The sequence below is a fragment of the Ostrinia nubilalis genome, chromosome 4, assembly GCF_963855985.1.
Source record: "Ostrinia nubilalis chromosome 4, ilOstNubi1.1, whole genome shotgun sequence".
In the NCBI taxonomy this organism is placed as follows: domain Eukaryota; kingdom Metazoa; phylum Arthropoda; class Insecta; order Lepidoptera; family Crambidae; genus Ostrinia; species Ostrinia nubilalis.
This window is the reverse complement of record NC_087091.1, coordinates 1,006,464-1,150,642: the sequence shown is the minus strand read 5'-3', so window position 1 is coordinate 1,150,642 and position 144,179 is coordinate 1,006,464. Positions and strand designations below refer to the sequence as shown.

Genomic DNA, 144,179 nt, shown 5'->3' with positions numbered 1-144,179 from the left:
ATCTATATAAGAGAGAAAAAAAGGAAACAAAAGAAGTTGCTAAATCTATTTATTAATTAATTTAATTCTCAGGGAGTGAGTTCCTAAAATTAGTCTCAACCGACGCACTACTAAAGTCTCTAAAACCCAACCGCACTGTCCTTGGTTCGCTCGTAGTGGCAGCAGCGACAAGCAACGCTTGCCACGTCAGGTTCGGCGTCGCGGGGCAGGCGACAGACGATGGTCGCACCGCAGCGGTTCTCTTGACGGAGGAAGGAGCCCTGTAATCCACGTCATCGGTCGTTTTATTGAATGTCCGATTTTATAGTTTAGCTGCGACATCAGCTTTAAAGCGAAGCAGGGGAAAGATTTGTGCAAGAAATAGTAATTAATGATGCGGCAGCCAAACAAAATCAACTTTAAAAATAAATAATTCATTTTATCCACTAATACTGAGACTATAAGAATTTACTAAGTAGGTACTGAACTACTGAGTAAATATTTCACATTTGTTTGTGTAATATTCCTATTTTTAAGTACTAAAGTTATTTAATAATCAGCTTAACTAATTAAAGTAATCTATGGTAATAGTTAACAATATAATTTACAATTAAATAAAGTTTCTAAGGTGACATGCACAATTCGATGACCATCGAAGGTCAAAGGTCATGTCAGGAACCATTTTGACTTATGCCTATGTGCGTAAAATAAAAGAGGATTCTGCATAGAACGTTTCAATACATACGTTTACCAATTAATAGGAGTAATAAAAATAATTAAATACGCACTACTCATGCGAGCACTAAAATCTTATATCTACGTAAGCACTTACCTACTAGGCAACTAGTTAAGCACTAAAACTAGGTGGGATAGGTATTAAAATTAATTACAACACTCACCCGAGACTGGGGAAGCACAACAAGTAATTTAAATAAATCGATAAGTATTAGGAAGTTCGACCTCGTGGATCGCGAGTAATATTTTTCTAAGCGAGGTGTACGTCCGTGCGTTTAGAAGCTTCGCAGGGACTGCGAGTGACATAAGCGCCGAGCCGAGCCGGTCGTAAGTTGCTCCCGTGCATTGAATGCATAGGAAGCGTTCACTCACAAGGTCATAATCTGACGTTCACTGAGCGCGCAATCCAAATAATTTAAATAACATCTTTGCGCTCGCGCCGGACTAAGCTTACAATATGTACAGTTTTAGTTGTTAAATTCAATGTAAATATAGTTAATAAGATATATTTGTTTTATATTTGTTTAGTTTTTAAGTAGTTTTGAGTTTTAAGTTAAGTTGTAATAGTTTTAAGTTGAGTAATTTAACGAGCCGTTACATACCCCCCTTTTTAGGTTAGGATTTTTCTTGTAAAATCCGCTTGCCTAAGGGTACTACGAAATCTAAGTCAACTTGAAGTCCTTGACATGCCAAGTTCCTAAATTGTTACCTGCCATATCCTGAAGCTCATAAACTAGTTTAGATTTTTTTCCTATAATCTTACACTTGATAAATTTGGGGGCTAACTTTTTAGAAAATCTATTATCTTTATCGCTTTGATAAAATGTTTTTCTCCAGACGATATCACCAACGTTAAAGTCAACATTCTTGCGTCGCAAGTCATAATTTGTGCTGTTCCTAGAGTGAGCTTTCACAAGTGATAGTTGAACTTTGTCAAATATTTTGTGCAAAGCTCCTAAGTTTTCCGCGTAACTATCACGAGGTGCAAATGTGATTTGATTTTCTAAGTCTGAATCAACGTAATGAGAACCACAGGATATTAACTCTCTGCCAAAAACCAAGAATGAAGGTGTATAACCAGTCACTTCATTTACAGCACTGTTGAGGGCAAATTGGATTTTAGGAATGTTTGTATCCCAGACTCTATGATCACGCTCAATAAAGGAAGAAACTGATGTCATTATGGTTTTATTATAACGTTCAACAGTATTTACTTGTGGTGTATATAAAGGTGTATAAAAAATATTAGGAATATTATAGTATTTAAATAAATTTTTCAAAATATTACTAACAAACTGTTTCCCGTTGTCCATAATAATAGTACTAGGGATACCGTGAACCAGGAAAACGTTATCCTCTATAATTTTAGCAATTATTTCGGCCGTAGCACGGCGTATGGGAAAAAGCATACAGTACTTAGAGAAGCAACAAGTAATAACGAGCAAAAATGTATTTTGCTTCCTGGACACAGGCAGTGGTCCTACCAAATCTATGCTTAGCATTTGGAATGGTCGACAGCAGTCTTTAGGTCTACCCATTACGCCAAGTGTAGGGTGGTTGGGATGTTTGCGAGAGAGACAAACATCACAACTAGTGACAAATTTAGCAACATCCTGATGCATATTTGGCCAAAAATATTTCAAGCTAATACGTTTATGGGTTTTGAAAATTCCGAAGTGACCAGAACTAGGTTCGGAATGATTTTTCGTAATAATGTCATTTCTGAATTCTGAGGGAACCACCTCCTTCCATTCAAATTCACGTGTAAGAGGGTTTAGAGATTTCATGAAGCGAAACAGTTTACCATTTTCGACGCGATAATTTAAAAATGATGTTGGAGATTTGAGACAACCATTAAAAATTTTCAAAAACCAGGTGTCGTTAGTGTTTTGAAAGTTATTGTCGACTACATTAATAGCAGAGACAGGAACAGAACGTGATAGACTATCCGGAACTACATTTTCGGAACCTTTTCGGTGTTTGATGTCAAAATTGTAAGCAGATAGACGTACTCCCCACCTAGCTAATCGCCCAGTTGGGTTGTTAAGGTTTAAGAACCATTTGAGGGAAGAATGGTCTGTGAATACAGTGAACTTAAGACCATTTTCCAAGTAACAACGCCAATGTTCAATTGCGGTGAGTACGGCTAATGCTTCGCGTTCAGTTGCGCTATAATTGCGTTCTGGTTTCGATAGCGACTTGCTCATATACGCTATCACTTTTTCACGTCCGTCTAAAGTTTGAGACAACACCGCTCCAATACCGTAGTCACTAGCATCGGTGTGTACTTCAAAGGGTTGGTCATAGTCAGGACAAGAAAGAATAGGTGTAGAGGAGAGGCATTTTTTTAGTTGTTTAAATGCTAGGTCTGCCTCAGAAGACCATACAAAAGGAGGGGCGTTTTTGCCTTGTGAGGTCAACTTATTTAAAGGATTAGCTAAGGTACTGAAGTTTTCGATAAACCTACGGTACCAGGAGGCGGTGCCCAGGAATCGCCTAACTTCTTTTCGATTCGTGGGTGTGGGGTAGTTAACGATTGCCTCAACTTTTTCAGGATCAGCCTGCAAACCGTTTGAGTCCACCACGTAGCCCAGATACTTAAGCTGGTTCCTAAAAAATTGACACTTAGAAAAATTTATTGTTAAGTTGGCAGTTTTTAATTTATCGAGAACTCTTGATAATAAAGATAAGTGTTGTTCAAAGGTGTTAGACGCAATGATGACGTCATCAATAAAAACGAAGACTCTATGCTCAAATTCGGGACCATAAAAGAGAGTATCGACTAGCCTTTGCTGGGTGGCCGGAGCATTAGTCAGTCCGAACGCCATGGCCTTAAATTGAAACGTGCCGCGTGAGGGAATATAGAAAGCAGTTTTCTGTCTGTCCTCTTCTCTAATCAAAATTTGCCAAAAACTTTTAGAGAGGTCAATACTAGAGAGGTATCGAGCGTCGCGGAGATTATCTAAAATTTCTGCCATGTACGGTAGACTGTACGCATCTTTTTTTGTTACTGCATTGAGTTTTCTACTGTCCAGACAGAATCGCAGCTCGCCATTCTTTTTCGGCGTTAAGAGAACTGGGGACGACCATGGGCTCTCGCATGGTTCCACTACGTCTTCCTTTAACATGTCATCCAATTGCTCGACTAGTATGCGTTGCTTCTCCGGAGACATCCTATAATACCGTTGACGAATGGGGGCGGCATCCCCAGTGTCAATTGGATGAGTAATTAGAGAAGTACGCCCTAAACCACGTTTTTCGTAGGAGATGTCGTGAAACAGTGAAATGACATGATCTGCCAGATTTTTTTGATTGCCCGATAAATGGTCGTACGAGCAAAGGTTATTAGATCCAGAGTTGTTATCGGTAGTAGTAACAGTTACAATTTTATCGGTGTCTTTATAATATAGGATATGGTCAATATGTTTGGGAAATAAGCCAAATACCCTCCAGAAGTCCATTCCCAATATAAAAGAGTGTTTTATGTTTGGGACTACGTAGGCTTTAAGAGTGTGAGTTTGTCCGTAAAAACTCACTGGAAGGTAGATGATTCCTAAAGAACTCAGTTTCTCGCCACCAGCCGTAACAAACTTAGAAGTGTCAGGTTGTTGAAGTTCATGACCAGCTTTTAAGAGGGATTCATGACATCCATTTCCAAGAATTGTGGTGGAAGAACCGGTATCCAACAAGCCAATTAGTGGTTTGCCATTAATAGAAACAGATACATAGGGTCTGGATACATTCATATCAGGAACATTGTTATCCTGGATTGAAGAGACAGCGTTGTAAGTAAAAAAAGAAGAAACAAAATTTAGCCAATTTTGCCACTCAGATGCATTGAATTTTTTAGATTTGTGAGTCAGCTTATCGGTGTCATTCCTCCAATCCAGGTTGACTAGTTTTTTTGGTTTAAATTACCACTTTTCGGGTTACAGTCAGGACAATTAGGATACTTGAAATCCTTTTTACCGCACCCAAAGCAGACAATGTATCTGTCTTTACGACAAGTTTTCAGTGTATGGCCGTTTATTCTGCACCTCCGGCAAAAGCCTTGTGAAGGATTCGGAGTAATAACATTAACATTATTGATATCGTCTGGTTCAGAATTATTTCCACTTTGTATGGCAGCTACTGTTGTATTTTTATAGTTAGTGTTATTATTAGACTTGTAATTAGAATAAGGTTTATTTTGTTGATTTTTGTAATTGTTATTTGTAAAAGTTGTACTATGTTTGTAAGCGAATTCAGGAGCGAGCGTATTGCTAGATGCTCGAGGAGGCTCCTGAAAGGATGAGAATCTAGATTGTATATTTTCAAAATTTCGACATATTGATACCAGGTCGTCTATACTTTTAATTTCGGGAGAAGCAGCCAATGTATTCGCGTAACAGGGGCGAATATTATGAAGAATAACTTCTAATTTTTCTTCATCAGAAAAGGGTTTGGAAAGGCGAGAAAACAAGCCATGCATTATGGAAGTGTAAATTATAATATTTTCTTTTTCGCCTTGTGTGCGCGACCTAATTTCAGCAGCGAGGCGATAATCATAGTCACTGCTACTGAAGTCCTTTTTGAGAATGGTACACAACTCTTGCCATGTGCCTACGCGATCTTTGTTATATCGGTACCAGTGAAGTGCATCATCTGTGAATATCTCGTAAGCTAATGACAGAATTTTTTCGAAAGAAATACCTCGCGATTGAACAAACTCTTCAGTTTTTTGGATAAAGGAGTGTACACAAGTTTTTCCTGAAAATTTTAGTTTCGCTATGTCTGAAGTCAGACTGCGCTCACAAGATACCGAAATAGCAGGTGAATCGACATTAGAAGTAGCAGATGTGGAAGGAGCGTTAGAGATCGATAATTGGCTTTTTAAGACGGTGAGATCTTTGTATTGCGAGTTAAAATTAGATGTGCACACCTTGTAAACGTCAGCGACTTCAGGAGTGTTGGTAATCCTATTGATGCGGTGATATAGGTGGTTAAGTAGTGTCTCTGTTCGAAGAAATAGATTTTTATCAAATTTAGTTTTTAAAGTAATAATGTTATTTTGAGACTTTAGCAGAGACTCTTTTACAAATTTGAGATCCTCGTTTGGTTCTAAGTGTGATTCTAGTATGTCTTCAGGTTCAATGTGAGTTAATTTGGAAATTTGTTTACGTAGATCCGATACGGAATCACCGGATCCGCCTCGTAGTTCAACCTCATATTCGAGTTCTGCCTTTTGTAGCGAAAAGAATTTAATTGGGTATGACATTTTTACTCGGGTGTGTGTTGCAAAATTTAGAAAACTAAACTACAACAATGATCATAAAAGCGAAATCAATGCGTGGTAATATTATAATTATGTTGTGCTATGTTAGCACTTACAATTTATTTAATTTACAATTTTTATAATTTAAAATTACAGATTATACTAGTTTGATGTACAGTATATACCACACAAGGATGACAGAGTTAGCAAAAATCAGCCTTACAACTAGGGTTTAGAAAGCCAACACCAAAAAAAAACCATTAAATGCTTTAAGAAATCTCAGTAGCGTTTCGGTTGAGATAAAAATACCTTGAATGGGCGCCATTGTACCATCCTTCTAGATATGACGGTAACAAAATCTATATAAGAGAGAAAAAAAGGAAACAAAAGAAGTTGCTAAATCTATTTATTAATTAATTTAATTCTCAGGGAGTGAGTTCCTAAAATTAGTCTCAACCGACGCACTACTAAAGTCTCTAAAATCCAACCGCACTGTCCTTGGTTCGCTCGTAGTGGCAGCAGCGACAAGCAACGCTTGCCACGTCAGGTTCGGCGTCGCGGGGCAGGCGACAGACGATGGTCGCACCGCAGCGGTTCTCTTGACGGAGGAAGGAGCCCTGTAATCCACGTCATCGGTCGTTTTATTGAATGTCCGATTTTATAGTTTAGCTGCGACATCAGCTTTAAAGCGAAGCAGGGGAAAGATTTGTGCAAGAAATAGTAATTAATGATGCGGCAGCCAAACAAAATCAACTTTAAAAATAAATAATTCATTTTATCCACTAATACTGAGACTATAAGAATTTACTAAGTAGGTACTGAACTACTGAGTAAATATTTCACATTTGTTTGTGTAATATTCCTATTTTTAAGTACTAAAGTTATTTAATAATCAGCTTAACTAATTAAAGTAATCTATGGTAATAGTTAACAATATAATTTACAATTAAATAAAGTTTCTAAGGTGACATGCACAATTCGATGACCATCGAAGGTCAAAGGTCATGTCAGGAACCATTTTGACTTATGCCTATGTGCGTAAAATAAAAGAGGATTCTGCATAGAACGTTTCAATACATACGTTTACCAATTAATAGGAGTAATAAAAATAATTAAATACGCACTACTCATGCGAGCACTAAAATCTTATATCTACGTAAGCACTTACCTACTAGGCAACTAGTTAAGCACTAAAACTAGGTGGGATAGGTATTAAAATTAATTACAACACTCACCCGAGACTGGGGAAGCACAACAAGTAATTTAAATAAATCGATAAGTATTAGGAAGTTCGACCTCGTGGATCGCGAGTAATATTTTTCTAAGCGAGGTGTACGTCCGTGCGTTTAGAAGCTTCGCAGGGACTGCGAGTGACATAAGCGCCGAGCCGAGCCGGTCGTAAGTTGCTCCCGTGCATTGAATGCATAGGAAGCGTTCACTCACAAGGTCATAATCTGACGTTCACTGAGCGCGCAATCCAAATAATTTAAATAACATCTTTGCGCTCGCGCCGGACTAAGCTTACAATATGTACAGTTTTAGTTGTTAAATTCAATGTAAATATAGTTAATAAGATATATTTGTTTTATATTTGTTTAGTTTTTAAGTAGTTTTGAGTTTTAAGTTAAGTTGTAATAGTTTTAAGTTGAGTAATTTAACGAGCCGTTACAAGAAAAGCCAACAATAAGCAAAACTAATTAACAACAGGCGGTATCTGGTATTTAAGAAAATCCCAGTCCCCACCTCACCGGGATCAACGCAATTGATCACGACATTTGAACTCTTGAGTCTCTTCTTCAGCTCCCGAGAGAACAGCACCAGATACAACTTACTCCTTCCGTACGTAACAAACGGGACCAAAAAGTCCCAAAAAGCATCCATCGGCTCGCCCAAGTTTTCCACGTCCAACCATCTTGCTAAGTAATGTGTTGCCGAAGAAGTATTCACTATCCTGCTTGGAGTAGACGGTGTCCCACTTTTCTCCAGAAGCGGAAGGAGCAATAGAGTCAGGAGGAATGAACCAAGATAATTGACTTGCATTGTGAAACACAAACCATCTTCACTCAATGGTGTGTTGCTCATAGCGATCCCGGCGTTGTTCATTAATATATCCAGACGTTGTTCTGTATTTATGATGTCCGCGGCAAAGTCTCGCACGGATTTGAAAGATGCCAAATTCAATAATTTGAAGACTACGTTGTCGTTCCCAGACTCCTGGATGATCCTTTTCTCAGCACTTATTCCCTCTTCTTCAAAGGGACACGCTACTACCACTCTCGCGCCTCTTGATGCGAAGTCTATGGCGATCTCCAATCCAATGCCGCTGGTCCCCCCTGTCACCAGGCAGGTCATGCCGTCTAGTCGTTTCTTAGATTTGCAGATTCCATTTTTTCTTTTTCTGTATAAGCCGTATATACAGAAAATAAATATGATTGCTTGTAGAAAAAAAAAGCTTGTAAAGAGAACACCCATTTCGCAAGTGAGTGCGCTTGAGATTTGCAAACGAATGAAATATTAATCTTTTTCCTTATATGCAAATGTTGAGCTATTGTTTTGTACAGACGAAAGAACGCCAAGCTGAAAAATTTGGCGTTTATGTCGTTGTATAATAATCATAATCATTTTATAATCATTTATTTATTGCTTCATAAGTGTACATAGGTGGTGATCTTAAACTTAGTCTCAACTTATGACCCTGTAAGGGTGTTGCAAATCTTGTATCGTAGGTACATTACAAAATATTCTACAATGGTAAGTAATAATTAATATTGATAAATTATAAAATTAATTAGTATACATAATTTTACATTACAATTAAAATACAATAACGTTTCTCCATACCTATTCATTCATAATTTTCATCATCGCATCTTACTCAAATTATAGAACTCCTGAATACTATAAAGACATTTTGATATAAGGAACTCTTTTAGCTTGGCCAAGAATAATGAGTCTTTTTCAATATTTTTTAAATAGGTAGGCAGTTTATTATAGACTACTATGGACATGTGGTAGACTCCTGATCTTACCAGGTGAAGCTTAGTGTCGGGTAATGCTAATCTATCTTTGTATCTTAAGTTACGGGGTGCTGAATATTGTTCTTTTGCTTGGGAGTAAATAATTTTATTCTCTCTGACAAATTTACATAGACCTAGGATATAAATTGACGTTAGTGTTAATATTTTTAGTGATGTGAAGTGCTTTCTACAGCTTTCAGCTTCAGTTATGTTTACTAATATTCTAACACATTTTTTTTGTAGAATGAAAAGGTCCTTGGCATCTGTGCTATTCCCCCATAGTATCACTCCATAGCTAAGCCAAGCATGCGCATAGGCATAATATGCAGATGTGGCTGTTTTTAGATCTGTGCATTTTTTTAATTCGTAAAGCGCATAAATAAATCTGGATAGCTTAGTCGAAATTTTATTTACATGTGGTTTCCAATTTAAGTAGGTATCAACATCTACGCCCAGTAGGTTGCATGAATCAACTTCTTCTACGCATTTGCCATTAAATTTACATTTTATTATTAAAGGTTTTTTCTGGTGAGGATGATATTGGATAAGTTTTGTTTTTGAAATGTTTAGTTTAAGATTGTGTTCATTTAACCAGTTCTCAATGTTTTGTAAATTAATATCTATTTTTTGTACTAGTTCCTCGCTGCTACTAAAAATAGATAGGTCAATGTTTCTGGTTGTTCTTTTTCTGAATGTTATATTTTCATTTGAAGTTTGTGGTTTATTTTCGTCATCCAAGGCTGGCATCTGGTTGCGAACAGGAGTATTTGTATTATCATATTTCGGCTGTTTAGATTTACACTCTGGGCAAATCCAGTTTTTCTTATGTTCCGCTGTCATTGTATTATAGAAACGTTTCTCTGGTACATTAACGCATGGTAAATCGAATTTTCCTGAACATTTCATGCAAACAAGAAATCTTCTATGATTGATTTCTCCCAAACAAGCTGCACATTTATTTATATTTTCAGCATTCCTTTGGGACGCCATCTTTTGGTGAGGTTCACTCGATTACTTAAGTATAAGATGCGGTATACTACTCGCCAGTAGATGGCTCTGATTGATGGTAATTTATTTATAGTAAGGGCTGTCGTCGAGTAGTTAGTTTTACTACTCCTCACTAGATGGCGTTGTATGCTGGTAATTACTATTTACTTCAAGTGATGGGTGGTTGTCTTCGAGTAATTATGTGAACTACTCCTCACTAGATGGCGCTGATTGATCGCAAATAGATTATGTAGTAGGTAAGTGTGAAATTTAAAGATGGAACAGATTTAGGTTTCTTGAATTATATCACAAAACTGTTTTAGCAATCAACACTGGGATTGTTTTGCTTCACTGTGTTGTTTCTCAAGTATTGTCACAAAAATATGTAGATGTTATCACTTCACAACAAAGTTTTAGCTGAACTTAGTCTGTCCACATATTTTCTTAGTTTTTAGTTATTAATTGTGCTTTATTCATAGAGATAACACTATCACTTCTTAATCAGAGTCTTTACTTTATTAATCAAACGTTTTTATTACACTTTTTCGAGTTTTACTATTTTTTAAGGTAAAGAAACACGGAGCTGTTTGTTTACATGAGAGCAGCGCCCTCTGCATTTTTCCAATATGGGTGATATTGCAAAAATACATGTATTGTGCTGCAGTGTTTGTACTCTAGTACTACTACATGGGGTGTCATGTTGTATAAATTAAACATTTCTACATTAATTTAATATTTCATTATACTACTAGCTGTGTCCCGCGGTGTTACCCGCGCTAAAACATAGCCTATTTGTGTTAATCCAGGGTGTCAGCTAATTCCATACCAAATTTTATTAAAATCGCTCCAGCCGTTTACACGTGAAGAAGTAACAAACATACACACTTACAAACTTTCGCCTTTAAAATATTTGTGTGATTCGTAAAATACAATGTGAGTTTTCATAAAGTGTACATATGAAAAAAACACACTAAAAAGTAAAAAAATAATTACTAATCTTATTTATTAGGACGAATTAATATTTATGTATACCATGATTGATACTTCTGGAGTCGGTGCCAAGATTATGAAACGTGTAAAGTTTGCCTGCACCGACTCCAAAAGAATCAATCATGGTATACATAAATATTAATTCGTCCTAATAAATAAGATTAGTAATTATTTTTTTTACTTTTTAGTGTGTTTTTTGGAGTCGGTTTTTTTTTTTTATAAAAATTTACTTATTTCTTGCTTTTTAGTTAACTTATTATTAGGTACCTTGATGCTACCACTGAAGGTAGGCAGTACATTGAGACTATATTCTTCATGTCAAGTGTAAAATAAGAATCCCTACAAAATATAGGTTACCATATCGGCAACCTAAAAAGACCTTAAACCATCAGCCCACCTTAAAAACATGAAAGACTATAACTGTTGGTCTATTTGTACCTATAATATTTAAAGAATTATCCTCTAACTCCTAAGCATTAAGGAGTTTTACCTTCTATCGTCAGCTCATCAATATGAGACGATGATTTCCAGGAGCAAATACTTGAATAACTTAAGACAACGTCGTGGTTCAACGATATACGTGCCTATAAAATTTGAGGGTTGCCCTCGATTTCCCTAGGATCCCATCATCAGATCCTAACTTGGTGACAATGGGACCACCTCAGAAGTGCACCCTATCGAACAAAAAAAGAATTTTGAAAATCGGTCCACAATTGACGGAGTAATCGGTGAACATACATAGAAAAAAAAACATACATACAGTCGAACATATTATTATAACCTCCTCCTTTTTTGAGTCGGTTAAAAATGGGTAAATTAAAATTTAAAATTCATAAAATTAAAAAACTAGATCCATTTTTACCGTAGGCAAACATGTCAAAAAAATCAGAGATTAAAAATTCATAAGTGCACTTTATGAAGCTTACACTGTATATTTTTTCAGCGGCTGTCAAAGTTCAAACACATGCTGATATAGATGAACTACATTGAACTGTGCCACCAAACACATTGATAAAGGAGCGCCACCTTCGTTCAACTACATAGTTTCCAACATGGCAAAAATCAGAACTAGCGTGCGAATCCAGTATTGACGGTGGGGCCTCCCTGTCAGTGTCACGGTTGGGACGGTTCAGTGTTATATTTTTACGGTATATTTTTAGTCGGCAATTTTAAAAATATCAGTGGAATTAATAGTGTTTCAAATTCAGAACAGTGACTACTTACTAAAGATTTTAAGTAAGTACCTTTGTGAAGTAACTGAATAGCAAAATCGTATTTGTAGCGATAAACTGTTAGAGATCCTGATTATTTGTTGACAGTTGTTGACCTAACTGGTGTTCGAATACGCATACCTTGTATCTGTCAACGTGAAATTGTGAACTCCGTCAGTTTATAACCTGACGGTGACATATCCATAGAAATACCGATATCCTTGAAAAAAATATTATTTATGTTTAGCAGGTAAAATTTTGCTTATGATATTTATATTGCACAATATACCCATGATTATATCAGTTTTCCTTGAGGCATTCGTCCAGTTCTTGTTTGCTTAATTTTACCAACACCACGGACTGCTCCCACAAACCCTTGGCCAACTGTATATCCGTGGCTGCACTGGAAGGCGACTGCATTGTGCAGTTCCTGAACAATCTCACAGTTACCTTCTTAGCTGTCTCATCGACTGCTGCGTAGACTGGCGTCTGAGCACCTTCAAATGGTGTTTTCGATAGAATCAATATAAGAATACTAAGTATGAACCCAATCACTACCCCAGCACTATGGAAAATCCGTGTTCCGACTTCACCAGGATCCGCATTGTGTATCACTATGTTAGCTCCCCGCAATCTCTTCGCTAGCTCCCGGGAAAAAAGTATCAAACACAGCTTACTGTTGCCGTAATACATTATTCTTTTGAATAAGTTACAACCCACATCTGGGTTCAGGTAATCCAAATTCAACATCGCAATCCGGTGCAAAATCGACGTCGTGTTCACTATTCTGCTGGGGTCACTAGCCGTCCATGTCTTCTTTAGTAGCGGCAGCAGGAGAATCGTCAGTAGGAACGTTCCGAAATAATTGACTTGCATTATGATATGAAAGCCATCGGTAGTTTTATGGTCTGGTATGCCCACGCCGGCGTTGTTCATTAAAATGTCTAACCTGTTTTCTGATTGGATGATGTCCGCAGCAAATTCTCGAACAGATTTGAAGGACCCTAAGTCGAGAAACTTGTATACGACATTGGTGTTGCCAGATTCTTGGATGATTTTTTCCTTGGCAACTTTTCCTTCGTCGTCAAAAGGGCAGGCGACGATCACGCGCGCTCCTCTCATGGCGAAGTCCAGGGCTATTTCCAGCCCTATCCCGCTGGTCCCTCCCGTCACCACGCAGGTCTGCCCGTCTAACCGCTTTTTGGACTTGCATATTTTATTCCCGGATTTCAAACACAACCCGAACACGCAAAGAAAGATAGTAGAAACAAGTATAATAACTATTATATCCATAATGTACACTTCGTTCGTACCTGTTTTTAATGCACTGAATGTAGCCGATAAATTGTTACTTAACACCTATAGGTATTCGTTGATGATGCTCATTAACTGAACTGATTGACCTGTCGTTAGTATTAAACTGTCTTTATCGTTTTCCTTATCACACTATTATTAAGTATTACATTTTTTTTGTTTTTTTTCCCATGATTATTTCGCGGATAATTCACCACCCCGTTTTATCGTGAAACTATGACTAGTTGCAATCTGTAATTCTAACTGTAATTTTATTATTAGACACTTGTCATAGTAGGCCAGTAGAATTAAACATGAAAATTAATCATATCGGAAACAATTCCTACAAAAGGTATTATTATTTTAATGGCTTCTAATTTACATTTTCTACTTTGTCGAAGATAAAAGCACGAGAAGGGTTTGTCCAAAACATATGAATTTGGTCTTATTCAATGCAAGATTAAATGCCCTTCAACCGTCATGAACATTGCCGCAAAAAGGCCCCTTTCGGGGTTTCTCAGTTATCTCCTGACTTTACCTGCGTGGATCATCGTCATTTATAGCATCATTATAAGTTATTGAGCTTTTACCTGCCTGGAATTTAGTCTGTCACAGAAAATATTTTCGCGCGTGTTATGTATGGACCTACCGTGACGTCACAACAAGAAGAGCGGGCGGCGAAGTACAGAAATGCTGACTCCAATGGAAACCTCACCAGAGCTTCGCAGCCCAGGCGACAGAAGTGATCGAGCATCCATCCAAATCGGTACTCGTCCTTTTTAATTAATAATAAGCTTTTTTAAAAAGTTAATTTTAAACCTGAAAGTTATAATTGGCGCAGTCTTGTGGATGACGAAAAATCCGCTTCTTTCGACCATCAAAGTTGTGAAATTCGTCTGAAACCTACGAGCTAACATCGCTGAGAATGCAGCCGCAGTTCATTGTTCTGTAAGTGCCAGATTCCTTACATTATCCCATCCACATTTTATTAATTATTTTATTGTGTATTTTGTGTTAGAAAGACCAGAATCGTTCGAATTTTTCTGACTCTACTGTTACTTTTTGTGATTTTATTAATTTACGTTAAACTGAAACAAACTCTATATTTGTGAAAAATGGAAATCGGTTTATTTAGAGCCGCCATTAACATCGTTCCTGATTACGATGGTAGTCCAAATCAATTACACAAATTTATTACTACATCAGAAGCTATTTTACAGCAATACTATGATGACCAGCAGGCAAATGCCTTCCAGAGCCAAATGGTTCTCTATTCTTTATTAGGAAAATTGAAAGGCAGGGCCGAGGAGGTAGTTACCATCAATGGAGCCTCTACTTGGCAGGAAATTAAGCGTGTTTTGTTACAAAATTTTTCCGATCAACGCGATGAAAATTCACTAACCAGGGATTTAATAAACCTTCGTCAAGACAATAGCTCTCCTCAAGATTTTTATGACCGCTGCATGCATCTTTTACATACTATAATTAATTATGTGAATTTACATGAAGTGGATCCAACTGTTAAACTGTGTAAACGCGAATTTTTTACCTCGCAAACCCTTAAAACATTTTTAGCCGGTTTGCGAGAGCCACTAGGCTCTACTATCCGAGCCATGAGGCCCGCCGATTTACCAACAGCAATTGAATTAATTAAAGAAGAGCAAAATATTATGTATCTACAAAATAATCGTCCAAATTACAACTCGTTCGTTAATTTTAACAAACAACAACAGTTGCATCCACCTCAAAGCAAACCAAATAATTTCGGTAAAAATGTTCTTTCGCAAAATAATCCGTTTATGAATCAAAATCGCCAAGTTAATAATTTTTCATATCAAAACCGGCAAAACAACCCATTTTTAAATCAAAATCGCCAATTTCAATTTCCCAGAAACAATCAATTTAATTTTGGTCAAAACCGTCAAAATGCATTCAATAACAATCCGTTTAATTTCCCAAGGCCACAATGGGTGCAAAATTCTCAAAATAAACACAATTTCAACAACTATAACGGCCAAAATAACTCTAACATCAATCGTACAAACGCCGTACCACAGCCAATGAGCGGATTATCTTACAGATCTAGAGATATCCCATTGAGACCATCGAATTATAATCATTTCCAACCAGTTCGTCAGAATCCTAATTTCGTATTTGAGGAATTGCATTCCGAGGAAACAGCGGAAGCGCAACTGCAAGATGCGGAATATCCGGAATGTCCGGAATACCCGGTAAACGAAACATATTATGAAGTAAATCAAAACGAGAACGACTCGTCTAACTTTGTTGAGGATATTCCCAATGAAAATTTTTACCAGGATCCGGAGGAAATAAACCACGGATAATGGAAATTAATGTTCACATAAAACGGGAGCTTCCCTACATTCAAATTAAAAATCCCCCGCTTAAATTATTAATTGATACCGGTGCAAATCAATCGTTTTTGTCACCCGAATCCATACAAAAGTTTTACCCACATTTTCGGTTAAATTATGAACCGTTTACCGTAACCAATTTACATGTTACCACCCAAAATAACTACACAATCGATATTCCAACATTTCCCGAATTCAAAGAGGATTCGATGTCTAAATTTTATATTTACAAATTTCATAATGTATTCGATGGACTCATTGGACTCGACATGTTAGAGCGATTGCAAGCGAAAGTTGATCTCTGCAATAAACAACTGATAACGGCGAACGCTACCAATGACATAAACATGCTAAAGTCAGGAGTGAAAAACCTTTTCGAGGCTTTAATTCGAGCAAATAGTAGCAAACCAGTTAAGATTCCTGTCTCAATTAATGAGGGCGATATCTTTTTACCTCAAACATACATAAATCAATGTTATATTCCCGACGTTGTCACAAGAGCAGTGCAAGGTTTCGCACACGTCGAAATAAAAAATCCGACTAAAAACGACACCACAATCAGCCTAGCATCTCCAGTGCAAGCTCAATTAATAAATAATAACTTTTCCATTCATAACTTTGAGTGTGTCACCCCTGAACATGACATCGACCTAGAGTCCTCATTACGGACTGACCACTTAAACTGCGAAGAAAAGGCAAACCTCCTTCGTTTGTGTAAAAATTATAGCGACATATTTTATACAGAAAACTCACCTTTGACTTTTACAAATAAAATAAAACACAATATCAAAACTACCGATAATGAGCCAGTTTTCACAAAAAATTATCGTTACCCTGAAATACATAAAAATGAGGTATCCGAGCAAATAAAAAAGATGCTGAAACAAAACATAATTAGACCATCAGATAGTCCATGGTCGTCCCCGATTTGGATTGTCCCGAAAAAGGCCGACGCCTCAGGAAAAACCAAGTGGCGTCTGGTCGTCGACTATAGGAAGCTTAATGAGAAAACAGTTAGTGACAGGTATCCTATACCTAACATAAACGACATCCTAGACAAATTAGGCCGCAGTCAATACTTTAGTGTGCTAGACTTATTTTCTGGGTTTTATCAAATTGAGCTAAATTCTGATGACATTGCAAAAACAGCATTCAGTGTAGACTGTGATTATCGCGGTCATTATGAATTTCTTCGAATGCCGTTCGGACTAAAAAACGCTCCGTCGACATTCCAACGTGTTATGGACTCGGTACTGCGTGGGCTTGATAACGTCATGGTGTACATGGACGATATAATTATCTACAGCGTATCCCTACAGGAACACATCGCTAACTTGGAAGCCGTATTTCAAAGACTAAGGGAAGCCAATTTAAAATTGCAATTAGATAAATCCGAGTTTCTGACTAGAGAAACCGCGTTTTTAGGCCACATTATTACGCCAAATGGTGTAAAACCTGACCCTAAAAAGGTTGATGCCATACTCAAATTCCCGATTCCACAGACTCAAAAAGAAATCAAATCATTTTTGGGATTACTGGGTTACTACCGGAAATTTATTCCTAATTTTGCGCATTTGACAAAGCCATTTACTAGATGTTTAAAAAAGGGATCTAAAATTGATATCACTCATCCGGAATATGTCAACTGTTTTAAATTATGCCAACAAATATTAACAAATGACCCTGTATTACAGTACCCAGATTTCTCAAAAGAATTTAATCTCCGTACGGACGCCTCGAACGTCGCTGTAGGTGCAGTTCTATCCCAAGGAACCATAGGCGCAGATAAGCCCGTCGCCTACGCGTCGCGTACCTTGAATGATAGCGAGCAAAATTATAGCACAATCGAAAAGGAATTACTCGCCATCGTCTGGGCGACTAAGTATTTTAGACCCTATTTGTTCGGCAGAAGCTTTAACATTGTAACAGACCACAAACCATTGCAGTATTTATTTAACATGAAAGACGCCAATTCTCGACTGATTAGGTGGCGCTTAAAATTGGAGGAATTTGAATATAAAATCACTTATAAAAAAGGTAAATCTAACGTAAACGCAGATGCATTATCCCGGATTCAGATTCAAAATAATGATGTTACGCCCTTATTGGATTCCGACGACGAGGAAGTAGGTGAACAAAATATTTCTATTATTGCAAATCCGCGAACCGAGATGCCCGAACTTGCAGATTTAGAGGAACTAATGACAGTACATACCGAATTAGAAAACCCGATTTTAGAAATCCCAATATCTGAAAACGCAATTAACTCATGTAATAATCAGTTACTTATCCATTTTGTCCATCACTCGCCATCCAAACCAGTTATATCAAATGTATTTCCCGGAAAACGCAGAATCGTAGCTCAGATTTCGGAAAACAGTATAAACCCCGAAATAATATCACTGTTTAAAGAATTCATTAGACCCAACATTAAATACGGCATTTGGCTGTCAAATCCATTCTATTACGAATCAATAACAAACACGTTGCAAGAAACCTTTAGTAATTCTGCTTTTAAACTAACGTTTCATAAAATTTTATTGGAAGACGTTCTTGACAGGGATCGTCAGTTTTTAATAGCAAAAAATTATCATGAAGGGAAAACAAATCATAGAGGCATCCAAGAGGTAGAACAGCGAATCAAAAGAACATATTATTGGCCAAAATTAACAAATTTCTTAACCGAATATATAAACAATTGCGAAATATGTCAGACTAGTAAATACGAAAGGCACCCAAATAAACAAGCATTCCAAATTGTCCCAATTCCCGAAAAACCTTTCGAGGTATTGCACATTGATACATTAACTGTGAAAGGACAAAAATTCCTAACGATTGTCGACACCTTTTCCAAATACGCACAAGCATACCCACTCGAGAGCTTAACCGGTGTATGTGTACTTAACGCCATAACTATATTCATGACCCATCACGGCCTGCCCTTAAGCATTATCGCAGATCAAGGGACCGAATTTAAAAATTTACCTATAAAAGAATTTGCCCAATTACATAAAATAAATCTTCATTTTATCAGCGTAAATAATCCACAGTCGAACGGTGCAGTGGAACGACTCCATTCAACATTACTTGAACATATCCGAATTTTATCTCAGACCCGCTCTGAACTTAATACGCCAGAGCTTATGTTGTACGCCATACTCGGATATAATAACTCTATACACTCTGTAACGAATAAAAAACCCGTAGAGATAATAAACGGCCACCTAAGCAATAGGGATCCGTTCGATATCAACATCGAGACAACTTGTTTACAAAACTATGTCGATAAACACAAAGAATTGACTTCAACTTTATATGCAAATATCAATAAAACGTTACAAGAAAACCAAACACGAACTATGACCAAACATAACGAATCCAGGAAAGAACCTGAGACTTATCCCGAAAATACACAGTTTTACTCTAAAAACCCACTTGCGGCTCGGCATAAAACGCAACCCCGCTACGTCACTCGTAAAGTTAAAAGAGACCTAGGCATTAAAATATTAGATAGTAGAGACGTTACGTATCACAAAAGTAATGTTAGAAAACCTCTAACTAAACAAAAACAATTTCAGGATGCTGATTCCGGTGCTGGCCCAAGCACATCACGTGACCCTGACCCCCCTGACCAATAATCCTGGTATACTACCATTTAAGTTAGGTACTTGCAAGCTAGAGATTAGTAAACATACATTCATCCATTATTACGACTTGAGTTTGTTTAGTGACTACATAAATAGTATAGAGAGCCATATAGCTTCGCTAATAAGCTATGTCGGCGCAGTCGACCCGGCGACCATCGGTGATTCGGTCGCGATCCGACAAGCGCTATTGGGTAAGTTGGCATTGATCCATACAAAGTATAGCTCGCTAAGTTATCATAGTGTGCGTAGAGATAAGAGAGCCTTGATTGATGCACTCGGCTCGGTTATAAAGAGCATTACAGGTAATTTGGACTATCAAGACGCAATCAAATATAACAACGCGATTTCTGTTTTGCAGAAAAATCAAAAAATCATTTCAGATAAATATAATTCAGGCATAAGTTTAAATTACGGAATTTTGGAATCCTTTAACTCTACTATTACAACGATAGCTTCCAATCAGTATAAAATTTATCGCAAAATTAATGAAATCACAACTGAAATTAACATGACTAACTATAAACTGACTGACTATATCAAAATCAATACCTTATTTACAATAATTAATGGAAATTTGGACTCTATATATGAGACATTAGTTTCTTTAGAAAATTCGATTGCCTTCTCCAAATTACACATAACGCACCATAGTATATTATCTCATGACGATATTCTATACATGTATAATATCCTAAAACAAACTTATAAGCCACAGGAACTTTTATTCGACGAACATACTAACTATAGAGACTATTATGACTTAATAGAGAGTGGTTCATACTACTCCGACAACACATTGGTATTTTTACTAAAAATCCCTATTATGCATAGCGATTTTTACGACTATTATCACCTGTACCCGTCTCCTACCTATAATAATACCCTTATAATCCCCACCTTACCTTATCTGGCCATGAATGAAGAGAAATATTGGTACATGGACAAAGAATGCAACAAATTTCAAGATATTTATTATTGCAAGAGGATAAGCTTTACGAAGACACAAAGGAACGACGACTGTATTTACACACTGATACTGAAACAAACAATAACAGACAAATGCACATATATACAATATAAAGCTATAACCGAAATTATTGACAAAATTGATGATTACCATTATCTCATTACGTGTCCACTAAAGACGAAAATAAGTTTAATTTGTGCCGAGGAAAGCTTCAAGTCGATACAAGGCACTTACCTGGTAGAGATTCCCAAAGGATGTAAACTCATTACCGAAACGAATAGCATTCAGAACGCCGAAAATAAACTTCGAGGTCACGCTGTGAAGCTGCTATCTTTTGAACTCTCTAATATTACTATTAAAAACGCAAACCAGCCGCTGAAGATCGAGGAAGTTCCTATGAGTAAACTCTACAAACTGAAAAATCTTATAGATAAAGAAACGCCCATAATTTTGGAACCAGAACCTTCAAATACTCACTATTATTGGAATACGCCACTTTACATCGTTTTTATTATAATACTCACCTACTGGGCGTACAAACGATTTCTCTTGAAGAAGATTTCCGCCCAACAACCTGAAAATATAGAAATACAGACGAACCAGCCCTTTTTTACAAGAAATTGAAAAAAGAGGCTTCACACTCGGCGGGGAGGTGTTATGTATGGACCTACCGTGACGTCACAACAAGAAGAGCGGGCGGCGAAGTACAGAAATGCTGACTCCAATGGAAACCTCACCAGAGCTTCGCAGCCCAGGCGACAGAAGTGATCGAGCATCCATCCAAATCGGTACTCGTCCTTTTTAATTAATAATAAGCTTTTTAAAAAGTTAATTTTAAACCTGAAAGTTATAATTCGCGCGTCCTTGTTTAAAGAAACCTGGATAAAACTATCTCTACTTTCCTTTGATTCAAACTATCTCTACATAATTTCATTAAAAATCGGTTCAATCAAATAGTATTTGAAACCCCTAACACATTTTAAAAGACCTATCCAACGATACCCCACACAATGGGGAAGATGATGAAAAAAAATATCTTCCCCACTTTACATGTAGGGGAGCTACAATAAAAAAAAATTTTTTTTTAAATTTTATTCCACCACTTTTTCAGCGTGATTAATATACATACCCCCTCAAAATTACCTACAGCTCTCTAGTGCCTATAGTTTCGAAGCAAAACCTCGGACGGACAGACAGACGGCAGACAGACATGACGAAACTACACTCGACAGCAAATAAATCGCACCACCCGCGACAAGCATTTTCAAACGTATGCATCCCTACATCCCACCAATATTGGCACCTTTTAAAAGCCTAGTTCTAAACTTCATTTTATTAAAGGAAAGGTTTTTACCCCAAAAATGTGTCTTTACATCCAGAGTCACTTCTTCAAAAAATAGGTAGTTACGCTATAGCCATTTTTTATGTCTATAAAACTGTTAAGTTGAGATTAATCGCTGTCCATCTGTTGAAGAGGACACGTGTGATCATTATTTGGTTTTATAACCATAAAATTTGGTCTAATTGATCCCAGAGGTGAGCCCCAAGTGAGGTCTTTTTTCAAGTCACATTTATGGTATATGTTAATCATTTATTAAGAAATTAAATGTGTTTTTCTTTAAGGATATTTATTGGGCTTTCAAATAACACCAATATTGTTGGGGCACCATTATTGTGTCAAAAGAAAATCTTTAAAGTTCGCGTCGCGGGTGGTGCGATTTATTTGCTGTCGAGTGTATGTATATGAGTTCCTTGTCAGGACTACGGAACCCTAAAAACAGAAATAATTGAATGGCCCACACAATTTATATCAAAGCCGGAACAATTTTGAAAAACAATATTTAAATAGCTGCCGAACAAATGTTTTATTTTGCGATGCGTACAAAGTACATAGGCGTGACGTCATAACCAGAAGTCGTTTAGTATAGAGCGTTATTAGGAAAGTCCATTATTATGTACGTCAAAGAGTGAAATACTTATAAATAAGTAGTTATTTACTGTATAATATGATGGGGACTCAATGTTCTTTTCAGCGGTCTTTTTAGTAACTACGTATTTTATATACAGGGTGTCCCAAAAACAATGGATAACCCTGTAACCATCGATAGGCCTCGCCATCGCCGCTTGGTAGCGGCCTGCATCCAGCACCTTCCTGCTTACCTTTATAAGGTCGTCGGTACACTTTGTAGGTGGACGTCCTACGATGCGCTTTCCGGTACGTAGCCTCCACTTGAACCCTGTAAAAATCTTGAAAACGGTGATATTTTTACTGGGGTCAAAATTGAACGTTAGGGAGACCATGGCGAGGCCTATCGATGGTTACAGGGTTATCCATTTTTTTTGGGACAACCTGTATATTTTTTATTATTGAAACACAAATAACACAATATTCATAAAAATACAAACGTTTCTGAAACCTATTTTAGTTCAAATATGTTTTTACCCTGTTATTCTTTTCGCTTGCCACATCCGGGAATGGAGCTGACAAAATTATTTACAAAAAATGGCACAATTTGGTATGAATTTTCGAAAATTTCGGGAAATCATTGAATGCAAATGCAATACTCTTTCTTTTCAAAAATAAAAGAATGTGTTGAGTAAAATTTTGTATTTACAGTATTGGCATTAGGTACAATTCCAGCCTGTATATTATATTTTATATAAGTACACTGTCTTTTTATTGGGAAATACCAGGTATGAACAACCAGGGTTTATATAATAATGAGTGGGTATTTCCTGGTATGGTATAGTTCCTAATAGAAATAAATAAGTAACTAGGTGTGACTGACATAGCCCGCAGAATCGCTAAAATCAAGTGGCAGTGGGCGGGGCACATAGCTCGAAGAGCTGATGGCCGCTGGGGCAGGAAGTTTCTTGAGTGGCGACCACGAGCCGGAAGACGTAGCGTGGGCAGGCCTCCCACTAGGTGGACCGACGATCTGGTGAAGGTTGCGGGAGGTGCCTGGATGCGAGCGGCGTAGGACCGGTCTTTGCGGAAAACCTTGGGGGAGGCCTTTGTCCAGCAGTGGACGTCTTTCGGCTGAAACAACAAGTAACTAGGTGCACGCAGTTCTTCTATCCTGTGCCCAACGTTTCTCCATTAACCCAACCCAGTAGCGTGTCGCTTTCTTCCAACTTTCGATCTCTGTGCTATTGTTATACAGAATGTGGTTTTGTAAAATAACGCACATCTCAGCAGTCGTAGTACACATAAAAGTAATTACAAGAAAAATAGAAATAAAATTTTAACTAGTAAAAACCTTGTTCAAACGTCTCCTAAAACTTCCAAGACGGCGCTTGTTACCGCCTCCACCACCCGTTTATCATGTGCGATGATTCACTGGCATACTCCAGCCACAGAAAAAGTTTAGTTAATACTTACATCCAGTATTATTTCAGTATCTTTTTGAGTTCCACATCACTCAACTTAACTAATTCCACTGATTTATCCCATACCTTCCTCATCAGCTCCTCGTCGGAGGCAGCTTTTGATGATTCACGGGGCGCGCAGTCTCGGTAGTACAGACCGCTCGCTTGCCCGGCCTTATCGTCCAAGGCCGCGTGCAACGGCGTCTGGGCACCTTCATATGGCGTCTTGGAGAAAAGCCAACAATAAGCAAAACTAATTAACAACATGCGGTATCTGGTATTTAAGAAAATCCCAGTCCCCACCTCACCGGGATCAACGCAATTGATCACGACATTTGAACTCTTGAGTCTCTTCTTCAGCTCCCGGGAGAACAGCACCAGATACAACTTGCTTCTTCCGTACGTAACAAACGGGACCAAAAAGTCCCAAAAAGCATCCATCGGCTTGCCCAAGTTTTCCACGTCCAACCATCTTGCTAAGTAATGTGTTGCCGAAGAAGTATTCACTATCCTGCTTGGAGTAGACGGTGTCCCACTTTTCTCCAGAAGCGGAAGGAGTAATAGAGTCAGGAGGAATGAACCAAGGTAATTGACTTGCATTGTGACACACAAACCATCTTCACTCAATGGTGTGTTGCTCATAGCGATCCCAGCGTTGTTCATTAATATATCCAGACGTTGTTCTGTATTTATGATATCCGCGGCAAAGTCTCGCACGGATTTGAAAGATGCTAAATTCAATAATTTGAAGACGACGTTGTCGTTCCCAGACTCCTGGATGATCCTTTTCTCAGCACTTATTCCCTCTTCTTCAAAGGGACACTACCACTCTCGCGCCTCTTGATGCGAAGTCTATGGCGATCTCCAACCCAATGCCGCTGGTCCCCCCTGTCACCAGGCAGGTCATGCCGTCGAGTCGTTTCTTAGATTTGCAGATTCCATTTTTTATTTTTCTGTATAAGCCGTATATACAGAAAATAAATATGATTGCTTGTAGAAAAAATAAGCTTGTAAAGAGAACACCCATTTCGCAAGTGAGTGCGCTTGAGATTTGTAAACGAGTGAAATATTAATCGTCTTCCTTATATGCAAATTTTGAGCTATTTTTTTGTACAGACGAAAGAACGCCAAGCTGCTCAATTTGGCGTTTATGTCGTTGTATATAGGGGTGATATTGCAAAATTACTTGTATTGTGCTGTGGTGTCTGTACTATGCCATGTTATGTAAATTAGATATTTCTACATTAACTTATTTTTTTATTATAGCGGTGTTAAACGCGCTAAAACATAGCCTATGTGTTAATCCAGGGTGTCAGCTAACTCCATACCAAATTTTATTAAAATCGCCCAAGCCATTAAGACGTGAATACATACTCACAAACTTTCGCCTTCATAATATACTTAATAGTAATGTGTGATTCGAAAAATACAGTGTGAGTCTTCATAAAGTGTACATATAAAAATCGCTGAAACTAGATCTATTTTTATCGTAGGAATACATGTCAAAAATTTTGAGATTAAAAAAATCTCAAAAGGTAACATTTTATTATCACCGGTCAGCAAAAAAAAACAATTTTTTACATGTGTTTGTCTCTAAAGTTACACGTTACATTCTCATTGGGATACATTTAAAAGTAATATGGGGGCTTATAAGAAGAACAAGGGGCACGCTTCCATCAAAATATAGTTGAATATGAGAGACGTTACCAAGACTAGTATACAGTAAGCATGATGGGGGAATTTATTTGGAGGAAGAGAAACATCTATGGAACATAACAGGAAAAGTAAAACTATTAATTTTTTGGACTCTATTTTAAAACTTCAATTGTAATAATGAATCATAAATTGATGTTCGGTATCTTTTAATAAATAGAAAGAAAGAAAAAAAGAAAAAAATGTTTATTTGGCACCAAATTAAATCATCTCTAAATGTCAATGTCTTATGCTTTTTGATGATTTGAATTATTATTTTTTTTACTATTTTTTGTTCTTCTTATTTCTAGGTATAAAAGCAATAAAAATGAGGTATGTATAACCCGTGTGCAAAAATCCTGTAGACAGTTGTTATTTACCATCACTACTGTTAATTTTATCAGGGTATTAGTCTTTTAGTTCAAAAGCTATAGGTAACGTGTTTTTTTTTACAATAAATAGGTACCTACTTAAAAGAAAAAAAAAACAATATATTTTTTTTTCAAATTCCAGATTTAAAGATATTGCAACTTGTCATAGATTAACGATTCAGGTATTTTTACACCAATAGGTATACCTATTCTTTGACGTCTTAGCTATATTGTAGAGTGACTAGGTATTTCAATCATATCATGGCTTTACCTGCGTGGGTTTATAGCATCGTTACAAATTATTGCGTACCAGCTTTTACCTGCCTGAAATTTTGTCTGTCACAGAGAAAAAGAGTGAAGAAACCTGGATAAAACTATATTTTGTTCTTTCCTGCGATTCAAATTACATTTACACAAAATTTAATCAACATTGGTTCAGTGGTTTAGGCGTGAGCGCATAACAGACAGAGTTATTTTCGCATTTATTATAATATTAGTAGGGATAGGCATTTAATTGGTCCAGTAGTCTGCGCGAAAGTGTACCGAGCATCCATCCACCCTCACAAACTTCCACACTTTCAATATTAGGATTACTAACACCCCTGAGACGGGCGTTGTTTAAGAAAACCACAGCCTGTATACCTATGAAATAAGCGTTTTTTTCTTCAATATTCATTAGCATATTAATTCCTTTCATATTATAGCTATGTTCATAATTTTTTTAATTTAATGTTTAAAATAAGATTTCAAGGATTTTACGAGTAAAATGTTTAACTATTTTTTTTTTCAATTAGAATTTAATCTTTAAAGACATCCGGATTTTTGACGTTTGTTAAAGTTAAAGTAAGATGGTGCAACCCAATCTTAGACGTGGGTATTGTAGTGTACCTAATGTGATGTACCGTGAATATTGTTATTGAAGCAGATTTAACTTCTGTAAGTAAGGAGCTTATAGCTCGACGACCGTTTGGTGTCAGTACACCAAGTCGTCGGTCGTCGAGCTATCCGTCGTTACGAATCAGTATTCGTAACGGACTATCATGCCGAGGTCGCGGGTTAGATTCCCGCACAGCCTACAAACATTTGTGTGCATGAACAAGTTGTTTGTATTGGTCTGGGTGTTTTCACGTCAAACGAAATTTTAATAGGGCATCTAATTATCTATATTAGAAAAATTGGACCCTAGCATTAAAACCAAAAAAAAAAATAGGCTAGTTTCTGTTTTTACTTTTCCTAACAAACTAAATGTAATATTTTTATTTTTAAACCCTCTCTGTCATTTTCACATTATTTACATAAGCTGCTGGACGTGACGTCCTTGTACACGGATGCACTGTCTGGCACGATCGATGCCATGCCTCCGGACCGCACTGCGTACTTCGGGTTCCCTCAACATAACATCAAAAAATCTCGAAAACTAAAAATATGGTTGTATTATCTAAAACGAATTTATTTAACATGTTTTATTTGTCCCTTAAATATCGTCTGTCTTTATAAAAGTATTGAATTTACATACTGGTCCTTCACTTCTACTCAGTCTGCTTTCGAAGGTATTTCAGAAATTACTTACTTTCCTTAATGAATGATCATCATCTTCTATAATTATTTTCTATGAAAAAAGCAGCATAAACATTTTCGGGTAATAAAATAGCCTTTATTTTAAATGTCGATTTATTTAATCAATCATCCGCATTAAATAATTTGTTCTTCTTGAAACATATACGTAATCATTAACTCTTGATAAGCATTTCTTTGTTTAAAATAATCTTAATAAATAATAATTATAATATCACACCTCTCTTTTATTAATAGTCATGAGTATGACACATACATATTTGTACATAACTTGAAATAATTCAGGAAAAACAAAATTAATTAAAAACATACTTAATATTCATTCTAAACCAATTATTTACAATTTTTTGTTGAATATCAATTGACAAAATACAATAACGCAAGTACCTTTAGGCACTTACTTTTAGAAATTAATAAGGATTAAAGATACCTACCTAATTTAGATACTTATTTACAAGAATATGCAAAAAAAAATAGAACTGAAGTTATAGATTATGAAATAAGATACATAAGGTGTCGCAAACTAAGAGTAGGCGCACACCGTTGATTTTTCGTCGGCCGATAGTTTAGTCGGGCAGTCAGTATGGGCATGTATGGGAGTGCGCACACTACGCAGATTCGATTTGGCCGATTCTTCATACAAATTAAAATCGGGCACAACTATCGGCCAACTAAAAATCAACGGTGTGCGCCTACTCTAAAAGTCCCATACCGATTTTACTTTCTCCATATTCTACAGCTCCTATGGAAGGCAGACTTATCTAATAAGTTTTAACATCACCACCAACTAGCTGATAAATATTGTCACGTGTCATAGGTCCAGCACATCAGTATCAGTGAAGCCACACTTCCGTTTACGTGTTCGTTCATACAGGTGGAAACGATAAGTAATCTCACTGAATTATTTCTAAACTATACAAGATATCGACAAACTGGTTACTGATCCTGAACATTGAACTTTCGGATAGATGCAGTTTATTCTGTTACCTATTAATTATTGGTACCGTTTGATAGAGATCATTCTTTCATACTTTCAGGATTAGTAACTAGTTTTTTGATATCTTGTATATTTTAGAAATAATTCAGTGAGTTTACTTATCGTTTCCACCCTGTATAGTTCAGTGATTCAATTCCCACATGTCAGCAGTACCCAGTTCACAGTTACGGAGCTTCAGTGATAGGTAGGTACGTCCGTGACTGAGTCGAGGGAATACGTTGACGAAACTGTGTATTCACGGATATGTGAGAATCGACCATGGACATTCAGAGGGCTTAGTGTGAGTTATAAAATTACATTAAATGTATGACGGCTTGTACAGCGCCCCTAGCGGAAACGTTTAAAAATTAAAAATGTTCATACATTTTTTTACCTCGCTCACTAGTGAGAACGTTTGATGTAAGAGTTTACAGTGTACACTCTCAGCCCACAGAAGTACCGGATCGGAGAGAGCGTACGAATTAGTTTTAAATTATGTTTTAAGTATGCGGGAGATTTACTAGCTTCTTTAGTTTCAGGCTGGCTGCATTACTGATCTCGTTAATTTACTTTTAGTTTTAACGCAAGGCTGAGTTGCATCACCTTAACTTTAATCGTAACTATAATTTTAACCAGTGTTTTTGTATGGAGTTTGACAGACTTTTGAAGTCCTTTAAAGTTAAAGTAAGATGGTGTAACCCAGGGTTAGTCTTCCGTCACACAATGCTGATCTTGCTTCATTTATTTTCGAACTTAACGTAATGTAACTATAGTTCAAGGCAATGCAAACGGCCTTTTGTCACATTGTGCTAGTGGTTATCTTTTTATGGCAAACATAACGGACATTGATCCTTCTTTTGCCGCTCATGTGGTATACAACGGCTCTGCGTACAGCCTCGTTGGAACGGATATGTTGCTTGGGGCAGTGGGCGGCGGCTCGCGGGCTAGTAGGAGAGTCGATCGTGCTCTTTTCTTGGCTGAAAAAGGTTTAGAATCTTTAAATATTATCACAGATAATAATATTACATTTAGACCCGGTTTCCACCTCGCACAGTCACTGCGGGCGCACAGTCGCGACAGCAATATAATTACGCGCGAGCGATAAGGATGGGTAGCTTGGGTTGGGGTCATTGGCCAAAATTCTACGTGCTCAGTGAGCACTGCTCACGGACCAGAGCCCCGATTACGGTAACTTTTATAACGTCTACAATCCAGACGCGTTTCTGATTCTGCGATACGATTGGTCAAAACAGCTGACGTACGCTGTTGAACGACCAATCGTATCGCAGAATTGAGAAGCGTGTCTGGATTGTTGACGTTAAAAATTACCGTAATCGGGGCTCTGGCTTTAGATGGAGCGGAGCTGAGATATTTTGAATAACCAATCAGATTTAATTCTGTCAATTTTATTAAATCTGAATGACATCTAGTTAGTTGTTCAAAACATTTTTCCGTTTCGCTCCGCCTTGGTGGAAATCGGGCCTTAGTATAAACTAATTAGTATAAACGGAAAATTGTATAAACAATTCAACAGCAAATGGATATACGTATGCATACGGACGCATATGTATTTGAAGTGATGAGCCACGTCACGAAAGAGCGTATACCTTTGTGACTATAGAATAGAAACGATAAGGTGATCTATCTCACTCACTTGATTATTTTTGGAATATCGAAAAAATGCAGAAAAATGGATGATTATTCTTTGAAACCATGACGTCTTTGCTCAAAAACAAATTTAAATTACTGGTACTTTTTATGCAAAAGGACATTGTCAGAAACCGCCTAAAAAACCGCCCAAAAACATTAACCCATCATAATTATTTTCTATTTTTTTTAATACATTAAGCACCCTTTCATTCTAATGGACACTTAAGCATTGAAAAATTAAATAAATAAGTCTTTTAACGTTTATTCTATAATACTATTACAACTTCCGGACGTTTTGGTGCGTGGCATGGTCTAAAACCTATCAAGTTCCATAATTTTTGCCGATAAAATCTGTACGAGGCATTACCGTACTTTATTGCTGGGAGTCCATGTATAGTGATGTTCCTGCGGCCATCATAGACAATAAAATATCGATTTTGAAAATAAAATAAATCGATAAAACTGCTTTGAAGACTAGATTTGCGTTAAAAGCTAAAAAGATATTGACAGTTTGACACTATTACAAGAAGATATCTAAAGTGTCCAACTGGTCGAAGGTCGTAAATAAAATAAAAATAATTAGGACCATAAACTGATATTCATGGTATCATAACTGTAAAAGTGTCAGAATCCGATGTTGAATCCAATGCCAGTTGAAGTGTGAGAAACATATATATTTTTTTTTTATGTGACAGGAGGCAAATGAGCAGACGGATCACCTGATATCAACGTAGTATAGTTGCCAGTCTCTCATAATCTATGCCAATGAGGGTTTTCGCGATTGAAAAATCCGCCAGATGGCAATACGTAGACGTGAGGTCCAAATGCTGCATGATTGGTTATTTTTGACATGACATTGACAGATATCCACCAATCATGCAGCATTTGGACCTCGCGTCTACGTATTGCCATCTCGCGGATTTTTCAATCGCGAAAACCCTCATTCATAGCACATGTATAATAATAGACCAAATGAACTTTTATAGATTGTGAAAGAGAAGATAAAGATTTTATTATTTTATTAAAATCTTGCCACGAGGTAGTTTTTCAGTGGAAACCAGGATTGGATAATCGCTACAGGCAAGTATCAGAACATTTTATAAATATTTTTAATCGATTATATCCATGTGAATCGTTTTAATAAATTGTCATTTTACTTTTTCAATTAAAACTTTTTCAATCCCTAGTCTTGTCAAACTGTCATAATGTCAACAAATTATAAATGTCACGTCAGTTGACTCAATTTCAGTCTTCTGTGCGTTTATTGTATTTTTATTTCAATGAAATAGTGCTAAAGGGTTAGTACTAAAACTGAAAGCCTTTTTTCAGAAAGAAAACCAATGTGGTGCCCTTATTATTCATGCTGTTTGAAAGTTACAAGTCAGTGATACAGAGTTGCCGACATTATAACTCCGTAGTGATACCATACCAAAGAAGAAGTTTTCCTAAACACTTGTGTTGTTTTTATATGTGATCGAATAAAAACGATTAATTCTACTGCTCAAATGGAATAACTTATCCCAAGAGACCGAATATAAAAAAAACCTCTCCATAGAAATTATCACCATCACGAGGATGTGAATTTTTTTGAGAATTTGATATTGGTCCTGTAAGAAAAGTAGTTGTATTTCAGTAGTAGAATCAACCCTTCTTGTTTCATCAGCAAGAGTAACTATAAAAACGCCCTGTAGGTAGGTATTATTAAGCTGAAGAGTTTGTTTAGTGTCAAAGACTGTCACACAGTGTAACTTAAATAAATATTTATGTTAATATTTTTTCTATTTATTTATTTTCCCAAAGCTTCACAGTGACAGCTGAAACAGCAATACTGTTAACAAAACAGTAAAACTAAACTTGGAACAAACTGTTACAAATATGAGGGGTTTAATATTTTACAAATTAAAATAAAACCGCATGTTGCTTTACTTTCTCGTATAGGTAATAAATGTAATTAATGGCTAGATTATTAATGTTACTTTGTTACCCTCAATAGTGAGGAAATCTTATAAAATGGTAACCCTGATTTTTATTGTCATTCAAGTGCTCTTTCTTCGCATAGGCTTCTGTGATTTGGCCAAGGGCCACACACATTGCGATAACATTATGCGACATTGATTTGACAGCAGCGGAGTGAAGTCTTGCGACTATGCAAAATGATACCCTGTAATCGTAGCGCATACAGACATAGACGGGGCGGGGCACATAGCTCGTAGAGCTGATGGCCGCTGGGGCAGGAAAGTTCTTGAGTGGCGACCACGAGCCGAAAGACTTAGCGTGGGCAGGCCTCCCACTAGGTGGACCGACGATCTGGTGAAGGTCGCGGGAGGTGCCTGTATGCGAGCGGTGCAGGATCGGTCTTCGTGGAAATCCTTGGGGGAGGCCTTTGTCCAGCAGTGGACGTCTTTTCGGCTGAAACGAACGAACGAACGATACGTATTACCACTATTTACCAGACATTACTATTTATTGCATACTCGCCGGATTACACGTAGGAGCACGCGCGTAACAGCTTCGGCCTTGCATTATTATAAGATCTTGTTCCGCCCTTTTACGAACTTCCTCCGTGAGGATATCCCCGCCGAATTCTATGATGAACCTATCAAAAGTCATATTCTGCAATGTCAACCCACCACAAGGTGGACCGACGACCTGATAAAGGTAGCGGGAAGGCGCTGGATGCAGGCCGCTACCAACCGTGCGATGTGGAAGTCATTGGGGGAGGCCTATGTTCAGTAGTGGACGTCCTGTGGCTGAAATGATGATGATGATGAAGAAATGAATGAAAATGACAAATCTTCGAACGTGTAGGTATAATACCGTGCCAAACTATTGCCGTTTTTGTTGTAAAGATCATGCAGCGCTACTTGCGGATATTATTGGAAAGAAAACTATGTGGGCTCTAGATCTGAAGCCGCTTTAACGAACACGAAGTGCTCATACAATGCGGCGTATTTTCTTCCAGTCTTTAGTCAGGACTTTAGTCGAATTAAAACCCCGGTTGAACGTGATATAGCCGCACTAGAATACGATGCTTTTTTGCATAATCGCAAGACTTCGTTCCGGTGTCGACCGAATGTTATCATGATGTATGTGGCCCAGGGGTTACCGTAGCCGCTAAGGTTTGAAACTTCTTGCTTAAAATATTGTAGTCTTTGGCATAGACTACGATGGTAGTCATGGAGATAGGAGTTTGTTATCTCGTGTCAGATGTAAATGGTGAAAAGAAAACTCATGATTCGTGGTATTTTTATGTAATATGTAGGTATTTTATAAAAGTGGAACCCCGAGTGATCTCCAAAACCCATTCTATTATTATATACGATTCGGCTTCGATATCTATAATACAATAGGAGTTTATTTCATGTGTCAGATGACAAGGGTGGAAACAACCTACGATTCATGTTGTTTATTTACGTGCAATATGTGGGCATATTGTAAAAGTGGAATGCCGAGTTGTATTTCTAAAACTTGTTCTATTATTTTATACTATTTGGCTGCGACTCGGCGTGACGACAATACAAAACATTTTTCGCGAATCGGTGTTCATACATTCACACAATACATTAGACGCCATGTTGTCATAAACGACATATTATAAAATCGCTGTGATTTAATATTCTTAATCATTAATTTTATGGCAAGTGTCCATCAGGAATCATTGTTCTTACACACAGAATCGTATTATTTCGCTTTCGGGTAGTAATATGTCAAAATTGTTGGTTCTTTAGGCGAACAATGTATGGAGAACGAACATTGTCCTTTGTTATGTCGTTGTTGTACAGGTATCTACATGACGTGACGTAAATAAATAAATAATAATAAGTAAATAAATGTTTAATTTTATTCCGATGGACTTTTTTCCTTGTACACAAGCTGAACGCCTTCTTTTCCTATATAATGTTCAAATATTTTATCGTAGGGAATTGTATTTTATATTTCTTCGATCTCCAATGGAGACGGTTCCTCCGCGTCAGAGGTTCCGCATTTTGTATAGGACTCCTTTCAATTCCAAAAAGAGCGTAAAACGGCTAAACTAACTTAAGAAGATGATAGATTAATGGATGACCATCTATCTATAAAAAAATCGTATGTCTGAAATGGTAAGGAATGTTAGCTTTTACTAAAGTATTTTTGTATAGTCTATCATCTCCAAGTTTGGCAAAAGAGGCTGACTGAGTTTCTTGCGCTGCTTCTCAGCACTGGTCAATTTATTGTCCCAAAGCCGTGGTAGAATTAAAGTAAATCTGGCGCATATAAAAGCGTTCTTTAAAGCCTATTTGCAAAAAATAAATGACTTTATGACATCACTGACAAATGAAGCGTTTTTGCGACATATTGCAGGCATAATGTAATATAGTAGGTAAAATAGATGCAGCTACCAGAATACAAATGAGTAGGTTATCTCCATAGAAACGCACCGATCGCGGTTTGTATGTGAGCGCGCCAATATGTATGTGGCGTGCACGCACACACTGGCAAAATTTAGCGTGGATTAGCGGGGAGCCAGTCGTGGTTGCGCCGAGTTGAGCCTTGCGCGCTCACATATAAACCGCGCTCGGTGCGTTTCTATGAAGATGAACACTCATTTGTATTTACTCTGCAGCTACTCACCATTAGAATGCATACAGCACAGCACAAGAGTTGCAATGAAGGCTGCGACCGGCAGAATGCCAGCCAGGATCAGCAACGCGTGCTGCGCTGGGGAGTGCTTCGTGCGGGACACGCCGCAGCTCGTGATGTTGTGCACGTTGTAAGTCTCCAGGATCTCCTGGAACTCCGTCCCCAGGGAGCGGATGGTCGCCTTCATGGCTTTAGGAGTCAGCGCCTCCCCAGACTCCGTTTTTCGGAATTGGAAGCATGGACTGTAGCAAGAGAAATATTATCTATACTTATTTTTTTTTTATTAAACCTTTTTATTGTCCTTATGCTTGTGTTATGGTGGCCATACACGTTAGGGTTTGCATGATGGGTATGACCGTACATGCTTAACCGACAGGTATAACCGAGTTATCTATAGCACATACACGTTAGGGTTTGCATGTACAATCTAAATATATTTAACTCAAAGGTGACTGACTGACTGACATAGTATCTATCAAAGCACAGCCCAAACCACTGGACGGATAGGGCTGAAATTTGACATGCAGGTAGATATTATAACGTAGGAATCCGCTAAGAAAGGATTTTACGAAACTCCACCCCTAAGGGGGTAAATGGATGAAAAACTGCATTTGAAACTTTTATCATTGGTCACTGCCATGATCCAAAGACAAGATACTGTTATGAGAAAATCTATATCAGCACATAAGAGACTAGCAGTAACATTAAGTATTCTTGCAACAGGGAACACATTAGTGTCTTAAATATTCACCACCTTTCACTGCCACAGACTATAGGAGACTGAGAGAAAACTGTGCATACAAGCATGAGGGGGAGCACACACGCTCGGTTATGCATGCGCGCAAACAAAAAATATGTTTTTTGATATTCGTTAGGTTGCATGTACACGCACCAATAACTGTACAGTTTTATAACATACACGCTAGGGTTTGCATGTCGGTTAAGCATGTACGGTCAAAACCATCATGCAAACCCTAACGTGTATGGCCACCATTACCAATGGGCTCACCACAATAGTCGAGCAGCGTGGGATTCGAACCCGCGTTCCTCGGGAATTGAAATTTATCTCAGGAATCACTTGAATAATTATTTTTGTGTTGGATAGCCTTTTTATCAAAGTAGGCTTTAGGCTATACCTGTACATTACATTACCCTACAGCAAATAGGGGCGGAGCAGTAAAGAAAAATGTTGTATGTATTTAAAAACTGGTAATATTTATACGCGAACTAAAAAACACCATTTAGTAATACACTACACTCACAAGCAAAAGTATGGAATCACCCTACTTGTTCCGAGTGATCGTAAGAACTAAATGACTAAAAGAAGATAAATAGAAATGACACCATTTTAAAGGTAGGTAATATTTTATAAGTACTTTAAATTAATAGTACCTACTATAGATAGTCATTCAGTTCTTAAGATGGCTTGGAACCAAACACAACGGGGGGTGATTCCATACTTTTGCTCGTAAGTATAGTAACCTGTAACCCGTTAAAAAATATGAATATTTTTTGTGAATAATTTATTATATGTTTTTCCTTATTTACTAAAATCACATTTAGTAGTACAAGGTGTTTTCAATATTTCAGTCGCTTGTCCTCTGAAAATACATTACTATTACTAACATGTACTAAAGGTCAAACATAAGCTTGTAAAAAGTACAGTAGCTTGTATAAAACAATAAACTAATAAATATTAAAATATTTATTAAGAAACAACATGGTACATAGGTAGGTACATACATTATTTTGTTATTTTTGAATAGAGTATGAGAATGACCTTAGCATGTTTTGTACAAAATCTCTTGAAAAACTTTATTCAGTAGGTTACTCTATTATTACTTGTGCTACTACTAAGCAATCTGTAGGTATACTGAATGAAAAACTTACCAAAGTAGCCTCAGTCAGGCCGCTTGTAAACATCCGTTTTTTTAATCGGGCTATAGTCCGATTTTTTAGCCTGATTTAACGGTGGTGTATCGTTTATAATGAAAATATGCATATGCATCGGACACAGGTCCGGCGAGAAAATTGACAGCAAACAAAGGATATCCGTTTTTTGACGGTCCGTCGTCTTTGATACGTACAGTAAGGTACGTAGGTAAGGTACGTCTCTTGAAACCTATTTTATCATGATTCGTCCTTAAGTGTCTAAGCTAGTGATGTACAAGGCTCGAGGCTTCCGAGTCCTTTTGCCGAGAGCTCACAGTCGTTTTACAGGGCTCGCCTCGTTTGTATGATGCTCGACGACTCGAAAGCTCTTTTAAAGCCTCGAGGCATGGCTCAGAGAGCTCGCAGCTCGGCTAAGCTCGGGGCACCGAGCCTACCGAGCTTACTGAGCCTTGCCATTCCGCCTCGAGGCTTCAAAAATAGTAAATACTGCCCCCCAGGTTATCCTGCCCCCCTCGTTCAAATGCTGGGTACGCCTTCAGTCAGAAAACTACTAGTGGTTCTCACCCGGGGTTTGAGTAGAAGGCGGTATGTGCCGCGTCATGCAGTTGCATGCGGAGCCCGCGCGGCGCTAGTGCGGCGGACATTCGGTCGCGGAGCTGGTTCACCTTGGAGCGCGTGCCTCCTGGCAACACCAGTCGGAGGAGGTCTCGCTCCCTCACTACTACCACCTGTAAACAAATATTGGACTATTATGATGAACCCATACCTAATACAAGCATTGCTGGAAAAGTTAACGGGATTATTACATTTATTTTGTGCTATACAAATTACTAAAGAAACTCAATACTGTCACCCGATTTTAAATTACGTTAGTTACTTAACAAAACTGCTGTGAGCCGGGGCAGTTCCAATTCCACAAATTTTTAACTAAAAATACCTATCTAGCCGTTTTTCATTAAATGCGGTAGGTAAAGGAATATTAAGTAAATATTTGTTTCTTTTTGTGAAAAGTAACTGTTTACAAACTTTGATTAATAATGTAGTTACCTCTATTGTGATTTCGCCAAATCTTTCTGGGTTTTGTGAGTTGTTCGCTCTGACCAACAATCTGTGAACGGTAAATTGTTTTTAAAAACAAGCAAGTAAATACCTATTACATACCTACTACCAATATTATTGTGAACTACCTGAATATTCCATCGGCATAATGTATCAGGTTTTTCATAATCTTCATCTCCCCTGTAGAATTGTTGAGTACGATCACGTCTGTGATATTGCTCAGTGATTTTGATTTGATTGGCGATTCGAAGCTCATGTTGACAATCTTGTAGACTATGGGCAAAGCGTCTGGGTCCTTATCCACTGCTTTTACCGTAGCAATGATCGTGTCAATGGGCACGTTTAATCGAACTCCCACAGTCATGTTGGCGCTGTCGAATTCTGGCAGGTGATCGTCAATGTCCAAGATTTTGACTAAGATCTGGATTTCTGAAGGGTCCTGTAGTCAGTAAAACAAATGCTCTTTAAAAATATGCCATTTAGATTTGAAAACTAGTTACCTAAGTGGTTTCTGAGTTTTTACGTTCCTAGTGACTGACGTTAAAAATTGCTGAAGAATAAAAAGTGTATCTCACCAATCTGTTGTAAGACTTGCTAAGTCGAGGACTGGTTCCGTATTTGAAGCATTTAACCGTAAGCATTATTCTGGACAGTTCTTCTCTATTTAACCTTGCTGCTGCAGTCAGCAACGCTTTGCTATCGTTTGTTCGTTCTAATTTCACTAGTGCGAATTCGTTTCCAGCTGTAAAATTAGATTTATTATTATATGATCAAACGAACTTACCAAGTGAAGTTCGATCTGAATTATCCTGTTTTCGCCGAAGAGATTTATTTTACCGTGTAGTACCCCTGTACGACAAGCCAATCCGCACACAATATTCAGCATAGTAGTAGTAAAAAACAAAAGAGCGGGCAACCCCACCCCTACCACGCTGTGGGCTCGGTGTCCGAGCGGTCTCATTATATTTAGAGAAGAGATGACATTGACGTTTACCTCCAGGGAAGAAGATATAGAAATCTTCGGGTTGGGAGGGACCTTAAATCTCTTCGGCGAAAACAGGATAATTCAGATCGAACTTCACTTGGTAAGTTCGTTTGATCATATAATTATCCTGTTTTCGCCTCCGAGATTTATTTTACCGTGTAGATGTTTAGAGCATGGATCAATGTCCATGTTAAATGGTTAAGAGAGTAAATGTCAATGTACTAAATACATAATAAAGCAATATTTTTGTATTATAATCGTATTGCATCACTTATTCATAACAATAATCACGGTCTCAACAAGATTTTGTTCATTATAGAGTATTATTATATACATTTATTTGTACTTCTATTAACTGTTATGTACGACTACTGATTGTAAAAAGTTGCCAAGACAGTTGACAGAGCATCCTGTCTATCCAGCACACTGGCTAATTGTGTCAACGTTGACAGCGGCGCAAACCGCAGGCAATACTGCCGCGTGTCGCGTGCTGTGTGGGCCGAACACCCTCGTGTCGACACTCCTTTCCTATATTTATCCAGTTTCATCTCAGAACTGAGCTTGACGACGGTAGTGGTTAACACCGAATCGATCACAGTGACTGCAAGGCTAACACTCTGATTGTTGTAAAACATAGGCTCACTTGCATTTTAATTAATTAAATAAATAATGTGGTTAATTAAAACTTATTAATTTATTTGGATACAGTTTGACCAGTATTCCAAAACAGTATTAATTTGGATTCCAAGTAACACTGTTGCGAGGAAAAAGTTTGCTTTCTATTTAATAGCACCTTTTAATAGCAATCTTTTGATTCTTGAAACCTGACCTATAAATTATAATATTTATTTAAATAATTATATATTTCAATAAATTATATGATTTCACTAACGATATTGCTAAGCGGTGGTTATTTAATGTTATTATAGGATGCACCCGACTTTAGAATATGCTAAGATAATAGAGTAAGGTAGGTACAATGATGTAATTGAGCATTGTAAAAATATTTATTTGTCAGTCATTTGGTGTAGTGGTTTCGAAACGGACTACTATGCCGAGAGGTCCCGGGTTCGATCCCCGGCCGGGCAGAAATTGAATTGATACATTTTAATTTCTGTGATGGGTCTAGGTGTTACTATGTATAATTTGTACTTATGTGTATAAAAACGGTATTTAAGTATGTTTATATCCGTTGTCTAGGACCCATAGCTTTGCTCAGTTTGAGACTAGGAGCGTAGTGTAAAATTTCGAAGGAAGGATATTTATTTATTATTTGCGGAGTGTATAGCGGAGTCTGGTACGTTTTGTTTGATCCACGACTGCCAAATACAAAACTCACTGCCAAGGAAAGGTAAGCTTAAATGGGCAATATGGTACTACTGATGTACCTGTTGCCCCAGCATTCTATTTTTTTTTTTTTAATTTATTTTAGTGAAAAAACGTATTAGCGTCTAAACGTATTAACGTCTAAAAAAAAAATGGTCGCCATTCTAAGGCGAATTAATTGGAATTAATTCATGTTAATCGTGTAGAAATCTCTACGCCAGACGATAAAATATGAATTATGACTAAATATCAAACAAAGTTCAAGAAACTAAAAATAGGTTTATGTCATGTACTGAAACCAAAGCGTCTAACATTTTCTGAGACAATATTAAACCAAGCTCCTACTCCGTGTCTTTATTAAGACACCTTGATTCAGTCAGCTTCAGTATTATGACTGTGATGATTGAATTTTTATAATCATGCTAAGAAAAAATAACAAAATACTAATTCTCAATTTATACTTCATAGAAAGGGAAGAAAGACTCATTCATTATTATGAGTTTGTGGCAGCGTTATCGATTCGTAAAATAATATCGCATTATTTTTTGGTATTATTAAAAAATGTCCTTAATCTAAACTAAAGGTTACAAGTAGTGGTAGTACTGGTAGGTACCTACATAATACATAGTTTATTTTATGTGGTTGATTCGTTCTTTGACTGACCAAAGTCTACTAGTCCGGTTGTTATAACAAGCGGCCCGATTTCTTTTTTGATGCGTCAATAATTTTCTGTTACATTGATTACAATGTAATTATTATTGTGTTATATTTATAAAGGCATAGTTATTATCGCTTTAACGCATAATAAGATACTTTGCTTGTCTAAAAGATTTAGCAAGTTAAGAAATGATTCAATGTATTTCATGATGTCGCATCTCTTCTTATGAGAATTCTAACGTTATACATAAATAATTTATACGAACCAATTGTAAAACAGTACATGGAGTTAAAACTGACCTTTTTTTTTTTTTTTAGTAAATAAATAATAATAATGATGATGAAGCCTTACTTTGTAAGACTATCAATAGTATTATTAGCATTAATCATACATTGATTAGTAGGTACAAACCTACATAATAATGTTTTTCCGATACAAGAAAAAATGACGTCATCTTATGTACCGATACAGTTTAAGGAAGCTCTTAGATTTTATCTATTATTTATAGATACAAGCTGATGAGACGTCATGAATAAAAAAATAAACTTTGTAAAAATATCAGGGCTAAAGAAAGGCCGCAAAGAGACAAACAAAAATGTTGCCTGTTTGTTCAGATACAAAACAAACATCCGTTAAAAAAAGATCATAATACTAGGTATTAGAGATGAGACGTATTTACTAGAACAGATCCACACACTAGGTATTTTACAGTACTAAGTGGCACCTATTCCAATTTTTAAAATACTTGATCCACCTAGTATTTTTTAAATTACACGATTTCCGACCCTACCATCAAAGTAATAGAGGTTATTATTGCATAATCCGTAGTCGTGTATTACGCGCACCGCGTATTTCTCGCTAAGTATTTTTTAAATTACACGATTTCCGACCCTACCATCAAAGTAATAGAGGTTATTATTGCATAATCCGTAGTCGTGTATTACGTGCACCGCGTATTTCTCGCTAAGCTTATGTGCGAACGTAGAGATTCACTCCGTCTCTGTCTGACAAACAAATTTGAGCGCAGGCAGGTGTGAGATAGGAATAGGTGTTTGATGTATTACGTAATTTAAACTCTATTTGTACACAGGTAAGGTTTTGAATATTTTAATTTTTGTTCTCTCTCATCCAGCTCACTCCTTGTTGACTAGCCGGTAAAAAACCAGTTTTTATTCTTCCGACAGGTTTGTTTTGGTTTGTTGTCACGCGTCCGTGATAATTGCATAATTTGTATTGAAATAGTAATTTGATAATTAGATTAAATTGGAATAGTTTTCGAGTGTTGATTAGATAGAATTTAACTCCTGTTTCTGAGAAGTTACCCGCTAAAATACCGGTGGTGACAAAAGTTCCCAGAAATTTTTGGTAGTAGATGACCCATGGGGAGTTTTGTCACCAAGATTTTTTGTCTGTGTTTCTTTGTCAATTTGGGCGTGTTCCTTTACATGTATGGAGATTTGCTATTTTTGACATCAACGTTGATAAATTTAGCGATATCTGTGATATTTCTTTAATCTGTAAGCGTTTTGTGAGCGATGTGAAAAAATGTTGAAATGGAACACTCTCAGTTTGACATGAGCCGTCACACGTCCGATTTTTGAAGTGTTTATTTTTTATAGAAGAAACATTCTACAAGTTATTCAATTTCAAATTGCATTATTAATACTACGGTTGTATCTTTTCAAAGAAAATTGTATTTTAAAGTCATAATACGTGGATTAGTCCGCACTCCGCACTAGTCGCGTAAAGTATGGTAAATTACTACGTACTAAGTGGAACAGGTATTTGGATCACGTATTAATAAATACTTGGAATAGGTGCACCTAGTATCAAATTTACCTAGTATAACCCATCTCTACTAGGTATGCAAAATCACTTGAAACCTATGTTACAGTTAAGATTTTACATTTACAAATACATTAGTTTTTATTTCATTCAAAAATACCCAGTAGTTATGATTTTATAGGCATTCAAAGTTCGCTTAAATATTGAGTCCCGCCGACGGTCACGTGACCCCGTGTGACGTACATTCACAGCGTCCGCTCACTAGAAAACGGATATAAACATACTTAAAAATTTTTTTTTGTAAATGTAAACTTATTATACATATTAACACCCAGACCCATCACAGAAATTAAAATTGAACCAAACCCAAACTTGATGCGATTGTGTCGTTTTATTGCGAATTACCTTCCAGCTCCATCATTAGACCCCGATTACTATATAGAATTAAAATACTCATCAATACAAAACGAACGAGCCCAAACTCGATGCATTTAAGTCGTTTTATTATAGAGTTCCTATGGCCACCTTCCAGCTCCATCATCAGATCAGCTCCATGTCATCATAATATTGCATGGTCATCCAAATCACATGTGTTTGCGAAAGGACATTGTCAGAAACCGCCTAAAAAACCGCCCAAAAACATTAACCCATCATAATTATTTTCTATTTTTTTTAATACATTAAGCACCCTTTCATTCTAATGGACACTTAAGCATTGAAAAATTAAATAAATAAGTCTTTTAACGTTTATTCTATAATACTATTACAACTTCCGGACGTTTTGGTGCGTGGCATGGTCTAAAACCTATCAAGTTCCATTATTTTTGCCGATAAAATCTGTACGAGGCATTACCGTACTTTATTGCTGGGATTCCATGTATAGTGATGTTCCTGCGGCCATCATAGACAATAAAATATCGATTTTGAAAATAAAATAAATCGATTAGAAGACTAGATTTGCGTTAAAAGCTAAAAGATATTGACACTAATACAAGAAGCTATCTAAAGTGTCCAACTGGTCGAAGGTCGTAAATAAAATGAAAATAATTAGGACCATAAACTGATATTCATGGTATCATAACTGTAAAAGTGTCAGAATCCGATGTTGAATCCAAAGCCAGTTGAAGTGAGAGAAACATATATCAACCTAGTATAGTTGCCAGTCTCTTATAATCTATGCCAATGAGGGTTTTCGCGATTGAAAAATCCGCGAGATGGCAATACGTATACGCGAGGTCCAAATGCTGCATGATTGGTGGATTTTGACATATCTGTCAATGTCATGTCAAAAATAACCAATCATGCAGCATTTGGACCTCACGTCTACGTATTGCCATCTCGCGGATTTTTCAATCGCGAAAACCCTCATTCATAGCGCATGTATAAGAATATAAATAGACCAAATGAACTTTTATAGATTGTGAAAGAGAAGATAAAGATTTTATTATTTTATTAAAATTGCCACGAGGTAGTTTTCCAGTAGAAACCAGGATTGGATAATCGCTACAGGCAAGTATCAGAACATTTTATAAATATTTTTAATCGATTATATCCTTGTGAATCGTTTTAATAAATTGTCATTTTACTTTTTCAATTAAAACTTTTTCAATCCCTAGTCTTGTCAAACTGTCATAATGTCAACAAATTATAAATGTCACGTCAGTTGACTCAATTTCAGTCTTCTGTGCGTTTATTGTATTTTTATTTCAATTAAATAGTGCTAAAGGGTTAGTACTAAAAGTGAAAGCCTTTTTTCAGAAAGAAAACCAATGTGGTGCCCTTATTATTCATACTGTTTGAAAGTTACAAGTCAGTGATACAGAGTTTCCGCCATTATAACTCCGTAGTGATACCATACCAAAGAAGAAGTTTTCCTAAACACTTGTGTTATTTTTATATGTGATCAAATAAAAAGGATTAATTCTACTGCTCAAATGGAATAACTTATCCCAAGAGACCGAATATAAAAAAAAACCTCTCCATAGAAATTATCACCATCACGAGAATGTGAATTTTTTTGAGAATTTGATATTGGTCCTGTAAGAAAAGTAGTTGTATTTCAGTAGTAGAATCAACCCTTCTTGTTTCATCAGCAAGAGTAACTATAAAAACGCCCTGTAGGTAGGTATTATTAAGCTGAAGAGTTTGTTTAGTGTCAAAGACTGTCACACAGTGTAACTTAAATTGGCATATTATGATAATGAACATAAAAACTTAAATAAATATTTATGTTAATATTTTTTCTATTTATTTATTATCCCAAAGCTTCACAGTGACAGCTGAAACAGCAATACTGTTGTAAAACTAAACTTAGAACAAACTGTTACAAATATTTTACAAATTAAAATAAAACCGCATGTTGCTTTACTTTCTCGTATAGGTAATAAATGTAATTAATGGCTAGATTATTAATGTTACTTTGTTACCCTCAATAGTGAGGAGATCTTATAAAATGGTAACCCTGATTTTCATTGTCATTCAAGTGCTCTTTCTTCGCATAGGCTTCTGTGATTTGGCCAAGGGCCACACACATTGCGATAACATTATGCGACATTGATTTGACAGCAGCGGAGTGAAGTCTTGCGACTATGCAAAATGATACCCTGTAATCGTAGCGCATATAGACATAGACGGGGCGGGGCACATAGCTCGTAGAGCTGATGGCCGCTGGGGCAGGAAAGTTCTTGAGTGGCGACCACGAGCCGAAAGACGTAGCGTGGGCAGGCCTCCCACTAGGTGGACCGACGATCTGGTCAAGGTCGCGGGAGGTGCCTGTATGCGAGCGGTGCAGGATCGGTCTTCGTGGAAATCCTTGGGGGAGGCCTTTGTCCAGCAGTGGACGTCTTTTCGGCTGAAACGAACGAACGAACGATACGTATTACCGCTATTTACCAGACATTACTATTTATTGCATACTCGCCGGATTACACGTAGGAGCACTCGCGTTACAGCTTCGGCCTTGCATTATTATAAGATCTTGTTCCGCCCTTTTTCGAACTTCCTCCGTGAGGATATCCCCGCCGAATTCTATGATGAACCTATCAAAAGTCATATTCTGCAATGTCAACCCACCACAAGGTGGACCGACGACCTGATAAAGGTAGCGGGAAGGCGCTGGATGCAGGCCGCTACCAACCGTGCGATGTGGAAGTCATTGGGGAGGCCTATGTTCAGTAGTGGACGTCCTGTGGCTGAAATGATGATGATGATGATGAAATGAATGAAAATGACAAATCTTCGAACGTGTATAATACCGTGCCAAAGTAATCATATAATTTTGGCACCTTAATAACTATTGCCGTTTTTATTGTAAAGATCATGCAGCGCTACTTGCGGATATTATTGGAAAGAAAACTATGTGGGCTCTAGATCTGAAGCCGCTTTAACGAACACGAAGTGCTCATACAATGCGGCGTATTTTCTTCCAGTCTTTAGTCAGGAATTTAGTCGAATTAAAACCCCGGTTGAACGTGATATAGCCGCACTAGAATACGATGCTTTTTTGCATAACCGCAAGACTTCGTTCCGGTGTCGACCGAATGTTATCATGATGTATGTGGCCCAGGGGTTACTGTAGCCGCTAAGGTTTGAAACTTCTTGCTTAAAATATTGTAGTCTTTGGCATAGACTACGACGGTAGTCATGGAGATAGGAGTTTGTTATCTCGTGTCAGATGTAAATGGTGAAAAGAAAACTCATGATTCGTGTTATTTTTATGCAATATGTAGGTTTTTTATAAAAGTGGAATCCCGAGTGATCTGCAAAACCCATTCTATTATTATATACGATTCGGCTTCGATATCTATAATACAATAGGAGTTTATTTCATGTGTCAGATGACAAGGGTGGAAACAACCTACGATTCATGTTGTTTATTTACGTGCAATATGTGGGCATATTATAAAAGTGGAATGCCGAGTTGTATTTCTAAAACTTGTTCTATTATTTTATACTATTTGGCTGCGACTCGGCGTGACGACAATACAAAACATTTTTCGCGAATCGGTGTTCATACATTCACACAATACATTAGACGCCATGTTGTCATAAACGACATATTATAAAATCGCTGTGATTTAATATTCTTAATCATTAATTTTATGGCAAGTGTCCATCAGGAATCATTGTTCTTACACACAGAATCATATTATTTCGCTTTCGGGTAGTAATATGTCAAAATTGTTGGTTCTTAGGCGAACAATGTATGGAGAACGAACATTGTCCTTTCAGCTTAATCGGTTGCCTGGAAGTGGGTCTAAATTCAGTTAGCAAGATTCCACCCATACAAATATGAGCCAGTCGTTGTAAAATGACGTCACGCGCATAAAATGGCGGGCCGGCCGCCGCCCGCACTTTTAAAATTCAATATCTTGGAAACTAATTGACGTATCGAAATAATTCTTTCACGTGTATTTTTTATTTTTAACAGAGAATACAGAAAGCTAAAAAACAAAATTAGTGAACATTCTTCATTCTATTTGCTTTTCAGTGGCTATTGTGTTTATGTAATAAACATAAATATTGATAAGTTTCTTTAAACCATAAATGAATCTTTTGTTAAAAGTTTAATTGCGGTTAAAATATCATCCCTTTTGAAGTGCTTAAACCACATAAACTTTGTTTAGCATCTTATATAAACGGTATCTAAGTCCACCATCTAGGAACATTTTTTTTTTTTTTAACAAGTGGGTAATCTGAGAATGTACTCGTGTCGACGGATGCGATTAAGAATATTCTTAATATCAACGTCTCTGCGCCGAAGTGTATAATTATTTGTTATGTATAATTAATTATGTTTACTCGCATGGTTATGATGATTATGAAAAAAATCATCTGGGTTCGAATCGGGAATCGAATAGGTATCTCGGTACAATAAATTCTGTAACCGGATATTAGGTACATTGCATTTAAAATAACAATATTTTAAGCGGCCAGCACATACCTGTACATAGATGGCGCGTCGTCTAGGGACGCGGGTTACCTTGGTGTTCTGGTCGGTCTTTAATGGCGCTTCCCGCGTTGCGTTGGCAGCGCTGGGCATGCGGCGGTGGCGGCGCGGCGCTGCGGCGTAAATAACGGCGCCTGCGCGGCGTGGTTGCGCCGCGGGCGGGTGATAGGTCTTAGCCCATCATACCATACAGCAGGGCGTAGCTTGTCGGTACGGCCTCTGTATAAAGCCTCGATTCACACAGTTATGCGAACGGCTAAAACTTAAATTACATATTCAGTGCAGCAGCCTGGATTAGTTGTCATATCAAATAAATACCTCTTTTCCCGTTTTAGAGAATTATAATGAGTTATAGTTGTCGACCGTCGATGTAATTGGTCGACCGACCGGAAATGTAAAAAGATCTTTGTAAGTTTCCAACAAAAAAATGTGAGACTGATAAGTACTCACAATCACAATTTTAGTTAATATGAGTCGTTGCATAGAAAAAACGACATATTGTCATACTTCATATATAAAGTAGGCATTTATTTCCACTTCGACTCGGTTCGGTCAACAAACCGGCCTAAGGTTTATTTAGGATCTTTTATTCTGACCTTATAATAGCAAGTAATGAATCTACATAAATGCACTTTGAATTTTGATCTGATACTTATTTCTTTGTTACTAGCCTTTGTATTTAGACCAATATCGATTGGTGTAATGTATAAAAATACGAAACAACAAAATTATTCAGTTACCCTTTGTAGCATTGAACAATGTGTATGGCCACAGGGTCATCGGTCGTTATAAAAGCAGGCGGAGGCTCGACTGGGGCGAGTGCGTCCGCGGCGCCCGGTCATCATGCTCCAAGACGGTTGATGGTTCATAAGGTGTAAGGTCAAGAAGGCAAGCTCTTAATGTGGGTAGTTTCGTACAAACGCAACATTTTTCTGTATGAGCTCATTATGTTCTGTTTTTACGGCTTTTAAAAATGGCCGAAAAGAAGATACTTAACTCGTAAAAGTGAATAATTTTACAATACCTGGCTATCTCGGTAGTTAATATCTCGTTTTTACTCGCTAGAGCGAAAAACGGCTACTGGTTAAAAAAATAACCGAACATAAAGTGGCTGCTGGTTAATATCTCGTATTAACGCTACTGGTTAAAAAATGACCCGCAAAATGACCGAATATAAAGTGGTTGCTGGTTAATATCTCGTATTAACTCGCTAGAGCAGAAAATGGCTACTGGGTAACATCTCGCATTACCTCGGAGAAAAAAATGGCTACTGGGTAACATCTCGCATTACCTCGGAGCAAAAGAATGGCTACTGGGTAACATCTCGCATTACCTCGGAGCAAAAAATGGCTACTGGTTAACATCGCGCGTTAACTTGGAGCTAAAAATGGGTCAAAGTTACGCGTCGTGTCACAACGCTTATAATAAAAATGTACGAGCACTTGCACAAAATAGTTGTTACAACCAACCTTGTGTTGGGTCTAATTCTCGTCACTACACTGCACAACTTAAAATAATTACGTTTTTTGTCGGTAAAAACGTCCTGGTGACGTCACTTAAGCATTTTTCTTATACTGCGTGCGGTCGTTGCGCGTGCGCACAAAGGAATGAGACCGCTCGGACACCGAGCCCACAGCGTGGTAGGGGTGGGGTTGCCCGCTCTTTTGTTTTTTACTACTACTACGCTGAATATTGTGTGCGGATTGGCTTGTCGTACAGGGGTACTACACGGTAAAATAAATCTCGGAGGCGAAAACAGGATAATTAGTCGCTTTCAACACCATATTATTATAGTCGGATAGATATTAGTTAGAACTAGAAGGCCTTTTTACCTGTAATGGCATAGTCTATTGCAGCGTTATCGCCAATATCTTCGTCAATAGCTTCTAACACTCCAATGACAGTTCCTATGGGAACTTCTTCTTTGACTGTCATTAACAGAGGTGGGTCATCCTGCAAAAAACCAATTACATTCTGTATAATCTTTCTCATTTTGCAGGTATTTGAACTCCGACTAGTGGAAGAAAATTACAAAGAAAACTGAGGGATAGAACACTGAAAAACTTGAGGAACGGTGTGATATTTGTTTGAGGCGGTTTTGAAGAATTAAAAGGTAAGAAAATATTTCAAACTTGTTGATTTTAACCCTATTCTCTTACCAAACTCCTTGCGAAATGGGGTTTATGATCATCAACATCAGTGATGGACACGGTGACGATCCTAGTGCTCTGCTGCGGTGGTTGGCCTCTGTCCGTGACGAGCAATACCAAAGTGTACGAGGCTTTACGTTCCCGATCTAGCGATTGCCTTGTTGTTATCAAGCCGGTGTGAGTATCTGTAATAATGCATCTTCAATAGCTTGCAACAGTTTTGAGATCAAATGAAATTATATCGAATTTTATGCATTCTCTCAAAGCTAGTGCGATACCGCGGTATCGTAAGGAACTTACCTATAGCAAAAGTTTTGGCATCAGCGTTGCTTTGTTGTATAGAATAGTATAGTTGACCAGACGGTTGCGTTGGGTCGTCGGGGTCACTCGCCACAACTTGGAATACTGGTGACCCGATCGTTGCATTCTGATAATAGAAAAGAATATCAAATTACCTCTTATGGGCTGTACTTAAATCTATCCATCTACCTACACACTGCATTATACTATTACTAACCTCACTGACACTCAACACCTCTCCCACCGCAGGTCGTATAAACCTCGGCACACCGTCATTAGCGCTGACGTCTCCTATGTAAAGAGACAGTGACGTGTCACCCACATGACCACCGCCATCAGTACCGCTTATAAGAAGCCGGTACGGGTCCGTGCGACCTCTACCGGTTAAGTCTTTACGAGTTTTCACCTCGCCTGTGGTAGAGTCTATTGAAAAAAGACCTGTGGGGAGTAAAATATTAGAATGAATATATTTTTAGTTTAGACAGTGAAAATGCCTAACATTTGAATATTTTATTATAGGTACATATTCCCAATTGACAAATTCTTTTGAGAATTTTCTTCAAATTGACGCGCGTAGTTAAGGCGACTGAATTTTTGTTATTACTCGTGTATTTATTAATTATCGTACCATTGGCTTCTCCTTCATCCAAAAAGTCGTATTTAATTTCTCCGCCCAAACCTTCATCTGGATCGGTTGCAGTTACATTTATCACGCTTATGCCAATAGGAACGTTTTCTGGTACCACAGCTGAAACACAAATACATGCGTATTTTCAATCGTAATGAATGAAACTCCCGCGCACTTGAGTTATTTTTATATTTGTTTTATATTAATTTCTTATCTTAGGCCAGTAATACTCGTAAAGTAATTTTGACCATTTACCAGTATAAACATTCTTCTCAAACGCAGGCGTATTGTCATCAACGTCGAGCACATCTACTAGAATAGTTGCAGTACTCTTTAGTCTTTCTGCACCTCCATTAGGGGTATCGTAGGCCTCTACTTCTAGGCGAAGAACAGATTGACGCTCACGGTCTAATGTTTTATTTGGTGCTACCTGTTAAGCAAAATTAACCATAACTGATATCTAATTGTTTACAAATCATTGCATGATTGCGGTATAACAAACCTATGAATATGTACCTGTATAACTCCAGTAACATTGTTAATAGTGAAAAGATCAGAATTTTCCCCTCTCAACAGGTATCGCACATCTGAAAATCCTCTGATCTTATCATCCTCAGTTAGCACAGCATCAGCGTCATTTGCTTTTACTGTTACCAATAGTTCTGGGTGTTGTATTGATTCTGGGACACTAACTTTGTACAGCTGAAACATAATAATTGTTACATTGTATCCTTTTCATTTTTGACATGATTTCTATGGTGTTTTATATTTACCTCTTTATCAAACACAGGGGCGTTATCGTTCAAATTCATGACTTCTATAATAATTTTTGCTTCACTGTGCTTACTACCATCATTGCTCGTTGCTTTTACAGTCAAAGTTAAATTAGGACTGGTTAAGTGTTCATAATCAATATTATTTGTTAAAACCACTTGTCCACTCGAAGGATCAACTTGTAATAAACCAGTTTCTGCATTGATAACTTTAAAACTTGAAACCAAATGGCCTGATATAGGATCTTCAGCCATCAAAACTAAGACTGTACTTCCTATTGGCTGTTCTTCTTTTATTTTGTGGTATATAATAGGGTTTGAACTTGTCCAACCTGGGTTTGTGAACTGTGGATTTTTATCTGCATACGGCTGAATGTAGATCGTATGCTCAACTATTGCAAATTGTTTGTCTTTATTTAGCTGTGCATTTATGTCAACAACTTTAATCGTCAATATAACTACAGATGCTTGACTGTAATCTAAAGTTCCATTCACCAATATTTCACCTGAATCTTCATCAATTTTAAACGCTCTTTTATAGTCATATGGCGAATTAGGTTTCAATTGAACACCAGCTTTAGAGAAAGCCTTTATTGGATCTACTAAACTGAATTTCAATTTAGCATTTACATCTGTATCATAAGCTACCATTCTTGTTACTAAATGACCAACTTTTGCTTTTTCAGAAATGTAGGTGGTGTCATCGTTCATATTAAATTTAGGCGCTTTGTCGTTCACGTCTTGAATAGTTACGAAAACAGTAGTGGTAGCAGTTTCTGGAATAGGCATACCACTATCCACGGCTGATACAATAATTTCGTATTTATCTGCATTTATGTCACGATCTAAGTTTGCATCACTTGACACAGTGATAAGGCCTGTTCTGAAATGACAATAAAACATAATTGTTGGTATATTATCAGCTCTATTCCTCTTATTTTAATAATTTAATACTTACTTTTCATTTATAGCAAAATTGTCTTTTGATCCAGAAATAATGTGATAAGTTAACAGATCATCTAAGCCATCTGGATCATTTGCAATCACTTGAGTGACATTTTCTCCAGGTTTTGCATTTTCTTTTATAACAGCTTTATAATTCATTGGGTTCAAATCGAACGTAAAACCTTCATTATTATCAGGGTTCTGTTGATTTACAGTATACTTATAGTGATGATAATTGCCCTTAAAAGTTGGTCGTTGATTTCCTGGCACTCCTACTCTGATATAAACTCTGGTCTCATTATAAAGAGGAGGCTGCCCTAAAAGTAAACATCTGTGGTTAGTATCTCTATTGTATGTATTGAAATAATAATTGGAATAATTTGACATACCATAATCAGTTGCTCTCATAACTAACTCGTATTGACCCCTTGGAGTATCCATAGTTTCTACTTTCTCTATAATGGAAATCTCTCCAGTGTCCTCGTCCACGTTGAATACGTTTCCCTTGTGTGCTATGCTATTATCTGACTCAAGGCTATAACGTACTCGACCGCCTCCTTGAGTTGGCCCATCAGCATCGGTAGCCTATAAAGTAATTTATAATAATACATTACATGATTATAACGTTGCTTTTTCTTTAAAATAACTTGTCAACAAAATGTTCTTACCCTAACAACGAGCTGAGGTTCGAAACTAGTTGCTCCATCTCTGATAGTTCTACTATATTCAGAATATTCAAATATAGGAGCATTATCGTTAACATCCAATAAATCAATGAAGATGCCTGCTGTGGAAGCTTTTCCTCCTCCGTCTTTAGCAAACAATGTAAGACTATAACTTTTTTGCTTCTCATAGTCTAATAATTGTCCAACGTAGATGCCTCCTTTATTTTTATCAGTCTTAAACATATTTGAACCAAATCCGGTTAAGGTATATTCGATTTCACCAAAAATACCATAGTCTTTGTCCATTGCTTGAACATCTCCAATCTTAGTACCTATTGTAGAATTCTCTTGCACAAAGAATTTGTATGTGGGGTTATCAAAAATCGGTGCATTGTCGTTCATATCCAATAACTTTATATTGACCCTCGCTGAAGACAATTCTTCGCCATTTGCAGATGTAACTATATCGAAACTAAAAAGTCTTTTGTCTTCATCATCAACATCGTAATCAAGTTTTGATGAATCTTTTACTTTTATACTAATCGGTGTTCTTCCTTCGCCGTGATCAGTGCTTATAGAAAATACGCCTTCAGAGTTAAAAACATCGCGTAAACTTAAGTCGTATTTACTATTCTGTCCAATATCGTGATCTTCGACATAAATCGATAAGCCTGGAATTGGGCTACCATTTTCTATATTTTCCGGTATAGATATATCAAACACTTCTTTATTGAATTGTGGCACGTGGTCATCCACATCGGTAACTATAATTGTAATTTGAGTGACAGTATAATCAGATGGCACTTCACCGTTAATCATTTCAGTAGCTTTTACAAAGAATGTGTAAACTCCTCCATTTTGCATAACGACATCACTTTCTCTATCAATAGGGTTCTCTGTGGTTACAAGACTAGCTTTTCCGAATGGACGTTCAGGGGATAGTTTGAAATATTGTTCTGTATCTCCCTCGAGAGTCAATAACACTGGCCTGGGGTTTGCTGAATCTCCGTCTTTAGCAGCAATTTCCATTATACTAGTATCCTGCAAAATAAAGAAAATTAGATAATATGCCTTTCCCTTATATTAATTGCAGTCCTTTATTAGAAATATAGCAGGGAGCAAGAAAAAAACATGACACACTAATAAATGCTTACCGGTGGAGTATTCTCCGGCACAGTAGCAGAATATGGAGCATTGACAAACGCAGGTGGTTGGTCCTGCACATCTTGAACTGCCACGGAGACACTAGCCCAGGCTCTTAAAGGCTTGTCCGACTTGTCGCTAGCTTCCAAGCTAATCACGTAGGCAGATCGACTTTCGAAGTCCAGCGCTTTATTAAGGTACAGGCGGACTTGGTACTCATTGGCAGATATCTGTGAAAATAAGCCCTTTTTAAGTAAACACTACAATTATGTAAGTCAATTGTTTTCTTCGTGAATACTTACTGCTTCAGTGATTACTCTGAATGTATTGCACGCCTCTGAGTCGCTCCCTTTTTCTTTGATCGAACATACAACCCGTATTCTTGCGTTATCTCCTTCATCTCGATCTGTTACCAAAATTTGTGGGGATACCTAAAATTAACGAATTATATTTTTAATGAATTGATAAAATACAACAATATTATGCTTGTTTAAACGTCTAATCATTGTTCTGTACCATATTTTATAGGAATTATCCTAGCTTTTATGTATACTGTTTTAATGTATCTCACCGCTGTTGCAAAAAAATTGAGGGCTACCGTCTTATACAGTTATTATACATATGTAACCATCCAAATACTCACGTAAAGTCACGTGAAAAAATACATTTTCGTTGGAATGCAAACCTTTTTACATAGGAATAAACTACGACTACGCAATGTTTATGCTAATGATTGTACATTGCACAACTTTTAATTTTATGCGTAATTACCTCGATCTCCGAGTCTACAGGAGTGGCTTCACTAATGTTGACAATGTATGGCCTGTTGTGAAATATCGGCGGGTTGTCGTTGACGTCTTTCACGGGTATGACCCGGCGCAAGGACACTGTGTTTGGCTCCGTGTTCGCGATGCCTTCATCTGTAAATGATTCATTTTATTTTTAACGTATGGTAATGGCTGTAATTTGCATTTGTATTTACGGAACTATTTTACAAGCATGTTAAGTATTTAAGTTAAGGACACGTGATCTTACCATATTGTCACCTTGTATTACTGTGTTTTTGGCAAATAAACATTTGAACTTGAACTACACTGGTCATCACAAGAATCGACCCTCCCGCGACAAGCACTTTTAGACGTATGCATCCCCACTTCCCACCAATATTGGCATCATTTAAAAGCCTAGTACTAAACTTCATTTCATTAAAGGAAAAGTTTTTACCCCAAAAATGTGTCTGTAGAAGAATCCAGAGCCACTTCTTCAAAAAATAGGTAATTACGCTTGAGCCAACTTTTATGGCTATAAAACTGTTAAGTTGGGATTAATCGCTATCCATCTGTTATAGAGGACACGTATATATCCCAGATAAAAATTGGTCTGATTGATCCCAGAGGTGAGCCCAAAGTGTGGTCTTTTTTCAAGTCTAACTATATCGCGTTTATGTTAATCGTTTATTAAGAAATTAAATGTGTTTTTCTTTAATGATATTTATTGGGCTTTCAAATAACACCAATATTGTTGGGGCACCATGATTGTGTCAGTAGAAACGAGTTTTCCTGTAAAACGTAGGTGGGCCGATTTTATGTGATGACCAGTATATTTTTAGGAAGAATATTAATTGAACTTGTCTTACACAAATCACTAAAACATAACTCCGTTGAGCAATCAGTGCCTTTTTCCTGTGATGTAGATTTCAGTACACGTGTGGATCTTACTCTTTCACGCAAAACCTACTGAACGGATTTTGTTGTAACTTGTAACAGTTGTAACCCAGATTAACATAGGCTATAATTTATGCCGATCTGTGACACTAAATTTCACGCGGGTGAAGCCGCGGGCAAAAGCTAGTTATTTCATAAATGTTTTTCTTATTTTGCGGACTACACGCACACGAAACGAAAAAATTTTTATGAAACGCGTGCCGAAATACCCATCAGAGGATAAAGGCACTAAGCCCTGGTGCAAAGTTAAAACGTAAAGAAAGATAAATGTACATGTGATTATTACCAGTTATACTGATGATGACTTCTAGTGTCTCTTGTTCTTCCCTGTCGAGAGTCTTGGCAAGGGTGACGACGCCAGTAATGGGGTCCACTGTGAAGTACTGGCCCGATATGGAGTACCTTAGCTGACTGTTTTCTGGGTCGACACCTGAAATTGTATTAGTGAGTGTGTACAATAACTACTTAAATGGAGACAAAAACCTTTCTCTTTCTCTATATGCCTCTGGTGGGACTTGTCCCCACGATCTTTCACTTGCAGGTTAGTAGCCCTGCAAGCTTATTAAGCCCTAGAGAAACCTGTCTTCAATGTCTATCAATAAGACAGTATTTATTGTGATCATTAGCGCAAGCTAATGAGATCACTTCAAAAATTGGAACGTTCTTCACATAGCCCTGTATATCGTAACTAGGCAAATAAAACCTCATTATTAATAAATATGGAAAAAAAATAATTGTATCGCGCGTTAAAGAAGCTCAGCGCCATCTTACTGTCAAACACGGTACTACCAGGCCTGTTCATCTCCGCGAGTTTACATCGAAAACAAAACACGCACGATTGCCCCCTACAAGAGTACTATTCGACAAGGCCTCACATACGAGCGAACATTGACTCACGCACGCGTATTCTTGTGTATGATGGAAAAAAATAAAGAAAATGGTGTACTAAATACTGTGCAGTATTTAACTGCCTAAATAATAATAAAAACACAGAATGTACTTTTTTAAGTTGCCTGAAGACACTGAGAGGTAAATAAGTAGTTAATATTATTCATGATAATTCATGCTAAATCATGTATTTCCTCCGCCATTTTCTGCAGATTGGCACCTCACGTCACATCATTTTACCGAAGTCAGCCCTATAGCTTCGGCGCAGTACCGATCACTGACGTTTGTCAACAAAACTTCTGACAAACTTGCTTGACTCTTGAGACAAGCTAAATTACACCATATTGTTAATGACATTGAGCATACATTTTTTTAAATACCTTCGCGAAGTAAAACTTCTGTACGTAGTACTTATTATTATTCTGTGGTACTACGTACTTAACATTGGATGCCTGTCGCGCGTTACAAGCGACAAAGCGCTCTGTGTTACAACAAAAATGGCTTTCATTCATCTTATTTATTCATAAAATGATTTTAAAAGGTAAGGAGCTGGAACTGAACCCACCATAGCAAATTCGCATTGGAGTTAATTTGCTAATTATTCGCAAAGAAGTGAATTTGCTAAGATGTTTTTTTTGTCTGTTTTCTTTTCTTCAAGTTTTCTTTCTGTCTTTTGACGTCTTTGGTTTTAACGTTAGCTCCCTTATTATTATTAAAGCTATAGTTTCAGAGCTTAGAAGATATTTATGTTGTGTTAGTTTTGGGTTTACTTGTCGCGGAAGTCTAAGGCTACGGCCGGATACTCGCGACACCCCCACTCGGGGGATGACGGAAAGCCGCGGAGGTTTTAGTGGGTATACCTCGTCCTTTTCAGGACGGAGCAGCGCCCTTTTTAGGGCGCCAGGAGACCCACACACCACCCTGTCCCCCGGCAGTGGTGACGGTGCGCAAAACATTTCCTCCGCGACAAAAAAAAAAAGGACTGGGTTTACTACAATAGTTCAGAAGTCAACATCAATCAAAGTGGCTCTAGTTTACCTTTCAAATGGTACACCGGTGTCCCTACAGGCGTGTCCTCGGGCAGGCTGAATTGGGACATGTCCCCGACCCCGGGCACGAAGTGTGGCGCCCTGTTGATGACCTGGGCCCAGCATGACGCCAGTAGGGAGACCAGGAGCAGTATCAGCAGTGGATTCTGGTCGTTGAACACTGTCGCCGCTTTGCGTTTTTGGAATATCACTTCTGCCATCTGTGAAAATTTAGTTTACTTTAGATTTTTTTAGTGCTGTCCATACTTACTCGTCTTCATAAAAAAACTCATTTATTTTTGCAAAAAGCATCTTTACACGTTTCAGTATTAACCCTATTACTACTTCAGGACAATAAATGGGCCTGTGCTGAAAAGCAGCAAGCAGTCTTTAAAATATACGAGCTAGCCAGTTAAATATTTCAAACATTTTTATCTTTATAGTATCCCTTCTTTAGTATCTTTAAGTTTTAAGGCTTACTTAATTTGTATGCTGTCTATACTTTGTTGATAGGTTTATGATGTGTGGCGTGTGGCTTTTATAAAAATAATGAACAAGAAAAAAAAAAACAAATAATTTGTTGAGTACGTATTTCACTGCCGCTAATTTTAACTCAAAACGACATGAATGCAAATTGTTTCAGATAAACTTTCAAGCATTAATATGTATAATTTGTTGTAAGATACATAGTTTCAAAATCAACGATGCTTACCGTAATTTACATAAGCAATTTTTCCCACTTTTTTAAAATCTTTCACGCGACTTCGTCCTCTTAGAATTTTTTGAGATTAAGTCTATTTATTGTGCTGAAGGATGCAATTTATCTTCTGGCTTAAAATTTAAATTTATTTTGGTAGGCGTGAAGGCTACGGGCGTAAGTATTTTATTACCAGGATAAAACTTTGTGTAATTTATATGGATAAGTTTCACATAGTTAAGTAGCCTCTATTTTAAACGACACTGAGACTCTATTATAAATACTGACATTAAGAAGAAACACGTCATAATAATGGGACAATTTAGCTGTTGTTATCACTAGGAAGTTATATCTTCCAGTCAACCCGAGGTGTGGACACTTTGAATAGTGAAGGGTGAAGAATATAAAAATATGGTTTATACTCGTATTTCTTCTTCTAAGTAGATAAGTTACAACAATTTTAAAACAGCAAAGAAGTTTTTCGTGAAGTTTAGATATGCGATTAGTTGGAATGCACCGCGTCTTGAATAACTTCCTAGAACGTGAAGTGAGTGTCTTTATCTTTTATAATCACTAAAACACTTTTTCTTGTCGCACTTTTAAGATGAAACGATCCAACAGCGATCTGATACCGCAGCGTTAACGACGCGACGCGACGCGACCGGCACGGGACCGGGACGATTGCGCAACGGCTGGACCACACTGACACTTGCTACACCGGTGTAGTAACTTATTCATTTGCAAGCGAATTAGAAGGTTTGTGGATTTAGTCCGACTGGTTTCGTACTTTACATTGTCTATGATTGTTTGCTTGGAATTATCGAACAGGTTTCGAGTTTACTGCTATTGATGTGGTTGCATTAATGGAGGTTAATTAACGAAATTACTGTGTTTGAACTAATCAATTTTTGTTTCTTTCAAATTGCATTAATACTTCTAGATTAATCTTTAATCTTTGTTAGCTCATTGTGTTTGAAAGAAGACTTTGAAAGAAACTTAATTCGAAATGGTCTCCCTGTATAGGTTCATGTGGGGAATGGGTTTCCATTTCATGGTTGGTGATTTTGAGACGTCATTGAGACTGATTATGATTCAGATTTGTATGCTCTGTCACGTCATAATATGTAAATGTCACCCCTCCCGTGCCGCTAGCATACTACAGGCACTGACTGATTTAAGCGCTAGAACTACACTGGTCATCACAAAAGTCGACCCTCCCGCGGCAAGCACTTTCAAACGTATGCATCCCCATTTCCCACCAATATTGGCACCATTTAAAAGCCTAGTTCTAATCTTCATTTTTAAAGGAAAGGTTTTTACTCCAAAATGTGTCTGTAGAAGAATCCAGAGTCACTTCTTCAAAAAATAGGTAGTTACGCTTGAGCCAACTTTTATGGCTATAAAACTGTTAAGTTGGGATTAATCGCTATCCATCTGTTAAAGAGGACACGTTAGATCATTATTTTGTTTTATAACCATAAAAATTGGTCTAATTGATCCCAGAGATGAGCCCAAAGTGAGATCTTTTTTCAAGTCACATTGATTGTATATCGCGTTTATGTTAATCGTTTATTAAGAAATGAAATGTGTTTTTCTTAAAGGATATTTATTGGGCTTTCAAATAACACCATGATTGTGTCAGTATAAACGAGTTTTCCTGTATAACGTAGGTGGGCCGATTTTTGTGATGACCAGTATATAATAAATAATAAGTTTAGTATGTACAATTACGAAGAGATGCCTATGATCTCTAAAGACATTAATATTGGTTCTCTACAACTAAGAATTGCACGAGCTGGTTCCACCAGCCCCCTTCCATCACCGGGGAACCAGACGCAGGTTAGCGTACCATACCTAAATTGTCGACATTCCACCAGCCCGCACTAAGCGTTTCGATAACTTTTGTAATGCGAACAGCTAGGGACTGGAATTCGCTGCCTGCTGCTGTCTTTCCCGAAGACTTTAATTCGGGCCTTTTCAAGGCAAGAGTGAGTAGGCACTTACAGGGCAGATATGTACCATCCTAGACTGCATCCCACTTAACACCAGGTGCGATTGTGGTCAAATACCTGCCTTGTTATGCATAAAAAAAACCTAAAAGCGTTCAGGCGGTCATTCCACCATTGACGTCAGTCGCATAGGTGCCACTAAAAAGAAATCGAACGGAAACTGAAGATTTTTCTCGACGAACGATTTCCTCTGTGACCCCTATCGCGGTGTTACATCGGAGGGAAACGGCCACGCAAAAAGCAAGTTCCTCACGAAACAAAAACGTTACGACAACTAATTATCACTGTTTCTCATAACCATTGTGTTCAGTTCAGTGACATACTTAGGGTTGCCAATGATGTTCTACTGAACTGTCTATTCTTTGTAAAATTATCGAATTAAGTGATTTGTAGCGGTCATACAACAATCAAGGATACAGAATCTATCGTATGCAAAATTCGTGCTGCATTTTGGAAGAGCTAGATAGTTTCAATGTCAACTTAGAGGCATATGATTCAAAATAAAACAACGCTTAACGTTTTAATAATCTGAAGTCGTTAATTGTTAAACCTATCTTTATTTTCCGAGATTCTAATATTGTGTCCGAATTCCGAACAAGTTTTATTGTGACGTTAGAGAAATAGACTTAGGTAGATTGTCGTTATGTGCAACTTTACTCTGCGTCACAAAATATTCATTTAGAATTTTAGACTGTCATTATTATAATTCGAAAACAACTGACCCATTTCTCAGAACAACTAGAGGCAACCCTACGCCTAGGTCAGAGTGACTAACCATTGTTGTGTGTTGCTAAACACTCAGTACAGTAGCCAGCACATCAGTACATTATATACAATTTTATTGCAAAATAATATCTATTTACAACTATGTTAGATGCTTCAGTGTTATGTTTTATGTTCAGTATAGTACATTTGTAGGTCTTGGTTGTAACGTGTTTGAGAGCAACAAGTAACAACATTTTGAAAATATTTTAGAGCGTATAATGAATTTAAATAATTTATTTTATTATTCTCGTTATCTTCACGCTTTAGATTTATGTTGCTAAGAGGCCGAGTAGGTACGTAATGAAACTGCGTTTCCTGTACCTATTGATCTAAGAGCTACAGGAAATTTTTATTTCAGCACTAACTTTCCTCCCGCGGCTTCTCCCGCGTGAAAAAAGGGTTTATTTTTAGGGTTTTTCCAGAAATTATTCGATTTTTTCTCGCCGTGAAACCGTAAAACCATCCTTGTACTTCAACGAACATTTTAAAAAAAGAATTGGTAAATTTGGTCCAGACGTTGTTGAGTTATGCGCTTACCAACACCTTTCCGATTCATTTTTATACCTATTATTATAGAAGATATCTGACGCTACATAGGGTATATCAAATTGTAACTAACATAGGTACCCAAAAATGTTCAAAATTGAAAGTAGGTTAGTCTACATCTGTGTGTAAAGGTCATTGAATCTATGACATTGATCATTCAACGTGTTTCGATTGGCACCACTATTGTGTCTGAGAGAGAATTTGCGTGAATTTATCAAGTTTAAGAATTCTTTGACAATTTTGTTAACTGTGTCTACACGATTTTGTAGCGAATTGAAATGCTCTTAGAAGGCTTTTCTTACCTTTTACAGATTTGTGGAAAATACAAATTTTTTTATGTAATATTAAGCCAGCTTGTATCTGAACACTCTAAAATTTCTTGTTCATCATCATCATCATCATTTCAGCCATATGACGTCCACTGCTGAACATAGGCCTCCCCCAATGCTTTCTATGTTGATCGATTGGTAGCGGCCTGCGTCCAGCGCTTCCCTGCTACCTTTACGATGTCGTCGGTCCACCTTGTAGGTGGACGTCACACGCTGCGTTTTCCGGTACGCGGCCTCCATTCCAGAACCTTTCTGCCCCATCGGCCGTCAGTTCTGCGTACTATGTGCCCTGCCCATTGCCACTTCAGCTTGCTAATCCGTCGGGCTATGTCAGCGACTTTGGTTCGTTTACGGATCTCCTCAAAATTTCTTGTTTGGCACCTACTTACTTGATTTAGGATAGACTTACACTAATATTTGTGTTTACCTGTGATTCAGGTAACTCTTTAATAACTTGGATGAAAACTATCACATGGTAACAACAACGAAAATATGACATCATACTTTGCAATAGAGACCAAATTACTCAAGCTCCGCATTGTGAATCTGGTAGGTTTTCGACAGATGACTTCTAAGGCCCGGTTTCCACCAAGGTGGACTAGAGCGGAGCGAAGAAGTGTTTTGAATAACCAGATTTCCTGGTTTCCTGAATAATGACATCTGATTGGATATTAGGAAGGCGCTGGATGCAGGCCGCTACCAACCGGTCATTATGGAAATCATTCGGGGAGGCCTATGTTCAGCAGTGGACGTCCTGTGGCTGAAATGATGATGATGATGGAAAATTTACCATCAGGTGATCCGTCTTCTCGTTTGCCTTTGTCCCATGAAAAAAAATTCAACACACTTCCTCGCTCCGCTGTGCCTTGGAAAGAATCGGGCCTTAATCTTACATTATAATGTAAATGCATAACTTTCACGCTTGCTTATTTTTTATGAAGCTAAAAGAGAGAAAATGAATATAACATTGTGACATATTGTTTCGACATAATACGGTTTCGAGTGGTGAGAACCTCATTTTCGGTGGTTACCTCAACATTTGATGCAAATGACATTAAAAATTAAGTGCTTTCGTGCTAATTGATTGTGGTGGATTATATTAATAAGTCATCAAAGGGGATTAAACAGGAATTTTCTAAGATGCACTCACTCGTAAAATCTTATCGTGACATTTTATCGATGTTAGACGATAAGCTCATAACATTTGTCAAGATTATGTCGTGGCGCGTATTCTAGTCTATCCATTGAGGAATTTGAGAAAGTAAGTATTTGTCCACTAGAAAAAAAATTCACGACTTCAAGATTTTATGAATCAATACAATTGCTGATTTAAGATTTGACGAGCTCTTTTCGTTAGAATTTACGAATCGTGTGAAACACCCGTGCACGATAGCAACCAAAAAGGTGATTAAACTTCTTGCTAAAAGTGTTACGAGGAACTGACAATGTCGCGTGACGAAAAACGCGGATTCAGCTAAACAAAAACGTTTTGTGGAGGAACAGAGAGGTCTGTCATTTGCCGCACGCTGCACCGATGCCTGTCACTTAGGTCGCCTGTACACTATGCTATAATAAATGCTGAGACTAAACTATGTACTCGTATTTTTCCCGTAATTGCCTTTACCGAACTCCACTTTATCGATTTTTAAAATAAGATACAGAGATAGCCTGACAAACTCAGAAACTTTACTTCTTTATAATATTAGTACTTACAGATTAAATGCCCTTTAAAGGTAAGGTTCAGCTAATTAATTATTTTGTTTACTGATGGAATTTATATAAAGGTTTCTTTATTTTAGATATTTTCAAATATCTCTATAAAAATATAAATAAATCCCTGTCATTAGCAGAAAAAAATCAAGCTTATATTCTTGTCTTGTGTGGTGTACAACTGTTCAATTAAGTGTGCTCTATCTAATGTTTTCACGAAGAAACTTGAAAGTTAAATTATAATTGAAGAAAGTATTGTGCTACCTGGGTAGCATAGTGTACGGACAGCCTTACTAGGTTATGATTTGAATACAAATCAACAAGTATTTATATAATTGGCTTATTAATTAGTGTTTGTGCGTGAGCGCCTAATTGAATTGATTAATATGCAATTAAAACGTTGTCACTTGCTACTTTAGGTAAATACGTCGGTGATGACCAATTTGCTAAATATAGCATTAATGTTTCTTGCAATTTTTTATTCAAGGCAAATGATATGAGTTACGTAGATTCCGGATATAAAATGCATTTTAAATAACGACGAATAAGGTCAGTTTCATAATGTCATGACAAATATTTTTATATTTATTGTTACCGAACTATTGACTCGATTGAGAACAATACCACAGAATAATAATAAGTACTACGTACAGAAGTTTTACTTCGCGAAGGTATTTAAAAAAATGTATGCTCAATGTCATTAACAATATGGTGTAATTTAGCTTGTCTCAAGAGTCAAGCAAGTTTGTCAGAAGTTTTGTTGACAAACGTCAGTGATCGGTACTGCGCCGAAGCTATAGGGCTGACTTCGGTAAAATGATGTGACGTGAGGTGCCAATCTGCAGAAAATGGCGGAGGAAATACATGATTTAGCATGAATTATCATGAATAATATTAACTACTTATTTACCTCTCAGTGTCTTGAGGCAACTTAAAAAAGTACATTCTGTGTTTTTATTATTATTTAGGCAGTTAAATACTGCACAGTATTTAGTACACCATTTTCTTTATTTTTTTCCATCATACACAAGAATACGCGTGCGTGAGTCAATGTTCGCTCGTATGTGAGGCCTTGTCGAATAGTACTCTTGTAGGGGGCAATCGTGCGTGTTTTGTTTTCGATGTAAACTCGCGGAGATGAACAGGCCTGACAATACTCGCAACCACAGCTGTAAAATGACGAAATGTGAAATGGGCTGTATTAAATTAATGAGATTGAAATGTAATATTTCAAGATCGACAATATTAACTTTAATCCAGTTATCAAGTTCACAGTAGCAATGAATATAATTAGTTAATGACAGAATGTGTCAAAAACAAAGAATGTATAAAAAGGATAAAACAAAAAAGTACAAATATTTAAAAAAAACAGCCATTTGTAGACAACATCCATATTATCACACAGGTCATTATAAATTATTCCAATAGTTAGTTTTTTCGTTCGTTATTCGAGGTGATATACTGATTTTAAATATTGTATGTCATAAATCTGGTTTTTAGTCACACGGAGTAATTACACCTTCTCCTCCAAATAAAAACATAGCACAAGTAGGCACGTAGTTCGTGATGTTCGTTACTTTGTTGAAAATGATTTTTTGAATAGTGATCGTGAGCTTTCCGCTGATAAATCTATTGATGATTTAAATATGTAAATAATAAACTTTTACTCAGGTTCATTTAGTTTACTTTGCTATGAACAAAACTTTGCTATGTAGGTACTTAACAATTTTTTGATAAATATTGTTTATAACAGAGTCAGTTGTTTAAGTACATCTTAATTTACTTATCGATTATTACTTAAATTGCCACGCCACACATCCGCATTTTTACCCTATTAATACGACAAGTAATGCGTCCTTGATGACTAACATGGGTATTATGCAAAGAAAGTTAGTGTAAACACACCTTAACTAACTGTCAAATAACGGTTACACCAATATACTTACTATTGCTTACTTTAGAACTACACTAACACTTCACTACACTAAAACTAGACATTGTTACAGAGATTTAACACAAAAACACTAAATATAATCGTAATAAACACGAAACATTTTAATTCTCACGAAGCTGCCTCCGCGAAGTTCCGTAAGTACTGTCAAAAACTTGCACCACCGGTCTTTCTGTTCTGCATCTGAGAGTATAGGCGTCCCTCTCACTCACCCGACAAACGGTAGATTAGAAAAAGCAGGAAATATCCCTTTGGTGCCGCCTTCTCAGCTTCGCAGATAAAGCCTTTTTGCACTGGTAAAAGTAACGGGGGTTTCTTGAGATGCGTGAGTTGAAACAGCTTATATGGCTTCCCTAATGTGAGACAGAGACACGCGATGTACTAGGTCATGTTTGTAAAGGGCATACGTCATATGGCTTACATTAAGGTCACTGGAGTGAAAAGTTGAATTTTGGGATAGAATTACTACGATACTAACTGGAATGCCTAATTTATTATGGAGTATGATCAGATCAGATTAAAAAATAAGTATAATCACTAAATTGGTTCCCTTCTTCCTATGTTAAAGCTTTGAACTACCCAATTCGTTATGTACTGTAGTAGATTTAGACATCAGTTCTTTTTAATAACTTTGTTAATGAATGAAAAACTTAACTAAACATTCATAATTTACGAGTTATTTTTTGTTTTTAAACAATGTCTGGCGCGCCATCTAGTCGTATTTATTAGAACTGAGTGTAGACAGCCGAGGTTGCCGATGCGCTTACACACGACTCTGTTGATCTACGTTTGGAAAAGCATTTCGTGTAGTATTTAGTATAAGCAGTTGCCACTACGAGGTGTTTTTTTGCAAAGAAATAATGTCGACATAGTTAGTTGTAATTCTTATATTTATTTACAAAACGAATGCCCACACAATAATACTGTACAGAAGACTAAAACTAGACACAATAAAAACAAGTCGGTGGGCCACTACACAGAGTAGAAATGAATAAATAGTAATAATTTAAAACACATATTACTTATTAGTCTTCAGAACTATTGGTGCTGTTTCTTTGTATTTCGACGTAGTCGCGAGAAAAACTTGCTCTTCTAAATCCTTTGGCGTATAAATTTAACCGCCGTTTTCTGTTCATTTCTGAATTGGGATCTAACAATGCACTCAAAATTTTAGGTTTATGATTAAAACTTCTGTAATGACCATTATTTTGAGTAGTGGTTGTCGTTTGTTCGGTAGTTTCTTCATGTATTGTAGTAGTATCAAAATATTCTTGTTCATTTTTTAATCTAGTCACGAGAGTCCTTGATTCGAAATCACCCATCTCAAAGCCACTTCTAAAATTTCGTCTGTTTATATCTGAAAAAATATTGTCAGACACATCAGATTCTCTATATTTTCTGTACTCTTCAGGTATTTTTGCATCTTCGTGGCTAAATTTCAAAATATCTGGTGGTTTAGTAAACCAAGCTCCTTCAGTGCTAGTCAATGTGACGTCAAAGAATGGTAACACGGTCGTTACTTGTGGTAGTACTGGTGGCTGAGTAGTAGGAGGTGGAACTCTTGCGTCTATAGGAATTATCCCTGAGCTACCCACATGATAATCTTCCACTTGTGTTGTTGACAGAAGAAAGGGAAGTTCAGTCGTCCGAGTTGGTATAAAATTCATTATATTGGTTTCTGTTGAACTTGTTACATGTTCTTTTATTTTATTTATTTCAGTCGTCGTCGTCGATGTTTCTGATTTTTTATCCGGTGTATAAAGATTTATTTGTACGATCATGTTCGACCCCGCTGCAGATTCATTTATCTTTTCCCGTGAATTTATATTGTTTTCAACATCGTTAAAGAGTACCTTATGTTCTTTTGAAATGCGAGGTCTTTTTGTTGGTATAGTTCTTCGTCTTGATGTTGATTTTCTTTTGAAAAGTATAAGAGGTTTTGAAGTTGTCAAATAAATTTTATCGAGTGGTGTTTTCTTCACGTGGTCGTTTTTTTTAGTTTCTTCGCCTGAATGCGACTTAAGTGGAAATAAGTTTAGCATTACACTAAAACTTTTGGCTTGACTAAAGTTGGAGGTTTCATCATAATGTGTCTCACTTGAACTTGGTGATGACAATATATCGGGTAACTTCTTTGTGTCACAACCTTGTCCGTGACATGTCCGTTTATGACTTGGTATTGGCCTGAACATTGGTATATGGGGCAAGTCTCTTCGTCCTCCTAAACCCGAATTTGGGGAAAATTTAAGAAAACCATCTGCAAGAAGATTGACTTCACCCGGGCTATCTGGTTTATATTTAAATAATGGATCTGCTTGATGATTCGAATTTACAAATCCCACTTTTTCGGAGCTACCCACTGACAAATCATGTTCAGATTCCTGAGATTTATCACGCAGCACGCTTGGTTCTAGGTACAATCCAGTAAATGCTATTTGTTTGCTAGAAGGTAATGTGTACATGTCTCCTATTTTTGCGTTTATGGTTTTCTCCAAATATTTAATAACCTGTTGAATATTTTTTAGCCTTTGGGCATTGCGGTAACTTTCTATCCAGCTTTTGGACTTGTAGGTTTTACTAAATGGGACAGGAGTTGGAGATTTGTATTCGAAAAAGAATGGCCGAGGACTAGTTCTTCTTACATGGGTCATATAGTTTGTTTTCAAATTAGGTACAGGGGTAGGTGGCTTAAGATAGTTTTCTCTGTGCTCATGAGCAGTATCAATAGTTGGATCTACGTAACTATTCTCCTGCATGGCATTAACTAATAATGGCATTCGTTCGTAGTAATCCTGGTCGAATCCGAAGTAGCTTCGGTCGAGTCGGTCTGCGAATGGAGTATCGTTTGATACATTTGTGATGTCAAGTTTTCTGTTTGCTCGTCGTATGCTTTGTACTAAGCTTGATTCTACCGCAATCGCATATTCGTAGATTAGTAGAATTACCTGAAACAAAATAAAATAAAATTATGACAAAGATATTTTAACCATTTGAAGTCTTATATTTTTTTTATTTTAGTCTATAAGCATGATAGAAATTGAAGAAAATAAATAGTCCAAATATTAATGTATGTAAACTTTATATCAAATAATACGTTTTAACATGATTTTATAATAGATCAAAAATGTTGTATTTCATATCTGTATCGTAATCTTTGTTTTCGTCGTGTTTCCAGTCGTTGCGATGAATCTCTAAATAAGTAGGTCGGTTGTGGGGTATCATCGAGTTTTGATTGAAAAATCTTTCGTTATTTTTTAGAATTTTCCATAAATCGGTTCCAGGTATATCTGGTAATTTATTTGTTAAGTTTTTGATAGTGGGTTGCGTTACGCTTTCTGTTGGTTTTACAGTGTACTCTTCTTGATATTCGTCTTCACGTGTCATTTTCTCTATCTCATCTTCCAATGCCGTGTTGTCTAAGCCCAAATAAAAAGGTTCCATTTTATGTTTATCATAATACGTATCATTGATGGTTGCGTTCTCTTTCATTTTAATAGGTGACGTTATTAATTTATATTCAATATTTGGTTTTGAAGTGTTATTCAGCTTCACTTTGTTACTCGCGTCGCTAGAAATTGCTTTGGAAATATAACTATAGAAATGTGTGTCCGTTGTGGCTACAGGACTTTCCATTGTCGTAGTTGTAGATTCTATTATGCTGTTTTCAGAAGTAGTAGAAGTAGTAACATATTCTTGAACTGTTGAAATAGGAAATTTGAAAGTTGAGTTGAAACGTTTGGTTGGTAGTAATTTTGATTTCAATAACTCAAAGCTACGAATATTAAATTTATTCATTTTATCTAATACATTATCCGTAGTCGTTGTAGTAGTTATATTGTGATCATTCTTTTTTATATTAAGCTGCATTATATTGTTAAGGCTTAAGGTGTCAGAATTAAAGTTAGAGTTTTGAGATGGTCTCTCTGAATGTATGTTCTTGCCATTTGACTCTAAAATTGCACTTTCTGTAGTACTTGATTCTTTTCTAGTTGGTATCAGAATACTTTCAGTTGTTTTAGTATTATTTTGATTTGGCTCTCTTTTCATAATGTCTATCGTTGATGGCATTGGCGGTGTTGTTATTGATGTATCGTAATGAAAGTCGGTGGGATCGATGTGGTCAAACGCAGTTGTTGTTTGGGAAATGTCTGGATCCATTTCCCGACTTCCCCAAAATGACGATAATGTTTTTAGTTCGCTATTTTTAAATATATTCTTGCTTTCCAGAAATGGTAGCCTTGAGCTTTTAGTAGTGAAATAGTCTGATGGAATAGTTGAATCTTCTTCATTAACTGCGTTAGAATTCCCTACTTTATTTGTTTCAAATAGTTTCAGATTACTTAAATATTTTAAACGTATCGGTTGCGTTGTTTTTTCTACTGGTAAAACTGTTGTTTTCTCTTTGCCATAAATGTTATCAAATTCTGAAAATTGTACAGGTATAAATTGCTTAATTGTCGTAACTGACGCTTTTGTATTGCTAGGCAAAGTGTTGCTTGGATTAGTGGCAACTTTGGTTTTAGGTGGATAGAAGTCAGTGTCTGGACGTGGTTTCAATGTATCGGTTTTTTGATCTCCATTACACGGAATAGGCTTACTTATTTTATCGTCCGGCATCATTTGTTGAATACTATTAAATATTTTGTCTAAGAGAATGCTGAGTTGTTTGGGACATTTACAGCTTATACTTTCATCTTGCAATGGTTTTGAAACCTTGTTTTTAGCCGGTGACTTTTTTGAGGCTTTGTATTTTTTATTGGATTTTACTTTTGTTGCAATGTTTGTCGTCAGTTGAGATTCTTTCGGAAGTTTTTCGGTGTGAGCCTCGGGTTTTTTATTTGTCATTGGTACGGTTGAACCTAAACCAACTTTCTCACTTATCATCTTTTCAACATATTCCATTATTCTTTTGTAATCTCGAATTTTCCTGTTTTTCGTGAAATATCCGGGGTCTTTTGTAGGTTTTTTGAAAAACACAATAGGCGAAGTTTTGTATTCTATAGTGTACAGTTTAGATGTTGGTTTTTTCATCCTAGCGTTGAGGAATATGTCTTTCTTGAATGAAAACTCTGTTGTAACTTTTCCGTCATATCCTGGGCTTGAACTGGAATAATCTTCGATTATTTTTTCGAGGTATCTATTTTGTTTTAAAGCTTTGATGAGTATTGGTAGTAATTTGATGGTGGCCCGGTCGAAGTTAATTTTCGATTTGCTGAACTTTTCTTCAAAGGAGGATACTAAGGTGTCGTTGAGGAGGCCGATCCACCCTGCCTTTCCCAATGGCTGCTGGTTGGCGTCGGTGTTCATGCCGTACTCCATGTAGACGAAGAATACAGTCTGAAAAAAGAAAAAAAAAGATTAAACTAGAGCTATGGTTATTTATTATCTTAGTGATAATTTATAAATTATTCACATTAACAGTTCAAATATTGTCTGTTTTCATTAATATTATATTTTAACCTTTACGAGTATACTAAAACATACTATAAAGTCATACCATAATAATACAATATAATAATACATTTTATAATGAAAAGTTAATTTACCAACATCATAAGTATTAATCTTTAAAATAAAATTAGTAAAATTAATACAACCAAATTACGACACAGTAAAAAAGTTACTTACCCATAAATTAGTGCTAACAAAGTATTATAACAGTGTGTTAAATATATTGGCACATTGAGTTACATGAAGCATTACACAATAAGATCTCACAGAAGAACCAAAAGTGATATAAAAATGGTAAGAGGTCTCTAAACTATCTAATAGAATGAACATAAAATAACTATTTCAACATGGAAATGTACGAATATTAAGTCAATTCTATGGCATATTATTAAAGGTACTATCTTGCTACAAAAATGTAGAGTTTGATGTGATGGAGACTACACTAATCGGTACAATTTTGGAGCCCATAAAATGGTTAATGACGTCTTCAAAAAGTGTATTTTGCAACGTTACGATGGTTTCTTTAATAATCGCGCATGTAAAATTGTTTATGTCATCACACGTAATCTTTGTTTATTTGGCTTATACATCACTACATATTCACTATGTATTATAAATCAAAGTCGCTTCACTGTCTATCTGTCCCTATGTATGCTTAGATCTTTAAAACTACGCAACGGATTTTGATCCGTTTTTTAAAATAAATCGAGTGATTCAAGAGGTAGTTTAATCTAAGCGAAGCAGGGGCGGGTCGTTTCGCTAGTTCTTCTATCCCGTGACAAGAGTGGCTTCTGTCTGAGGTGAATGAGCCTACTGGTAGCGCTCTAATATTGACATTGAAAATTAAGTAAAGTATTTATCCTGTTTATATATTTTCCAGTAAAAATCCTGCAGGTATTTATAGGCAAATAAGTTTCTGAATAAAATAATACACATAAAATATGTGTTTGTTCTTTATGTATGAGTGTAGTTAATCACAGAATTAAGTTAGTAATTAGTAGTAGTTAGTACTAAGTTAACTAACAAAACAGAAGGTTTTCAAGCATCGCATTTTTTCTAGATCAAAACGTGTGAAATCCTCATCTTACGCATTTTTTTTTCTAGGAAGACAATCAAGACAGTATAATGTGTGTTGTTTAGTGTTATTATGGACGTCATCCCCCGGTTCAGATAACCCGTCACGCACCGCGCCTGTCGCGGCCAAAAGAAAGCAGGCTATACACTGGCCGATGGAGGAAACGTCAACACGTGGAAAAAATAATCGCTGGGTATCAATATTCAACGTTGGAAATGTATACTGAGCGTAAGGCACACGGCACAGCTGTAGTCTATACAGGGTGTCCCAAAAAGTAGTGTCAAGCCGAAGCCCAGAGGTTGTGGGGCTGGGGCTACCGGAATCACCGCGACTTTTGACAGTTTTCGAGTTATGATTTTTTTTACAACTAATAGGATTTTTTGGTTTACACGTGTTATGGATGTAAATACTTCTAAACAGATAGGCCTAGTATTCATCTAATAATAATAAAAAAATCAGGTATGTACCTTATCTATTTGCGCCACAGTGACCAAAAAAGAGCCTAAGCACAGAAATTTAAAACAATCATAACTCGAAAACGGGGTGATTCGGATAGCCCTAATGATGCTCTACCTCTGGGCTTCGGGTTGACACTATTTCTTGGGACACCTGTATAGGCGATTAACTTTAGCCCGCGACTTCGCCCGCGTGACATTCAGTTTGTCAAAGAAAAGCCGTAACATAATATTTAGCTTAGCACCAGGGGTTGAAGCGACTATTTGATGCCACACAAATTACAAATATGTAATAGTACCTAAGAGTTGTCATAACACAAGAAGGTAACTTATAGGAATAGTAGGGCTTTCTTTATTTACCTACAATTATTTTTATCATATCCATGGAGATGACACATGTTTTAAGTTCGTCTTTATTTTATTATGTCATGTATAATTGTTCTTCTAAATGCAAAACCTAAGAATGTTTTAAAATCTTACCTATAAGATTTATTTTCACCGCCTAGTCATTGTAGACAAAACTCAGCAGAAGAATCGGATGTTTACCTAACGAGCGGATGAAACCACGATCTAAACATTTGAAAAATCACCCATTTGGAGTACACTAAGCATGTTTACAAACACAAGCGCAGGAAACAACAGCAATAGCAATACCGACGCCCACAATTATGTACACAAACATATTTGTACAACAACACCGGCACGGGCGCGTACGCTTGACAATACATGTAATTGACGTGAACATGTTTTATAAGAGTAGGCGCACACCGTTGATTTTTAGTTGGCCGATAGTTGTGCCCGATTTTAATTTGTATGAAGAATCGGCCAAATCGAATCGGCGTAGTGTGCGCACTCCCATACATGCCCATACTGATCAACTGCCCGACTAAACTATCGGCCGACAAAAAATCAACGGTGTGCGCCTACTCTAAGGCGACTTTTTACGCAGCAATTTGTCTAGGAAATATGACGGCACATCAACTAAACACGGGCACCTTAAGTTTGTTATTATAAGTGATATATTGCGACAAATGTCCACTGTTGACTGTACTTGTTGATATATTTGTCGCGGGCACTTGTTTTTTGACAGCGTGTCATGTAAACATGTGTTTTGACAAGTTACTGCCTGAGATATAGATTGTTAGTGCAATTTGTTGCTGTCCTTCACTTTATATTTTCTGCTCTAGTAGTTGTTATATTCTAGTTAAAACCGCATAAAATTATATGAAAATTAACATGTGTCATGTTGAACAAAACTAAAAATTGTTAAATGATGAAACCGAGTGGAAATGAATGGCCTGTATTAAATCTGAATAAATGATTTGATATCAGAATTATAATTTAAAAAGGAAATGTGGCAACTGCCCTTAAAAATAAACAATCTAAATCATGCTACCGATCTTTTAGAATATACATAGAATCAACTCTGAGATTGGTGAAAAAATCTATGTTTGTTGTTTCATCAGTAAGAATGATCGTCGTGCCGACTTCGTGCGCGTTTATGTCTTTTCTATGAAAACCTCAAATTGACCGATTCTATGTATTGCGTTATCATTTTCTTACAAGTATTAAGAATTATTTCTTGTCTTATATTAGTGTACAAAAAGTGTGTTCTACCTATCTATCGGACAGTAATCTAAATTCGCCTCATCTTCCAAACAGGGATTTAATTTAACCCAAAAATATAACTGAAATGTCGGTCGCTTCTTTTTCAGTTTACTTGTTTTAATTTGTTAGGTTTGCAGTCTGAAAGTTTGTGAAGTATTCCTTTTGTATGGCACGTTTAGTTATCGGTTGAGCCATGTCAGCCACCTGTGGTAACTCGGTAAGTCTGACACCACACTGTAGATGAAGAAAACTATTTTCCACCATTCCTATTAGCCTAGCCGCAGACCACAGACTTTTAGTCGGCCGATAACTGTGTCGGGCTGTTACTTAGTACGAACGTGTGTGAAGTGCAACACTACACCTATTTGATATCGGCCGATTCTTCATACATATTGGCAGCTTATCCAACTATTGGCCAACGGCTCAGTTTTTTGATTCATAGTTAAAATAACTAATTGTTAAATTTTTCTACTAATGGTTAAATATTAACAAAATGTGAACAATTATTTAAAAAATGTATTAAAAGTCAAGCTAACCATTATTCGAAAAACATTTTTTTCTGATATTTAACCACTTGTCATTTGAAATCTGTCAAATTTGACTTTTGGTTATTTTAACTACAAATCAAAAAACTGGGCCTTAGGACTCTGCGGGGTGTTTTGCATATTTTCTAAGAAACAAAACAGATAATGTGATATACTCAGTGCTGATGCTCAACTCACACGCACAAATTCCATAAATGGCTCAAGTCAAACAATTAAATTGAACAAATGGGTGGAACATGGCTACTCCGCCGTGGTATCTGCATGTGATAGAACATTAACATACATTCAAACACATAATGTCACGATTATGAGAGCACGGTTAGTGGAAACACTTTCTAGTGGACAAACGCCGTGGGTAATGGTGTGAGACCGAAATATATGAGACTAAATAGGACTGCACCGAATTTTGATAGGGTGATTGCTATAGTAATTAGCCTATACATAGTTACTGGCATATTGGATTGTTAATAAGTAAGAGACAAAAATATTTACTACACTGGACTGCGTATTGCTCAGAAAATATATTTGTCTCTTTTCCTCTCTTAATAACTTCCGTTAGGCTTGTTTCTTTTCAATTTAGGCAAGTTGGCCAATAACTATGTATTGGCTAATTACTATAGCGATCACCCTACCTGATTTGGAAGTATAGCTGTATTGATACTAATTAATTGAAGAATAGGTAAAGTTAGTGTCGATTCGTTCAGTAGTCAAAAAGTTCGCAACACGTCTTTGTTACATCTTATACAGGGTGTTAGGTAAATGGGTATATGAGCCGACACTGGCCTATGTTAACATGGTCATATAAATGGTATGGTGAAGTCAGAAAATTAATATCTTTATTTTAATTATTTTAATTTTCATACAAATCAGATTTTATAAATTTTATTTTGTATGAAAATTAAAAAAAAAAATGATGATATCAAATTTCTGACTTCACCATACCATTTATATGCCCATGTTAACATGGGCTAGTGTCGGCTCATATACCCATTTACCAAACACCCTGTATATATAAAAGAAAGTCGTGTTAGTTACACCACTTATAACTCAAGAACGGCTGAACCGATTTAGCTGAAAATTGTCAGGGAGGTAGTTTAGAGCCAGGAGAAGGACATAGAATGCTTTTTATCCCGTTCGAAATAAAAAAAAACTCTGCTTATTTATTGCCATTAAGGCGGAACAAAGTTCGCCGGGTCAGCTAGTTTGGAATAAGTTTGTGTTGTCAACTTTTTGGTCACTTCGTGTGTCATGAACTATTTGACGCTGACTGTACCTACGAGTACCTAGTAAGTACCTGATAAGTATGAGTCACTTTTGTAGTTTTATCCCTGCAAGCGATCTTGTTTTACGAGCGACTTACACTAAATAGACCAGGTGTTAAGTCTTCTGAACTTAGTGTTTTTATTTTATTTTTGCTTGATGATTGAACACATAGAGATTTATCTGAGTAGTGGTATGTTCCTAGCGCCTCAACTGAGATCCGAAAAATTCAAGTAAAAGTTTCAGTTTTTTAATGAACACCTTTATAAAGCAATGCATTTTCGCCTGGTGTTAGTTCACAACAAAACATCAACATAAAACGTTAACATATTTTTTTATTAACAATTATTAAAATATTTACATCATTTGATTTTTCAATAATTCCAAAAACTTTCGATGTAAATAACAACAGAAATACTTTGCTAAATCAGCAAAATATAACCCAACATCGTACTTTTTAAGAAATCCTTAATCTGATTTTTTATTCAAACTTAGAGATAGTTAAATCCAAAATTTCATGTTTCATTGGAAATGATTGAAAAATCAAACACGATCGAAAAAGTATTGCTGAAAACATCATAAAATAAACTCACAATGACAACTGTAACAGTGATGGCGGTGGAGATAGCCGCGCACGCGCATCCTTGCTTGATCTGCCGCTTCCTCGACAGCCTGAGGAACTCCTCTGTCCTCGCGTCAATGGTTCTGTACAGCCCGAACTGCCGAATTCGCGAGCTCGAACTCGTACTCACTGACGCTTCACTAGACATGTCGACACATCACTAAACAACAAAAAAAAGTTCCCAATACACCACGCTCCTTGAAATTCGATTTTTGAATTAAAACCTTTTTCTTTTTCTAAATTCGGCCAGTATTGACACGCGTACTGCTTGCGTTTGCGCAGGAAAATGTGGTGGATTCTTTCTTCGCGAGCGACGGCGGTTTGTGTTTTCCTTCGAGATGCGCTATTTGTGTTTAGGGGTGGGGCCGCTACTTTCTTTCCGATATCGATATTGAAAAGTATTTGAAGCAATGAAAAGTACAAACAAAACTTTGTTAAAACACATATTATCTATTTCAAGTAAGTCTATGTACAGTCGCGGAATGAAAAGGTTCGTCACCTTAGTGTCGGTTTTCGCTTGCACTTTTAGGTACTGTAAGAGTCAAACCTGCCAACATTACAGTGCCAGAAACAGTGCTGCTAACATTTAAATAAATATGACGTTTGCTAACGAATAAGGTTTTGCTTGTTTATTTTTCTATCCCATCAGTGCAATGTTACAAAATGTAGTTTTTTTTTATAGAAATAATAATGGCAGGTTGAACCAACAAGAAGGTTTTAGTTTATCAATCATAATAATCTTCTTGACAAGATAAATCGTCAAACAACTTCGATCTGAATCATTTTGAACTTTACTAAGCAACAGTTAAAGATTATTTTCTCTAACTCGAGATTATTCTGTAACATAGTTTCAAAAGGTATTATGTGCTCGCGATTCGTTGAAGGAATCAATTTGAAAACTGACGAACCTTTTCATTCCGTGACTGTACATACTCGCAGGATTTAATTATATTTGTTTGATAAAAGCACTACTTTTTCCAATATTTGATTTATATTTCTATTGAGGTTTTAACTCAGTCATGTTTATGTCATTTTTGTAACATATTACATCCGCATAACATACTTAATTGAATCATTCTAAAATTACGTAGTGGATAGTTTTGGTTTTATCTTTATTTTTTCTAAAAATATTATAATATTATACCACTGCAATTGTCCAGCAGTGGACTGTAAAGGGCTGTTGATGATGATGATGATGATGATGATACCACTGCAAATAAACAGCAAAATGGTATCTTCCAAGAATGAACTATTTTTATCGATGTTTAATATCACACGCCCATCCCTAGTCCTCATAGAGCGCTAGCGCAGGGCACTGGACCGTACTGAGGCGAGAACCGCATATACATATTGACAGGAGAAACGTATATAATGTGCTAGACTAAGAGCTAGTGAACGCCAGACCTACGTTATTTTATAAAGGCTGAAAGTTTGTCAGCGCATGCTCCCAACATAGCTAAGAACCATGGCCAAACATGAAGTTTGGGCTGTGGTGGCTTTGGCAGACAGACGGTGCTAAAGGTGTGTAAAATACCAACTTAATTACGTCAAAGTATAAAGGCTGATTTTTTGATATTTCCTTCAAAATGTTATTAGAAATGACGTCATTCATTGACAGACACCTACCATGGTGGCAGCCCTTAGCCAGACACCTTAAAGTTCATGAAAATGTAGTTCTACTTACGTCATACTATAAAAGCTGATATTTACATAAAATATTTGAACTATCATTTGATGAAGTTTCCTCATCAGCCAGACACTTCTGATGGTTCCTTCGCCTTGCCAGACAGCTTTTAGGGTGGCTGAAAGTGCGAACGCGAGGCACTATAAATATTGTTTATTGTACTTTTTCTTAAGTTACTCAAGTATTTGAGTCTGTAAATCATCGTCTCATGTTGATGAGCTGACGATGGAAGGTAAGTACAACTCCTTAAGGCTTAGGAGTTGGAGGACAATTCTTTAAGCAGTATAAATAAGTATAGTTTCTAAAGTTATTTGGGTGTTTGCATCGGCTAGTCATCATCCCATGTTGATGGAAGGTACAACTCCTTAACGCTTAGGAGTTGTAGGATAACTCACGTCATGCTCCCCGGCAGAACTACTTTTGATTTAACTAGTGTAAGTTTCTAAAATAATCTATGAAATTTCTATAAAATTATAGTCCTATTTAAAAAAAAACGATGTCTCAGGTTTCGCCGTATTTTGTTATTGAAAGTGGTTGCGCTGCAGAGTATCCTTCCAGCGAACCATCACGATATATCTATTACTATGCATAGTATAATCAAATTTATAGTATCAAATAATTCTATAACAATTCTATATTGAATTAGGACCCCCAAATCCTCACTAGAATTTATATACACGGAAAATATGGTGCCACAAATTTTCTCTTCGAAATAGTTGCTAAACGCCTAGAGTAAAGTTCTTAGCAACATTAGCATTAACATAGGTAATGCTAATGTTGCTAAGAACTTTACTCTAGGCAACTTTCAGAGGTAATCACTTTTAAATTAGGGATTACCTACCTAAGCCTTAAGGAGTTGTACTTACCTTCCATCATCAGCTCATCAACATATGATGATTTACAGACTCAAATACTTGAGTAACTTAAGAAAAAGTACAAAATACAATATTTATAGTGCCTCGCGTTCGCACTTTCAGCCGCCCTAAAAGCTGTCTGGCAAGGCGAAGGAACCATCAGAAGTGTCTGGCTGATGAGGAAATTTCATCAAATGATGGTTCAAATATTTTATGTAAATATCAGCTTTTATAGTATGACGTAAGTAGGACTACATTTTCATGAACTTTAAGGTGTCTGGCTAAGGGCTTCCACCATGGTAGGTGTCTGTCAATGAATGATGTCATTTCTAATAACATTTTGAAGGAAATATAAAAAAATCAGCCTTTATACTTTGACGTAATTAAGTTGGTATTTTACACACCTTTGGTACCGTCTGTCTGCCAAAGCCACCACGACCCAAACTTCATGTTTGGCCATGGTTCTTAGCTATGTTGGGAGCATGCGCTGACAAACTTTCAGCCTTTATAAAATAACGTAGGTCTGGCGTTCACTAGCTCTTAGTCTATGCGATTTATACAACACAATATAACATTATCGGAATATTTGCAGACTTTACATTGTATAAGAATGATACTAAATACATAACTGAAACTTGCTAGTGGTAATAAAACTTTTGTGGTAATTTTTAATTGTAGATCATAAATAATCTGCTGTCTATGTGCGCTGTAAAAATGATTTATCTTTACGGCTGCTAATTGTTCACTTTGTATTTCTTACGTTATGACGTTTCATCATCATCATTTCAGCTACAGGACGTCCACTGCTGAACATAGGCCTCCACATCGCACGGTTGGTAGGTTAATTTTGCATCAAGCGCCTTCCTGCTACATTTATCAGGTCGTCGGTCCACCTTGTGGGTGACGTTTAAGATACTTTAATGACATGAAAATCCGTAGGAGGTGGCCGCGACCGGTTCTATATCTGCCGTCGGAAAATATTGGAGTGATGAGGACGAGAATCTGTATCCGAAACCACTTGCCTTATTATTATTATTAAAAATACATGTAATGTTGTATTATTGTACTTATTGACTCTCATAGAAAGTCATTATTTTTCTGTTTCTAGTGTACCTTTTTTAGTTATATCATTTCATAATTATTTTACTAATATCAATTGAATAATAAACATTACGGCAAACTCAATTATTTTTTACTGTGCGCATATTGAAATATCGTAACATATTCTTTTGTATAAAAGTTGCTGAGTTAGTGCATATAATTAGTAGTGTTCTTTTATCACAGTCCAGTGAAACACATAATTCACTTTCACATAATTCATCAACGGAAAGATTTATTATGTAGTCGGTCGATCATCTATTAATTATCTCACTCGATAAGAGAATGAATTTAAAATGAACAGATTAATCACAAAAACTTACCGCTTTTTTAACAGCTTTGTTTTATTTTATTGTAATTTATAGTGTTAGTACTGTAATTTGTATTTTATTTTATTTATTAGGAAAACATAAAAGTTATAAATACAACCATAAACACTTTGAAAGAGTTTCATCACTAGTATTTTATTTATATTTGGTTTCAACATACGAATCAGATATTGAACCTACGTCAAAGAAGAACGGTCATCTGTGACCCAGGCCCGACAGAAACGAGACATACCTCAGTTTTTTTGTCATGTCTTAATTAGTTAAATTATATATTTTTTATATTCGAAATCTATGTATAACACCAAAATATTACCCTTTGTTTTTGTTCAGGCGTTATACAAAAACTAATACAAAATGCCTATTTATCACCAAAATTGGTAAATGTATGTACCTAAATGTCTATTACAGCTGCTATGGAATGTATCTAGGTGACCTGGAGATACAGCCGGATTTAATATTTTGGTGTTATACATAGATTTCGAATATAAAAAAATATATAATTTAACTAATTAAGACATGACAAAAAAACTGAGGTATGTCTCGTTTCTGTCGTGACCGTTCTTCGTAATAATTTGTATCTTCATCATTTCATAGGACGTCCACTTCTGAACATGATGATTTGAACCCAATGATTTCCAGATTCGCCTGCTGGAAGCAGTCTTCCTGCACCTAGCGCCCTTTTGCAAGCTTTACCTTTTCACCCGTTCACCTTGTCGGCGGATGTCTCCCGTTGTACTTGCCGGTGTATGGCCTCGATTCCAGAAACTTTTCCTTCCTGAGTTTTACGTGCTACGTGCACACAAAATAATATTTGTAGTATACCTAGTATGTATTATGTACATATTATGTATTAAAGAGTGTTTATGTTACTGTAAAAGCTCGAACTATGGTTAATCTTAAGATTTAAGTGGAAGTCTTAGGATTTACCGACATCAATTGGTAAATGTAAGTATTTCTGAAAATACGACGATTTTTTCGAGCTTTTACCATTCGAATTCAGTATATGCTAGGTTTTACCTCCGTCAGCTGGTAGATGTTGGTTTTAGGAATAAAACAATGAGTAATTATTAATTACTTACTTTAATCAATTATTAGACAAAACAGGTACATAGTATTATGAAGGTATCATATGATTTGATTTGATTTGATAGTAATAAGTACAAACTAATACCAACTTCTTATATTCGTTTTGTGTTGTTATTGTTTATAATTTGTGCTTACTGTGTTCAATGAATTATATTTCTTCCTTTCTTTCTAACTTCTTTAAATTATTTTGAAAAACCGGCCAAGTGCGTGTCGGACTCACGCACAAAGGGTTCCGTACCATTGATTTATGAAATTATTATTTTTTTATTTAAGTTATTTGTATGAAAGATTACGCGGTAATAAGCGGTTTACGATTTACGAGGTATTAAAAAAAACTACTTACTAGATCTCGTTCAAAACAATTTTCGTTGGTAGTTTTTATAGTAATGTACATCAAATGTTTTTTTTAGATTTTTCATTTTCTTATTTTGGATGTGGAGGGGGGTACCAATTTTTTTCCACTTTGGAAGCGTCTGTCACGCAAACTGTTCGGTTTAGAAAAAAAAATATTTTAGAAACCTCGATATCATTTTTGAAGACCTATATGGATAGGTCTTCAAAAATGATATCGAGGTTTCTAAAATATTTTTTTTGATAATAAAACACATACGTGGGGCGTATCTATGGAGATACGCCCCACGTATGTGTTTGATGAAAAATAATTTTTGAGTTTCAGTTCTAAGTATGGGGAGCCCCCAATATTTTTTTTATTTTTTTATTTTTGCATAAAAATCTTAATGCGGTTCACAGAATACATCTACCTACCAAGTTTCAACAGTATAGCTCTTATAGTTTCGGAAAAAAATGGCTGTGACATACTGACGGACAGACGGACAGACAGACAATGACATGACGAATCTATAAAGGTTCCGTTTTTTGCCATTTGGCTACGGAACCCTAAAAATACATAACGTATAGGTATCTCTGAATATCTCAATCTCTATCATATCAATTAGCTTTTCTTCGCCGCCTATAGTCAAAATATCATAGCATTTTATACGCCTGTATGAACAGCTTCCTTCTTTTTAATGTTATTTGCAGTTTTTACATCTTCTAAACGGCTGACATGTTTTGTTTTTCAACATTTACCGTGCCATTAATGTAAATCCTAAGATTTACCAACGAAATGGTGGTAAGAGTTCGAATCACATACCTTTTGGGACATTTACCATTAGGAATTGGTAAATCTTAGGTTTTACTGGAATATCTTAGGATTTACTGCAATTCGAGCTTTTACAGTAACATTTATATTCCTATACCTTGTTTTGTAATATTTAAATACGAGTAGACGCGTTTGTGTTCCCTAAAAGACTGCGCATATTACCGGGACTGCATGATAAGGGACTTTTAGGTGACGTATAATGATGTACCTGTAGTTTTAATTCGTATTCTCAAAATTACCTTTTTACCTTACCTATACACCCACGATCTTTGTTAAACCTTCTGCCGAACACCCTGTATAATAGTATCACTATGCTATTTATGTAGATAGCCATATAATTTGTTTGGTAAGTAAGCACCAATATCTTATTATTAAGCCGAGTCTTCTGTTCACTATTACACACTCTATGTTAATTTGTTCTAAGAAAGAAGCTAGATCGCGGTAATTCCCGTATTTACGTTAATAAATATGTAGCGTGAAAGTTAACGTAATTAAGAGAATTGAGGCGGGTAGAATGATTATAATTATCTGCATTGAAATGCAGTAAATAGACTGAAAAACAATGTTGATGACAATGACTCTTAAAATGTTTACTTTCTCAAATGCGTGACTCTATTGCTAATCGCTTCTTCAGACTTATTTCTTAAGGTTCTTAGCATGTCGAAGTTGTAGGCTGTAACCACTTTAACCGATAATACTCGTATAGCTGTAGCTCACTTACTTACCACAAGGTGGACCGACGACATCATAAAGGTAGCAGGAAAGCGCTGGACGCAGGCCGCTACCAACCGGGTAACATGGAAAGCATTGGGGGAGGCCTATGTTCAGCAGTGGACGTCCTATGGCTGAGATGATGATGATGATGATAATGATGAGCTCACTTACTAACTCATAGTATGACGATTATACTATTTAGTCTTTTGTGTGAATGTCTACAAGTATTCTCACAATTTTTGGGTTTAAATAGTAGCTACGTATGTACGAGTACCTATTCATTATACACTCGTAATTATATTGTTGACAGCTTGCACCTGCTAAGAATCATTGGCCAAGTCTCCTATAAAACGAGTATTTAGGGTGTATTTAGCGTTTAGGAAGAGGTATATTACGTTTGTTCTTACTCAATGACTGACAATGATTGTTTTTTTTTTTACAAAAACCGTGATTTTCAAGGTAACGAGTCATAAATTACTTTACACTTGACAACAATTGCTTAAACTTAAAAAAACGAAGCCGATGATTGTTATCATTCGATTTCAATTCAATGAGGTATGGTTGTCACCATTTATATTTTCATTACATAGGTAATTCTAGGTAACTCTACAATGTGTTTCTGTTTCAACTTACGATACTTTACCTCTTTATTTTTGTCTTCCAATTTGTTCGCAATCACGCTAACAACAACGCTTGCCCTGTAATGTTAACCCTTCAGTGATCTCCAAGGTGGCATAAATCGGAACTAGTGTCTAGTCATGATGATAATAGCGCCTCCTGTTAATATCATAGTTGGGACGGTTAGTGAAGGACAACTATAGATGCCTCGGCGAACTTCGGTTAATTATTATTACGAGTGATGTGAATCTCAATAAAGTATAAAAAAATACATATCTTCCAAAATACTACTGTTTAGGGTAAAGTGAGGCCCAATAATTCGCAAACGACTTTCTCTATGTGGGCGGGTCTAGTTCCAGGCATCCTGTATAGTGAAAGAAATTTTGAAATCGGTGCACTAGTCGTTACGGAGCCTATTCACTTCAAACAAACAATCAAATCTCCTCTTTATAATACGAGTATTATTAGCGGCCGCCCGCGACTTCGTACGTCCCGTTTACCCCTTAAGGGTGGAGTTTCGTAAAATCCTTTCTTAACGTATGCCTACGTCGTAACATCTACCTACATGAAAAATTTCAGCTCGATCCGTCCAGTGGTTTGGGCTGTGCGTTGATAGATCACTATGTCAGTCAGTCAGTCAGAGTGACCTTTGAGTTATATATTTTAGAAGATTAGTGTAGATAGAAACGGTTGTTGTGTCCTAGTCTTACTAATAAGTTCCAGTTATTGATTTGACCACCAACCCTACGCGCATCGGCCGGAGCGTGACGACGGTCGCCTATTTATTACCCACTTGATTAATAACACCGCAGGAATGCGCGCGGTCTTCCTACTGCAAAGAAAGCGAGAATTATGATAAACGAAACGCATGTGGGTATTATTGTGTTGTGGTTTCGAGAAAAACTTCCATGTTTATAGCACGGTCAGTTAAACCACACTGAATTACAGTTTAACCGACATGGAACCTCCAAAAACTGACCATGAGTGAAATCTTAAGGACTTTACACACCATCGCTGACAGCACGGCCCGTGGCACGGCGGTTTGGTGTTGGCGGCTTTTTTTCAGAATATCAAGTCGTCGACTTGTACTTTCACGTCAGTGTCATTATGGAAATCATTAGGATGATCTATGTTCAGCCGTGGACGTCCTATGGCTGAAATAATGATAATTTTTTGTAGGTCAGTTTTGGACGTATTTCAGTTCGACTGACCAGTTTTACTTTCCGTGAATGTTCAGTTTATGTCTTTTTGTAGGTCAGTTTTGGACGTATTTCAGTTCGACTGACCAGTTTTACTTTCCGTGAATGTTCAGTTTATGTCTTTTTGTAGGTCAGTTTTGGACGTATTTCAGTTCGACTGACCAGTTTTACTTTCCGTGAATGTTCAGTTTATGTTAACTGAATAGCCTTAAGTTATGATTTGTGTTTATGTAGTATCTCTACTACTGTTCATGTTCAGTTAGTTAAATTAAATTTACTTAAATAAAAATGCTATACAACTCTACGAATGGCCATTGTTATTCTTTTGTGCATACCTACTTAGTTTCTTTGTCGGCAAGTTAACCAAATCACCGTTTTGGCATAATTAACACGTGGAAAGTAACGCACGTTAGACTGGCCCTCAAGCGTGAAACTACCATACGACGTAACTTGGCACTCGAATGCTCTTTACTTACCTACTTTTTATTACTTTGTCAAAAGATAATTCCCATGCCCATTATAACCTTTGATGGCAAAAGCTATTATTATTGAGTTCTTTTTAAAATTGAATGTACTTATCATTTTCATTTTCAAAGTTTTTTCTCGGGCGTGTCCCCTTTCCAAAACTACTTGTTTTTCTCTGGCTGTCAAAATATATCTAATTCAAAATTTCATCTAAATTAGTTCAGTGGCTTAAGCGTGAAAGAGTAACAAACATCCGTCCATCCTCACAACCTTTTAAATTTATATTTTACTTACTAGCTTTGCCGACGCCTTCGCCTGCGTGAAATTCAGTTTGTCACATCCCGGGTGTCGTTAAATTATGGCCTTTAAGCTATTCTTATAATACATACTGTACAGTTTTATCAAAATAATTTCTATAGTTTTTGCGTTAAAGAGTAACAAACACGCATACATCCACAATCACTGTCGCGTTCAAAATATTGGTAGTAATTAGTAAGTTTCTTGAATTTTTCATGCTGCGACAAACATCTTTTAATGATAATGATAGGTGTAGGAAGATCTATGTAGTTTCACACTAAGGTAAAATCAAACAGAACGATTAATTTTTAACAATTTATTAAAAATATTCTTAAAACCTTAAATCATGATTAGTCGAAGGCAGTGTCGTTTTACATTTTTTTTTGAGTATTTTATACTGTAAATTTTTTATTTTTTAAAATATATACAGAATCACTAGAACCAAGGTAACTCATTACCTAAATTATGCATACACACATAGTTGGTAAGTAACCTTAACATCAAACAAATCTTGCTACTTAGAGCGCTCAGTTTGGTATCATAATTATGGCAGCTTATTAATATAGTTCATTTATTATATAACCTAGATAGGTTAAAAGACAAAAGGTACGAGTGGTCGATCGTAGAAATATCCCTCTTTTTCGACGAACGGTGGTCTAGTCGTTGGAGGTGGGATGTACACTGGGGGTCTTGTTGTTGGGGGTGGGATGTATACAGGGGGTCTAGTTGTTGGGGGTGGGATATATACAGGGGGTCTAGTTGTTGGAGGCGGGATGTATACTGGGGGTTTCGTTGGTGGAGGTGGGGGTAGATATGTAGCTGGTGTTCTAAATGTCGGTGGCCTCGTAGGGGGAGGTGGAGGAGGTGGAGTCCTCCTGGTTGTAGTGGGAGGTAAGTAAGTTGGGGGTGGGGTTCTAGGAGGGGGAGGTCTTGTTGGTGGTGGCGGAGGTAGGTATGTGGCTGGGGTTCTGAATGTTGGTGGCCTAGTAGGGGGAGGCGGAGGAGGTGGGGTTCTTCTGGTTGTAGTGGGAGGTAAATAAGTTGGTGGCGGGGTCCTTGGAGGGGGAGGCCTTGTTGGTGGTGGCGGAGGTAGATATGTAGCTGGGGTTCTGAATGTTGGTGGCCTAGTGTGGGGTGGTGTAGGAGGTGGAGGTGGTGGAGTCCTTTTGGTTGTAGTGGGAGGTAAATAAGTTGGTGGCGGGGTTCTAGGAGGGGGAGGTCTTGTTGGTGGTGGCGGAGGTAGGTATGTAGCTGGGGTTCTGAATGTCGGTGGTCTAGTGGGGGGTGGTGGAGGAGGTGGAGGAGGTGGAGTTCTCCTTGTTGTAGAGGGAGGTAAATAAGTTGGGGGTGGAGTTCTAGGAGGGGGAGGTCTTGTTGGTGGCGGTGGGGGTAGGTATGTAGCTGGGGTTTTGAATGTCGGTGGTCTAGTGGGTGGAGGTGGTGGAGGTGGAGTCCTCCTGGTTGTAGAGGGAGGTAAATAAGTTGGTGGCGGGGTCCTAGGAGGAGGAGGTCTTGTTGGAGGTGGGGTTCTAGGAGGGGGAGGTGTAGGTGGTGGAGTGCGTCTCGTTGGTGGTGGAGTTGGATACGTAAATGGAATTATAGGCGTCGGATAAGTGTAACCCGTCGTTCTGAACTGATTTCTTATTGTTGTATAAACTGGAGGTCTAGTTGTTGGGGGTGGTGTTGGCCGAGGAGTTGTAATGGGGCGTCTAGTTGTAGTGGTGGTTGGAGGGGGTCGTGGCGTCGTCCGAGGCGTTGTGGGGTATGTAAAAGGAATGCTTGGGGTTGGGTAACTGTATCCAGTTGTTCTGAATGTAGCCCTGGTAGGCGGTGGTGTAGCCCTGGTAGGCGGAGGTGTATACCTGGTGGGCGGAGGTGTAGCCCTGGTAGGCGGAGGTGTATACCTGGTAGGTGGTGGTGTTGCCCTGGTAGGCGGAGGTGTATACCTGGTAGGCGGAGGTGTAGCCCTGGTAGGCGGAGGTGTAGCCCTGGTAGGTGGAGGTGTATACCTGGTAGGTGGTGGTGTTGCCCTGGTAGGTGGTGGAGTTGGATACGTGAATGGAATTTTAGGCGTCGTATAAGTATAACCGGTCGGTGTGAACAGATCTTTTATTGTTGAATATACTGGAGGTCTAGTTGTCGGGGGTGGTGTTGGCCGAGGAGTTGTAATGGGGCGTCTGGTTGTAGTGGTGGTTGGAGGGGGTCGTGGCGTCGTCCGAGGCGTTGTGGGGTATGTGAAAGGAATGCTTGGGGTTGGGTAACTGTATCCAGTTGTTCTGAATGTAGCCCTGGTAGGTGGAGGTGTAGCCCTGGTAGGCGGAGGTGTATACCTGGTAGGTGGAGGTGTATACCTGGTAGGCGGTGGTGTTGCCCTGGTAGGCGGAGGTGTAGCCCTGGTAGGCGGTGGTGTAGCCCTGGTAGGCGGAGGTGTAGCCCTGGTAGGCGGAGGTGTAGCCCTGGTAGGTGGAGGTGTATACCTGGTAGGTGGTGGTGTTGCCCTGGTAGGTGGTGGAGTTGGATACGTGAATGGAATTTTAGGCGTCGTATAAGTATAACCGGTCGGTGTGAACAGATCTTTTATTGTTGAATATACTGGAGGTCTAGTTGTCGGAGGTGGCGTAGGTCGCGGAGTTGTAGGAGGTCGTCTAGTTGTAGTGGTGGTTGGCGGGGGTCGTGGTGTCGTCCGAGGCGTCGTGGGGTATGTGAAGGGAATGCTTGGGGGTGGGTAACTGTATCCCGGCGTTTCAGAGTATCTTATTACAGGTGGCGGTGGTGGCGGAGGTGGAGTCCTGTAATTGAGAAAAAAAAAACAATTATTTTGAGTTATTGTATTATTTTTAGCGAGCGATGTTAATCTGGAAGGCATTGAAAATAAAGAGTTTTGGTATTCCATAGGAAACGACTATAAATCCCATAATCATACAAGTGCTTAGGAAAATATGTGTATAGAGCATAGAGAGAGAGAGAACTAAATGTTTCAATAACTACGTCGAAAAATCTTATTAATGCAGAAAGTAGTGTTTTCAATATAGATTCAATAAAGGTCTACTTTTTTACAGTACGAAGCGTTGGAAAAATCTTAAATTGAATTGCCTATAGTCACAGAAATGTCAGCAGCTTAATAAGCTAAAGTGGAAATGGTTAAAGCACGTGGTGCGAAGTACCGGTAACGGTTAGGAAGCAAAGTCATAAATGGAGACTGCGCAATCAAAACTACAGTAAAAGTTGAACACCTGCCTATTGAATGCCGACCTCGTAATTTAACGGAGCCCGCAAACTTTCAGGATCGAGTTAAAGTAGTGTTAGGTAAATAAATATTTTTTTCTATAATTTAATCATAGAAATCTTTATATCTTTAACATACATAAATTTTGTAATAGAATTTTAATAGTTTAAAATGTCAGTAAAGAATTCAAATAGCCAAAAATCTACTTGTAACGTTACACCGTGCACCGTACTAAAATAGTCTTGAAACTTTTTGCGAATACCCCACCCCTATTGTGAAACAATTCATGAAATCAAAATTTGATAATTAAAATTGAATGTTTAATCATCCGTAATCCGAAATTCATTCCTTGCCCACCGTGCACGAAGCAGTTCATGTTAAAATAGGATTTGTCGGTCCATACCTTATCAGAGGTGGAGACGTCGGTGGTTTAGTCGTTATGGTGAACGGTTTATTTGGGCGTTCATACACGTAGCCATCCTCGGTAGCAGGTGAATAGGGCTGTTTTGGAGAAAGGGGGGTAAGGGGTGGTAAAGTTGGAATGGAAGGAGGAAGCGGCTGGACAGGTTTTGGTGGAGGTTGAATTGATGGTATGTTTATTGGTAATCTTGGGCGCTCTACGATACTGGTACTGGAAGGAGGTGGTAAAGTTGGGATAGAAGGTGGCTGGTAAGGGTTCGGTTGATTTTGGATAGGTACTATGTTTTTCGGTAAATTTGGGCGCTCTACGTTGATGCTGAAAGGAGCTTGGGGTGGTAACGTAGGGATAGAAGGTGGCTGGTAAGGGTTCGGTTGATTTTGGAAAGGTACTATGTTTTTCGGCAAATTTGGGCGCTCTACGTTAATGCTGAAAGGAGGAGCTTGGGGTGGTAAGGTTGGGATAGAAGGCGGCTGGTAAGGGTTCGGTTGATTTTGGAAAGGTACTATGTTTTTCGGTAAATTTGGGCGCTCTACGTTGATGCTGAAAGGAGGAGCTTGGGGTGGTAAAGTTGGGATAGACGGCGGCTGGTAAGGGTTCGGTTGATTTTGGATAGGTACTATGTTTTTCGGTAAATTTGGGCGCTCTACGTTAATGCTGAAAGGAGGAGCTTGGGGTGGTAACCTAGGGATAGAAGGCGGCTGGTAAGGGTTCGGTTGATTTTGGATAGGTACTATGTTTTTCGGTAAATTTGGGCGCTCTACGTTGATGCTGAAAGGAGGAGCTTGGGGTGGTAAGGTTGGGATAGATGGCGGCTGGTAAGGGTTCGGTTGATTTTGGATAGGTACTATGTTTTTCGGTAAATTTGGGCGCTCTACGTTGATGCTGAAAGGAGGAGCTTGGGGTGGTAAAGTTGGGATAGAAGGCGGTTGGTAAGGGTTCGGTTGACTTTGGATAGGTACTATGTTTTTCGGTAAATTTGGGCGCTCTACGTTAATGCTGAAAGGAGGAGCTTGGGGTGGTAAAGTTGGGATAGAAGGCGGTTGGTAAGGGTTCGGTTGACTTTGGATAGGTACTATGTTTTTCGGTAAATTTGGGCGCTCTACGTTAATGCTGAAAGGAGGAGCTTGGGGTGGTAAGGTTGGGATAGAAGGCGGCTGGTAAGGGTTCGGTTGATTTTGGATAGGTACTATGTTTGACGGCAAATTTGGGCGCTCTACGTTGATGCTAAAAGGAGGAGCTTGGGGTGGTAAGGTGGGGATAAAAGGAGGAGGAGGCTGTCTGGTAGGAAAAGGAAGGAAGAATCAAATTTTTAATCTTCCATGTAACTTCTGAACAACCATTATTGTAAGCTATCCATGAGATGATTTAACGAGTCGAATCATCCGTTATCCCGAATTTATTGATGATCAAAGCGTGTTGAATAAGATATTGTTTTTAATATGCTTACCTCGGAGGCGGGATGTACTGCTCTTTAAAGGGTATTGAGGGCGCCGGGTAGAAGTATCCATCTTCGTCTAGGTCGGGTCGGATGGGGTCTCCGAGAATCGCGTAGTTTTGGTTTGAGTAGCTTGCTATGGCCCGGGCGGGGCGCGCGGCCTGGCAGCTGTGGTACACTGCCAGTACCAGCACAGCGATGTGCAGTGACAGCCTCTGGAAGAAGATAACGTAATTTATTTAGACTATGTTTTTTTTTTCATATTGTGACGATGAAATATAAAATATTAACGTTTTCCCGCCGATTTGCACGCAACGCTTTCAGTAAAAAAAATTGTAAAAAATCTAGTCTGCCTTAATACATATCGGAATGCTTATATTTAAATCTTATACAAAATATAAGATTTTAAATATACAAAATTAAAAATATACAAAAAATTAAACCACTTTTGATCGGTGATGGTAAAATAAACGTAATCACCAATTTGAGTATATCAACAAAGTTAATGTATTCCTAATCGATTTAAAATTCAAAAACATTTCCATCTCCAAGGATATGTAAGTGTATGTTGCAAGATTGACATTCTCTAGTACCTACTCCTATTTAGATAAAATATTTTGTGTAACCTTTGAGGTCAATAACATTAGCAAATAAGTTACTTTGACTAACTACTGTATTTTTATAAGTGTATATTTTTTTTAACCTTAAAATTGTAGACTTATACATGTGTAAATTAGCCACTTAGTTTTTTGTCCGTTAACTCTGCTAATTGTCAAAATATATTATTAAGACAAGTGGATATCGCTATTATTTTATACATTTTTTAACTATTAGTAACAAAAATTGTTAGTTTAGTCATTATGTACCAAGTACCATTAAGTGTAATATGTACCAAGTTGTGTGACTTATAACTTAACTCCTTGTTTTTTATTAAGTTTCTATGATTATTATTACAAGTTATTTAAATAATGCAACGCGAAAGTTATATTATACAAGTTGGTTCAAAAGGTCACCATAAATTAAACATTAAAGATTTTTAGACAAAAGGTTGCATTTGGAAATTGCATTTAATGTTTATAGGTCAAGGTCAAATATTTTTGACTCAACATTTATACCTATTATTTATAAATTGTTCTAATATGAATCAGTAGTAAGAATAACTGCTTTTTCCTACTCAACGATCTTGAGGAAATATTGCCCTTAATGCCAAATAATCATGATTGAAGGATTTCCATTGCGACTTTTTCTGTAAATTGACAATGTTATTACTAAAATAAATAAATTACTACATAAACACTCTAGAACTCTAACTACTGACAATTCCTGTTTATAACGTATACGTGTATATGTATAATGTAATGTATACTCATATTGTTACGGTCTATAATTCATAAAATTAATTTTCGTTTTTGTTTTTTCATTTATTGAATCCAAGCCATCATCATTAATTTCCCATACATTGAACCGCAGGTTCTTTATACATGTTATTTCCCTGCAGAATTTACATAACAAAGGTCTCGATACATGTTTATTGCGCGCGATGACAAGCCAGGCGCTCATCTAAGAGTAGGCGCACACCGTTGATTTTTCGTCGGCCGATAGTTTAGTCGGGCAGTGGATCAGTATGGGCATGTATGGGAGTGCGCACACTACGCCGACTCGTTTTAACCGATTCTTCATACAATTTAAAATCGGGCACAACACAACTATCGGCCAACTAAAAATCAACGGTGTGCGCCTACTCTAAATCAGATTTACAACACTAATCGACTATACATATCGCCAATGTATTTGGTAGACTAAACGATTCAATCCTCGTTGTATTAAAAACTGCTTTTATGACAGGCCAATTAGTTGTGCCGGAGAATCTAGAGAAGAAGCTCAAGGTGTTCTGGTAGACTTCGGTGGAATGTAACCGGGTTTGCGAGTGGTCCAGCTGTGGATAATATAGCGACGCGATATGATGATTAACTAAACATCTATCTATATTTATAAAAGCGAAAGCTCACTGATTGACTGACTGACTGACTCACTCATCACGAAATCTCAGAAACTACAAGTGCTAGGAGTCTCAAATTTTGCATGGGGGTTCCTTTTAGAACGTAGGTGCTCACTAAGAACGAATTTACGAAACTCCACTCCTAAGGGGGTATAAGCACGCGTACGGAGTCGCGGGATCATTGATCTGATCATTAATTTGAAGAATCAATTTTTGAAATTCGTCAGCCATATTTATCTAGTAAACCTTAGATTACTCAATATTTACTTATTTGAGGTAGTTGTACGTTACCAAAATTATAATTTACAAGTTATTTGCGTTAATGGGCGAGTACTTAGCTACCATTAAAAAGAATGTTACTAAAACTAAAGTGCGACGTGTTAGGTAATTAATCTTCTTCGCCTTGACTGTCCTTATCGTATTTTTCAGGTACTTTTTAACTTTCTATATATTCAAGATTAGACTGGAATCCTACTCAGGTTTTGATGCTTCTGTACAATGTGACGTTCGCATGCATTGACTGCCTTGTTCGTGTGAACAAAATAATAAATCTATGGTATTTAAAGAAAATCGTAAAAGTTGAGGGTAGTGCCAAAAATTCACTCAGGCGTAGTTGTACGACAAAACAAATAAAGATCACGGATATAGATTGCGTTCAGCGTTTACAAGAAGTGGCTACTGGCTCGATTCGGAATGGGATTCGATTATTGAATATCTGAGCAGTAAACTTCATTTGTTTGAGTCAGCTGTTGTGCATGCGGCTATTTTATAGTCATTACTATTTTTAGCATTTGAACCAATTGTTCCGTGACCATTTATGCAAAGCACATCCAGCCCTCGTGTGTTGATCGAATACTAATTTGTATTGATACGAGATCCTCAGGGAATGTGTTTTTTATGTTCGTTCATATACGACTACTAGTGGCCGCCCGCGACTTCGTACGCGTGGATCCCGTTTTACCCCTTTAGGGATTTAATTTTGCAAAATCCCGTCTTAGTGAGCACCTAAGTTCTAAAACCCCCATGCAAAATTCTTCTAGCACTTGCAGTCAAAAAATAAGTGACCTTTCACTTTTATAGATAGAGATAGATTGCAAATAATATTGCGTATATGAGCCCTCTCCCACGGCGATCCAGTTTTGCGGGATCCAGTAATGCAGGATCCTGCCCGGGACTGTCGTGTGAACACAGTGACATAAGTGTGTTTGACATTCGAATTGCGAATTCGAACGGATCGGATTTTTGCGGGACACTGCAATAGGGGTGTGAATGTTAATATTAATATAACGGTGTTTGTGTGTGTCGTGAAAGGTACTTTTAACAAGCAAATGCGGTCGTAAATACATCGAGATAATGTACTGTGTAATTCATAGCGAGCGACCGCCAGAGTTGACCCCTGCACACTGACACAACCTATGAACAAACATGGTTTGGGCAACCGTGTGTGTTTATAAGTTGTAAAATAATAAAAAAACTTTCTTGTACCTAATACTAATCGTCTTTGAAGGATAAGAAATATGGTGCAATGATCTGTGTTGCGAGTAATGTAAAATGCGCGACTACCCTCTTTTAAATTTTTATCAACGCATTTTTAGTGTGGCGGCCATTACTCGTAATTGGGTGGGGTCAGTGTAATGTGCGCATATTTAATTAAAATTAACTAATTTAAGCTGATTAATGAGTGCATATTGTGTGATGATTTGTCTATTAATGTGATTATTGTGTTGAGAATGAATTGTTGAAGTGAAACAAAGGCGGCATCATGGAAAATAAAGGTCAGCAGTGCACTAACTCCTTACGTTTTAACACTATGAAATTTTTGTGCATTGCTTCTCTTTCTTGTGGATACGTCATTCCTTTATTGTTATTATATGGTGCTTATCCATTTGTTTGATAAATTTTTATTCCATATCATATCAATGCTATTGTCTATTAGGCAGATCACCGCCTATTATTGTTTTGTCTGCTTACGCATAAGATGTGTAAAATCTCCGTAAGAGACCCGAGACGGGTTCACATAGGCACGTTTTGTGAATTCATTTGTTTATTTACTTATAGCTTTTTTATAGTACATTCATAAAAGCACAGAGGAGGTTGCATTATTTACTCCATGGTAAGAGGTCCTGTGGTAAAAAAGAGTGAAAGAGTGAGAAATTAGCGTTCCCAAAGAAGCTGGGTATAGAGAGGACTTTCTCTAAATACTGGAAATCGAATGAAACGGACCGTTGTGGCCTGGCAAAACTGTCTCATTTATCCCATCGTTTGACCACAGCGGGTATGCAATTTAATGAATTTTTCTCCGTTAAAAAAAGCACGTTTTGCGAGTAGCCTAGTCGAAAAGCGAATACGAGTAACCTAACAATATAATGAAGTGAGCAGTTAAAATCGATTCGCCACAGCACTCACAGCTGTAACCATTGCTCAACCGACTGACAATGAGGATTTGTTTGTTTATATCGAGAAAGTTGCAAGCGGAACTTAAGTAATAGGAATAAATTATGAAAAAATACAACAGGTATACCGAGAAGTCGGACTAGAGATAGGTTTCGAGTCTTACAAAAATACTTATTATGTGAGAAACAACTTTTTACCTTGACTGTACATGCTTTGTAATTTTTAACCGACTTCAAAAAAATCGTTCATCTATGATTTTTTTGTGAATATTCACTGATAACTTTGTCAATAGTAGTCTAATTTCTTTGTTTTTTTGTTTGAAGGTGGTCCAGTTGTGTCTGGTGATGGAGTGTCCGGAAAAGCATCGGAAAGGTATTTCAAATTGTGTTTTTGTATAACTTATCGGATCAGATGTTTACGTCTTGATTCAAATGCTGTTCAGCTGACACTTCGTAAGGTTAAGGAATTACGGAATAATATTATTATTGCATTGCGAATTTGGCATAAACTGTTAAGCCGTACACCTAGTATAAACACAGCAATACCGCAGACCCGCAGTTCATGTTCACAATGTTTGTATTATCATAAGCATTGTAGATTTGTATTTACGACAGGCATATCTTATTTGTAAATAAGTAGGAAATTGCTACGTCCTTTACTCAGTCCTTTGTCCGTTTGTTCACACTGAACAAACAGTTAATGATTTAAAAATTAAACAAACAATACGTTACGTTAATAATTTGAACGCCAAATGAATGATCAATCGATCATTTGTACGATTGTTGTGACTTAACCCAAAAATTGCGGTCGAAGAGGACAATGGGTGATTCTTCATCATCAAAAGTGATTTTGCGTCGGCGCAAGATCACCAATCTTCGTGACATAAGGACTACTTGACACCAATACTGTTTGCTGGCGCTAAGTATGGTCCGAGTAATGAGATAATGCGAATTTTTGAGTGATTAATATTGAACCCGTAGCTGCATTGCAGTCCACTGTATATGTAACAGTCGCTACTCTTACAAGTGTGATAAAAGAGTGGTGGCTGTTATAATTGATAGTATCAGTCGTTATTTTGCGGAAATCCTTAATATTAGATAGGTAGGTATTAAAAGGATAAACTTTTTTTTATTTGTGTTGAGCGGCTATTCTAGTTCAATAAAGTCCTAGTATCACTGCGACCGTTATCGATCTATTGTGATCGCCGCTGTTTTCCTTACAGTTCGCCTCCGAGTCCTGCATCCATTAGGAAGTGCAGTATCTTTTGGGGGGCGATATGTTTTACATCTTGTGGGCTTAGGATGTGTTGGGCTTAGGAGGATAAACTTAGTCATCATTATAATAATCAGAATACAAAATGTAAAGCGGACATTCATTCATAGGTATGTAGCTAATCTAAAAAACAAGAATTAAGTGGCTTAATTTGAAACTTATTTTAAATGTTAATGTATATGCAACCGGACCTCTATATTAAGCGTTTTAGGATGTTATGTCTTTTATTAAAAGCAGATGTGCTCTGAACATTCCCCTCGGGCTCATTTGAATATTTCAGAGTCAAATGTCAAGGTTATCTGTAACCGGAATAACAGAATTAATAGTGTTTCATAATAGTTCTGATTTATGTTTGACTTATTAGATATTATGCTAATTCTTCTTAGAATGCATCTAGTGGCTTACTATCTTCTCCTATCCATGGAAATAACAGAGATATCACAAAATTAACAACAACTCCTTACAACCAGACAGTTTCCTGAGCATAAAAGGGTTGTATTCCTCTAAGCACACCTTTCTTTACTCAAGATTTTGAGCTCTTTTATATCTGTAGAATAGAACCAGGGCAGCATAACATAGGTTCGCTTCATGGAATTGTTTAGGTGCGCTACATTTGGTGCGTCTCAAAATGACTGCGCTTAGAGGAATACCTCAAAGGGTTACCTTATCTAAATTAAAATTATGTGTAAGCATATTACTGCAAAATCGTATTTTGGTAGCGTTCAGGTTGATATGTCGTCGTCCGGATAAGAATTACCGACTTGAGTTCTACAAATTCATAGTAAACGCTTTCACTTCGTTTGTTTGTCTCGGAGGAAAAGAGCACGGCCTTACAATAACCCATAACATAAAACTAGATAAGTCAGGGATTTTCTTTTTGCCTATCTGAGAAAACCACCTTCCCTTTTGCTTGCAAAGTAACGATACAGTTAAGTACCTAAGTTATTAAATTGTTCTGTTCTGTTCTTCTGTCTAAAAGAGGTGAATAATTACGCACTATTTAACCTCCATAGAACACCAACCTCCTCCAACAAAACTATTTGATAATGATTTGTTCCGATTGGGGCCAAACACCTACTCTAATAAAAGTTTAACATAGCTGGTTGATCGAAGTATTGCATATGAATTACCTGTGCTATATTATTTTATTTAGTGGTTAAGAATTAACATTCTTTCTTAAAGGCACTGTCCCTGGCATTTGTTCGCCTTAATGTGAATTTGTTTTAGACCCTTTCAGTTTTCGACCTCATAAATGAAGGCAGGTAGCCATCCTCTAAATAAATATTTGCCTTTAAAAAGTTCAAGTACAGTCAGCGTCAACTAGATCGTGACACACAAAGTTGCCAAAAAGTTCGCAACTCGTATTTATTACTAATGGAATAAGGATGTCAACTTTTTGACCACTGTGGGTGTCACTAGCTGTTTGCCGCTGACTGTACGTTATCGTTCGTTCGTTCGTTTCAGCCGAATTACGTCCACTGCTGGACAAAGGCCTTCTCCAAGGTTTTCCACAATGAACGGTCCTGCGCTACCTTCACCAGATCGTCGGTCCACCTAGTAGGAGGCCTGCCCACGCTACGTCTTCCAGCCCGTGGTCGCCACTCGAGAACTTTTCTGCCCCAACGGCCATTGTCTCTACGAGCTATGTGCCCCGCCCACTGCCACTTGATTTTAGTAGCAATCTGCGAGCTATGTCGGCCACTTTGGTTGTACGTTATCATCGGCTTCATACCATATCGCGGTATTACTTTAATAAAAGTTAAAAATCAATTTCCCCAACAACTCAATAAACAATTGCGATTTTACTTCGAGTCGTACATATTAATTCTTAATGACACAGATAACATCTATACCCTTGTCGTTAAATCCGTAGTGAAGTATCTGACTCAATTTTACCGTCGCCTGGTGTCATCATGGGCACTATATTTGGTCCGCGGGACCTCATCGGTTCACCTTGAGGTTTCACAACCGATACGTCTTTTGTTATTATGAGTTTGGTAGCAAGGAATGTAATTTAATTAACTTTTGTTGTAAATTGATATCCAGTGACTGTTTACGCTGATTAAAGTTCATGGTTATTGTTGTTTTATCAATTTATTGTTATTATTTGAATATAGGTACTATATTGCCCTCCATTTCCCTTTTCTTTACAAAAGGACAAAATTGAAGTTTTTTGCTAAGCTGTTAGTAGGCATGACCTGCTGAATTGCTGATAGTTTTTTATGTAGTTATAGTTCAAAAATCTAAATCAAAAATATTTATTCAATTTAGACCGTCAATATTTATTCAATTTAGACAGTAAAATATGAACGTCAAAATATAGTAAATAAAAAAAGGTAGCCCTTAAGGGGCACTTTACATGTATCCTTATTTTTTGGGCCCTACCAGTTGCTAAATATGTTGCAGTTATAATATGCTGAATTTGTAATTGTAACAACTTAATTAACCGAATGTATTGTGTAGGTAAATATATTAATTAGGAATAGGATGATTTATACAATAACATTGTATAATAAATAATTGTTACCGCATCCTATCACAATTTAAAGGAGCGAACGTTATCGTCATGAAATATGAACTAATCTTGAACTTGTAAGCTGCTTTATATGCGGTGATGAGCTTAATGGACGAACCGGCTCGGACCAGTTCAGGTGACATAACCTTAAACTGAGACAGGTATCTCCACTTTTGTGTTAATTATTATTGACAATTTAGAATTTTGTATCAACAGTCAGCTGAATTAGATCGCTATCATTGTAATGGCTCATTTTTATTACTAGGTCGATGTTACCAATGAAAATCTTTGGTCGTCATTATGGGGCGGGGAAGTGAGGTCCCTTCCTTCGCATAATGTTTTTACAAGTAATATACTTTGCCATATTTTTTTCGCATAAATTGCTAAAAATATGATGCTAATAATTTTATACAAATGGATAGAAAACCGGCGGGAGATGAAATAGCATGCGTTGAATGTAGAAATAATATCAAATCAAATCAAAAAATATTTCTTAGAAAACTTTATTTTCCCAAATGTGAGCCATATTGCATCGGTGACAGATATCTACCGCATCCTTAATGAAAGCCAGAACCAACAAAGAAAATGGCTCATAATAACGTTTATCACACATATTTTACTAAGCTCATTTGCATTTCTAAATATTATTTCGTTTTTTTGCTCATCTTTCCTCGCTATTAATAAATTCTACATTCAATGTCAGGTTTGAGTTGAGATTGGGTTTTAGAGTTTTTTCAACCTTGACATATTGGGATTGGAATCCTGTGGCATTACTCTGATTAATAGAAAGATAATGCAAATCCGGGTTACGCTTTTCTTTGAACTAAAGTAACAATGGATAATAATAGGATATAGGTAAATATAATAATTGGTAATATTATAGGATTACTAACTATGCGATTGTGTAGCTTTGGTAATAACAGACCGTAACTTAAAACCGTTGTAGAACTACCCACTCATAAATTTAAAGTAGGTACATAATTATTAAAAGCGCTTTAATGAAAAAGGGCTACTATAATGTTGATAATTATATCGTATAAAAGATAAAAATGTTTGGAATGTTGAATGTATAACTATTGTGTATTTTAAAGACTTTTTAAACCCTTGAAAAAGAGGCTGACAATAGCGACTGAGTTTCTTGCGCTGCTTCTTCTCAGCACTGGCCCATTTATTGTCCCGAAGCAGTGATAGGGTTAATACTAGAACGTGTAAAGTTTTTTAAAAGCCTGTTTATAAAAATCAAATGACTTTTATGAGTTAACACAAACTCGACTCAAATGTAAATATTTACTGCCCGCAATAACATTTCAGCATTATTATTGACGAATAAAAAGTAAAAAAAAAAATGTAAAAGTATTTTATTTGCCAACAAAAGAATTACAGTTTGTTTATCTAGCGGCTGCTGCACTAAGCTGTACTTGTGTCGCGGAAGTGTGTGTAAGAAGACATAATTGATTGGTCAACTCTATTTGTTATTTGTGATCATGTAAAGATTCAGCCAGTAAGTAAATTAGAAACAGAACAATAGTCATGTTGTCCTCATCTTGCTGAGTTGGCCTTTTGGGTGACCTGTTGCACACGGTCATGTCAACAAATTTAACGTTTTATGTTTTGAAAGTCTTGAATTGGATAAATTGAGGTCGTCTTAGATACATATTCTTCAGAAGCTTAGTATTGATTAGACAGTTAATTGCTGGAGATTGTCTTAGTTTTGTAACGCGATTGCGTGTGGCTCGTAAACTTTTCAGTCTTCTAGTTAAATATCAACTATTCTTGTATGTGATGTTTCTTCATAGTCAATACTGTATAATGCCATACCTATTTGTAATCCTCTTGTTTTTGTGCATATTTCAAGTGACTGGATATAAAGGGTATCTATCTATTTAACATTTTATCAGATTAGTACTAAAAATCCTCTCAAGTAAAAGTTACAGGCGTTATTAGCAAAGTAATTCATGTTTATACACATGTATAAAAATGTAGGTGGCTGACTGCAATGTCGTAAATCATGCATAATGAGGAAATTATAACCTCTATTATGTATTTTGTATTTTAGAGTTGTGATTTAGAGCTGCGGGTGCATTTTATATTAAATCATGACCAATTCCACCTTTGCATGTCTAGGAATTCATGCCAAAGTCATAAGGTTATTATTGTTGATATTTTACTGTCAACTGAATTAATAATGCCAGTGATGTTTGAAATAATATAAAACAATTTTTGTTTCAATATGTCAGAATAACAAAAAAGCAATATGGCCACTACCATATTATTATTCTGTGCCACTACCAACTAAATAATTAATGTCCTTACTTGATAAATATTTTGTTAATAATGATGCTTATTGAGTTTAGCAGCTACGTCACTATTTATTGAGCATCATAATTGCTGGTACTTACGCCTACATGGATGTTCAGATGTTCTGATCAACATCTAAGGCTGCGCGTAAGCAAAGTTCTTTCGTTGCTGCTGCTTCGGTATTCCTAACAATGCAAATTCAACCGTAGCGTTTAAACTACAAGGTACATTATTATTCGTCACCCAAAAATCCCTTGCCGTTCCGTCCCGATAAACGCAGTCCACAATGCGCAAGAGCATCGGCATTTCAAAGCCGATAGATTCGTCACTATTGACATTGACACTTCAACAAACGACAAGCCATTTACGAATAGCTTTTGTATAAAGTCCCTGTCAAATTATTGCTAGTAGATGACAGCTACGTGACATGTGGTAGCATCATTCATTATGCAAGTCGCTAAAGATGGCAAGTCACATTTGAATTAAAATATTTTGATGATTTTATTAATTCTTGTAACTAGTATTCTTGATGCTTGTAATTTGTCTCTGGTTAGAATAACATATTATCCAAAGTCCTAGAGCCATATTAGCAAGTGTGCCAGAGCCATATTCCCAATAAAAGTGTCATTAATAAAATTAAATGCTTATTGTAAACACGACATTCTTGCCAAAGGACTCAACGACATTTAATACGCCATTCACAAATCCACCCACTCAGCTGTCATCGCATGTTTATTGATTTGAAACGGATTCTACAAGATCTTCATACAATAGACTTATGTCCGGTAAGCCCAATTTCAATGAGCAGCCTTACGTGTAGAATCTTGATGAGCGTCAGATTATTTATGCCCGTTTTCACCATCAATCCCTAATTTTTAGGTGACCCCTATGAAAACAAAATTCCTGTTGTGTTACCATAGCGATCACTTAAAAATTAGAGATTGATGGTAAAAACGGGCAATAGTCTCTTTTGCAAGAAGGCGTCTTTTTCAGAAGAAGAGAATTTTGCGTATACTCTCCACGATTCGCGGTGGCCAGATGAATCGCTTATAGAGTGGCCTTATATTCGTGTATTTTTAGAATTTGTTTTTAATTTATTATAGAATTTATCTTCGCTTTATCGAGCTTTAAATTAATGCGTCGCAAACTGCCTGCCATTTTTTATGACCCGTGTAGATAAATTAATATTCAGATTAAATAATTTGCTCTATTGCGAATTCACTTAAACGGTCGTATTTCAATTCAACGAACATCGTTAATATTCATTTTGTTTATAAATAAAATGTTCATGATTTTTTAACAACACATGATTGAGAAACATAACTCGCTTAATTTGGACAAAAACTGGAAATTCAAACTTGTAGCATTTTCAAGAGCTGAATCTGCTCGTGGAATAACATATTATTTTATTATGTAATTCGATACGTTCATAATAAGAAAGAATCTTCATCAAATATTGAATGTTCGCTTCGTTAATTGCTGTCTACTTAATTGGATAATGAGATCCCCGTCGACTAATTACTGCTATTAAACAGATACTTGAGGAAGGGAGGAAATTAATGGTAAAGCGCAGACCACACACTAGAAATATCTCCCAAATATTTTTGGGTTTTCCAATACAGGATGTCAGTCGTTTGCAAAATTGCACACTAAGGTTGAGTTGCACCACCTAACTTTGACCGTAACTATAATGATAACCGGTGTATTTTGTATGGAGTTTGACAGATTTTTGACGTTTGACAAAGTTAAAGTAAGATGGTACAACTCAGCCTAAGGCTAGCCGCAGACTACAGACTTTTTGTCGGCTGAAAGTGCGCACATTGGGTCGGCCGATTCTTCATACAAATTAGAATCAGACTCAACTATCGGCCGTCTAAAAGTTTGTGGTCTGCAGCAGCTGCAGTCTGAAAATTGCCATTTTTATTCTCACTGTTAATGCAGTTTCTGTAAGTGACTCAATATTTAAACAAAAAATACATAAACTTTTACAGGATTCCGCATGATCGGTTGTTATTACATAACTCACAGCAGATAACGCGACGTTGGCTCAGTTGAACTCTTGACCGACATCCTTGGGCGAAGGTAAACTTGGCCTATCAGCATTCTTTCGTTCACAAGTAATTTATACGTCAATATTGTCATCATTCAAAATAATCTAAAGATTCAATGGTACTAAGTTCATGAATCACCGTTCAAATACTTTTTTTGGAAATATTTGCATATAAAGGCTTTATTTTTTATTGTATTGCAAAAAAAATCGTTGTAACAAAATAGTAATGAGAGTGCAATGATGAATAATAAGTAATATTTTTTTTTAAATATTTTTTTTATGCTAGACAAGGCAGGTATTTAAACGCAATTGCACCTGGTGTTAAGTGAGATGCAGTTAATAGTGCACAGTCCACGGGACATCTCTATATTTTTTTAAATATTTACCTACTAAATCTGTTTGTTATCTGGCCAACAAGAAACTTTGGGTTTTCTAGGGGCCATTGAAATAGTAAAAAAAATACAATAAATTAATCGAACCTACTTAATAGTGACCAAGTACAAAATGGCAATAACGTAACGATGATAAAGACACTCCCGACAAATCGAAGTGGACAGACGACTTGATCTGTTGTCAACCTGATGCGCATTCACGTAGAGACCGTGTTATAACATAGCTCAGTCACGAACTTGACCTCACGGTTCATAATAGGAACATAGATATATTTTGAACTAGCTTTCGCCCGCGGTTTCGTTACTTGAAATTCAGTCTGTCACAGTAATGCCGACTTACTTAACATTTATCGTTGTAATTTGACCATTTACTTAATCCTACTAATATTATAAATGCGAAAGTTTGTTACTTTTTCACGTAAGAACACTGAACGGATTTTTATGAAATTTTTACAGTATTATTATTTATTCATCAGAATAACATAATATTATATGCTATAATTTATAACGGTCAGTGGCAAGCTAAATTTCACGCAGGCGAAGTCGTGGGCAAAAGCTAGTATCGCTGTAATTATATTAAACACTTGATTGTTTACGAGAGCCAAACTATTTTTTATCTATTTTTAAAACAAGCTAAAGTAAGTTAAGTTCTTGAAATAGTTTTGAAAGCTACAGGGAAGCTCTTGGCCGGTATCTCATCTGATGGAAAGCGATGACCAGACTTCAACTATAGAGGAACAGCGGTACCTACACTCGTATACCTTAGTGTACGCGATCGCTTTCGAAATGTTTTTAATTAACATATTTGTGTCCTTTTTTAAAACGCACTTTTTCTCTATATTTGGCTCTACATCCCTAAATTTTTCACTAACTTTTTTAAAACATGAACAAAAAAAAATTGGAAATAGAGTTTAAAATAGCTATAACATAATAAACTTGGAACCAGTATTGCTTTTTAATTATGAGATTCCTTACAGAACTAGTTTTTGATTAATTTATTGGCAGACTTCATTAATACTGGAAATAATAAATGTCTAGGAATTTTTTAAACAGGTATTATGTCATTTGACATTTGCAATTTTTTTAACTTTTATCTTGACAGGTAGTTAGGTCGTTGAACTCATAAATTCTCGCGTAGCTAAAACATGGAAAAACCGACTTAAAATATTACAATCAAAGGAGAAATAAAGAAAACATTCAAATACCGATAAATTGTGCGATAAATGATATATCGACGATGGAACATGTTTAAATGCTTTAATGGTTAGTATGAGATTTCAACAAACTTGATGTTATACAAAAAACGAAAAATACATCGATAAAATATTACATTACTTTTATGTCAGTAAGAAGACATTAATACTTCGTCATGTTTACTGATGATTTCCTGTCTACATTGAAACCTTAAGCAAATCATTATTTATAAATAATTACAATAACATCTTCAACCGCCAAAACGAGATCAATTTAAAAGTTCAAGTTCAAAATGTAAATAATTGAATAATTTATTTTCTGACACATGATTAACATTTATATAAAAATAGTTTTAATGGTATGTCTTACCAATGATAAAAAAATAGTTTTAATGGTATGTCTTACATTAAGACTCATAAAGTTTAATTTAGTGTTTAGGAAGCGGCAGAATCCGTAACATTCTTCCGCGTCAAGACAGTTCTGCCTCCACAGCAACCTTTGACATAATATTTGTATGGGCGGTCGCCAGACGCTCTATTGACATTGAATCGTAGTTATATTTAGTTGTGTTTGTAATTAAATGGTCACCTTCGAAGATGATTGAGGCATGGCGAAGTCATCGAAACAATTATCTGGAAAATTTATAATTTGTATTTGTCCTCTCCGTTTCGATTCCGATGCCACCAAACAATTGGATCAAATTCAAATAGTTTATTCAGTACATAGGCCCTTTGTAGGGCACTTATACACGTCCCAAATACCTATAGCTTGCCCTACCACTACTTCGGCACAACGTATGGGCTGGTGCTGAGAAGTGGCGAAAGAAACTCAGTCACTTTTGTCGACTTGATCATCATTCTTATATGATGTAATAATGAAACATTTTTAAGTGCCCATTATGCAATCGCCAAATAAGTTTTATATTGAGGTAAAGTTTGATATATCGACTGCTTAAAAAGCTTGAGAATACAAGTGAAGATTAAGAGTAGGCGCACACCGTTGATTTTTCGTATCGGCCGATAGTTTAGTCGGGCAGTTGATCAGTATGGGCATGTATGAGAGTGCGCACACTACGCCGATTCGATTTGGCCGATTCTTCATAAAAATTAAAATCGGGCACAACTATCGGCCAACTAAAAATCAACGGTGTGCGCCTACTCTTAATCTTCACTTGTATTCTCAAGCTTTTAAAATACGGTCAGCTTATGAACTTTGTGGTTTCGCACAATCTTGAGTCATTTATGGACCCCTGAACTATCACTTTTGTTAACCTTCGGCAGGCAACACTTTTTTTGTATACGTAAAAGGCAACAGGGGTGACCAGTCACCCCACAAATATAATTTGAAATAAAATAGCTTTGTAATGAAAAAACAAACTTATTAATGATTAGATCTATTACTTTGTTTCATTATAAAACTAAAAATGCTTTCATTTAACAGTTTATATATTTTTAATAAATTAATTTTTAACATATAGCACAGTTAAAGCAAATATCTTTTCGATTTTCAGGGCATGAGGGTAGTTGACATTTTATACGAGATGTCATAACTTTTTTGTTCAGTTTTCTTTGACACAGCACTCACCTTGCCTGCTTCTATAACTTTGCTGAAGGTGCACCCTCAGGAGGTCCCGAGTTCATATTTAGAATGCCATGTGTAATTGCTCTATAATTCTCGCATCTCTCGTAAGAGTTATATATTATATAGTATATTTCGTCGAGGTGTTTGACTCCAAGGTGATGAAACCAAGAAGACCAAACATGTCTGTTCTTACATAGTAGCACATTTTGTTTGAATTGTGCTAGTAGAACGTCATCGTCGTAACAATTTTCGCTATTGGAAATAAAGTATTCCTCCTCTGACTGAACTGAGATTATTGTCTTCAATTTTAGAAATCTTATTATCATCTGAGCAGCATTTATCATAGGAATTGACATCAGCAAGTCCATGAAAGTATTTTTCGATTTGATCATCCGAAAACAAAGCCATTTTTACTCCAAAACCAACCATTTACTTTAGCAACACGAAAAAATAAAGTATACGTAAAAGGCAACAGGGGTGATGAGTCACCCCAACAGTGTCAAAATATCAAAAACATGAACCTAACGCGATATGTTGACGCATGCGACTGATAGCTCTCCCTCCAATTAGAGAATAGACCAAACGACAGAAAGACACAACAACTGCAACTAAACGTATGAAGACATTTTTGAACTAGTGGGGTGACTGGTCACCCCTGTTGCCTTCCGAAGGTTAACGTAACGGTAAAATTGATTTACAACAGCAATTAACAAAATATTATTATGATTCGGTGATTCTTAGAACCAAACTCATTCATATGCGATGAGCGATTTTAGGAGATTCATGATGCTTTCATGGCCTTTTATAGAATACATACGTACGACCTTATGATCATTTACCTACGCAAAAAGTGTGCTTAGATTATCCGATTACCTATTATGTAGCTCTTAATTTTCTTAAATTACAATCAAAATAAACTAGGATAGGAATGCCAGCCAGCCTTTGCGGGTTCAATACCGCTAGGGACAAAAGTTTACATAGCTTTTGAACATCATTTTGACACATACGTATATAAAACAAGACTATGTATGTAGAGACTCGTATATTTTTTTAGTCTAAAATTAGATAATAAAAAAAAATGATTTTAAGAATTTATGAATTGATTATCATTATTTACTGTAGTTTTTATGCTAATTTAAGTGTGTTCTGCTTATCCAATGCCGTAAGTGACGTATTTATCAGGGTATTCACAGTAATATGTCAGCCGTCAAGGCCTCCGACACAAAACTCTCGGTAGACCCATCGATTTGGTAACTTCCCAATGATCATCTTATGAAACATCATGAATCACATTATTTCGCTGCTGCAAACTCATTTTCGGTTATTGTCATTAATGTACCTTATTATGATAAACGTAAAGTTGAATATAAAATTGCAATGTTTTGGAAAATTCGGAATCTAAGGCTGGGTTCAGATTGGTTAAATTTTGTTACAAGATTCTATTCACACGCAATGTAGACTAAAAAAATCTACACGCAATGTAGATTTTGGTATATTAGGCTTTTATATTTTTTAACTTTAATTGTCTATCCCGCATGTTATGTACTTCTTTCATTTGTTCTTTGACTGATTTTGGAGCGTTTAATTCGTTTAAGATGTTAGTCTGTACTCGACCTAAGTTTTCGTAATTTTTACGTCAGGTACTTACTGTAGGGTTGACCTTTGGCTCACCTGATCGATAGTAATTAATAATTTAGCGCCATACTTGGCGTCTGTACAAAAATGGACAGATCACGTAATCGGAATACACTCGTCCAAATTGATTTGAGTTTCAATAAATGACGTGTTTGTGTTGCACAAGTTTACGCATTTAGTCGAAAAGTTAAGAGTATCTTTGGACTTCACATAATTGCTTAAAAGTTTTTGCATGTGTAAAATGGCATTTTGACGTAATAGATATAACTCTTAGCTGTGTGTACACTTCACGCACGTTCTTATGGCATATATGTATTATATCTTTGTATGTACCATACCTCCCACTAGGTGGACCGAGGATCTGGTAAAGGTCGCGGTTCGAATTCGATTCGACGATTCGATGTACCATAGCCCTATAGTTTTGTCGACGATTGCCAAAGATAAGCAACCTACGTCGTGGTTACGAGTGGGTGGGTGACCAGTCCGGTCATATTCCGTGGCGTTTGTCGCAGGCCTACTGATCTCTGTGTTTTGGAAAGCCGTTAAAAGTTGAAAATTATAAATAACTTGAAAAAATCGAACTGCCTAAGGCAGGAATTGAATCCACGACCTTCCGCTTGCCGGGCGACTGCTCTTCCAACTGAGCTACTTAGACACTGGATGAACCCGTCGAAATTTTCTAGTGTAATACGCTGTTAGGGCCAGCGTTTGTTTCATCAATGTTGGATATGTCAACGTGAAATTGTGAACTCTGTCAGTTTATAATATAACGCGTTAGATTGTAAACTAACAGTGGGTTAGGTTAGGTTAGATTGTAATTTAACTACGCCAGATTATTATCTGACGGAATTCACAATTTTACGGTGACAGATATACACCTACCCTTAAAAGTTAATTTTGACAAAATCCTAGTCAGAAGCCTTTTAGGGAGTTTTATACCATCTAATAAGGGTGACCACTTCGTTCGTTTCAGCCGACCACTTATCTTAAACATAACCATAATCGTGTTAGCATTTCGGGAATTAATAGAGCACGCATACTGCATTCTAAGTGACTTGAAATTAAACTTTTACCATAAACATGCCAAAGGTCAGACGCATCATTTACAAACACAGTTTTGGAAATATCTACAAGAACTACCCACTGACCTACTCCTCGTTAATCCGTACGTGAGCAAACTATGTACAATCGGCAGTACATCAGAAACATGTTGTTGGAAAATAGAATCTATTACAACTGCATAAGATGCTACAGTATTTAGCTTGATGTGCCTTCGTCCGTACAGTGACAGCTGAACAATGACACTGATGCTGAGCAGGCTCGATGTGATTAGCAGGTCAATCCGCTTGTAAACATAGCCGATTTCACAACTGACAGCTGAGCCGTCTTACCTATGCTCGTGTGGTCTTCACTGGCTGGTACAGTCGGCTACACAAGGGCCTTCAAGTCTGCGGTCCTTAAGCACTCCTTGCAACCGAACTCCTTATGTTGACATCAAACTATGTCAATTAAACACGGTGGCCTGCATCAAATATTGTTAGTGAAACCTAAAGTAAAGTAGGCTCAAAGTTGATAACATAAACTTATTATTACATTGTAACAAAGAAGTGTTACGAACTTTTTGGCTACTTTGGATGTCACTAACTATTTGACGCTGCATACTGCTACTGTATGCATGTTCAAAAAAGAATAACTAAATACAATCAACATTTTTTTAATTATAGAAGCAAATCCATAAAAAATCATCAGATCGTTTCTGTCCGCGATTGTTCTCGCGGCTGACCGAACAAAGCGTTGAACACAAACCTATCAGTCACTGCATCTCTGACGAGCCGGCACACACATTTCTACGGATCTGGTCTAAGGCACAGGAGTAGGTCAGGTTTGAATAGAAAATGTAATTATGTAGTGTGTTCTTGCTTTATAGTGTATCTTCTTCTTCGTCTTCTTTTAAAGATAATGTGTTCGCTTTTCGAGTGGGAGCTATACTACACACTAATTTAATTAAATATGTTTTTGATTTGTTTTTTCGCGCCGTGATGCGTTTCAAAATAATTCACAGCGTGGTGTGGGACACTGGGCAACGTTGACTTTTTGGCTAGTGTATCCGAGGCTTAAAGTTGATTTGTCAGGAATACGTCAAAAAAATTATTCGTGCAAGTGAATAACTAAAGCATTATTGTCAAAAATGCCTGTGTATTTAGTATCTAATTCTAGCTTTAATCAGACTAGTCATGTCGAAAAACTAATTCTGGTTGTAGTAAAGCACATTTTTGAAAGAAAAAATCGAGGCATCTCTACTTAGACCAGCTTACTGGCGCAAATGGTATTCGCAGCATTCTTCACAGTATTGTATACCAAAGAATGTGCTCGGAAAAAATATCGTTTAGTCACCCACAGTGTTGACTAACGACTCACTTGTCAGACAAATGGTTAATTGCCGTTTTATTCACACTCGGACAAAACCATCGATGTGTTTTATAGATAAGATTATATCACGCATTTGCTTGTTAAAGCGTTACATATTGCGGCATACCTACATTATGGGAGCCAATGGTAATTGCATATAGAATTAACTGGCCTAACTTTAACTATGAATTTTTTATGTGGAAAGCTGGGTTCGTTATGAAGTAAATGGAAAACTAGAAACTTCAAATCTAGAATATGAAGTAGGATAAAATATAAAATTTTAAACTTTCGCGTTCCATTTCAACACACGTGGTCACAAGCAGTCTGCTTGTGACCACGGCTGCAGCATAGCAGCCTAAACTTCAAGCCGTGAGTACAAAATGTAACTCATTAATAAACGTCAAATTAAGACCCCATGGCTTTCTATTTTAGTATGAAGTAGGATCTTACAATTTAGTATGGCGAAATATAACTTAAAAAAATGCATAGTAATATAATATTTTTCACTTCTTAGAATTTTCATCGGGTCGTTGTACTCGTAGGTTAGTTCTTAAAAGCTCGTGCGGGTCCTGCGATATGATTGAGTTGGTTTTTAAATTTATATTATACTTTTATATTAGCTAAAAATAAATCGAAGCCTACCTATAACTAATGATATTGGGTGTCACAAGAAGTTCTTTACATTGACCTCCATTTTGTTCCTAGCCGACTCATCCTACTTAGGTTCGAAATGATCTATTAATTGCACAATCGCACAGCTCCTCGCCTTTGAACAGGGTTTCTATCAATCAAATGTCAAACCCGAGGTGAATATCACAACGTCAAAGGCCTATTGTTTCGTTGCATTGATGATTTTATAACTCTAAGGCGGTTATCACACTGCGCCGCGCTCCGCCGCGGAGCGCGGGGCGACAGATTTAATCATTGTATGCAAGTACCTCACTTTGTATAGAAAACACGCGCGGCACTTCACACTGACAACGCGTCCGCGCGCGTGATTTTTTATATGAAAAGCGGCGCAGTGTGATAACCGCCTAACCTGCTACACGTGAGATTAAATTATTATGACCTTTCGCTGTCAAAATAACGTTAGAGTAATTTTAAGGAATTTGAAGGAAGTGTGAAGTATTTTAAGGAATTTTAAGGAAGTGTGAAAAAATTAACGAAGCTTTTAGAAGGATCTCGCCTTGGACCACTTTCCAAAATTCAAGAAAGTGCTACACAGGGTGTGACGACTTAGCATTAACTCTACTGTTCTGCTAATACGAAGGAATATTATTAAAATATTACGAGTATAAGCTAAGTACTTTGATTAGAATATGGCATACTATTAATAACTCAAATTACCTTGGACACCTTGATCACTTCTCATCAGAGATGTGGTGGTGTTGATGGACTTCAGGGACAACACTAAAGATCCTCATGATGAAATGCACTGTTACAGTGCACGCTCATGACCAAAATTAGAATAGAATTTAAACTTTTCAAAGTGCCGTGACTGACAACAACATCGATCCAAAATTATACCGAGATATTATTCGAAAAGTTCTCCAGTATCCTATTTCTTATAGAGTGGACCACCTGTAGCTTGAACTCTGCCTGAACTTTAAATGCGACATCCTGCTTTATCAAGAAGTTTTTTGCACGCAATATTTGCCCACAGCCGTCGATTATTGATCTCTCAAATTAGGCGGATAAGCCACAAATATCTTTAGGTCATTTACATACTCGTATATTTTTATCCGTTCGATTCTGCGTGTGCATGGATGCATGTGAAGTCAGTCACTCAGAATTCAAGTAGCAGTAGTTTGATTTTAAGGTAGGAAGTAACCATTTAAACTACTATTTAATTTTATTTATGGCTGCTTTATTGTCTCTTGGTTTTAAATAATAGATTTCATTAAACTCTACAAAAAAATGCGGTAAACTGACCTCCACTTATTCATGCTTCTCCTTATACTACGACAATGTTATGTTTGTACTACTTTTGGGACTGAAACACTGGTGTTAGCGGGATTTTACGCTGTATTATGTCATCCATGTCATCGTCTATCCATATTCATGATCTTTTTCAAGACTCTTACACATGGTGTAGGCACAGCTGGCAGAAGCTAGGAAATTCAGCCATTGAAGTGCATCTAAATGGTAGAATAAGTCATCGATCTCTATGCCAGATGTAATAACTAGCAAATGTAGAGTACATACAAGTATAAGTGACACTTTCATAATTATTTATCTAAAATAAAAGATAAATAAATTTGTCCGTCCAAAGAAACGCGTGTTAGCTGCTGCTCTAAAAACTTAATTAGTTTTCAAATCACATGCAAATTTTAGCTGGTGAAATTGTGATGATATTGACTTAAAAAATCTATGCTAAAACCGCATTGGGACAGTTCATGAAAGTGTTCCAATTATTGGCAGTGTCCTCTACCTTCTTGAAATGAACTTACGCTAGTTTATAGAACAGTTTGAAGGAAAGATCTCTCATTTGGAAAAATAAATGAGTCAGGCTATCTGTTCTCCTAAAATTGCATACATTAAAGAGAGACGACATGTGTTGCAATACTCGTAGAGCCTGACAAACTATGACTGTGTAGTCATTGCATGTTTGAACTTGGCGTCAAACTACCGTACCGCATTTTAGATTTTGTGTAAATAGTATTGGTTGTAGGGTTTTTTCATGTATATGTTATATTGAGTAATGTGTACATTGGGTATATGCTAAACAAATTGTGTGACACAGCGATGTTCTTATGCCCTTGACACAAAGGTTAAAATTGAACTAAAATATCCGACCCTGGTTGAAGTTGAACGCGCATACATCCATATTAATAAGTTAAAATAATATGTTTGTTAATGATTCCCACGACGTCTGCGCCGAATAAATAGGCAAATCAATTGCAATTTACCCCACTCTTAGTTTAAAGAATTAAACATATTTGACAATACCGACCATGCTTCTACATTATTAAAACTGGGAAGTTTGAATCCACACCTGTTTCTTTTACGACATCATTCTAACAATTAAGTATATTATTATGAAGTAGACACATTTTAAGCAATCGCACCTAAACGAAAGCGTCTACATACCTCCAAAAATATAAAATTCTCGTATATTACCAAAAAAGGTACATGACCCTTTTTTGCATGCATCTGCTGTTACATAAAAAAACCGTAACTGTATTTTTTAACATTTTCCGCTGGAAAAACTGAGTTTAAAGAAATTGAAGAAAAAATATGAACTAGGTATGTACTCTGTATGGTAGTGGGAATTTGTATTCGCACTACAGTACATACCTGTATTAGCTATAATTTCCAAGTTGTCAACATAAAATATCTTAATATAATCATTCGCTGTAGTAATTATAAAAGCATCTTTCTTATTCCAATTATTTCACTCAAGATTATTTTAATTAGACGTAATAATCGCGATTTACATGCAACAAACACACGTTTTATGTCGTTAATAATTATTTAATGGCAATATCCTGTAAATTAATATAATTACAATATCCTTATGCCCGATATGTATTTAATAGCTTTGAAATATGTGCATGGCAACACTGACAAGAACAGCGCATAAAATGTAACTAACAAGAGCAATTAAATTATTTCAAATATCACACAAATTAATTAGTGCTAAATTAAGCAAAGCTCTTAATAACGTCGAAAAATATACTACTTGAATAAAACATGCTACATTATCAATACAATATCAAGCAACACGTCTTTGTTACAATAAGGTTTTGTTGTCAACATTTTGGCCGCTTTGGGTGTCACGAACTCTTTGAGGCTGTCTGTATTAGGTACCTACACAATATTATATTTATGTATACAGGGTGGAATTTTGTAATGCCACCTGGAAGGAAAGTAGTCTTAATACTATAAATAGAAAATTTTACTCAAAGAAAACATTCCTTTATTTTTGAATAGAAATATAACTGCATTCAAAGATTTCCAAAAATTTGCATGCCACACCCGGGAATCGAACCAACTATTTGTTAAAAATTACACCCTGTATTTTTATTGCATCGATCGTTAGGGTAAAGTTTATGGATGAAATCTCTCTAACAAACTTGATAAATTAAATGAAAGGAAAACCATGAAATCTTAATTTTTTTAATTATTTACAGAAAATTTTATGGTATGGTAGCTAGTGAATTTAAAAAAAAAAAAAAAATCTTTAAATGCAGTTCTCTTTGTTTTCAAAAATAAAGGAATGTTTTCTTTGAGTAAAATTTTCTATCCACAGTATTAAGAGTACTTTCCCTCTAGGTGGCATTACAAAATTCCACCCTGTATGTTATAATACTTTTGAAATGCACACGTAAGTAGTACATTGCATGCAATTCCCAAAAAAGCTATCGAATGTTGCAATTTAATTCGGTTCCCATCGGCACGCTAAAATATGAAGAAACAATAGAATTTTAATATTGAACTATTTGTATTTTTAATTATTTTGTTCATAACTTTTTTGATGGCATGGTTTTGTTTATCTGGATTCGGTAATAGCACTACTAATGTATAATTATATTGCCTCAAGAACGTTTGTTAGTCGTATACCTCGAAATCAAAAAATCCTTGTAGCTTTTCACCTATTCGCATTTCGCCGCGATATCAAAATTTCTGAATAGATTTTTATTCTTGTAGAATAATTTTTGATCGCTAATTACAATTGCCTAAAAAAATCAATCATAGTAGATTTACTTTCCTGCCTGTCTTCACTGTAGTCGATAATATTGATAATACATGCTACATCAAAATTTGCTACTGTTGTAAAAATCTGTTAAAAATAAATGCTAGTAACAAAATATACTACCGATATTACACGCTACAACAAAAATCGCTATCACGGTGAAATGCGAATAGGTGAAAAGCTACAAGGATTTTTTGATTTCGAGGTATACGACTAACAAACGCTCAAGAATTTGTTATAGCTAAAGACTAAATTATCATGCAGGTTTTACAAAATTAAATGTAGAAATATGAATAATACTGACTCATACGAAGATGCATTGGTTTTAATAATTAGTAGCTATTGGTATTCTCCGAATATTAATTAAATAAAGAAACCTTAAAGTTCACAACTTACTAATGATTACCTTATTTATGACCTTCACACGGGCAGATTTAAAATTAATCCATCATGTCAAAAACAAATCGCAAACAAATGCTTAGTCGCATTAAACTCAATCAAGCTGGCAGATATTACTTAGTTAAGTAATCATTCAAAAGTCAAGTTACGAGTGGTTACTTAATTATGAAGAATGTTCAAGTCCAGTCGCGCTTCGGGCGCTTTGAAGATTGCTTCGGATTGAATATGACGGACAAGTGCTATAAACGTCATAATGACCTTATGTTTGAATTAGTATTGTGAAAAGACAAATAATTTGTTATAATTACCAAAAAACGTGGCCTGATAGCCTCTAAAACAAACTTGTCGTAAAACGTTTTGGAAAAGCTAAAGAAAAGCTTTACAAATATCAAAATGAAAACTGAAAACTCATTCTTTCAAACTTTCAGCTATACCCAATTACCCACGTGTTGTATGTGTATTATTACGCAAGTAAGGTATAAGGTTTTATAAAGAGAGGTTATTTGTAAAATAGGTCTGCTTGATTATCCAAATTATTAGCCAGAGGTCTGCATCATTGCAATCAAGTCAATACTACGATTCGAGCAATCATCGACTTCCAAATAGGGCTGTGCATCGATATAATGTGTAATTCAAAGATTTAGCCATAATTTGGCTGGCCCTGAAATATACTGAGAATGATTCCTTAATCATCATTATGAATTATACTAATTGACGCACTACTTTTCCTTAATTGATTGGCAGAGAGGTCAAGAACAAGCCTGATGAATATCACGGTTATAATACCAATTTCGAAGTCATACAAAGTCGGAAATAAAAAAAAAATGTGAAATTTCCATTCGCCTAAAGGACAGTTTTGGGGATTTTTGGTAGAGTTAGCGTACCAAAACATCCAAATTCAATATCAATAAACATTCAATAGCAATCATATTCGCAAGATTAATAGCAACATTGGTTGTAGTAAATTGTGAATTAATTGGCCACTCTTAAAATGGCGAACAGCCCTGTTATGCGAACACCTACGACCTATTTAGATAAATATTATTTCTTGTAACTTAATTTTGATAGCATCCGGGAATTTCGTTACCATATGTATTATGCCTTTTGAATACTGTAATTTACTAAATTCAGACTCATTTATACATATTTATAACACTTCCTTTTTAGCTGTGTATTTTAAAAACTGTATGTGACTGCCCAAAAAGCTTGACCGTTGGGCAGCATTAAATTAGAACAGTGCAAGCAAGCAAGCATATAGTAGAGCACCTGATAGATCGACGACCTAATACAGTATGAGTGGGCGCCAGTAGGAATCAACATAGCAGGCCTAATTTAGCAATTGACGTCTAAAAGCCTAAAAGGACATTGTCAGAAATGGCCTCAAAAACCGCCAAAAAACATTAACCCATCATAATAATTTTCTTATTTTTTTAATACATTAAGCACCCTTTCATGTTAATGGACACTTGAGCATTAAAAAATTAAATAAATAAGTCTTTTAACGTTTACTCTATAATACTATTACAACTTCCGGACGTTTTGGTGCGTGGCATGGTCTAAAACCTATCAAGTTCCATAATTTTTGCCGATAAATCTGTACGAGGCAATAACGTACTTTATTGCTGGGAGTCCATGTATAGTGATGTTCCTGCGGCCATCATAGACAATTAAATATCGATTTTGAAAATAAAATAAATCGACTAAATTGCTCTGAAGACTAGATTTGCGTAAAAAGCTAAAAAGATATTGACACTACTACAAGAAGCTATCTAAAGTGTCCAACTGGTCGAAGGTCGTAAATAAAATAAAAAGAATTGGGACCATAAACTGACATTGACAATGAAAACATCATGGTACTCGTATCATAACTGTAAAAGTATCAGAATACGATGTTGAATCTAATGCCAGTTGAAGTGAGAGAAACATCTGTTGTTACGTCAGTAAACTAAATCAACCTAGTATAGTTTCCAGTCTCTCGTAATCTATGCCAATTCATACACATGTATAATAGACCAATGAACTTTTATAGATTGTGAAAGAGAAGATAAAGATTGTATTATTTTATTAAAATCTTGCCACGAGGTAGTTTTTCAGTAGAAACCAGGATTGGATAATCGCTACAGGCAAGTATCAGAACATTTTATAAATATTTTTAATCGATTATATTCTTATGAATCGTTATCAAATTGTCATTTACTTTTTCAATTAAAACTTTTTCAATCCTTAGTCATGTCAAACTGCCATAATGTCAACAAATTATAAATGTCACGTCAGTTAACTCAATTTCAGTTTTCTGTGCGTATATTGTATTTTTATTTCAATTAAATATGTAGTGCTAAAGGGTTAGTACTAAAAGTGAAAGCCTTTTTTCAGAAAGAAAACCAATGTGGTGCCCTTATCATACTGTTTGAAAGTTACAAGTCAGTTATACAGAGTTGCCGCCATTATAACTCCGTGATACCATACCAAAGAAGAAGTTTTCCTAAACACTTGTGTTATTTTTATATCTAATGAAATAAAAAGGATTAATTTTACTGCCCAAATGGAATAACTTATCCCAAGGGACCGAAGATAAAAAAAAACCTCTCCATAGAAATTATCATCATCACGAGGATGTCATTTTTTTTAAGAATTTGATATTGGTCATGTGAGAAAAGTTAGTTGTATTTCAGTAATAGAATCAACCCTTCTTGTTTGATCAGCAAGAATAACTATAAAAACGCCCTGTAGGAACGTATTATTAAGCAGAAGAGTTTGTTTAATGTCAAAGACTGTCACACAGTGTAACATAAATTGGCATAATGATAATAATAAAGAAATATTTATGTTAATATTTTTTCTATTTATTTATTTTCCCAAACCTTCACAGTGATAGCTGAAACAGCAATTCTGCTGTAAAACTTAACTTAGAACAAACTGTTACAAATATTTTACAAATTAAAATAAAACCGCATGTTGCTTTACTTTCTCGTATAGTTAATAATATGTAATTAATGGCTAGATTATTAATGTTATTTTGTTACCCTCAATAGTGAGGAGATGTTACAAAATGGTAACCCTGATTTTCATTGTCATTCAAGTGCTCTTTCTTCGCATAGGCTTCTGTGACTTGGCCAATGTCACAATAATTTTCACTGTTTATGGGCCACACACATTGCGATAACATTAGGCGACATTGATTTGTAAGCAGCGGAGTGAAGTCTTGCGACTATGCAAAATGATACCTTATAATAGTAGCGCGTATAGACATAGACGTTATTGCGATGCGTATTACTGTTACGGTAATTGTGATTTATAAATGTAAAAATTATAAATAATTACCGACAGTCTCGACTGTAAAAGTGATAAATTAATCACATTTATCAGTGATTTATTTAATAATGTAACCTTAATACTAACAAATATCATAAAAGAGAACACCGGCTCGTGTACAGTGCTCTTGTATAGCCACACATTTTGAACGTTTTGATATCATATATTAATGTAATTTGGCAAAATGAGTTTGGACTGTTTCTTGCGTAACATTACTTTGCCATAATGCCCATAACATATTGTTTTGATTTAAATTAAAAAATAGGTTAAGGTGCGGCGGGGATGGCCCTTGGGCCACCGCTAAGCCGCCTATTTAGTTTTATACACACCTAAATGATCTCATATTAATCACATTTACCAAATCATGAGGTAATTATTCATAATAACCGGCGATTATTCATAATTTTCACATTTATCACATTTACCGTAACATTACCACTATTGTCAAATGATATTATAGGTGTCAAACAGGATACGTTCAGAAATTAATATTACGATTTTAAGACAAGACAACTTTTTATTGACGAAGTTGCTGGGACAGCTAGAAATTATTATACCATAACTTTTTTTTCCAGCACTTTAAGAAAATAATAAATGTATGAAAATGACAAATCTTCGAACGTGTATAATAACGTGCCAAAGTAATCATATAATTTTGGCACCATAATAAATATTGCCGTTTATGTTGTAAAGATCATGCAGCGCTACTTGCGGAGATTATTGGAAAGAAAACGCTATGAAAACTCTATGATACTGAAGCCACTTTAACGAACACGAAGTGCTCATACAATGCTGCGTATTTTCTTCCAGTCTTTAGTCAGGACTTTAGTCGAATTAAAACCCTGGCTGAACGTGATATAGCCGCATTAGAATACGGTGCTTTTTTGCATAATCGCAAGACTTCGTTCCGGTGTCGACCAAATGTTATCACGATGTATGTGGCCCAGGGGTTACTGTAGCCGCTAAGGTTTGAAACTTCTTGCTTATAATATTGTAGTCTTTGGCATAGACTACGACGGTAGCCATGGAGATAGGAGTTTGTTATCTCATGTCAGATGTAAATAGTGAAAAGAAAACCCATGATTCGTGTTATTTTTATGCAATATGTAGTATTTTATAAAAGTGGAACCCCGAGTCATTTCCAAAACCCATTCTATTATTATATACGATTTGGCTTCGATATCTACAATACAATAGGAGTTTATTTCATGTGTCAGATATCAAGGGTGGAAACTACCTATGATTCATGTTGTTTATTTACGTGCAATATGTGGGCATATTATAAAAGTGAAAGGCCGAGTTGTATTTCTAAAACTTGTTCTATTATTTTATACTATTTGGCTGCGACTCGGCGTGACGACAATACAAAACATTTTTCGCGACTCGGTGTTCATACATTCACACAATACAATCAATGTGATTTAGACGCCATGTTGCCATAAAGGACATATTATAAAATCGCTGTGATTTAATATTCTTAATCATTAATTTTATGGCAAGTGTCCATCAGGAATCATTGTTCTTACACACAGAATCATATTATTTCGCTTTCGGGTAGTAATATGTCAAAATTGTTGGTTTTTAGGCGAACAATGTATGGAGAACGAACATTGTCCTTTCCATAATATGGAGTTAAAGATTGAAATTAAAGTAGCTTTAGTATTTCGGTTGGCAAGTGACCTTTACACAACGGCCTTCGTTGCGTCACTGAGTTCATTCGGTAAGGTGCATCTCACTGGTAGACATTCAATATTGACTGAAAAGTAGACTCAAAGTAAGCACTTGTTTCTAAGAAAAGCCTTTTGATACTGTCGGAAAGTTACGAAAAATGTAAAACTTCTAAGTGCAACATCCTTCAACCTTTGACGCACTTGGTGAATCCAATTTAAATAGCATTTGTTGAAGTTTTTGTATCATGAAATTAAAATTATTTTGTCGTCTAACGGACTATTCCCACCCCTCGTTCCCACCGCTGCAACTCTTGTGTAGCCAGGACCTACAGCTTGTTGACCACCAGTGAAATCCAAACCAGTGAAGGCCCAGTTTGTCCCGGGTGACAGTTAAACTGTCATTGGACCCGCAACGAAATTAATCAGAAGAACATAGGAATTCGAAATTAAGGATCGACATTAAAGACAAGTGAATACACAGTGGCAAAATAACCACAAAAAGGTCAGCTTTTAAAGTTTAGGTATAGTCATAACGTGTATCGTTGATATTTTAGATAATTTCTATATACACAACTTTAGATAGTTTATGCTGGAATTCGAAATGCCCATACTAGGATCAGTTCGAGTGTCGTCCACGTGACCTTTGCGCGGCCTTCGTTGCGTCACTGCGCCGCGTGCGCATCCAACTCTCGCCTCAATATTTTGTGCATAAGCGTGGTCGGCTAGCTGGTTTCGTTTGGAGGAGCTTTACCATGAAATCGGTGTATTATTTTGTATGAAATGATGAATCTATGATTGAGCAGTAATTACGACTTAACACCTGCATTGCGTAGGTGCTGGCAGATTCTATCATATTTCTCCTATCGCTAGCGATAATACACTCCTATATGTATGAATTAAGAATGTTACTAGGTATGCAAAATCACTTGAAACCTATGTTACAGTTAAGCTTTTACATATACAAATACATTTGTTTTTATTTCATTCAAAAATACCAAGTAGTTATGATTTTATAGGCATTCAAAGTTCGCTTAAATATCGAGTCCCGCCGACGGTCACGTGACCCCGCGTGACGTACATTCACAGTGTCCGCTCACTAGACAACGGATATAAACATACTTAAATACATTTTTTTTTGTAAATACATACTTATTATACATATTAACACCCAGACCCATCACAGAAATTAAAATTGAACCAAATCCAAACTTGATGCGATTGTGTCGTTTTATTGCGAATTACCTTCCAGCTCCATCATCAGACCCTGATTACTATATAGAATTAAAGTACTCATCAATACAAAACGAACGAGCCCAAACTCGATGGATTTAAGTCGTTTTATTATAGAGTTCCTATGGCCACCTTCCAGCTCCATCATCAGATCAGCTCCATGTCATCATAATATTGCATGGTCATCCAAATCACACGTTTATGCGAAATTTCAGCTTAATCGGTTGCCCGGAAATGGGTCTTATTTCAGCTTGCAAGATTCCACTCATACAAATATGAGCCAGTCACTGTAATATGACGTCACGCGCATAAAATGGCGGGCCGGCCGCCGCCCGCACTTTTAAAATTCAATATCTTGGAAACTAATTGACGTATCGAAATAATTCTTTCTCGTGTATTTTTTATTTTTAACAGAGAATACAGAAAGCTAAAAAACAAAATTTTATAAAAAAAAAATAAAACCGACTCCAAAAAACCTACACTAAAAAGTAGAAAAATAATTACTAATTACCTACTTATTTATTAGGACGAATTATTAATATTTATGTAGGTATACCATGATTGATACTTCTGGAGTCGGTGCCAAGATTATGAAACATGTAAAGTTTGCCTGCACCGACTCCAAAAGTATCAATCATGGTATACCTACATAAATATTAATAATTCGTCCTAATAAATAAGTAGGTAATTAGTAATTATTTTTCTACTTTTTAGTGTAGGTTTTTTGGAGTCGGTTTTATTTTTTTTAATAAAATTTTACTTATTTCTTGCTTTTTAGGTAACTAATTATTACCTTGATGTTACCACTGAAGGTAGGCAGTACATTGAGACCATATTCTTAATGTATATTATAAAAAAGTTCATCCCCAATTTTCCACCCTTGGGGGTGAAATATTTTCTTCAAATTCGCATGAAACCACCCTTTTGATAATACCTATTCAACAAAAAAGTAATCGTTCTAATTGGTTTATAATCGGCGGTGATATTGCGTATAAAAAAGTTCATCCCCAATTTTCCACCCTTGGGAGTTGTTTTTTTTATTATTAAATTTAAATGGGACCACCCTTGAGGTATTACCTATACGCTGAAAAAAGATTTGTTCAAATCGGTTCATAAATGGCGGAGTTATCGCGTAACAAACATAGAAAAAAAAAAAAAAAAAAAAAAAAAACATACGGGTCGAATTGAGAACCTCCTCCTTTTTTGAAGTCGGTTGAAAATTAGTGAACATTCTTCATTATGGCTCAGTGGAGTTAAAATAATGGAGCTTTCCATTACTTACTTTACTTTTTTAACATCAAAAGTCAAAAGTAACTTTTCCGTCACATTCTTGAACTGTTATTAGCTTTATATTTACGTTTTGTTGGGATCATGTTTACAATTAAGTTTTTGAAAAAGTACAAAATAATAGATTGGGAAAGTGCCCGATTTTTAAAATAATGATTTTCCAATTACAAATCTTCTTTACGAAGGATTAAAGACCACGGATAGCAATAAAAAAAGATGTTAATCGAAATAAAACTAGTCAACTCTACATCTCTATTTGTTTTGAATGCTCCCAACTTTTAAATTATTTTATCAATAAACAATGTCAAATCGCACCTAAAAAAAGGTCGTTCGAACACGACTTAAGTAAATAGGTAAACATGTATAAGGTTACCAATCGGAATGCCGGTGCCAAATGATTGTGTTCTACAGAACGCATAGCGCATAGTTTGTTTGATGACAAATGACTCGCGGCTTGTACAATGTACACCTGTATTACTCGTATACAGGGTGATTGGTAAACGGTATCCAATTTTTTTAATGAGCTCTATAGAAAAATTTAACAATACTACTTTATCTTAATGAAATAATTTTAAATTAATTTAATCGTGGTATTTTTCGCAGAAAAAATATTGACAGTCTAATTTGCAGGTGCTCATATCTTAAGTTTTAAAGGTTAAGGCTTATTTTCGCGCACTTACTTGTGTGTACTTAGTTTTCTATGAACGAAGTAAATTATCTACGTGTGCCAATTTTGAAACCGCGTGCTTAAAAATCTATAATATGAAAAAAAAAAAAGATTTCTTTTCGTAAATCGATTAAGTTACTAATTCTGAGTTCTAAAAATTTTTACACTGATTGCAAATTCTCCCTGTATTGATAGTAAGAATGTTTATCAATTTAGGGCATTCAAAAGCAGATCAAAAATCAAACAAATACTCTACTAATATCAAGCATTTTTTTTAATCAGCAGTAGCTAAAATGTTTTATGTGAAACATGGGTCTTCAAATTGGATTGGACGAAAATGTAAATTAGTTCTATCACGTATCTCATTCCAAGTCATAAAAATATAACAAATTACCAAAATGGCTATTTTTATTTCTGTTGGTTAGCAACTGCTACCACAAATACCACAATGTACCTAATTTAATTTTTATCGCTTCAATAGGCTGCGATCAATGCTTCGCAATAATGCATTTAAACTTTGACAGAACTAACTGACAAATTGTAAAGAATTGACAGTCATATTTATTATGATTGAGTGACAGGTCCTTATAATATTTTAAACTATTATGTTGCATTTTTTACTATAAAATTATCGGGCAGTCTGCCCGCGACCATGACTCGTGCAACCGAGCCGAAACGTCGGGAGGGTAAATATTATTTACCGTTAAAATAGATATTGTTGCAATAAATCCCGTGAAGTGATAATTTGACAGGTCCTTGTAGTAAAATGAAGATACATTATGGATATTTCTTTCTCAAGGTTGCTTTTCGTTAGTCATCCACTTTTTACTAGTCAGATGCTTCGAAGTTTTGCTGGATTAATTTTGTTTCAAGTCCTAGGGCAGTTTAAACTTTGCTTCAACCTTCACTGGTTAAGTTTTAATGGACTAGACAAGAATCTCAATGGTGCGCAAGGTGCCTAATCCTTGATTTACATTATCCAGTCTTATAAACAAATCTTTAAAAAAGGTTATAGATTCAGAAAAATCTTTTTTGATTCATAAAAAAATATTTGTTATATTGCACTTTATAGCCAAGCAGGATGTTCTACTGATACAAACAAACTTAAACACAATCTATTTTTAGAAATAATAGTAATTATTAAAAATACAAATTCAGAATATTGAAAATCAACCTGTTTGTTCGATATGAACATAGTTACATTATGCTTTACGGATTTACCTGTTCTTTAATTTAACGAGCCTCTTCAAGTTTCTATTAGGGGAGAGTTCGGTATATTGTACCGCCGGATAAATTGTACCACCCTCATATTTCGTAAAGTATTTATTGAATGTTTGTAATTGTAACACTCAGCGATACACAACTAAAATCAATTAATATCGGCCATGTGGTTTTGGCCGTGACAACAAACACGTGTGTTTTATTTTGAAAAGTATTTTTTCATTGTTTTCAAGTAACTTTTGACAATGCATGTTTAGATTGTAATTTTGTTAAATTTAATCACAGGATGTGTCTAATATATTATTTAGAAGCGTAAATTAGTGTGGATTACAATTATTTGAAACATTTTTCGGTATTTATAACCTATATTTTTTACCGATTTTTTAAAAGCACTATTACCTAGTCGGCTAAATTGTACCACATCAAGTTGTATGGAACTTTACCAAAGGATTTTGAAATTTTTTTTAGTAAATCATATTTTGAAGTTATAATAGCGTAGTTATGTTTGACTAACAATAAATGAAAGCAAAAGACTGGCAAAGTAGATTAGGTACAAGTGTGCGTTACGATAATTGGAATTACAAAACTTGTACTCAAAATCGTGATAACGTGTAAAACAATATCGATTGTCTATGTTATTAACTACTGTTCCTTTTCGTTTCTTAATTTGTTAAGAATGAATCGTATAATATTTTGCCATAGTTTTATTATAGGCTTGAAATTTATTGAAATCCAATTTAGTAACCCTGTGGTACAAATTATCGAACCGGTTGGCTAAATTGGACCGAAGCTCTGAACTCGTACTTTGTTGATTTGTGCTAAATATACAACAATCATGTTAATTAATACTTATGAAATAGTAAGTTGAATAATGTATCTTTTATTATATACCATGGACATTAGCAAAAACAAAAGAAAACTATGTGTAAAATGGGATTGAAAAAAACTGGTCCAAATTAGCGGACTCTCCCTTATGGATTGCTCTTAAAAGCTCTTAATAATATTGTAATCAATGACGTCAATATCGAGACAAATATGGTGATGTCCTTGATTTTGGCGACGAGAAGAATTTTATGTAGGTAAGTACAGTCAACGTCAAACATTCGTGACATCCAAAGAAGCCAAAAAGTTCGCAACACGTCTTAGTTATTCGAAATAAGGTTGTGTTATCATTTTTTTTGTCACTTTGGTTGTTATGGACTATATGACGCTGACTGTACAAAATTCAATTTACCGATTCTTGATTCAGTCATAATATTTTTCGAATTCTCGAATTACTCTCAGTTCGTATGTCCTTGAAATACAGTATGCATTTAACCTAGACCTCCCGGTAATATTATGCGTCGGGTCATGCAATAATGTAAATATTTTAATCGTCTTCAAAAAACCTGTTTTATCCTCTCCAATACCTCGATAAACGAGTATTAACAAAACTTTAAAATGGAATGACATTGAATAAAAATTTATTATTTTTTGTAATAATAATTTGAAGATTTATTGTATGTTTACTGAAACTGAACTTGAGTGAAAGCTCTGAGGAAATTCTTTACTTCTTGTCGTACAATCAGTTTGATTCAAACTCAAATATTACATCGATTTGAAAATATCACGACACTCCGATTTTTCACATCCATTTGACCACACTTTGGATATTTGACACATTTTGAGGTCCATATTTTTAAGGAAAATAGTCTGAAGTTAAATATAAACCCTTATATTGTACACTAATGTCCGTTTTCACCATCAATCCTTAATTTTTAAGCGACCCTTATTAAAACAAAATTCCTGTTATGTGTTGCCATAGGGGTCACTTAAAAATTAGGGATTGATGGTGAAAACGGGCATAAACTCCTAAAGCTTCGAGTAACAATGAATATTATAAAAATAAGTAAATACTATTTAGTTAAACTTCTCTGTGGTTATACCGTCAAACAGTCCTCTTATATTTCAATAAATTATTCTACAAGTCCAAAGCCGTGTATTGGAATAAATTGCATATTAATTTGAACTTTATCATTTTGTTTGACCTATAATAATCATTCGTATGATTAGTTTTATGCTCGACTTAATGAGCTTTGCAATGAAGACTTCGCTTTTAAGTTTTTGTCGCTCACGTCGTAAATTCGTAATCGTTTGATGATGTCGTTTGCAAAACTATAAGTTGTCGTTGAAGTTGACATTTCGATGTTAAATTGATTGATCTCACTTGAACTGTGATGCAATTATTGTATGGAAATATTAGATGTCAATTTTGTATGATCACTGGATTATTGAGTTTTATTATTGTCAAAAGTTTTCAAAGTTTTATATACTACCTACCTACTTAAATTTATCATAACATTTGCCAGCTTTTAAATTAGATTCCATTTATGTTTTTCCAAACAAAATAAAGTTATTCTTATTGTTGTAATATAATGTGTCTGATATTTAATTTGTAATATCAACATTCAACAACATTAATTAGCAAAGTTCAAATGGCGCGGCAAACTTGAACACTTAATATTATAATAATAACAACCATATCGATATCCTGTTCACGACCAAATCGATATTTCGGCGCGCCAAAAGAATCTTCACGGGATCACGGTCACCTCACTTTCCTATTTTTTATCACTATCCTAGAATGTAATTGAAATAAGCTCACCATGTTTCCTTCAGCTGTTTAACACACTCACTGCATATCGACACACGCGACACGGCAGCCGGTCGCACGCGCAGTTTCTTATGACCCGCTCGCGCGGCCGCCCAGACAATATATACGCGCCGCAAGCGTCCTGAAAGAAGCCTTGCGCGAGATGAAAAGGATTCAGGCGGCTCGTAGTCTGACACTGGGCGTGTTACAGATACCTATAAAAGTTATAATTTTTATTTGTGCGTTATGTGTATTTGATTGAACATGGAACTTTCGGTATTTGTGATGATTTTATTTAACATGGAACTTTCCGCTTTAGTAGGAGTACTGGGCGGATTTGAAACAAGCTTTTTTATTTGGGGTTATTATTTAGTATTTTAGCTCCAATTTAACTCAGTTTAATCTATTTTAGCGAACTTGTATTGACGATGAAACTTAAGCTCATATTATGTGGGCACACACAGAACACCATGATAACATTTACAATTTACAATATTTTATTTTTAACACATGAGAAAATTAACTCTACATTTTAAACAACTGTTTTCTGATTCCTGAGATGTTAGAGTCTGGTGCCTTCAATGCACTGCACAGAGACTCCTATGAAGCCTTAAACCACCAAAGACACCAAGTAGAGTCTTCTTTCGTGTCAACGGCACTACATTGACCGCGAACAAAACTGATTCCATGAACCTACCTAAGGCTTAGTGCAAGCGTTGGGGCAGGCTAGGAACTCAACCAGGTCAGCCATGGTCCTTCCAACCAGCAAGTTAACACAAAGTGATCCATTAAAATACGCTGAAACCACTTACTAACCTATAGCTAGCTGAGGGTGCAGTTTGTGCTTCACTGTTAAGGCTTTTTTACTCCCTCTATCCTCTCTTTGTAAGCTAAATATGCTTTTTAAGTCTCTAATATTATTTGTATTTAATGTTTACCGTTAATTTTTAATTAACAAAGTTAAAATTCGAGTAACGGATTAACGACTCAATCAACTTTAGTTGGTCCGACATTGCGTGGATAAAATACTTTCTGTCAACTAATACTCGTAGTACCAATTATATCATTACCAACTCTGGCGTCATCCAAACTGATACGATTTTGTCGCGGTGAAAAAAGGACACTTTAAAGAGATTTATGTTCGTTTCGGCCAAATAACGTCCACTGCTGGACAAATAAATTTATGTACTCGTATTTAATCACGTTGCGCGACGGACGACATCGCAACGCTCGTCGCGAGACCGTTGCCCAATTAGGACGACGCCTGGTGATACATCCTTCTTTTAATAATAAGCCTTCTTAGGATAGGCCAGAAAAAAATCCATAACTTATAGCAAAAAATATACTTAAAATGTAATCTGTTAGTAATACGAAACACAACACTAATGTTTATGAAACTAGCTGACCAGGAACTTTGCAACAGAATCTATACTTCTATACCAATATTATAAATGCGAAAGTAACTCTGTCTGTCTGTTTTGCTTTCACGCCTAAACCACTGAACCGATTTTGATGAAATTTGAGTCCCGAGAAAGGACATAGGATAGTTTTTATCCCGGTTTTTGAAAAAGGGATGCGTGCGATAAAGTTTTTCTGTGACAGAAAAAATTCCACGCGGGCGGAGCCGCGGGCGGAAAGCTAGTATTAAATAATGTAGGATTCTAATGGTGAAAGAATTTTCAAATCTGTCCAGTAGTTCCGGAGCCTATTCAATAAAAACAAACAAACATTCAAATCTTTGTTCTTTTTAATATTAGTGTAGTTTAATAAATGCATAGTTGGACACCGTATAAGCGTGAATATGCTCGTTATTAAACTACACTAATATTAAAAAGAACAAAGATTTGAATGTTTGTTTGTTTTTATTGAATAGGCTCCGGAACTACTGGACAGATTTGAAAATTCTTTCACCATTAGAATCCTACATTATTTAATACTAGCTTTCCGCCCGCGGCTCCGGGCGGAAAGCTAGTATTAAATATACGGTGTCCAACTATGCATTATCCTATGAGCCATATTCAGGAACGGCACTAGAAAGTTTATTTTGAAAGGCCGACTATCAGCGCCAGCTTCACTCCGATTTTCTTCGACCTTGACCCGAGTTCGTTTCGCACAGTTCATTTAAATTGTGTATATGATGAATAAATAAAACTCCTATTGTAACCGGTCGTGATAATGTATAGCCATAACAAAGGTTTGCACATTGCCACGGGTAAGAGAGGCTGATAAAAACAATTGGTCTAGTTATTAGATAATGAGGTGTCTGTCTGTCATATCGTCACTTTTTATAGGCGAATTATTACATTAATCTTAAGGTAATTCGCGTTGCTGTATGTTGCGTATGCTCAGCTAAAATATTTTTCTTTGCTACTCTGTTTTATACAGATGTTATTGTAATTATAAGGCTTTGTAATACATAATTTTTGTGATAGAAAGATATAAATTAATAGAAAGCACATTTATGCAGTTCCTTATGTACCTAACTCTTAAACATTAACCCCCTTACTAATAAAACTTTACGCTCGTTGAACAGTGTTTTAAAGTGACGTTTGGTATGGAAATGTCATATTAAAACAGTGTTCAACAACTGTGTAACTTTTTATTAGTAAGGGGGTAATTGATCAAATTATACAAATTATAAAACTTTCAATCGGGTAAACGTATTCAATCTTTCTGCTAGATAAAATACAGTGATTAATAGTTTTATTTTCATAAACACTCACTTCACAGTGGAATCGACAACGGAATACGGACGCGCCGACGGTCTCACAGAATAGGGACACAATAAGTGTAGTGTGTGACGGTACTTGGAGAAGAAATAATAACATGAGGGTAGAATTAGATGATTCTACCCCACGTAGTATCGCTCGCGCTCCAGTCAGCCCGTGACCACGGCCCGTTCAACCCGGTCGAAGTGTCAAGCAAAAACGGTAATATTTTATTATTACCTAATCGCGTATCGCCTTTAATAAGTGATTAAGTTATAATTAATTTTATTAACCGATCCAAGTGAAATGTCTAGCTTAATCGATCTCAGGAGGTTCTGATACAGGGTTCGTAGCCTCAGTTTTCCCTAATTTAGAATGATACGAGTACACTGAAAAAAATGTTTGGTTACTGCTTACACAACAAAAGTGACCACCGAACACTTTGGTTATGAGGAACAAAATGTTGTGTAAATTAAACAAATTCTGTAGTGAGCTACACTTAGTTTGGTTATAATTAACACTTAGTTCGGTGGTCACTTTTGTTGTGTAAGTAGTAACCAAACATTTTTTTCAGTGTATTTAATTTCTTCTTTATCACTTGCCAGCCTGGCCGTGGTCGTCACACCCGGCTTGGTGGCAAGCTCAACAATCTGTCGCCATTCCTCCCGCATTGCAGCCTTTCTTGTGCATTCATGTATTTCATTTATGAATCAATTAACCTTTTTTGACAAAATGTGCGTATCATTTACCATCAGGTGATCCGTCTGCTCGTTTGCCTCCTATCACATAAAAAAAAAACATAATTTTTGTCTAAAATAAAACAAAGATGTTTTTCTTTTTTAAACTGTTTTTGATAGTGAAATATAGAACTGTCCAAACATAATATGCAAGGTCTACTGTTCTCTTAAATTAATATTCTATTAACGACGTAGCTTTTAACTAATTACTTCACATATTTCCAAATTCCTGATGAACTAAGGCTGCCTTAAGGTAAACGGACACACCTACTGAAAGTATGCAACAGCGACCTCTACAAATTTGCTATATTATTTAAATCTATGAACAACAACTTTTCTGGGTGGGTCTCTAGTCGCAGCGAGAGCAAGGTGGCTGCTATCCGTACCAAAAACTTAAAATAGTAACTTGTACATTATATTTAGATTTCATGTCAAAAACGACAAGTCGGGAGCGTATGAGCCTCGTTAGACAGAACATGACCGAATGGGCGTCGCATGTTGAGCGTGTGAATTATAATGACGATGTGTGGCAGGCGTCTCCAAATGGGTAATGACAGCAGAAATCATGTTTTTTTAATCGTATGTGTCTACTGTGTTTTGAACTGTTTTGGTCAAATTAAAAAATGAGTTTTAAAGAACACTTAGTTTTTATGTTTATTGAATACCTTATGATTAAATGATAGAAAGAATGTACCTAACCAGCATTGATGTGTGTAACAACACTCAACAACTGTGGTCTTTGCTATTAAATTGTACTAACCCCTCTTTTAGACATGTTCTCATAATTCTGTGATGATGAAAAATGATGTATTATTTCACTTTATTGAAATATTATATTTGCTTGGTAACAAGAACCTAATATTTATTTATTTTGCAGGTGGAGCCACTCGCTGCGAACGAGGACTCGCCCCAGAGTCAACAGACAAAGGTACGTAATACTTCTTTTTCCGCTTGCATGATGTTGTGGTTTATTTAAAAGGCCTAGAAAAATTGGCAACCAGGGCAAATTATGAACTAAGTGTTTGAATTATAAATAAACAGGTACATTTTATTAGCAAAATAAATAAAAATAAATAAATAAATAAATAAATATCTTTGGACAATCTCACACAGCGCCATCTAGCCCCAAAGTAAGCAATTAATATGCTTGTGTTATGGGTGCTAGCTTAGCGGATAAAAATACTACTCTTATTCGTACTAAAGGTATTTTGAAGTACAGCACGAATGTTTTCCCCTTGGGAATGTAATCTATGTATTTCAATAAAATGTTTGATTATATTAAAATGCTTGACATTTTTAGAGGATATCCATTTGTTACCGCCAAAAAGTTCTAGAGAATATTGTTTAAGGTAAACGACTACTAGTTCGTGATAGTACGTAAGTTCGTAAGTTTTTTTTCTAGCTCAAATAATAAGCAAATGGAATATTATTTTTAAAAATTCTTTATTACTACAAAAATTCTATTATTTAAGCTATCTAAAAAACCAAGTACCAACATTGTGGCGCCAAAAATAAGAGCAATACGAAGCTTCAAACTCTCAAACAGCCGTGTGGCGTGAAAATGTTGCTCTCACCGTAAGGTTAGCTCCAACTTCTTAAGCTTATAAAAAGGCGAAGTAACGTCCATTTGCATAAAACTTGTAATAGTGGTTTCATGTGTTCCTTGACAATTGATTTGGCTTAGAAAAAAGTTATATGAAAACGTAGAATTCCTTTAAAATTGCGATTAATTGACTCACGAAATAGCGTACATATTATTTTTCGGGTGTCCCCTGTTTCGTGATACTACCGAATCAAGGGTATTATGGATAATATTTTGATGCTTGGTTTTTAAATAATTATTTATGATAATTGAAATGTAAGTTATGAAACAAATAATACATTTATTTAAGTTTCTCATGATCCAAATTCGGTATATGTTTCGTTCACTAGAATTTATATGACACCAATTTGAAGTTCACATAAATGACCAATTTTAAGATAAATTAGCATAAGTACTACCAGCGTAATTTTGGTTTTAATTCGATTCGTTTTATTTATCTTGGTTTATTTGTATTTTATATGGGATAGATAATAGTTAATTGACACAATTTGACAATAATCCATGAATTTTACTTGGGGAATTTGGAATAATCAGTATCACGAAACAAGGAACCGTAATTATTGTTACTTTTTCCCAAGTTCGTGATATATAAATGTATAGTATTAGGTACTTGTATGACACATAACATCAAAGAAATCGACATATTTTTTAGTTTTTAATACTTACCTACCTAAGTTTAATTAATTAATTTTTATTGAGTCATTGGCGTATATGGGGTTATTTTCAGGGGGGGGACTATCCTCACTTGAAGCAGCTCCAGGGGTGGGGGGTTAGTCGCCCCTCCCACATTTTTAAAATTTAGAATTGTATGAATATTTTCACATCGTTAGAAATAAAAAATCTAAATTTTATGGAAGGGGAGGGGGGGGGGGGGTAAGGTCCCCCTACATTTCTGATGGTTATACAGGGTGTTAGGTAAATGGGTATATGAGCCGACACTAGCCCATGTTAACATGGGCATATAAATGGTATGGTGAAGTCAGAAAATTGATATCTTCATTTTAATTTTCATACAAATCGGATTTTATAAAAAAAAATAGTATGAAAATCTAAAAAAAAATAAATGATGATATCAATTTTCTGACTTCACCATACCATTTATATGCCCATGTTAACATGGGCTAGTGTCGGCTCATAATATACCCATTTACCTAACACCCTGTATAAATATTTTCATATATTGTTAGAATAATAAATCAAAACTTTATACGAAGGTACGTACCTACCTAGCTAGACAGACTCACATTATTTCTCATGAATATTTCAGGTAAGTCATATCGTCAATTTCACAGAATTATTTTTATTCTAAATTTATACTATCGTTTTTAAATTTATTAAACCCTTAATCATTATTAAAATATCCTAACTCGATGCGTAAAACTTTATCCCGAAATAGGGGACATGAGTTCACGAACTTAGAAACAGAGCAAAATTTTATCACGAAACAGGATCCAAACAAGAGGTCCGCAGAACAATTAATATTAAAAAAAGTTTAAACAATATAACTATAATTTATGTATTAAGTTACTGTCAAAAGACCAAACTTTAGCATACAAAAGCTTTCATACTGATATCATCCTTGGTTATTTTTAAATAAATTGTTAAAGTCGTAAGAGCCTTAATATACCGAAGTAGGGGGCACTTACCTTATTTGAATAACATTAAAAAGTAACATTTAAAACCCTAGAAATATCGGTCACGATTAATATATTTAACTGTACATTTCTCGGAATTCCAAATAGGTTTTAGTTAGTCATGACTAACTAAGACATGACTTGTAAGGTAAGAAAATATTTTCTTCGAACTTCAAGACCTTGCCGTTCAGACGCTGTCCCGTCACAACCGCCCTTCATATGTCAGAAAAGGACAAAAGTTTAACAGACATCTTCAGTCTAAATAACTTCATATTTTATATAAAAATAAAACGCTAAACTGAACGTGTGACATATACGAGATCAATACATTATGTTATGTATTCGTTTATGAACATCGTTTCAAAACCTAAATTAGATTTATTGCACGAAGCTTACCTTCTGCTAAAACTTTTAGATTTTGTCGATTCTTTAACGAATCAGCATACAAATGAAGCTCGCAAAACCAATTTTTTCCTTGTGCAAAATAAAATATTTCAAAAGTTTTAAGCTACTGTTCATAGTTGTTAAAAATTTATTTATTCAATGAGCCTTGAGTTTGTTAATTGAACATTTATACTACAATTTATAACGAGTGTAAAATTTTAATCGGCAAAAATATTTCGGTTAAAATGTCATCGGATTCACAATGGAATTATTTCGTTTACTTTACGATTGAGCACAACATAGTTGTTTTCGCCGAGGTCAAAAAGTCTCACTGCTGAACCGCTCCTAGTGACAAAGATGATTTAAGGGTCGACTTCAACCAAAGAAGGAGGTTCTCAATTCGGTTGGTATTTTTATAATACATGGGTTTACTCCGGGTAGATATAACACCTTTTCGCTCTACGTATTCTGGTGGTTCAGAAGATCCTTTTCAGAAGTTTTAAAGGTCTGGAAGGTTTCAATCAAGTTTGAATGCACCATGCACCCATGCCATGTTCAGCAGTGGACATCTACAGGCCGTAGGATGATGATGACCCATCAATGCAATTAACCCTGTATGACTAGTACATTCGACGGCATATAAAGCTACACATTTGCTATCTTATATGTATAGGTCATTGGTGTAATAAATAGGTGCTAATTTGCAACAACAATGTTTAGTCGACTGTAGTTCTAAGCTTATCAGTAATCAGTCAATGGATCAAAATACTGCATAAAAATCACTTTTGATCTTACACCTCTGACCCACGCGTCTTACTCAAGCACAGAATGAATTATCGGCAGATTCGCATATCCGCAAGTCGCATTAATTTAAAAAAAATACTCACATTAATTTATTTGGAAGATGTGACAGCCGGTTTCCTGATGGACGGGTGGGTAACCTGTTATTAGCACGTTAAATAAGATATCAATATGAGTTAGAGACCAATTACAAAAACAATAGTGTAATATTGGTCTTCTCTCTGGGTTGCTTAGACGAGAAGGCTTCCTAGCAATAAGACCGCTTAAGATTTTCTTTTCCAACTTCTTTATTTCTTTTTCTTGTTATTGTGACTATCCTAAAATTTGTATTCTACTTACAATAAAAATTTAATGAGACCATTAACTTACTTGAATTAAGACTATTTTCTGACGATCTGGTGAAGCTCGTAGGAAGTACCTGAAAGCGGGTAGCGCAAGACCGGTCGTTATGGATGATAATTATGTCATTTAAAGCCTGGTCCGTGAGCACGTAGAATTTTGTCCAATGACCCCAAGCTACCCATCCTTATCGCTCGCGCGTAATTATATTGCTGTCGCGACTGTGCGACGGGCGCCCGCAGTGAGTGTGCGAGCGCGACAGCAACATAATTACGCGCGAGCGATAAGGATGGGTGCTTTAGCGGAAACAACAAACGAAACGAAACAATAGTGACCGAATTTCTTGCTCTGCTTCTTCTCAGCACTGGCACATTTATTGTCCTGAAGCAGTGTTGGGTTAATACAACGGGACTATTCCCATCTCTCGTTCCCCCCACTGCAACTCCTGTGTAGCCAGGATCTACAGCATGACCGCCATAAAAAACCCAACTAATGCAGGTCAAGTTTGTCCCGAAGGAAAGCGCTTTTTACAAGCCTACTTGCTTAAATAAATGAGTTTCATGAGTTTTTAAATATTATTTTAACCTTTTGGGAGATAAGGTTATTATAAAAAATATGATTGATTCCTAAGCTATCAGTCAACGCGTTAATTATGCTTCTATTATGAATAAATTACGTTCAGGATAATCAAAAGCCTTCTAACCATTTTTTTCGATTACATATTATAATTCAATTAAATCACAACCTTACAGTTTTAAATTGGAAGGCTGCACCATAATTATGGTAATGAGCAAGGTGGCGTCTGGTATTGCTAAATTCTTCATTTGATATTCTCAGTTATTTGTTATTAAATATCTATTTAAACGCCCGACAAGGTCTTCGGTCGTATCACACAAGTGTTATTTTTAATATGTACTAAATTAAATTGTTCGGTGTTTGTAGGTAGCTGAACTTTCAGTTTTATTTTTATGCATTCTTTAAATATACTCACTCTTTCCATAGATGTAAGAGGCGATTAAGGAACGTTATGCCGCCCTGACCCTTCTGGCTGGCGTGTGGGTTGTAGGTCAATTGTAGCAACTGGAACCATTCATAGATAACTTACAAAAATATATTTTTCAGGCCAAAATCGGTAAATGACCCGATGACGATAATAATGATGATTCGTCTCTATCGTGTAGACTGCAACAACTGACGTCACAAGCCTGGTGTTAGACGTTATGACGTGACACAGTTAGACCCGACGGCTTATCGTGCCTTCCGAAGCAAGTCTTTTTCAATTTCTGTACCCAAGACCCAACTTGGAACAAATACACGTGATTTACTTGTGCCCCCAGCCGGTTATTGAACTTAAGATTCCTTTCAGCATTTGTATTAATGGGACTATACCCACCTCTCGTTCCCATCGCTGCAACTCCTGTGTAGCCAATATCTACAGCTTGACCGCCAATAAAAACCCAGATCAAGTTTGTCCCGGGGGAAAGTTATTTGTATTGTACTCGTATGTAGTTTTGTATTTGGCCAAACATGCAAAAAATGCAGCCTGTATATGAATTCAGTATCGAGAGAATGATATGTAGCTAATTAATCGATGTAAATGAAGCAATTTAGAATTTCAGAATGCTTATTTTAAAAAAGTCCAGGTGATTTATGACTTCTAGTGTCACAGAATAACTAATAGTACTACCATTATTATTGAACAATATAATTCCATCACGCAGCTCTGTCATAAAATGATATTATTATGGACTACTTATTGTTTAACAGCAAAGAACTGTACATAAAATTGCGATTTTTGGGACAAAAACACCTTATGATAAACAAAATAGATTCTACTTAGCAAAAAACACTAAGCTTGATATTACAATATTTTGACTTTACCTACAGTTTATTAAACGTTGACATTTTCGTACAAAGCTTATAAAAAATCTACCATGTATCAAAAACATGAATAAATCACAATTTTTTATTTTTTAAGTGACCACGATACCAAAATTGTAGCAAAGATTCGATGAAAAGTCTATAAATATGTCTTTAAAACATACGATTACGACACCGTTACGATTCTGCGTTACAACCCGGCGACGTGACAAAATCTATGCTGGGGTTTGAATCAAGTGGACTCTGTTCCATAAAATTATCCGCCTTATGTACACTGTTCTATGTGCATGTAAGTTTGAAATAAATAAATGGTCAATGGACTTAAGTTTCGTATTCTTAAATACATTCTGTAATTATGGTTACACAGTGCATTCAAAGATTTAATTAAAGCAGATTATTAAAACACAAAACAAATCTACAGGCCCCTTAAAGCATTTCGTAGTTTGCCCTATCTCCGAAGCTCGGTCGTCAGAGCTGTCGTTTGGAAAGCAAAAAGTCGTGGGTGCGTGTCCTACTTGAGACAGACAATTTTTTAGAGTAATTTCTAATTTATTTTACGAACAGTCTCATAAGTCTCATTTCATCTTACTTACGAATGTCTTCAGCAGCTGGGAACAAATAAACCAAAATTAATTGTCTTCGAGAGCTGACAGTTCAGCAATTATTTGAGTACGCGTGTCTTGTTAAAACTATACATAAAATAGAATTTAATATTTAGAAAATCGTATGGTCTAAATGTCTTTCACGGTTAGGTGCTTGTTATTCTATCCGTTTGCTCATGGCCGACCAGTGCCATAAAGTTCTGAATTGTAATTAGTGATCCACAAAACGCATCATCTATGTATGATGTTACATTACTAGTTTATGTTATCAAAGATTGAAAGGGCATTTTAGATATCGCAGTTTTTGTATTTGAGGCTAAACATACTGTTGAACTATTTGATTGATTTGGTAGGGGTCAGCAAAGGGCTATGCAAAGCTCCATGACTATCCTCATTAGACTCCACACTTCCAGCAATCGGACTTTACAGAGTACAATATTGTGCCTTTATTTACCCTACAAAACAAATATAGAAATAATATAAGCAAATTTTTTTTATAATAAATAAGCAAAATTTTCCAAAAGCTTCTTCTCACGCAAAATATGTTGTGTGTTTTTGTATATGGATGCAAAGCGATTCAATATGGTTCTATTTTATGACCACCAATAATTCTGAAGGTGTTTGCGAACCGGAAAGCGATTTGACATCAATTCATCACAATTAAAACTGTTAGTTGTGGCTATTGCCTCGGGCTACTCTACAGATTTTCCTAGTACGAAGTTTGAGTGCTGTCAAAATAAATTTAAAAAATACAATTTGAGACTATGGTCAATTAACCATGAAGATGGGACCAGAGATTACCAAAGAATTTAAAATTCACGGAAATTTGACAACATTATGTAAATGAATGGGTAATTTGGTCCACATGCATATAATATATGAAGGACGCACATTAACTTGGGTTAAAATAAATTAAGGTAACACGAAGGCATGAAGCTGTTTAACCCGAACATTTATTTTAGAACCATTAAAATCTAATTCGCATACGAAATCGTACAAATCGTATTAATTTTGTTCCTTAAGGGCTCTTTCTAACGGGGACGTCCTGTTTTGTGCAGGAACTGTTATTTGCAGGATCCTGTTTATATTATTAGTATACGTTTTTAATTAACATTCACATGAACATCCTGTTAGTAGTGTAAAACTCTTTCCAAACAAACACTTATGTATTCACATGTCAGTCCAGTTTTGCGAGATCCTGCATTTCAAGACCCATAAATATTTCAGAGGCTTTAAGTCAAAAAGAGGGATATTTGTTTTATTTATTCGTTTCCATACGAATATTCACTTTATATTAAGCTAATAAACTGCTATGAAAAACGACGAAATCTTTTTTAAACGGCGTATAAACCCATTATCTAGTCTAAATTATAGCGGAGAGTCGAAGCATCGCATCTAATTTTAGATTGTCATTTTTTATTTAACTATTAATATTAGATATCTTTTTAAACTTATATAAATCCTATCCAGATTACTTGTGATTTGTAAATGTAACTACCTTAATACGAGTAATATGCTTGTTCTTGTTCAGCGTGGACCCAGATCCTCGCTGAAAATCGGCTCCAAAACATTGCCTCTGGCGGTCTCGATGAATGCTGACCTTTTTTGTCAGAAGGGAACATAAGATTTGTTTATTTCTCCCTGTATGTTTGTATTGATTGTGTACCTTTTTGTAAAATAAAAAATATTCTATTCCTGTGTTAGGAATGTGTTCACCCCGCGTTTGACGCGCATCGAACCGGCGAGCTCATGAATGAGCTATAAAACATTGGGGCTATTGTCGCTTAATTTAGTGTTCTGTTTAACTTTATAGTGATGACATTATTTTATTATACAGGGTGTCGCTTTAAGTATTAATAAAAAAACAGGATTGGTTTTATGGCTCAAATGCTATATTCTTTATAAAAACACGCATATTTTTGTGTTTTGCAAAAAATGCAGCGTACGAAGACGGATCAAGGAATAATGACGAATCGATAGTTATACAATTTTGTATGAGGTGCTCAAGTGGCCTTGAATTAATTATGAGGTTTTAACATAAATTATCGAATGTCTAAGTAAACATTGCCGTAAAAACTTAACATTTTGGTCAAATCAGCAAAAAGTGATCAAGGAAGTTCTGCCAAAAGGTTGCAGTTGGGAATTATTCAAAATATTTATAATGATAGGTGCAGATTAGCTTTTAAGTTTTGATGGCTACTACAATCGTATAATTGTTAACATAATTTATGGCTTTAGTTGAAAAAAATATAGGAATTAAGTATTATGAAATAAAAGAGAAGGCTCCTAAATGTTCACTATGATGCAAGTCTACATAAAGTATAGACCTTATTTACTGAGAACGGCAAAATGCAATGTGGTTTTTCTACGGCATAAATTCAAATGGAACTCAATATTTCTACTTACTACTTTCTTTACTGCTATTTGTTTCACCATTTTCCAAGCGAGATTTTTCAGATTGAAAGCTAAAAAATCCGTCCAACAATCGAGTTGCCAAGTCGAGTTATCAATTAACAACTAAAATATTATTATAAGTTTGTAGCCATAAAAATCCGGATCAAGTGTCGGAATGTGGCAGAAAGTTGATCACCTAGGCTCCAAGTTATGTATTGTCGCATAATGATGAGGCCTAGTATGTAAATTATATCATCTTCAAGAGTTTCCTTGAGCATTCCAACAGTTTTTGGACCAATAAATAAATTTATCATTGCGGGAGGCATGAAGATTTGGTCACTTTGTTTTTATTATGTTTTAAAGTTACTAGTACGCGTGGACCCCATTTTACCCCTTAGGGGTGGAGTTTCGTAAGATCCGTTCTTAGCGGATGTCTACACCCTATAAGAAACCTACTATAGTTTCTGAGATTTCGTGATTAATCAGTGAGTGGTATTTCACTTTTATAGATTACTTATACATAAATTATATCATAGTTACCCTTAGGCAGTATTCGTACAGTGAGATTAGTTTATGTTTTATGACTTGATCAATTTTTATTATTATTTATTATGAATTTGCTATTCAGATCTTTGCATATTATGATGCTGAATATACAGGTTTTAATTTTAAGGTGTAAGCTAAAATTCTTGTGTTAGGAGTGGCTACTATAGTTTAGTCCAGCAGTTTAGACAAAACCAACAAAAATTCAAAACATTCTACTAATATTATAAATGCGAAAGTAACTCTGTCTGTCTGTCTGTCTCGCTTTCACGCCTAAACCACTGAACCGATTTTGATGAAATTTGGCAAAGAGATAGTTTGAGTCCCGGGAAAGGACATAAGATAGTTTTTATCCCGGTTTTTGAAACAGGGACGCGCGCGATAAAGTTTTTCTGCGACAGACAAAATTCCAGGCGGACGAAGCCGCGGACAGAAAGCTAGTAATAAAATTGACTTCAATTGACAAAAGACTAGTACACAATGAGGCCATTGTGTTTATTTCTAAGTGTTAATGACACACTAAGATCTTCGAACTGATAATACTAAAGATCGTCCTATCTCAGATGATAGAGCTGATAACGATAACATTTCAAATAGTTTTCATGCGACGGATCCGATGCTCGTTGCGTCATGGAGGAGGAACTTAAAAGTCAATGTCGCAGGTGGAGGTTCGAGTCCGGTCGTTACGTAAACTCACTGAATAATCACTTTTTTCTGTCTCCACCAGCTTGTTTTGAATGTTACTTTTTGAATTTAAAGCCTCAAAAATTTGCATACGAATATGACTTATAATGTTACTAAATATGAATGTAGTTTATTTTAAACTTATATGGTCTAGTGAGATTTATACGATATTTGCACAAAATGGGTTTTGGAGAGCTGACGCTCGTTTATTCGTCCCTCAGTACTATTGTTTTTTGGAACTTTGAAAGTATCGATTTTGTCAATATCATCACTGAGCTATATGGATGTTATCGAATGCAATCATTTATTGATTTTATACTATCAATCGGCAACTCCGACCAAAATTAAGGCTGAGTTGCACCACCTAACTTTAATGGTGATATTAACGATAACCGGTGTTTTTTGTATGGAGTTTGATTTGACAGACTTTTGACGTTTGTTAAAGTAAGATGGTGTAACTCAGCCTAAGTAACGCAAATCGTCGGCTGCATCCGGTTCGCGCAAATTTATTTATTTTCAAACATTTGAAAATTTATCTTACCTCCCTTATAACGTTACGTTTTCGCTAGTTCTTGACTAACCCTTAGTTTTAAATGACGAATGAAAATGGCCTATAGGTATTTGAGACAATATTCTGCTCATTCTTTTTTTTTTTTTTTTTTATACATAACAAGGCAGGTATTTGACCACAATCGCACCTGATGTTAAGTGGGATGCAGTCTAGGATGGTACATATCTATCATATATTCCATCACAAATCATTTGCCAACATACTCGTCATTTTCCTTTTACGGCAATACCTTATCCTCGTCTATGAGACATCCTTATAAAATATGCGTGTTGCAGTCATTGGTAACATTTCATGCCTCCATAGAAAGGTTAATTGATTCCATCGCAACAGCAATAATATAACATAGAAAAATGGATTGAAACTAATACCATTTTGAAATAATAATTCACTGCGTTTTATTTTTATTTATTTGCCAATTTGGAGGCTGGCTATATCTTAAAATACACAACCTCGCCTGCACATAAAAATGCATTCTTAAAATGGTGAGAGGATACCATTTGTATTATAATATCATTTAATTTAGAGATTGTATGAATGACTGTTATATGTTAATAATGACACTTTGCTTTTATTTAAATGAGCCATTTTAAAATTGTAATTAAGTAAAGGTCAATTAACAGACGTCCTACACTAAAAAAAGGTTAGGAATCTATCTAAACTAAAATATATTAATTGGCATTGTTTTTATTTATTTTCCATTTTATGCAATAACAATAAATATTTCTACTAAGACGCGACATTTTGCAAAATTGTGGTTGTTCTTATTGCCTACAACATCGAGTTAGTATTCAGATAATGATATAAAAATGCCTACTTACATAGATTAATGGTCGGATTGCGATTAAATTGTACGCAATTGAGAAATAAATCTTGACGATCGAGTTTATTTCTATTTATATAATAAAATAGCTATGCCCGCGACTTTGTGCGCGTAAAAATAGTTTTAATAATATTTCTCGTTTTTGCTACATTTTTCTTTACTTCTCCTATTGGTTGCTAATTGCTATCCATCCCAAACACATGTTTTCAAATCGGACCAGTAGTTACTGAGATTAGCGCGTTCAAGCAAACAGACAAACAAACTCTTAAGCTTTACCTATATTAGTATAGATTGATCGGCTCTTGATCACAGTTTTGACTGGACTAATGGATGGATGATGAAGATGAAACTTACTTTCTTCCGCTACTTCTCAGCACTAACCGATATGTTGTTACGGAGTTGTGATAG

At 36.2% G+C, this 144,179-nt stretch overlaps 4 protein-coding genes across 5 annotated transcripts; all 4 read right to left on the bottom strand.

The window, feature by feature from the left end:
* Window positions 1-12,473: 12,473 nt before the first annotated feature.
* LOC135071295 (dehydrogenase/reductase SDR family member 13-like) lies at window positions 12,474-13,466 on the bottom strand. Its single transcript, XM_063965085.1, has one exon. It carries the CDS (start codon window positions 13,464-13,466, stop codon window positions 12,474-12,476), a length of 993 nt encoding a protein of 330 aa, XP_063821155.1.
* A 15,738-nt stretch (window positions 13,467-29,204) lies between these two features.
* LOC135088451 (cadherin-23) lies at window positions 29,205-66,211 on the bottom strand. Its single transcript, XM_063983263.1, has 23 exons — window positions 65,609-66,211; window positions 57,617-57,827; window positions 55,977-56,120; window positions 54,738-54,886; window positions 54,269-54,397; window positions 53,978-54,196; window positions 52,827-53,864; window positions 52,548-52,743; window positions 52,172-52,475; window positions 51,214-52,096; window positions 50,957-51,142; window positions 50,696-50,870; window positions 50,441-50,560; window positions 50,030-50,250; window positions 49,813-49,939; window positions 49,522-49,697; window positions 49,195-49,315; window positions 38,236-38,402; window positions 37,789-38,099; window positions 37,649-37,709; window positions 37,166-37,329; window positions 34,700-34,950; window positions 29,205-29,415 (listed from the first exon to the last, which is right to left on the bottom strand). Exons 2-23 carry the CDS (start codon window positions 57,825-57,827, stop codon window positions 29,303-29,305), a joined length of 5,466 nt encoding a protein of 1,821 aa, XP_063839333.1. The 5' UTR covers window positions 65,609-66,211; the 3' UTR covers window positions 29,205-29,302.
* A 274-nt stretch (window positions 66,212-66,485) lies between these two features.
* On the bottom strand, window positions 66,486-76,942 carry LOC135088455 (uncharacterized). The gene is made up of 2 exons (XM_063983268.1): window positions 76,601-76,942; window positions 66,486-68,558 (listed from the first exon to the last, which is right to left on the bottom strand). The coding sequence occupies exons 1-2, from the start codon at window positions 76,775-76,777 to the stop codon at window positions 66,639-66,641; spliced, it is 2,097 nt and encodes a 698-aa protein (XP_063839338.1). The 5' UTR covers window positions 76,778-76,942; the 3' UTR covers window positions 66,486-66,638.
* Window positions 76,943-86,726: 9,784 nt separating this feature from the next.
* On the bottom strand, window positions 86,727-128,190 carry LOC135088454 (uncharacterized). Of its 2 annotated transcripts, XM_063983266.1 has the most exons (4): window positions 128,083-128,190; window positions 91,230-91,432; window positions 89,765-91,060; window positions 86,727-88,924 (listed from the first exon to the last, which is right to left on the bottom strand). In XM_063983266.1, the coding sequence occupies exons 1-4, from the start codon at window positions 128,083-128,085 to the stop codon at window positions 86,728-86,730; spliced, it is 3,699 nt and encodes a 1,232-aa protein (XP_063839336.1). In that variant the 5' UTR covers window positions 128,086-128,190; the 3' UTR covers window position 86,727. The 2 variants fall into 2 exon arrangements, with proteins under 2 accessions (XP_063839336.1, XP_063839337.1); XM_063983267.1 differs by lacking the exon at window positions 89,765-91,060.
* Between the last annotated feature and the right edge of the window lie 15,989 nt (window positions 128,191-144,179).

What these genes read in the sequence shown, in the direction of transcription:
- LOC135088454 (XM_063983266.1), bottom strand. An exon ending in CAGTACATCCCGCCTCCGAG is followed by an intron (nt 91,061 to 91,229) that starts GTAAGCATATTA and finishes TTTTCCTACCAG; the next exon opens with ACAGCCTCCTCCTCCTTTTA. An exon ending in ACGTCTCCACCTCTGATAAG is followed by an intron (nt 88,925 to 89,764) that starts GTATGGACCGAC and finishes TCTCAATTACAG; the next exon opens with GACTCCACCTCCGCCACCAC.
- LOC135088455 (XM_063983268.1), bottom strand. Translation starts at nt 76,777, where the DNA reads ATGTCTAGTGAAGCGTCAGTGAGTACGAGTTCGAGCTCGCGAATTCGG. An exon ending in TCACTGTTACAGTTGTCATT is followed by an intron (nt 68,559 to 76,600) that starts GTGAGTTTATTT and finishes ATTTTGTTTCAG; the next exon opens with GTAATTCTACTAATCTACGA.
- LOC135088451 (XM_063983263.1), bottom strand. Translation starts at nt 57,827, where the DNA reads ATGGCAGAAGTGATATTCCAAAAACGCAAAGCGGCGACAGTGTTCAAC. An exon ending in ATGTTACTGGAGTTATACAG is followed by an intron (nt 50,871 to 50,956) that starts GTACATATTCAT and finishes TTTGCTTAACAG; the next exon opens with GTAGCACCAAATAAAACATT. An exon ending in TATGCCGATGGAATATTCAG is followed by an intron (nt 37,710 to 37,788) that starts GTAGTTCACAAT and finishes TACCGTTCACAG; the next exon opens with ATTGTTGGTCAGAGCGAACA.
- LOC135071295 (XM_063965085.1), bottom strand. Translation starts at nt 13,466, where the DNA reads ATGGATATAATAGTTATTATACTTGTTTCTACTATCTTTCTTTGCGTG.